The following is a 119,449-nucleotide window of genomic DNA, read 5'->3' as shown; positions in this document are numbered from 1 at the left end:
ACCCAATACACAGTATTGATTCTAAGATGGAAGGTAAAGGTTTTAAAAAATAAACAAATCTATAGAATCTCTTATTCAAGAACAAGTATAGTAGGGCTTCATATCTGTGGGGGTTGGGATGAGTGAAGATTGAATTTAGCTTTCCCCTGATTGTTACAATGAAGGTATTTAGCTCTTCCTTGATTTGTGAAGATTGAATTGTAATCCTCTGTCTATTTGTTGATTTAATCTGATCACCAGGGGTGTAAATCTCCCACTTAATCATGAAGTGGGAGGTCTGTGACCTACATGTTCTATAGTGGGTGATGAATCAGAATTGACTGACTGCCTTCTGGGCAGTCCTAGAGCAGAGCATCTGCTGTGATTGATAGATGTGAAATTTAGGGGAGGTGACACAAGAGAAAAAGATCTTTAAAAAGAGGACCATGGAAGGGATTGGGGATGGAAGAACTATGACTCAGAGTAAAGACTGGAGGAGGAACTCAACCCGGGAGAAACTGCCGCAGGCAACCTCACACTGCTTTCCTTTTAGACAGTCACCCTTCGCCTCCAGGAAAGGCCCTTTTAGACAGTCACCCTTCGCCTCCAGGAAAGGCCCATTGTCTTGAGACTCTTTCCCCCTGGCTGTGGTTTAGAATTTCTAACTGGTATTAGTGGAAGTCATGAGTTCTTTCAATTCCTCTCAAATCTCGTTAAAGGATTTGAAGTGTACTCATTCCAATTACAGGGCCTCGAAAGAGTCCTGTATTGTTATTTTTTGTCACTACCTCCCTGGGTCAGGAGTGGGTAATTTGCGTGCCTGCTGCCTTCCTTGGGTGTGGGAGCCGTTTCTCAGGCTCCCTCTCTGGAATCGAACCCTGATTCCCCGTGGCCCTAGTTCCGAAAACCAACAAACTAGAACAGGGGTCCTATTCTATTATTCCTAGCTGGGGTATCCAGGCAACTCGGGCCTGCTTTGAACACTAATTTTTTCAAAGTAAACTCTCCCGCCCCACAGGACACTCAGATAAGAGCATCGAGGGGGCACCAAGAGGCAGGGGCTGGGACAGGTGGTGGCTCCCTCCGCAGGGGACCCCCAACTCGATTCCAAGATCCAACTACAAACTTTTTAACTGAAGCAACTTTAATATATGCTATTGGAGCTGGAATTACCATGGCTGCTGGCACCAGACTTGCCCTCCAATGGATCTTCCGGCCTCTGGTCCTCTTTTTTTTTTTTTTTAAACCCTTACCTTCTGTCTTGGAGTCAATACTGTGTATTGGAACGTCTGTTGATTCTCCATATAATGTGATTTTCTTGTATATACATAAAATTTAGTTGGTGAATTAAAAACATAGTGAGACATAGCAACATTAAATATAATAACGATTAAGTACATTATACATAAATATGCATTATCTATACATTTCTATACATGAATATATTCCAGGACCCCCAGTGGATGCCTGAAACCTCAGACAGGTCTCGCTTTAACTTATAATACCTAAGTTAACTTACCTATATGGTACTGTGCTTTCTCTCTCTGCTCTTGGCCCTCTGCTTGGTATCTCATGGCTTCCCCCCTTCAAAAAAACCCCCTAGAAAACATCTTCAAAGTGAAAGCAGAAGAAATGCAGTGGAGAGACTGCTGTAGTGGACAGACATATGCAGAAGGTAGGCTTCTGGAGCAGAGGAGACTTTTGCCTCCCTCTGTCCACCTGGATCTTGGATACCTGAAAGCACAAAAAGCAGACTGTGGATGCAGGTGGGACACTATTGCAGTTGCTACAAAAGTGGGTGGGATTTTCTGCATTACTCTTTACTCATATAATTTGTTACATTTTATTTCTTCTTTAGTAGAGATGGCTCTTATTCAGTCATGTCTGATTCTTCATGACCTCATGGACCATAACTATCCATAGGGTTGCTTTGGCAGGTTGGTTTGCCCTTTTCTTCTCTAGTGGATACTTTTGTCAGGCAATCAGAAGTTAAGTGAATTGTCCAGGGTCACACAGCTAGTAAGTGTCAGAGACTGGATTTGAAAACTCCAGGCCAAATGATCTTAACCAATGAGCCATGGCTGTCTCTTTAGTAGAGGTTAGAGATTGTCTGATATTAAGCTACCATGTATTTGGGGGATTAGTCCATCAAGATGTTGCATAATAGTTGTGGATCCTATTCCAACCCCATCCCCACAAAGAGCAATTATGGATTCTATTATTCTCTTATTTATTCCTAGTCCTTTTTGCTTTCTTATTTGTAGTGCAAAGACCATCTCCTTTGCAGAAAAAAATAGAATTAAATAATAATTCTGTAACTCTATCTTTTCTCCACTCTTAGTTCTTATCTTCCCATTTGCCACAATTAATTGCCCAATTGGGACATCTAGGTGGTACAATGCACTGAGCTTGGAATCAGGAAGATCTGAATTAAAATCTGATCTCAGAGAATTGCTAGCTATTTAACCCTATCTGGCTCAATTCCTCACGTATAACATGGGAACACAATGTAGAAGGAAATGGCAAGCCACTCCAGTATTGTTGTCAAGAAAGTCCCATGGACAAGTCCATGGAGTCATGAAGAATTAGATAGGACTGAATAATAACAGTGCAGATCCTTCTTGGAGTCTCCTTTTTTCCTCCTGATATAGCCTAACCCAGTGATGGCAAACCTATGGCATGGGTGCCAAAGATAGAACTCAGAGCACTCTCTGTGGGCATGTGACTGTACTTTCCCCCCACCTTCAGAGTTCATAACTAGAAAAGCAGAGGGGCTTGGGGAGAGCTGCTTTTCTCCCCAACTCCACCATGCCTGACAACATTTTTTCGCAACCCCATCTCTCTGCCAGCAGCCCAACGGGAGGTAGAGCAGGAGGGAGCAGAGCACTTAGGCCACTCCTTTTCTCCTCTCTATACTTGCTGAGGACATTCCTCACTTTACCTGCCCCCTCTGCCAAGCAGCCCAATGGGAGTGCTTTCTCCCTCCCCTGTATGGTGCTACCTCACCCTGGAACATCTATCTGACATGAAGTCCTTCTTATAGTGGAATACCCCTTCAAAATATTGACCCCTTCTGCCACTGGTGAGTTCTTGCTGGAGCCTCTATTTTGAGAAAAGGGAAAACATCCTTTGTTCCTTTCCTGGCCTATGTTTCTGACTTTCCAGAGTTCAGCACCATGCCTCTGCTCACATACCTCCCTCTTCAGCAGCCTCAAACCACCCAGTCACTTTTCATCTCCCTTTTATTGTCATATTCTTCATTAGAATGTAAATTTTATGATGTTAGGTACTGTCATTCTTTTTTGCTTGTATTTGTGTCTCTAACACACATTTATTACATCTCTTTCCCACTTCCTCTTCCCCTCAGTTGAATATAAAGAAAAACAAATAAAGCTTCATGCATAAAAATATGCAGTAAAACACATTCCTACATTGGTATTGTCCAAAAATGATATGTCTTTTTTGAACTTTAAGTCCATTACCTCTCTATCTAAAGGTCAGTAGAATGCTTCCTCATTTGCAGTTCTCTGACATTGCAGTTTGTCATTATATAGATCAGAATTTGATTTCTTTCAAAAATTGTCTGTCTTTATAATATTGCCATTGTATAAATTGTTCTCTTATTTCTGCTCATCTTGCTTTGCATCACACAGAAGGCTTCTCAATTTCTCTGAAACTGTCCATTTCTTGTGGTACAGTTACATTCACATACAATTTGCCATTTCCCTTAGTTTCTTTTTAAAAAAATCTTTACCTTCCATCTTAGAATCAATATAATATATTGGTTCTAAGGCAGAGGAATGGTAAGGGTGAGGCAATGGAGATTAAATGACTTTCCCAGGGTCACATAGCTAGGAAGTGTCTGAGGCCAAATTTGAACCCAGGATCTCCTGTTTCCAGGCCTGATTCTTTATCCACTGACCCTCCTAGATGCCCTCCTCCCCTTACTTTTTAGTTCTTTGCCACCATAAAAAGAGCTGATATAAATGATTGTTACATATAGATGTTTTCCCTTTCTCTTTGATCTCGTTAGTGTATAGACTTGTAGTGGTATTGCTGGGTCAAAGGGTATGGACAATTTAGTAACTTTTGGGGCATAGTTCCAAATTGCTTAATTTTTTTTCTCACTTCTCTAATTTGGTGACAATTTACTCTTTTATTCCTAATTCATGTACCTACTAGGAGTTAGTCTTGATATATGAGGTGAAGTGTAGTTTTAAACCTAATTTTTACCAGATACCTTTCCAATTTTCCCAGAAGTATTTGTCAGATTGTAAGTCTTTAGCCTAGTACATGGGTCCTGGTTTATGGAACACTATATAACATATATATTAGATTGTCAGAGGATAAAACTTTTTTAAAACAAATTTTAATTAATTTAACTAAATAACTAATTTTTAAGGCAAACTTCAATTTTTTTTTTGTTTAGGTCTGGTTCATTCCTCTGGAATGCTTGGAAATTTTCTTTCTATTGACTGGTTATTTTTCCCCCTGGAAGAATATACTCAGTTTTGCTGGATAGGTAACTCTGGGTTGTCAACCCAAATCTTTTGCCTTCCTGAATATCATATTCCATGCCTCATGATCCTTTAATGTAGAAGCCTAGGTCCTGAGTGATCCATGGAATTTGAATGTTTCTTTCAGACTGTTTGAAGCATTTTTTCCTTGGCTTAGTGGCTCTTGGATTCCATTCCTGGAAGTTGTCAGTTGAGGATTTCTTTCTGGAGGCAATCTGTGAATTCTTTCAATTACAATTTAATTTTCTTTTTCAAGGATCTCTTGGCAGTTATCTTTGATAATTTCTTGTAATATAATATCCAAGTTTTTTCATTATCATGGCTTTCAGGTAGTCCAATAATTCTCAGATTATCTCTCCTAGATCTATTTTCTAGGTTAGTTGTTTTATCAATAAGATATTTCATGTTTTCCTCTGGTTTTTCATTCCTTTGATTCTGCTTTATTGTTTCTTGATTTCTCATGAAATAATTAATTTCTAGATGGTCAATTCTCATTTTTAAGGCCTGATTGTCTTCTGACAGTTTTTGCTTCTTCTTTTTCAATTGGCCCATTTCTTCTTGCATCACTTTCATTTCTTCTTGCACTACTTTCCTTTCTTTTTGCATCTCACTTTAATTTCTCTTCCCCATTTTCCCTCTATCTTTCTTAAATTTTTGAAGTCTTTTTAAAGCTCTTCCAGACTCTGTGTCCAATTCATATTTTTCTTTACTTTGATGGTTCTCTTCTGTGTCTGCACCTTGCATTTTATCTACATAAAAGTTGTTTAGAGTTAGGTGCTTTTTTGGTTGTTTGCTCATTTCCCCTATATAATTATAATAGACTCTGTTTTCTCGGAAGTTGGGGTACCCTCTTAAACTTCAGTCCTTCTTTGATGCTATTTTTGGATTATTTTCTAGGTTGTTATTAGTTTACCAGATGGTCTGAGAGTTGAGAGCTCTGATAGTACCCTCCCCATGCTGATTCAATTCACCCTTGAGATGTTGCTAGCTTAAAGACTTTTCTCAGGCTTGGGTGTAAGCTTCTGATCTCAGACTGAACTTGATTAGGTCAGGTGCTGATCAAATTCTAGCCCCAGGCTTAGGCTCACATTTTGGTCTCAAGGTATTCTTGATTCAATCAGGCACATCATTGATTGCCCTGTCCTGGAGCTCCTCCACCCTTGGTTTTGGGAAAAAAGATCTAGGGAGACTTCCCCTTCTTTACCCCAAACCATGGATTATGTCCTCACACCAAGCCCAGACTGGAATTCCTGACTTTTCTCTGGGCCCATGTGGATTGGCCCCCTTCAGCCCACATTGTCCTGGGCTGGGACTCCAGACTTCTCCACAGTTTGAAATTTCAAGGGATGTGAGTTGGCTTGGAACACCTTTTGCCCAGGTAGAATCTCAGGGTCTGACTTAGCATGGGATTAAGTTTGGAACCTGTGATAGCAGATGTGGGGTGAGGGGGTTGTGGTTTGTTCTTGGTTTGCTCTTTGCTCATTGCTATGCTTCCTGCTAGCTCTGCTCTTTTCTCACCTCAGCTCCCCAGATGGCCTCTGCCTACCTTTTGGGTTTTTCTTTTTTTGAAGGTTGTTTCACTCTGACTCTTTGTTGGTTCTTTCACTAATGTATTCATTTTGTGGCAATATTGTACTCTTTGTTGGAGAGGATTTTCATGGTAAAACAGTGTTGCTCTTCTAGTTACTCCTCCATCTTGGCTCCACCCTTGGAAGTCTTAAGGCAAATTTCAAAGACAAATTTAACAGTTAAAATTTAGTAAACTGAGGCAGGTAGAAATTAGTTTCTCTCTGCAAGGTGTATTATATTTTTATGAGGTTTATTAAAGGTTAAAGATTAAAAAAAATACAAGCAAGAAAGCACGTTTCTAGGCCCAGGGGCCTAGACAACCTCACCTACATTATGAAAAGAGCCGTGTCTGCTTGCAAGTGGAAACGGGAAAAAGCCCGCAAAAGCCTTTCCAATCAGGTTAAATACCCCTTCTCGATCTCGGCCTATATTTGAGAATTCAGTGAGATTAGAGGGCATTCTGGGAGCTAGCAAGGACTCCTGGGGAATGGAGTCCAGAGTTCAAATCTCAATTTTACACAAACCAACAGGGAGAGTGGAGATAAAAAAGAATAAACAAATGAAAAGAGATAACCATTCCATAATAAATTCTGCAAGATAAAAATAATTTGAAATGAAACAATTTTAAAGTTTCAATTAAGAGACAATTTTGAGGCAACAAGAAGTAGTAGTAGTTTCTCAGTAACTGAGGATGATGATTGTCTTTGTGCATTTTCATCTATGGTGTATAAATGAGTGTGCACAAAGACACTTGTGCATGGAGATTTAAGTGGAAAAGTCGATGCACAGAGACAGTCCCACTCTTTCGGCATTGGAAGCCTGGGTCCAGTGGCACGAAAAATTGTTACCCCTGGAGACTTCCTGAGCTGCATTGGATGGCCATGTTGTCTTTTGTGCTCCAACACGCCCTAAGCACTCCACAGTGCTTTGCTGCGTCGCCATTTCAGCCGTTGAACCTTCTTATTGGTTTCTTCCGCCTGTTCAGCCAAAGCAGTCTTCACATGCTGGGTGAGCAAAGCCTTGGTTCACCAGGGATCTACGACCCAATGGCTACCCTCACAAGATTTAGCCGGCCTGTCGAAGCCGTTGCCTGGGGTGTGGCCGCTGCTGCATGCTAGTAGCTACTAGGAGCCACAAGTGAGAGCTGGGTGTCAGGTGAGGGTCAGAGGCTGGAGAGCTGTCCTAAGAGGGCACAACAAGCCCTCCATACCAGAGATACTACCCCTCTCTGAGCACCCCATACACCCCGGCAACAAGAAGTAGACTCAAAAATAATAATAGAATGACTATAAGAAATTCTGAAGTGTTTTATAGATCAGAAAATCATTAACGGAAGGATTACAGACTGATATTAGAAGTTTCAAATAAGAATTTAAAAAGATAATCAGAAGAAATAGTGGGAAATCTCCAAAACAACTGATTTTCTAAAAAATTGGTCAGTAGATTTGGAACTCAAAAAATACATGGATGTAACAATTTCAAAACAACAGCAAAAAAAGAAGTTGGAAGTACTATGATTTCTACAAGACGAGCTAACTGACCTTATCTAGAGAATGTGTCAGTACAATCTGAGATATAACTATCTTCCTTAAATAAATGATGAATGAAATAAAAATAAAAAACACCTTCTTTTTGGATTTTATACAAGAAATTACCCAGAAAATTTGAAAGAGAAAATAAAGCCCTAATTAATGTAATACACAGATTTTTCAGCAGGGAGAAACCCCCAATTAAATATTCCTAGATATGTTATGGTCAAAGCACTAGAACTTTAACTTTGAACAACATATCTTCATTTATTCAGTAGAAATTCTTTTATTAGTCAAGGAAGAATCCAAATCACTTAATATCATAAGACATAGGATCATAACTCTTGAGCTAGAAGTAACCTTAGAGGTCATCTAATCTGAGCCCTTCATTTTACAGTTGAAAGAAATGAGGCCAATGAAAGTTATGTGACTTTAGAAAAGTTTTTTATGTTTATGTTAAAGATCGGATTTGAACCCAGATTCTTTGACTTCAGTGCCAATGTTCTTTCCATTGTGCTTCAGTGAGAAATGAAAGAATAAGTTGGAATATGTAATACTTTAAAATCCCAAAGAAATCACTTTTGATGTTAGTGATTTGGTTTTCTTCTCCCTTTTAAAAACATATTAATCAATAGTTTATTTAGTTTGTGTTTTTTTCCCCATAAAACAACTCATGGTTTTATTTTTTATTTCAATTTTTGTACATTCAATCTTGTTCATTTTACTTTTAATTTTTAGGATTTCTAATTCATTATTTTTAATTCTTTCTTTTTCTAGTTTTTTAACTTGTCTACACAATTCATTGATCCATTCTTTCTCTTTTTTGTTGATGTAAACAGGTAGAGATATAAATTCTCTCATTACTGCTTTTGCTGTATTCCAGATGTTTTAATCTTAAAAAACCCAATTAATCCTATTTGCAAGATCAAAGTAAGGTGACTAAGGGCCTGGTTTTTTTCCTCTTTTTACCTTTTGCACTAATGTAGTAACCTGACATGTATTAGGTTTTTAATATAATTTTGTGAATTACTTGAACATCTGTGCCTCAAGTCTCTTTGATTTAGGATTAGAAATTTCATTTGACTCCTATCAATTCCAAATTGTCAGTCTGTAAATGCATCATTTCAGAGATTGACTTTAAATAAAAATATAAAGGGCTGTTTGCATCTGAAGTGTCACTATGTCCTTCAGGGACACAATATCCTGTGAAGGTTACCAAGGAAATGAATCTGAGCAAGACCCAAAACTAAGATGACCAAAAGATTGGAAAGACTAGGATCAATAAAATGATTCAGACTTCCGGGTAAATATGGTGGCAGTGTAGACCCTGGACTCTTCCTCTCCTCACTACCTACTGATATAGACTACCTCAAAAGGCCAAAAAATCAAATTCATATGAATGAAAGACCTCTACAGTAGGGTGCAGCATGGGATGCAGCAGTACATAGGATCTGGGCACTTATACACCAGAAGGGGTGAAATAGTTTCCACCAAAATGTGAGCTGATCAACAATCCCCCACTCCACCTATGGAGCCAGAGTCAGAGCCAGTGTGCTAGAATAAGTGAGTGAGTGAGGGGTACCTCTAGGTCCTTGTCAGCTGACTAAGACCAGAAAAGACGTACCCCTGAGAGTAGATAGACCTGAGACCCCAGCAGGCTGAAGAGCACAGACCTTGGGCACCCATGCTGAGATAGTACAGAGAAGGGTAGTAAACAGTAGAAGCTGCAGAGACTTGAGAGGTGGCCTCAGGAAAAACACACACTCCTTAGCTCCATACACAGAGAGCCTACCCTCCTCACTCAGACTTCTGACTGGAAATGGAAGGAAAAACCACCATAGTGATGGCAAACAATGCCCAGGAAAAAACCAACTTCCCAACACATACACACACACACACACACACACACACACACACACACACACACACACAAAGAAGAAGGCCCTGGATAATTTTTATGGAGGAAAAATCCAGACCATAGAGGAAATAGCAGGAAAGGATATACAAATAAATGAACCCAAACCTTCCAAAAAATGGAAATTGGCCACAAGCTCTTGAAGGATTTAAATTGGAGCTTATCAAAAGGATGGAAGGATTTAGGCAAGAAAAGTGGAAAATAGTTAAAAAAGAAAATAACAGTTTAAAGGACAGGAACACCCAATTAGAGAAACAGCTGGAAGCCACAAAAATCAGGATAGACCAAACCAAAAAGGAAAATCAAAAGATAATAGTGGAAAATCAGTCCTTAAACACCAGAATTAGGTAATTGGAATCCAATGATCTTGCAAAGCAGAAAGAATTAATAAAGCAAAGTCAAAAGGGTGACAAAATAGAAGAAAACATAAAATATCTCACTGACAAAATGATAGATCAGGAAAACCAGTTTCGAAGAGACAATTTGAGAATTATTGGTCTACCTAAAAACCCAGAAATAACAGAAATCTTGCAATCATACTATAAGAAATTATCCAAGAAAACTGCCCTGATATTTTTGAACAATGGGGCAAGATAGACATTAAAAGAGTTCATAGAACACCCTCTACACTAAATATAGTAATTAGAAGAATCATTTACAGGTAGAGATTGGGGTAATAAGTGGTATAAGATGAATTGCAAAAAAAGAAAAGGGAGGAGGGAATAGAAGATGGCATGAAGAGAAACTTGAAGGAATAAGAAAAATAGGATAATCTATATCACACAAAGAGGCACATGAGAAGAGGAGGGGAAGAATACAATTATAAGAAGGAGAGGAAGAGAGTGCTACTAGGTAATACTTAAACCTTACTCTCAGTGAAATCAATTCTGAGAGGAAATAGCATCTAGATCCTTTGGGGTATCAAATTCTAACTCTACAGGGAAAGTGAGAAGGAAAAACCAAGGTGGGGATGGGGCGGGGAGTACAAAAAGGGAGGGAAAGAGACAGGGGAGGGAACTTAACAGACCCCTCCAAAAATAATAATAAGGGAACAAAAAAAGAGGGGGCAGAAAGGGAAGCATAATAAGGGTTGGGATTAGGTAAACTGATTCAAAGCAAACCACTGGTTGCAAAGGATATAGCAAAGGAAGAAAGGGCAGAAATAGGAGAGGATATCAAAATGTTGGGGAATACACAAATGGCCATCATAACTTTGAACGTGAATGGGATGAAGTCACCCATGAAATGAAAGCAAATAGCAGAGTGGATTAGAAACCAAAATCCTACCATATGTTGTCTACAAGAAACACACATGAGGTGGGTAGACACTCACAGGGTTAGAATTAAAGGTTGGAGCAAAAACTATTGGGACTCAACTGAGAAAAAGAAGGCAAGAGTTGCAATCATGATATCTGACAAAGCCAAAGTAAAAATAGATCTGATTAAAAGAGATAGGGAAAGGGGCAGCTGGGTGGTTCAGTGGATTGAGAGCAAGGCCTAGAAATGGGAGGTCCTGGGTTCAAATATGGCCTTAGACACTTCCCAGCTGTGTGACCCTGGGCAAGTCACTTGACCCCCATTGTCTAGCCCTTACCACTCTTCTGCCTTGGAACCAATACACAATATTGATTCCAAGATGGAAGATAGAGGTTTTTATTAAAAATAAAAGGGATAGGGAAGGTAATTACATCCTAATAAAAGGCAGTATAGACAATAGACAATGGGAAATATCAGTACTCAACATGTATGCACCAGATGATACAGCATCCAAACTTCTAAAGGAGAAACTAGTGGAGTTGAAGGAGGAAATAGATAGTAAAACTGTACTAGTGGGAGACCTGAACTTTCCTCTATCAAATCTAGATAAATCAAACCAAAAAATAAACAAGAAAGAGGTAAATGCTGTGAATGAAATCTTAGAAAAATTAGAGTTAATATGTATATATATTGTGACCGTGAAAATATGGTTTCAAGACTTTGAATTGCCCAAATTGTAAAGATAATTTTTAGTGTCTTGTTTTAAATAAAAAATAAGTGGTTGCCATGGGAAAAATTCCCAAATATGAAATACCCAAGTCAGCTGGGTTTTATGGAGATTTTAATTAATACAAATGAAGGAATTAAGGAAAGGGAGAGAGACGGAGTAAGAGGAAATAATAGGGAAAGGCCAGGGCCTAGGCCAATGGCCTAGGCCTTTCTCCCTAAGAGAGAAAACCAAGTCAGTCTTTAATAACTCACCACAAGATCCTTCCAAGCAAAACTCTAGTGTTCAGGAACCCAGCTATTCCAACTAGTCTGAGCTCCAATTCAGCCACCGAGAGACCCTCCAATTTAGCTTCCTATGCTGAATTAATCTGAACTCTCCTGAACTGGTTCAGACAGCTCTTTTTAAAGAGAAATTTCTCTTGTGTCACCTCCCCTAAATTTTCACATCTACCAATTACAGTAGATGCTTTCCAAAGGACTGATCATTCTTAATTCACATCTTGTTATCACCTTCTCTGGGTAGACTAAAACTTCTGAGTATTTCACACCTCTTTGCTAAGCTTGTCCCTTGCAAAGTTGCTTGACCTTTTAGTGATTAATTTGACCTTCATAGTGTGACAAGGAAATCACTTTAAAAGACTGATATATATTAATTTAAGGTCGCCAAGGAATTCAGCTATGTAATTCCTTAATGAAAACTCAAGTCAGCAGTCAACCTTTTATGGAGTTTAATTACAAACAGGAGGAAGAAAGGTATGAGAGAGAGAGAGAGAGAGAGAGAGAGAGAGAGAGAGAGAAGGGAATAAGGCTTAAATACCCCCTCTTTTTAGGCTGGGCCAAAAGGCCCAAGCCCTTAGATAGCTGAGGCAAAGAAAAGAGATCAGTCCCTATCACTCACGTGACCAAAATGGAGAAACAGTCTCAGGGGCCTCCACCTCCAGCTTCCTTCAGAGCCAAACTTCTCAGAGCACCACCTCTCAGAGCAAAACCTCTCCCCCCCTCCTAGCCCTCAGACCCCGCTATCTTTAAGGAAACCATCCAAGTTCCCTCCCCTCAGTTCTCACATCTACCAATCACTGTCCATGTCTTCCCTGTGCCAATGGTGGCTCTAGCTTAACCCAGGACCACCCAGAGGTCTATGGCTTTGCACATGTCTGTTGAAGGTCATATTCTCAAATAATTAAATCTTGATCCTTTGCTTCAGCCCTTCCTAAATTCTGTTACCCTGAGTAGGGTGGAGATTGTATTTTCCAAGACCTGGTTCTGTCATTCCAAGTATCTCTATTGTATCAATTCTACAATCAATCATGACTCAAAGAACTTCCTGTTCTATGCTTAAGCATAGGTCAAAGCCCTTTCCATTGTTCAGCAAAAGGTTTCTGTCCTAAAGTAATCTTAAGTAGGGAGGAGAAAGACCCTCCCATGCCAAGGGGGTTCAAATTCCAATAGACTATCAGTAGGAAATTTTTCAAGTATGAAATTTCCCAATGGTGAAATTTCCAACATTTATAAGTCTAAGAAATTTTAAGGTTTACAATAGGTACTTAGCACCCTTTTGTATTAGATCTAAAAATAGACCTAGCTTAAGGATTTGGCCTCACTTTTTCATTGTTTAGTAAGGAGTTTTACAATTTTATCTTCTCTTAAGGTATGCCTAAGTATGGGTGGAGTAATTTTAAAGTTCCCACTACATTCCTGATCAAGTATCTCCATTGTTTAAATGGGAATAGTCTCAACCAAATCTTTTAAGGTAGAGTTTGAGCAGTTTTAAGATTCACAATATGGAGAAAAAGATAGGGACAAAAAGGAATACACCTTCTTTCCAGCAGCACATGGTACATTCATGAAGATTGGTCATGTGCTAGGGCACAAAAACATGGCAAACAAGTGCAAAAAAGTAGAAATAATAAATGCAAATTTTCCAGATCATAATGCAATAAAATAATAATTAGTAAAGGTACATGGAGAGCCAAATAAAAAATAATTGGAAATTATATAATGATTCTCCAAAATTGGTTAAAGAACAAATCATAGAAACAATAATTTCATTGAAGAAAATGATAATGATGAGACATCCTTTCCAAATCTTTGGGATGTAGCCAAAGCAGCACTCAGGGGGAAATTTATATCCTTGAGTTCATATATTAACAAATTAGGGAGGGCAGAGGTCAACAAATTGGACATGCAAACCAAAAATTTGAAAGTGAACAAATTAAAAATCCCCAGATGAAAACTAAATTAGAGATCCTAAAAATTAATGGAGAAATGAATAAAATCTAAAGTGAAAGAACCATTGAATTAATACATAAGTCTAGAAGCTGGTATTTTGGAAAAAAACACATGAAATAGACAAAGTACTGGTCAATCTAATAATAAAAGAAAGAAGAGAACAAAATTAACAGTATCAAAGATGAAATGGGAGACCTTACCTCTAATGAAGAGGAAATTAAGGCAATCATTAAAAACTATTTTTCCTAATTATATGGCAATCTAGGTGATATGGATGAATATTTACAAAAATAGGAATTGCCTCGATTAACAGAAGAAGAAATAGAATACTTAAATAATACCAATCAGAAAAAGAAATTGAACAAGCCATCAAAGAACTTCCTAAGAAAAAATCCCCAGGGCCTAATAGATTAACAAGTGAATTCTATCAAACATTCAAAGAACAACGAATCCAAATACTATACAAACTATTTGACAGAATAAGCAAAGAAGGAGTTCTAACATACTCCTTTAATTTTTAAATTTTTTTAAACATTATTTTATTTGGTCATTTCCAAACTTTCTTCATTAGAGGCAAAGATCGTTTTCTTTTCCTCCCCCCCCCCATGGCTGATTCACAATTCCACTGGGTATCACATGTGTTCTTGATTCGAACCCATTTCCATGTTGTTGGTATTTGCATTAGAGTGCTTATTTAGAGTCTCTCCTCAGACATGTCCCCTCAATGCCTGTAGTCAAGTAGTTGCTTTTCCTCTGTGTTTTTATTCCCACAGTTTGTCCTCTGCTTGTGGATAGTGTTTTTTTCTCCTAGATCCCTGCAGAATGTTCAGGGACATTGCACTGACACTAATGGAGAAGTCCAGTACGTTCGATTGTACCACAGTGTATCAGTCTCTGTGTACAATGTTTTCCTGGTTCTGCTCCTTTCGCTCTGTATCCTGGAGGTTGTTCCAATCTCCATGGAATTCCTCCACTTTATTATTCCTTTCAGCACAATAGTACTCCATCACCAACATATACCACAATTTGTTCAGCCATTCTCCAATTGAAGGGCATCCCCTCATTTTCCAATTTTTGGCCACTACAAAGAGCGCAGCTATGAATATTCTTGTACATGTCTTTTTCCTTATTATCTCTTTGGGGTACAAACCCAGCAGTGCTATGGCTGGATCAAAGGGCATACAGTCTTTTATCGCCCTTCATACTCCTTTTATGACACAAATATGGTACTGATTCCAAAGCCAGGCAGTTCAAAAACAGAGAAAGAAAACTATAGACCAATCTTCTTAATAGATGCAACATAGATGCAAAAATCTTAAATACAATACTAGCAAAAAAGACTCCAGCAAGTGATCATGAAAGGTTATTTATTATGATCAAGTGGGATTTATACCAGGAATGCAAGGATGGTTTATTATTAGGAAAACCACCCACATAATTGACCATATCAACAAGCAAACCAACAAAAATCACATGATTATCTCAATAGATGGAGAAAAAGCCTTTGACAAAATACAACATTCGTTCCTATTCAAAACACTAGAAAGTATAGGAATAGAAGGGTCTTTCCTAAAAATAATAAACAGTATATATCTAAAACCATCATCAAACATCATCTGCAATGGTGATAAACTAGAAGCCTTCCCAATAAGATCAGGAGTGAAACAAGGATGCTCATTATCACCTCTATTATTTAACATTGTACTAGAAACACTAGCAGTAGCAACTAGAGAAGAAAAAGAAACTGAAGGTATTAAAATAGGCATTGAGGAGACCAAGCTATCACTCTTTTCAGATGATATGATGGTTGACTTAAAGAACCCTAGAGAATCAACTAAAAATCTAGTGGAAATAATTAACAACTTTAGCAAAATTGCAGGATATAAAATAAACCCACACAAGTCATCAGCATTTCTATATATTTTGAACACATCTCAGAAGCAAGAATTAGAAAGAGAAATTCTATTTAAAATCACCCTAGAAAATACAAAATACTTAGGAATCTATCTGCCAAGACTAACACAGGAACTATATGAACACAACTATAAAACACTTTCCACACAATTAAAACTAGATCTAAATAATTGGAAAAACATTAATTGCTCATGGATAGGATGAGGTAATATAATAAAAATAACAATCCTACCCAAACTTATTAACTTATTTAGTGCCATACCCACTGAATTACCAAAAAACTTTTTTACTGAATTAGAAAAAACCTTAACAAAGTTCATTTGGAAGAACAAAGGATCAAATATATCCAGGGAAATAATGGAAAAAATGTGAAGGAAGGTGGCCTAGCAGTATCAGATCTCAAACTATACTATAAAGCAGTGGCCATAAAAATAATATGGTACTGGCTAAGAGACAGAAAGGAGGATGAGTGGAATAGACTTGGGGTAAGTGACCTCAACAAGACAGTCAATGATAAGTCCAAAGATCCCAGCTTTTGGGACCAGAATCCACTATTTGATAAAAACTGCTGGGAAAACTGGAAGACAGTATGGGAGAGGTTAGGTTTGGATCAACATCTCACACCCTACACTAAGATAAACTCAGAATGGGTGAATGACTTGAATATAATGAAGGAAACTATAAGTAAATTAAGTGAACACAGAATAGTATACTTGTTAGACCTTTGGGAAAGGAAAATTTTTAAGATCAAGCAAGAGTTCCAAAAAATTACAAAATGTAAATTAAATAATTTTGATTACATTAAATTAAAAAGGCTTTGTACAAACAAAACCAAATATAATATGCAACCAAAATAAGAAGGGAAGCAACAAATTGGGGAAAAAATCTTCATAACAAAAACCTCTCACAAAGGTCTAATTACTTAAATTGATAAAGAGCTAAGTCAATTGTACAAAAAAAATCAAGCCATTCCCAATTGATAAATGGGTAAGGGATATGAATAGGCAATTTTCAGATAAAGAAATCAAAAGTATTAATAAGCACATGACAAAGTGTTGTAAATCTCTTATAATCAGAGAAATGCAAATCAAAACAACTCTGAGGTACCACATGACACCCAACAGATGGGCTAACATGACAGCAAAGGAAAGTAATGAATGTTGGAGGGCTTGTGGCAAAATTGGAACATTAATGGATTGCTGGTGGAGTTGTGAATTGATCCAGTCATTCTGGAGGGCAATTTGGAACTATGCCCAAAGGGTGATAAAAGATTGTCTGCCCTTTGATCCAGCCATTGCACTGCTGGGTTTATACCCCAAAGAAATAATAAGGAAAAAAAAAACCTTGTAGAAGAATATTCATAGCTGTGCTGTTTGTGGTGGCAAAAAATTGGAAAATGAGGGGATGCCCTTCAATTGGGGAATGTCTGAAGAAATTGTTGCATCTCTTGGTGATGGAATACTATTATGCTTAAAGGAATAATGAACTGGAGGAATTCCATGTGAACAGGAATGACCTCTAGGAATTGATGCAGAGTGAAAGGAGCAGAACCAGGAGAACATTGTACACAGAGACTGGTACACTGTGGTACAATTGAATGTAATGGACTTCTCTAGTAGTAGCAATGCACCAATCCAAAACAATTTGGAGGAATTTATGAGAACTCTATCCATATCCAAAGGAAGAACAGTGGGAGCAGAAACACAGAAGGAAAACAACTGCTTGATTACATGGGTCAATGGGAATATGATTGGGGATATAGACTGTAAATGATCACCTTAATGCTGACATCAACAATATGGAAATAAGTTTTGATCAAAATCACAAATAAAACCCAGTGGAATTGTTTGTTGGCTATGGGAGGGCTGTGGGAGAGGAGGGAAAGAACATGACTCTTGTAACCAAGGAAAAATATTCTAAATTGATTAATTAAACAAAATAAAAAACCCCCAAAAGAAACAAAATAGAATGATTCAAAGGTTGAACTTTAGCAAATAGGAACACATTTTTGGTCAGACTTTTCTAAAAAGGAAAATGTGTGGTAAGAAGAAAATTACCAAATTTATTTATTTTTTAAAAACCTTTTCCTTCCATCTTATAAATACTATGCATTGGTTCCAAGGCAAAAGAGAGGCAGGGATAAGGCAATGGGGTTAGTGACTTACCCAGGGTCACACAGCTAGGAAGTGTCTGAGGCCAGATCTAGTCCCTCCCATCTCTAAACCTGGCTCTTAATTCACTGAGCCATCCTGCTGCCCCACATTTAGGACAATTCTGAAGAACTTATGACAAAGATTTCTATCCATCTCCAGAGAAATAACTAGTGGAATTGGAAAGCATATCAAAGCATATTATTTTTATATTACATTATTTTCCTTTTCATTTTGGGGTTTTGGTTTTATATGATTGTTTTCTTCCAAAAATGAACAATATGGAAATATGTTTTGTATGATAGTACATGTAAAGCAGAGATCAGATTGCTTGCCTTCTCTGGGAAGGTTGAAGGAGGGGAAAGGAGTCAAATTGGACTATATAACTTCAGAAGACTTATGTAGAAAATTGTCATTACATGTAATTGATTAAATAAAATAAAATTTTTATTAAACTTAAAAATAAAAATAAAACATTTTACAAAAATCTTAGAGATTTCTTTTGGTGGAAATGCCAAATTCTCCTATATGCATCCTATTCGGTCAGAGGGGATTGCTTGTTGCCATTCTCCTTTAGATGGTTAGTTCCTTGAAAACTGAGAGTATCTCTTGCCTTTCTTCGTAATTTCAAGAGGTTAACACAATGCCAGGCATATCATAGGCACACACATACACACACACACACATACATATACCACACACAACTTAACTAATATTTGCTAATTGATTGTCTTTGAAAGGTAAAGATCTGATGTGGGACCTCTGAATAGTTATTACTGATCTACCTTGGATCTTTACTGAGTAGTGTTCCTGGTAGGTCCAGTTCTCCTGGCCTATTCTGGCATGGCCCTCTTTAGTCCTTCGGTTCAAAGAAAGACATCTCTTGGACACAGTGTGCTCCTGCATAAGTCTTTCTCTCAGAAACTCTTAACAAAATCCAGAACTCCAGAAGTTGACAACTTCAAGAATGCTACCGGAAGAGGGAAATGCTTACTTCTCCAGATGGTTAATGTGCCAGTTAAAGGAATTGTAGAGGATTGAAGAGGTATAGGGGATAAGGAAGGTTTTGTAAAGGGGAATTGAGGATTTGAAGGGATAGAGGGAATATGGATGTTGGTAAGATAAAAGGAAAGAGATACCCCCTGCTGAGAGGCTCTTTGAAAAATGGGGTTCCAGAGAAATGGGCCAACAATGATAGCCTGAGGTGATGTCTTCTCTATTGATTGATGTTGAAGATACCCCAGGGCAGGTAAGCACATACCCTCTTGAGGCACAAGCCTCCCTCAGGACTAAGGTTGCCTGGCAGGGGTCCAATAAGGACCATTTATGGTTGAATGGCTGTCCTTAGGTTTGCTTTCTCTATGTCCCCCTGAAGTGATAGTCCTCCTCTTATCTGGTTGTGGGTTATTTAACTTAAGATGAATTTATTAATAATTTTGGATTGGGAAGGTGTCAGGGTAGAAGAAAGAGGGATTGCCCTATTCTTTGCCATAGATTGGGTTTGAGTCTCTCAGCTTTTGAGTTGAGGCCAGGCCTCGAAGGCTGTTAGAGGATTTCTTTTATTCCTATCTAAAATAATCTATTCTAGCTTTCTTAAGTTCAAAGTCTTAGCAGTAGACTGCAAGAGGAAGAAAAGGCTCTGACTTTCAGAGCTGGTTATATCTGTCTCTTCAAGCTAGCACCCTAAATATTGGCCTTACTGTTCCAACTACTCCCCTTAAATCCTTTTGTTCAATGACACAATCACAGGGATCCAAGTAGAGCACTCAGTTGGGAAATATCCAGGAATAGAAGTACTTCTATCCAGAGAAAGGGAGAGAGTACTCCTTCCAGTCCTAGGGCCAGGAAAGAGAGACCCTCAAGAGCAACTGTCACTCTCCAAGTCACCTCTCCCCCCCAACTATTGTTGTCAATATCTTCACTCTTGACTTTCAGTGGATAATCATCTTTGGGACAAACCTCCCAATCACAGGAAACCCTCAGGGGTTTCTCTTTCAATTTAGCAAAGCCCAGGTAGCCAGATCATATGTTCAGATGTAATAGAGGGTCCTAGATCAGTAAATCAAGGGAGCCTCAGATTCCTCTCACAGAAATAATAAAAGGGTCTAGTGAGTAAAAGCACTAAAGGCCTATGGGCAGGGTCCTTTTATTACCTCTGCTTCTCTGTGTTTTTGTTTTGCAGAAGAAAAAATGATAAGGAAGGCAATGAAAACCACTGAGAATACAGAATCAATGATTCTACCATATGACTTCTGAGATGTGGGAAAATTTTCTGAAGAAGGTCCCCAAACACCATGACTATGGAAATCAGAAAAAGGGAAACTCTGATCCCTGAGTCTCAGGTTATGGGTGGTGTATAATTGAAAATCTGTTACCCTAAAAAGTAACTACATTTCCCGGAGGCCCACTGACTTCCTGTCCTCACATACTTCCTGTAGACAGGGTATATTAGGTGGGGACATGGAGAGTCCTACCCTTTTCTTGGCCCTTTTGGGGAGCATGATGGTGGTAAGTGGGGATTTTGAAATGGCTAATCAGCCATGGGCACATGGTCTTTATTTTGTATCCTCTTTATTTCTTGATTTCTAATGATCATTTAATAAATCCCTTAAATATAACATTTTTATTATTGACATTAATTTTAGTTTTTACAGTGGGAATAAGTAAAGGCATCAGAATTTCAGAAATGCCCAGATTATGTCATGTTCCTCCCCTTCCAATATTCCCTAAACACTGCCCACACCAAAACCAAGCTTCCCCAGGACTTCAGAGAACAGAATGTAAGAACTGGAAAGGATCTATCCCAAATGCCTCTTTGAAATGGCTTTCAGGCACACCTGGGTGTTATTCTGTGTCTCATCTAGGTGGTGCAGTGGTTAAAGTGCTGGTCTTATGGACTTGAGTTCTAATCCAGCCTCAGACACGTTTTTAGCTGTGGGAATCTGGGTAAAAGTCACTTTACTACTATTTGCCTCAATTTCTTCATCTGTAAAATGGGGATAGTAATAGTACCTTCCTCCTAGGGTTGTTGTAAGGCTCAAATGAGATAATAACTGCAAAGTGCTTAGCACAATGCCTGGCATTTAATAAGCATTATGTGTCTATCTGTCTGTCTGTCTATCTATCTATCTATCTATCTATCTATCTATCTATCTATCTATCTATCTATCTACTAGCTATTAGTATCTATTACCTTCCTCTAGGTGTCACACTGTTACTGTTCACTCATGAGGTGTTATGTCTGCTATTCTTCAGCACTTTTATTCTTAGTTTCTCTGCTCTTTGTTGGGCTTTTCTCACTCCCTTCCCTGATCTCAAGGGTCCTGCTGGGCATGGTGTCTTGTTATCTCTCTTTCCTACTTCATCTCTTCAGTGTTCCTGCTGGTCATCTCAGCTCCTATCTGCCAGTGAGTGATGACTGGAAAAATCTTTGATCATAACCTGAGGCAATAAGTCAACTCACCAGCCCAACTTCTGTTATGTAATCTCTGCTGAGTGGAGAGTCCTCAAATCTTTTCTTTTGATTCTTGTCTTTATAGCAGAAATCTCTATCCTGTTTCCCAGATAACTTTCTGAAAGGAGTAGAAATTCCCAAGATAATCTCTGGCTTGGCTTAAAAAATTAATTTAAGTTAGAACAAAAGGTGAATAAAAGAGGCAAGCTACTTCTTCTCTGCCTCCCTGGCTCTACATTCCCGACTTTATTATGTATATCTATCAGCAGGAAACCCTACTTGCTTGGTTCCTGTATTTTGACCAATGGAAGACTCTATATTCCCTCCACATCATATATTTTTTTAAGGTTCAATTTATTTTTTTAATTCAAACATATTTTATTTCCCCAATTACATGTAACAATAGTTTTCAATATATGTTTTCCAAAATGTTAGGATCCAAACTGTCTCCCTCCTTTACCCTACCCCCACTTGGAGATGGTAGGCAATTATCATGCATAATACACTTCCATATCTGTCATTGTTGTAGGAGCACACTCATACAAAGCCCAAACCCAAAAATAAAACTGATGTGAAAGATAGTATGTTTTGATCTGCATCCATCTAACTCAACAGTTCTTTCTTTGAAGATGGCATTCCCCATCATAAGTCTTTCAAAAATGTCCCAGATCATTGCCTTGCTGAGAGCAGTCAAGTTTTCACAGTTGATCATTGTACAATATTGCTGTTACTGTGTACAATGTTCTCGTGGTTCTGCTTATTTTGCTCTGCATCAGTTCCTGCAGATCTTTCCAGCATTTTCTGAAATCATCTTGCTTATTATTTCTTATAGCACAATAGTATTCCATCACCAACATATATCACAATTTGTTTAGCTATTCCCCAATTGATGAACACCCCTCAATTTCAAATTCTTGGCCACCACAAAAAGAACTACTATAAATGTTTTTGTACAAGTAGTCCCTCCCCCCTTTTAATGATCTCTTTGGGCTACAGACCCAGTAGTGGTATTACAGGATCAAAGGGTATATTCAATTTTATGGCCTTGGGGGCATAGTTTGAAATTTCCCTCCAAAATGATTGGATAAGTTCATAGCTCCACCAACAATGAGTTAGTGTCCAAATTTTGCCAATCCCCTCCTACATTTATTACTTTCCTTTATTGTCATATTGGACAATCTGATAGATTCAACACCATATTGAAGATAATAGAAATTAGAACCTAACAGGAATGTATTTTCTTCATTTTATAGAAGAGAATGAGGTTTATAAAAGTTATACAGGTAATTTCTGTTTTTTAACCCTTTCCTTCTGTCTTAGAATTGACAATAAGTTTTGGTTCCAAGGCAGTGGAGTAGCAAGGGCTAGCTAGGCAACTGGATTTAAATGACTTAGGGTCATATAGCTAGGAAGCATCTGAGACCAGATTTGAACCAGCTCCAAGGCCTGGCTCCCTATCCACTGAGCTATGTAGCTCCTTCTTTGTCCCCCCCCCCCAATATCCTCAATACCTAGTATAGTACCTTGGCACCTAGGATGTACAATGAATTTAATTGAACTGAGTTAAAGGGATTCAATTCAATCCCTCAGAACTCTCCATAATTCTTCTACTCCCTTCACTCCTCCATTTTCCCCAACATTTTTATGTGGTGTTTTCTGGATTAGATACAAAGAGGGACAGGAAGAGTTGCAAATTGAGGGTCATTAATACTTTATATATCGTTTTCCTTCAAAAACTTCCTTAAAATGTACCTCCTCCAGAAGCCTCCCCTTTGATTCAAACTGCTTAACTTTAATAATAATTTCTTTGGTATTCCTAAATTATAAATCTGATTATTCTACTACTCTACTGAAGAAATTTTAGTGGCTTCCATTTAATTCCAGAATAAGGCACAAATTTCTTTGTTGGGCCTTTAAAGCTTTTCACAATCTGGTTCTAACTTATCTTTCCATATGAATTTCATATAATTCCCCAAATGTAACATACATGCTGGTGTAAAGATAAGTTTAGGGTTGTGACTTAAATCTAGATTTAATTGGTCACCAAGGGAAATTCCAAATAAAATACCCAAGTCAGTCTGGGAATTTATGGTAATTTAATTAATATAGAGGGAAGGAATTTAAGGAGGAGGGAAGAGGATATAGGATTTCTCCTGCCTGGCCTGTGCCAGGGGGAGTTTGAAATCCCTGCCTCTAGGTCTCTGAAGAAGATTAGAGGCTTCTAAGAGGATAAAGTTGGAAAATAAAGGAGGAAAACTCAGCCATAAACTTATCACTGAACTGGACAATAGCTTGTAGCCATGCTAAGATGCTAAAAGGTCCAGCCTGCTGCCACCAGCCAACTCTCTGCCACCAGAAAGGTCCCGGAGAGAGGAAGTGAGCCAAAAATATAGACTTTTCACCCTTGTGTCCCCTCCTCTAAATGCCCATTCTTTAGTTCTCATCTTTTTTTTTGATTAGATTATATCTTTAGAGTTACTTAACACTTCTTTGTTAAGTTCACTTTTTGTTAGTTACTTGACCTTTTAGTGATTAATTTAACTTTTATAGTTACTTAACACCTTTTTGTATTAAGATCTTAAAATAGATTTAACTTAAAGTTCTAGCTTCACTATAAGGTAAGAGTTAAGTACCTTCATTGTTCAATCAGGAGTTTACAACTTTATCTTCCCCTAAAGTACGGTCTAAATAGGATGGAGTAACTTAGAGTTCACATTCCCCCCTGATTTTGTTAGAATAAGTATCTTCATTGTTAAAATCAGGAAATAGCTAAATCCAATCTTCACAATCACCCCTGATGATCATTGGGAGACTAGTCTCCCCACTGATCATTTAACATAATCATTTTGTAGTCCTAAAGCACTTCTAACTACAGATGTATACAATATCCAATTTCTAAGAGGAAATTACAATAGTTAGATAGAAGAGGGAAATAGAAGAAGGACAGACAGAGAAACCAATGTTTGCTGGGCTCATTGACAAAAACCAATTAGGGGGAAGTCCCCTTTTGGCATAAGAGAATACATTCAAATACATGTTCAATCAAACTTCAGTTCAATCAACCACACCCAAAGTTCATTCTGGGCCTTCTTGATGTAGCATAGGGTTTTCTGGTATCTTTCTACAACAGTTCATTCTCTGGATTTAGGAGCTATCAAGATTCTTCCTTGAAGATCTTTTCTTGAACAAAATTTCAAAATCTAGGATTTTATTAAAATACACTGGTCAAATTGGCTTCCTTAACTATTGTCCATATAGGGCATTTTTCATTTACTCAAGTTGTCTACAATGCCTATCATTCTCTCCCTCCTTGTTTGTTCCATGGGGGCTCCATGGCTTTATTCAAGATTAAGCTCAGGGATGACCCATTCTACTATGTTTTCTTGATCCCACAAATTATTTATTAGCACCCTTTCCCCCACCAATGAATTTGTGTTTATTTGGCATACATTTTATATCTATTTAAGTAATGGAATAGATTGTGCAGACCTGGAAGTGCTTATGGATTTCCTTCATTATACTGAGTTGTGTATGTGTTATTTTCTTGCAGTAGAATGTAAAATTCTTTAAAGATTCCATTCATTTTTTTAGGCATCCTGGTTGGCATTTAGCATACCCATAATATATGCTTATCGAGTTGAATTCATTAACTAGAAAATCATATAATCTGAACATTGGGAGAGATTTTAGTGGTAATTGAATCCAGTGGAGTAATCCTGTCTGTGAAGTCCTTGACCAGTGATTTGGAGATCACAATCTCATTAGGCAGCTCCATTTGGGATCCTTTCTGATTATCAGAAAATTATGCCTTATGTATCATTCAAACTCATGCAGTTTGATTTCCTATCATGACTCTTATTTCTGTTCAAAGGGATCATACAGAAGAAACCTAATTTATTTTCTTCCTGAGAGCCCTCCAAGTATTTGAGTACCAACTACATTTTTCCCACAAGGCTCTTCCCCCCCTCTTCTGCAGTCTAAATGAATCTAGTTTGCACATACATTCCTCATATGGCATGACTACCATGACTGGATGAAAGGAAGCTGGAGAAGGAGAGGAGAAGTCTTAGGGTGATCATAATAACTGTCTTCTAGTTTGACTAGTATAATAGTGTGTAGTGTGTAGGATAATAGTATTTAGGATGAGATGTAATATATAATAAAGCTGGAAAGGTAGGTTTGAATGACATTGTAAAGAACCAAATGGGTGGGAGGTGGGGGTTATATTTGACACCAGTGTTAATAGGGAGCCACTGGAATTTATTAGTTAAAGAAGTGATATGGTCAGACTTCTCCTCTAGGATAATCATTTTGGTGCCTATGTGGAAGATACATCAGATAGGGACAAAACATGCAGAAGGTAGACCCAATAGGAGGCTATTAGAAGAGTCTGGTTGAAAGGTACTGAAGGCCTCAGCTGAGATGCTAGATAGGCATTATGCTTTCCCCTGAGTTTTTTTCTTTCCTAGAACTAGACATTCCCCATTCTTTCAATAGATCCTTATTTAGTATGACCTGAAAGCTCTTCATCATTAAAGTTGCCCTCCTCTGGATACTCCCCATTGGATAAATGTTCTTCCTGAAAAGGAAATTGCTTTTTTATATTATTAATCATAAACTAAGTAATCACAGATGATCCTTGAGGTAGGCAACTGTGGCTATGATTTTTAGGAAGAGAAACCCAGTTATTAATCTGTGCATAAGATATAAATTAAAATCATAGAATATTAATCATAGTAGTAGAAAGGATATAGTTTGGTATATTAAAATATTATAGCAACTAACTAGATCAAGAGCTTCTGTTGGGGAAATAAAAACTTCAGGTCTGTATGGTTATCTAGGGAAGCTATAACTCATGCAGCAGATGAGCTGTGCTCATTTGGAATCATGAGTGCACAGCTGGAGATGTTATCCTAATGAAATGATAGGAAAACAACTTTGTCAGGTCTAGATGTTATTTAATTCTGTGAATATTTATACCCACTACAGGTGTCTCAGATAACCAAGATAGGTGACCGATTTACCTTCAAGTCTTTCCCCAGAGTCAGTGTGATGGTAATAAATTAGTAGTTATGAGATCTTTATAAAGAATATTATCTTAACCATGTCCTAATTCTTAGCAAATGTTACTAAAATGTTATAATATGTTTCTAACATACTCTGAACATTTGGTCTTGGTAATCACTTATGTTAATTAGCTGTCAAAAGACTGTAAAACAAACTATTGAACCTCTAAATGAGTTATTTGCCACATGCTGGGTGTGGTAAGACCTCTGACTATATTTATTCTCAAATAAAGTTGGATTCTTCAGCTTGAGATTATGACTCAGATATTTTCATTTCTAACATATCCTAATATCCTTATTTCCTAATCCAAACATCCTAATTTCCATAATCCTAATCCCAATCTAATTCCCAATGTGGAACATGATTCTCTGTATACAGTCTAGTTAGGGTGCTCATGCCTCTGTTAATGCAGCCCTAGGTATCATGGGTTTTTTGGCTGCTACATAAAGCCACTGATGAATATTGAGCTTGTGGTTAACTAATACTCCCTCTGAGAATGAGGAGTAGTGCAGCAGGGTTGGGGGAAAGTGGGGTAGGGTGAGGAGAATTGGTGGTGTGGAGGCCCAGATGGGCAAAGAATCATGGAAGACAAGGGAGGAGAAAGTGTAGATAGTGTCAGAAGATGCAGACTGGTCAAGTAGGATTATTTACTCAAGTTTCCATTTTTTTAACCAGGTGTTTCTGATACATAATAGTAATTCTGTGCAACTAATAACATGCTAAGCTCGAGAAATGGGGACCACCAACTGAATCCTGACCAGACTGTTTCAACTGAAGCTGGACAGGGAACAATCTTAGGAACTTTTCCCAAGACAATCATTATTTCAACCAGGAGAAGCTCCGGAGTTTCCAGATAAAATAACTGTTATCCGTCTATCTCCCTGGCACCTCAAAGTCACTCTAAGGATTTATGGTCAAACCCACTTCAAGAATTTGGTGTTTTCTTCCCTTTTTTTACTCATTTTTATACAAAAAATTAGCTAATTCCTGTATCTAGTGGACTTCTCTCCTTCGGAGAAGAGTTTCTGTGTGCATGCTGTTTTGTTGAGAAGAATATAGTAATCATGCCCCTTGCCTCTCCATCTGTTTCTGGCATCTTTCTCTCACTCAGTCCAATACTTGTTCCATGGGATCAGACAAATAGGAAGATTGACAAAGAGTAAGTGAATTATTGAGAAGTTAGTGTATGGGTGTTGTGGAGGTGGAGGCATTGAGTGTAAGTTATTCCTTGACAATGAAAGGGAGGGAAGATGTGATGATACCTTAGCAAGATCAAGTGAATGGTGCTTTTTTTTGCCTCTTAAGAATGGGTTTGGGGGCAGCAGGGTGACTCAGTGTATTGAGAACCAGGCCTAGGGATGGGATGTCCTGGGTTCAAAGGGTTTAAAAAAAAAGTATAAAAGCCAACTCGTGGTGAGAAATCACTATCTATTTTTTTCCAACTGGATAATTTCACAATTTAGCATTAAATGAAGCATTTTAAACATTTTCATGTTAATACTTTCTATGGATTATTGAGGGGAAAAATAAGAATAAACTCAAATCATCCTCCCCAACATGCCCTATTTGGGCTATAGATAGTCAAACATTGCTTTAATTCTTGGTACCAAGAGAGAACTATGAGGAGAAGTGTTCTAGAGGTAGCTCCAACTTGGCCAAGAAAGCTGAGTGTTAAATTTTAACTGTGAATATTTATAGCTTAGAAATTGGCAAATACTTTATCATTTGTTTTTTTATAGTAGAAACTTAATAAAGTGATGGAAAATATTAATAATTCAGATTATATTTAAAAGTGTGTCATGGGCACATTCTATTTTAGTGGGGAAAGCCAGCTGGTAAACATAGGCACACCACCATCAACATGAATCTCCACGCTGGTCAAGACCATGACAAGATCTGGGAATGATCTTGGAAGAACAAGATGAGGATTCCGGAGAATAAGATGGTTGTCATCAGTCCAGGGTCTTTTGTCATTTTACCAGAATCTGGAAAGGAAAGAATAGAGGAGAAAGGGTGAATTCAACTTGGAAGCCTCTCTCCCATTTCCTTTTCCTATCATTTATAGAAAATTAGAAATCACAGATTAGTAGTCTAGGTCTACTCTTTTCTTCCTTTCCTCACCCCTGACCTCCTCTCATCAGAGAGTACCACAGATAGTTCAGGATATACTGAAGTTAATTCTGGACTGAGCACTGGTACCTAGGTAGCCTCAAATAAACCTCTTCTCTTCTGATGTGGATATTATGTAATTTTAGCATTTTTTTCAAGCAGGTATGCTGTTTAAAAGTCTGCTCAAAATCATGAGGGGGTAAATATGGGAATGTGTCTGGGAGTGGTGGAACCACAGGGATAGAGTCCAGAGAAGGATGAAAAATAGAGAGACCCACATTACCAGGCCTTTGTAGCAAAATAATTGCTTTCTCTCTTTGAAACAGAAATAAATGCTTATAGTTCTTAGAGTTGGACTTCATAGCCCTAAATTCAGCTCAGCCAATTGCCCCCATCATAGATTCAGGAAGGCCTTGACAGGGCAGGTAGAGGGACCCTTCCTTTGTACTCTAAATCCCAGCATCCTAACACTGAAGTCCCATCCCAGTACATTTTATAGTGCTCATTCAGCACAACTATGTGTGTATCCTCTACTCATGAAAATAACTGGTGGCCCATCACCTCCAACTTCCTTCCATCCCCAGGAAAAGGTCTCCGGAGAGGACTGACACACATGGAATCCATGAAAATACCAGGATCTAAGGTCTAATAGATTTGTGTTCAGACCTGAAAGAGACTTTAGAAATTATCTAATCCGACTCTCTTATTTTCTGGGTAAGGGGATGGAGGTCTGGGGAAATAAGTCAAGAGCTTGCCCAAAGCCTCACAAACAGTAAGTAGGATAACCTGGATTTGAACTCAGGTTCTGTGACTTCTGATGCAGTACTTCTGCTGCCTCCTGGCCATTCAGGTCACATGGATGTTGCTTATTTATATAGAGGATCATAGGGGCTTAGAATTGGGAAGGACCTCAGTGGTAACTGAGGCCAACTCCTACCTAAGAATCCTCTCTGCAACATCTCCTATGAGTGGTCAGTTATCCTACATTTAAGATCTGGACTTAAGAGGAACAAATTGCCTCCTGAGAAAGCCCATTTGATTGTGGGACACTATTTGATGATACATTTCCCTTCATGTCTGTGCCTCTCCAGGTTATATCATACCTCTGCTTTCCAAGGCAGAGAAGGCTGGTTTCTCTAAAGTGATCTCTAGAAATGGAAGTTGTCCATGTCCTTTGGTTATTCATGCTAAAGTCCATAACAGCATCTTCCTGGAGCAGCATCACTGTCCAGGCTCCTGGAATGGCTAGTTCTGGGAATAGGCTCAAAGACCAATGCTTACCTAGCAGAAGCTTCCAATTTTTTGATCATCAGATACTGAGACACTCTCACCCTAGTCCAGGATGCTGCAGTCCCAAACCACTGTATTTGGAGCCCAGAGGTTCTGGCTTTCAAACATGGCTCTTGCTGGGAGCCATCAGGCCATGATGTCTTGACAAGGTCACTCATGGCAGCTAAGGAGGCCACAGAGTGGCCCTTGGCAAGATGTGACTGCCCACTAAGTCCTCCTTGCATGACATCTCTCATTAACATCCCTTACCTATGGAATTGACATGATTGCTATTCCCTCCTAACCTTAGAAGGAATAATACAAGAGCAAGATATCTGCACTCTATTTCCCCCAAACATCACCAAAAGACCAGACCCTCCAACCCAATCCCAAAACACTACCATGGATTAACTTTTACTTAGGTATATAATTCCCAGTACAATTGTAGCTATAAGCTAAGCCCAGAACTTTCCCACTCACAGAAACTTATTCTCATGAAGCCAGTCATAAAGACCCATACAAAACATGCAGGTACACCAAGCTTCATCATGCCTCAGCCTTGAGATTCTTCCCCTTGAGAAACTCCCTAGTAAACCCTGAAAAATGATCAGTCTAAAAATTAAATCTGAATTGTGTTCTTAGTACCTCTCAACCTCAATGTTATGATTGTTGATTATCTTTAAGAATTTCTGATTGATTATTTCTTTTTATTAAAAGTAATAAGTAAATTTTCTTGACTGTTTGTAAGTTCAAGCTCTTTACAGGGTGATGAGAAAATTAAGCCACCTGTGATGAAATAATTTATCTCGTGTGAAACCTTTATTCTGTCAAGAATCTGTAATCACAATACAAAAATATAGAATGTTAATCAAGTGATTTGTTAAAAGTTAATGTATCACTTTTCCAATTATCTCTATTTAGACATGTATATTAGGTAATGTATCTGTGTGCCAAAAAATGGGTATTAAAATAAACACCAGGCCTGGGGATGGCAGAGCAGCTATCAGGTGCAAAGCACACCCATGGCTGAAAGATATACAGCTATCTTCCGTTTGTTATTTTCTTTCTTTTTTAAAAAATTTAAACCCTTACTTTCTGTCTTGGAGCCAATACTGTGTATTGACTGCAAGGCAGAAGAGTGGTGAAGGCTAGGCAATGGAAGTTAAGTGACTTGCCCAGGGTCACACAGCTGGGAAGTGTCTGTGGTCACATTTGAACCCAGGACCTCCCTTCTCTAGGCCTGAATTTCAATCCACTGAGCCACCCAGCTGCCTCCCATTTGTTATTTTCTTGACTGACCATTTGCCACCTGTCAGGAACCCCTGGAGTCATGAGTGAGGCTGGACCTTCCCTGTGGCAGGCTCTTAAACTTGTTGTCCATATACCCTGAGATAAGCACTTTTTTTTTCCTCTAAGGGCATCAGAGGGGATTGAAGGGTTGAAAGGCACCTCAGAGACCATCCAGTTCTATCAGTGGCTTTCTTGTTCAACTTCTGGACATAAAGCTAGTAACTATTAGGTACAGAGATTAGAACCCAACTTTCTTTGAACCAAGACAATACTGTAATAAATGCCAATCCAACTATGATGACCTCCAGTCTTGTTTCTCCAGGGTTCAAACTACCTATTCCTTATGTCAGACCCCAGCTCACTCACCTTGTAGGTAGGCACAATTAAACTTGCTAAATGTTCTTTTGCTTTTTAGCATGACATTTTGTAAGCCTTCAGACTCTGAGAAACTTGCCACATCGAACAACTCATATGGGGGGATCAGCACTTCTTTTTCCTCTGGATAGACTGATAAATGTTGAATAAGAGCTCCTTGGCAGGTATAAATATCATAGAAGGTCCCTGTTCCGTGGTCTGTGAATATTAAGGCCACTCCTTGTTTTAGAGAAGTTGAAGCAAATTGACCAAAGCGCATCTCTCCTGAGCCATCAGGTAACTGTTTCACAGAGATGCCCCGGTAAACCTTTTGGCAGAATCCTGGTTTTCTCAGGATTTTCACAGCTCTGGTCAGATAGAAATGAAAAGCTTTAAAATGGAAGTCTTTCATATAAGCCTCCAGGGACCCACAGCATTCTCTCACTGCTCGATTAAAAGTTGGATAAATCTTAGGTTCTTCCATTGTGTAGGCAATGACAGCAACTTCATATAGCTTCTCCATTCTCTTCTTGTCAGGAGACAGTTTTTCCCATTTGATTTCTGCTTTTTCCCACACTTTGCTAAAATTTGAATTCATTGCCCTTTCTTGAGCTAAGAGCTCTTTTGCCTTTGTCTCCATGTTCTCCTCACAGCCCACATACTGGTCACCAAAAGCATTGCTTTCAAGGCTAATGACATATTTTGGCAATTCAGCTGCTTCCTGGAAAGGAGAAGGAAGTTTCAGTTGCACTCGGAATTACATCAGTCTCTACATATTTTTAATGTTTCAACAATAATGGTTAATGGAGAAAGTTATAAGACACATAAACTACCTAATGATGAAAGTGAAAATGGATCTAGTTGGCTTTATTTGTGTGTGTGTATGCGTGTTTTGAGTCTAGATTCTCCTGTCTTGGCCAGGCTGCAAGAGCAGGGGGCTTCTCCCATATTGATTGACACTGAAGCTTTAGACATCTCATGCTGCCTACTTCCTTAACCCACCCAACCTCTCTCCCGTTGGCTCACCATAGTAGTGCTGGGTTTATTTGGGACACCTGATTGGCTTTAGCTCTACTGCAGTTCAGGACTGTGGAGCTCCAGTGGTCCATCAGCCTCAGCCTCCCCAGTAAGCAGGGATTACAGGTAGGCTACCACTATGCTTGACTTCTTTTAGTCTTTGGAAAAACATTGGAAGAACATGAAGAGAGACTGAAGAAGGGGTTGTATTCACCAGAGGACTTTGCTCTGAAGCTATTAAAAGAAAAATGCTAAAAATATTTGATAATCTTTTTGCAAGACTTATAAGCCTTGACCCAGAGAATATAGAAGCATTTCTGAAATGTCCAGATCTACTTAATATTCAAGATTCATAGACTTTATAGATTTGGTGATTATTACTGTAAAATTGTTAAGAAGTATCTTGCTATTGCTTAACCATTAAATGACTTTATCCATGCATATATCATTCAAAAGATTTAGAAATTTAAGAGTAAGGAATGAAAAATCATCTTAAAAATCAACAAAGCCCTTTGATAATTGATGATGTGAGTACTTTGAAAAAAACCCAACCCTTCAAATATTGTCAGCTTCCTCATAAATCATCCTGAATGGCCTTATGCATAACATAGTAAAAAGTTCTTTTGTTTGCAACAAAGATGGCAGCCTGGAAGGTTTGGGAGCTTTCCTAAAAGATAGATCCCAGAGATCAACTGCACTTATAAATAGAGGTTTGGCTGATAGTAAGACTCACTACACCATCTACAAGCTTGAATTCTTGATTTTTCATTCATTCATTCATTCATTCATTCATAATTCATTAAAAAGTTAAAAAACTATAAGTATGGAGCAAAACACCAAATGTGGACTCACAACAATACAATAAGCTACAGGCCAGGGAAAACTAATGTGAATGTGGGTGATCTGTTCCAAAGGCCACATGACAATAAAGCTGGAGTAATCCTGAATGGTGTGGGATGCCTGTGTGTATGATGCCCAGGCAGTAGGGTTACAGTCAAGTGCAAGTATAGTTGAGAGCTTGGGACTTCCACCAGATTACCAGTCTGAACTGACACCAGAGAGTCAACTTCATATATTAATCTCATTTAGTCATATGACTCTTTCTTATCTTGGTTATCTGTGGGTAACTGATAACAAGAGCAAATGGTGGATGAAGGACTAAGTGAAGTGATACTACTCAAAAAAAACCAAAACAAGTTAATGATGCTAATGGATTTCCAGTAGCCAGAAAACATCTTATTGTTGAGACAATGGCAGAAGTTGGAAATCTGTAATGGAGTGCTTGACTGGCCTGTGATTCATTTCATTCATGGAACAACAGGAAGCAGTTAGCACTACTTAGAGTATAACACTCTTTGGCCATGAGAGCCCTGGGCAATGGCTTTGGAAATATGGCTCTAGAAAGAATGGATTCCAGAGATGGTAATAAACAAATCTGACTAGCCCAAGATAACTTCAGCTTTCTCCAGGGAGTGTTAAACCTATCCCAGTGTATGCAAAGAAAAGCTCTGACAATTCATGTTTCATATTTGGAGAACAGAAACACTAGCAAGCATTTAAAACTCATGTATTTTTTTTAACTTCTGGAAGGAGAGACTGAGGACACAAGCCATATATCAGAAGTGAGTGATATTTTACATAAGCCTGCCTAACCAAGCACATAGAGTGACTAATGTGTTGGGCAAGTATTTTTCAGTATATGGGAGGACCTTGACAACACTGAGTTCCTTATCACTGTAGATCTTCTAATGAAGACTGTTTGATGTTGGGAGTATTGCTAGTAAAGTTTTAGGTAATGGATCTTTCAGTTAAATTCCAACTTTGGCATTCTATGATTCTGTGAAGAGGCATGATCTTTCCATCTTCCAAGGAAGAACTTAGGATCCAGAAACCTAGGCTAGATATGGACAAACTTTCCTCTCTCACTGCTGAGTGGAAGAACAAGAGTGACTCCAGCTTGAAGCAACCTTCACAAACAGGGCTGATATGATAACCACATTTTATGAAATCAAAAGTTTGCTTATGAAGCAAATTGCTTTAGAATGAGAAGTTTAGTTATCCCAGAATTAGAATATGTTATTAGATGGATGTTATAATAATACCTTTAATATTTTCCTATTATTGCTTAATTAATTTGCTCTTTAAATCTCTAAAAATGTAATACTGTGCTATGTAGAATCTTCTCCCTTCTCCTCTACCCGGCCATCTATTTGTAGTCACATCATAGCAACTGCAGACTGTATCTTTATTTTACAGGTTTGCCACTTCTTTTGATTCTTTTCAATTCAATTCAATGAGCATTTTATTCAGTACTTTGATATCTTGTCTGTATGTGGTCATTTGCACATTCTCTCCCCATTTAAAGACTTTGGGTTTCTTAAGGCCAGAGTGTATTTGGTATCTCCATTGTTTAGCACAGGGTCTACCACAAGTAGTCATTTAATAAATGCTGGTTCACTGTGTGAAATATCGGGATGTAAATTAAAAAAAAAATGAAACTATTGCTCCTCTCAAGGGGCTGAATCTCTACCAGGGACAGAATCACAGGTTATGGGGTCAATTGAAACAAGAACATGAGGTTAGAGAGCAAGAATTCAAATTCCTGAGAATGGTTAAACACAGATAGCCAAGGGACTTGTGTAGTGGGACTCTGACACATACCCAGACTGTCTAATGTGTAGGCACTGAAGTACAGTGTCAGGGACCCACTTCTGAAAGAGGACATCTTGTGATGGCCTGCCACCTATCTGTCTTTAAATCTTCCTGAGGGAGGCATAGCAGCTTTCTTTGTGGTGATATTCGCAAGTAGAATATTTTGCACATCCACAGCATGGACACCATGGAGTAATTGGGAACAGGTCTAAGGATACCTTTCCCTGTTCTTTGGTCTTGTGACCCCAAATGAGACTTGGCATTTTGGTCTTTTTTTATTTGTCCTTTTCAGTTTCATGTAGAACGAGTGAAGTCCTGGACATGAGAGCTTGAGTTACAGGGATACTGAATCCCAGGAATGCAAGCTGAATGCTGCCACCATTGCAAAAGGGAATCCCTGGGAAGATAAGGTCCTGAGACACAATCTTAGAATCTAGGGGGTAGATTTGGAACTTGGTGGAAACAATGCTGTTTAGTAACTTAGTTAAGCTTTGTGCTCCTAATACCTCTCCTCTCCCAAGAGAACAAAGTGATGGTGGTGGTGGTGGGATTTTGTTTATTTTTGCTCTGCCTTTGAAGTAAATATACTTTTATAAAGGTTAATCTGATTGTAAAATGGTTACATGAAAATGGGGCATTTGGACTTTTAAAACTGAACACTAATCAAATGGGTCTTGAACCAATAGTAATGATGAGAGATCAAGCCCCACCTTCCTTTAAAGGCACTAGAGAACCTAAGGAAGAGGTGAAAATGCCACTTACTTGGTTTTCAGACAGTGGAGGTAAGAATAATCATTATTATACTTGACTTGAGAGGACCTATTGTGAATATTAGGCCCTGGAATTCTTATGCTTTCCTTGATTACTTGTCTTAGTATCCAATCATTCCCCAGCCTTTGAATACTACTTGTTTTAATTAAACCCTTAATCTGTGATCTCCCTCATAGATATTAAATGCCTTGATAGATTAACTTTTGTTGTTTTGTTTTTAAAATTGGATTCTTATCATAGTGTCTAGCACTTAGTAGCTGCTTATAGATTGGTTGATGCCAGTTACCATCTTTTGAATAGGAAGAGTCACTCAAACCCTTGGAGAAAGCTACCTTAGAAGCCAAGTCTATTATGTTCATTTCCTCATCAGTCTTGGTACTTTCAGATGCACAAATCCTAGTTTCTTTGCTATTCTCTCATGGGTGTTTTCTTCTGTGTCTTACATTTATTTCCTGGTTTCCTTCTGGTTGAACCTTAGGATCATTCTGTTTGCTGGAAAGAAGCCATAATGTGTGTGGGTAATATAGACCACTTACTCCAGATGTAATTAGCTGAAAGATCAGGACAGTTACGATGGAGATGACCTTTATGGACTTCATATGGAGGTTTGGTTACTGTTCAAGATCTTCCTGCCAGGTGTTTTTTTCTTCTAGCTTGGTCTCACCTCTGAAATTGAAAATGAGACAAAAAAAAGGCAGTTTCTTGTGTGTGCTTCTAGGATCAAATACAAGCATCTCTGACATTTAAAGTGCTTTTTTTTTTTTACTCCAACCCACCTTTCCAGAGTGATTTCTTATGATTTTGTCATATGTATTTTACTCTCCAATCACAAAGACTTGCTTGACATTCCATTTCACCTTTATGTCTTTGCACAGGCTATGACATGAACGTTATCCCTTGAAATCCCTTGCTTCTTTCAAGATTGCCCTAAGGTACTTACTCCTCTGTGAAAAATTTCTTGACCCAATCCCTCAAGTTGTTTATGCTCTCTCTTAAATGCTTTTTCTACATTTTCGATTAAGTTATCTCTCTGGGGTGACACAGCTATGAAATTCTCAAGCAGGTTTCCAACCCAGGTTCTTCCTGACACTAAGGTTAATGCTTTATTATACTATATATATAGCCTCTTTCTATATGTAAAGTATCTTGCAGATTTCAAGTGCTAAATGAATGTTGTTATTGTTGAGTTGTGTCTAACACTATGGCCCTGTGGACCATAGCACATCAATACTGCACATGGGATTTTCTTGATACGGATACTGGAGAGGTTTGCCATTTCTTTCTCCAGTGGATTAAAGCAACCAGAAGTCCAATGACTTGCCCAGAGTCAAATAGCTAGTAAGTGTCTGATGTCACATTTAAATGGAGATCTTCCTGATTTCAAAACTGGAATTCTTTCTGTTGTGCTACCTAGCTGACTCAAAGGCAGACTGAGATTAAATGACTTGCCCAGGGTCACAGAGCCAGTAAGTGTCTGAGGCTGGATTTGAACACAGGTCTTCTTGATTCCAAACCCAGTGCTCTATCCACTGATCCACCTAGATGCCCCTACTGAGTATATGGAGTGATCAAGGAAGACTAATACCCCTTGCATAAGGGCTTGATGAGCTCCTTTCAAGGCTGTTCATCCTTCTTTGGGGTCTACCTGCCACCCAGATCTCACCTCTTCAAGAAGCTATAGCATGCACAGCTGACATACTATGGAAAAGCTATCCTATCAGGTGGGCAAAACCATATTGAAGCTAACGGACTGGCCTCAAACCCGTAGATGAATGAGGGTAGAATATGAAGACTCCCTGATGGAAGGGGTAGATAAGAAGAGTTTGTTCTAATAGCCTTGAAGGTGCATGTAGGCACTACTGAGGACTTAGAGTTGGGCAGGACATTAAAGAAGTCTAGGCCATCCATTGTGTCTTGAGACATCACCATTCCTCCTTTTTCCCCTCTAGTCACTGAATTTGGATGACTCTGGAAGACAGTGAATCTGACAGTTTTGTGCAACTCTGTCTCACTTAATCCAATTTAGGTGAAAGTTAAAAGATATTCAGTGATATCATTTGGTCCTCTTCCAGTATGAAGCACAACAACTATATTTTCCACATTTTTGCTTGCTTTATTCCCTACCTCTTCCATGAATATAGGGCCTTGCAAGAAAAGAGACTGTACAGGGTAGCATGTATGGCCTAGCCTGTGGGACTGGCTCCTTGTGGATGCACAAATATGCTATACCTTGTTTCAGTTCAAGTAACCATGTGGAAATCCCTGAATTGGCCATACCTTCCTTCTTTCCTCAGTATGATTTTTTTTATTTTTAAAATTTTAAAACCCTTATCTTCCATCTTAGAGTCAATACTGTATATTGGCTCCAAGGCAGAAGAGTGGTAAGGGCTAGGTAATGGGGATCAAATGACTTGCCCAAGGTCACACAGCTAGGAAGTATCTGAGGTCAGATTTGAACCTAGGACCTCCTGTCTCTAGGCTTGGCTCTCAATCCACTGAACTACCCAGCTGCCCCCTCCTCAGTATGATTCTTGAGTCCCTATTGTGCTCTGCCAAACCTCAACCTTGGACCACTCCCATCTTTGTTTTTTACACTGGTTATTTTAAAACTTTTCATTCTTCCTCAAGTCTCTTGTGACTCCCCCTCTCTCCAATCTTTTATCTGAGAATTTTGCTTCATATTTTACAGAAAAAAATGAGACTATTTGCTGTGAACTCTCTCCTTTCCTCTCTTCCTCACCTCCCATCATTCAGATGTTTTCTGTCACTATTTTCTCCTTCACCCTTCTCTCAAATAAAGAAGTGGTCCTTGTCCTTGCCAAAGTGAACATCTCTACTTGCACATGTAAATCCAGTTCCATCCTGTCCCATCCAGCAGAGGGCTCTATCTTTCTTGCTCTTTCACTTATCTTTAATTTCTTGTTGTCTGCAGGTTCCTTCCCCAGTGTCTACAAATATAGCTATATTTTTTCTCCCATACTCAAAAACCTCTCATTTGATCTTTTCATCTGTGTTAACTCTTGTCATATATCTCTCCTTCATTTCATGGCAAAATGTCTTTGGAATGTACTACTACTTCTCTTTCCATTTTCTTTATAATTGCCTACAATCTGGCTTGCAACTTCTTCATTCAGCTGAAAGTCTTCTCTCCAAAGTTACCCATGAGCTCTTAATTGCCAAATCCAAACACTTTTCCTCAATTTTCATTGCAGTCTTTGACACTGCTGATCACTCTCTCCTCCTCATTACTCTCCTTTCTTTAGTTTTTGGGACTTCATTCTCTCCTAGTTTTCCTACCCATCTGATCCTCTTTTCTCTGTATCATCTGCTGGACCCTTTTCCAGATCATATCTACTAACCAAAGGTATTCCGCAGAGTTCTGTCTTAAAACATGTCTTCTTCAGATCAACACCTCACACCCTACACCAAGATAAATTCAAAATGGGTGAATGACTTAAACATAAAGAAGGAAATCATAAGTAAATTGGATAAACACAGAATAGTATACATGTCAGACCTTTGGGAGGGGAAAAACTTTTAAACCAAGCAAGATATAGAAAGAATCACAAAATGTAAAATAAATAATTTTGACTACATCAAATTAAAAAGCTTTTGTACAAACAAAACCAATGTAACTAAAATCAGAAGGGAAACAACAAATTGGGAAAAAATCTTCATAAAAACCTCTGACAAAGGTTTAATTACTCAAATTTATAAAGAGCTAAATCAATTGTACAAAAAATCAAGCCATTCTCTAATTGATAAATGGGCAAGGGACATGAACAGGCAGTTTGCAGCCAAAGAAATCAAAACTATTAATAAGTACATGAAAAAGTGTTCTAAATCTCTTATAATCAGAGAGATGCAAATCAAAACAACTCTGAGGTATCACCTCACGCCTAGCAGATTGGCTAACATGATAGCAAAGGAAAGTAATGAATGCTGGAGGGGATGTGGCAAAGTAGGGACATTAATTCATTGCTGGTGGAGTTGTGAACTGATCCAACCATTCTGGAGGGCAATTTGGAACTATGCCCAAAGGGCGACAAAAGAATGTGTACCCTTTGATCCAGCCATAGCACTGCTGGGTCTGTACCCCAAAGAGATAATGGACAAAAAGACTTGTACAAAAATATTCATAGCTGCGCTCTTTGTGGTGGCCAAAAATTGGAAAACGAGGGGATGCCAATCAATTGGGGAATGGCTGAGCAAATTGTGGTATATGTTGGTGATGGAATACTATTGTGCTAAAAGGAATAATAAAGTGGAGGAATTCCATGGAGACTGGAACAACCTCCAGGAAGTGATGCAGAGCGAGAGGAGCAGAACCAGAAGAACATTGTACACAGAGACTAATACACTGTGGTATAATTGAATGTAATGGACTTCTACATTAGTGGTGGTGTAATGTCCCTGAACAATCTGCAGGGATCTAGGAGAAAAAACACTATTCATAATCAGAGGACAAACTGTGGGAGTAGAAACACCGAGGAAAAGCAACTGCCTAACTACAGAGGTTGAGGGGACATGACAGAGGAGAGACTCTAAATGAACATTCTAATGCAAATATTAACAATATGGCAATGGGTTCGAATCAAGAACACATGTGATACCTAGTGGAATGACGCATCAGCTATGGGTGGTGGGTGGGAGGAAAAGAAAATGATCTTTGTCTTTAATGAATAATGCTTGGAAATGATCAAATAAAATATTATAAATCCAAAAAAACAAAAACAAACCAAAACCATGTCTTCTTCCCTAAAACTATTTCACTTTGTAATCTCATCAGCTTCCATAGTTTTAAATACCATATCTATGCTGACATTCCCCAAATTTTCCTATCTTGCCCTATCCTCTCTGCTGATTTCCAGTCTTAAATTTCTAGCTGTCAATTACACATCTTAAACTGTATGTACTGAAAACATGTTAAACTCACTATGTCCCAAACTGAAATCATTGTCTTTTACCCCAACCTCACCATAGCCTCCTGCTTTCCCTATTATTGTTTTTCTAAAAAAAAAAAACCTCTTACTTTCTGCCTTAGAATTGACATTATATGTTCATTCTAAAGTAGAAGAGTAGTAAGGGCTAGGCAAATGGCGGTTATGTGACTTGCCCAGGGTCAAATAGCTAAGAAGTGTCTGAGACCAGATTTGAAGCTAGAACCTCATGGTTCTAGGCCTGACAATGAGTCATTTAGCTCTACCTCCACCATCCCCTCCTCATTCCATTGTTGAAGGCAAAACTATCCATCTAGTCTCTCAGGCTCACAACCTAGATATTACCCTTGAGTCCTCACTATCTCTCCCTATCCCATATCCAATCTGTTGCCAAATCCTATCTAGTTCACCTTTTCAATACCTCTTTATACACCCTCTTCTGTCCTCTGAAATTGCCCCCACTCTGGTACAGTCCCTCACCACCTCATGCCTAGAGTACTGCTAGAGTGCATTGGTGGGTCTACTTGTCTAAAGCTTCTTCTTACTTTAATTTATCTTTCATTTGGCAACCAAGAAGATTGTCCTAAAGTTTCACTTTCCTACTCAATAAATCCCAGGGCTCCCTATTGCTTCCAGGATCAAATGCAAAATCTTCTCTTTGATATTCAGAACCCTTCATAAACTAGTTTCCCCTCCAATTTTTCCAGGTTTCTTAAATTTTCCCTCCTACCACATATGCTTTGATCAAGTCACAGTGACCACCTTGCTATTTTATGAACAAAGCACTCTATCTCTCAGCTCCAGACCTTTTCTATGACTGTCTCCCAAGTCTGGGATGCTCCTCCTTCACATCTCTGTGTATTTGCTTTCCTGGATTCTTTTAAATACGAACTAAAATTTCATCTTCTTCAAGAAATCTTTTCTAATCCCTCTTAAATCTAGCACCAGCCCTTTACTGAATAATTTAGATTTCTTTTGTAAACAAATGTCTTGTTTTTGTAGGTAGATATTTTCACATTATCTTCTCTATTAGAGTGAGAAAACCTCTAGGTCAAGGATTATCTGTCGACTTTTTTTTTTAACTCCTAGCATTAACATAGTGTCTGGCACATACTGGTGCTTAATAAATGCTTATTGATTAACTGAATAAAAACAATTAGAGAAGATAAGAAGTAATTGTTTTTAAGGCAAAACTCAAAGAAAAACCAACAGAGAGACTGGAGATAAAAAAGAGTAAACAGAAAAGAGAATCACTCAATGGAGAAATTCTATAGAATGAAAATGATTTGAAATAAAACAATTTTCAAGCTCCAGATAAGAAAGATCATTTTGTCACAGCAAGGACACCCTAAGAAATAATAATGAAATAACTATAAGAAACTCCAGAGTGTTTCTGAAGATCAATATATAATTAATGGATGTAGATTGATATTAGAGGTCTGAAAGGAGAATTTAAAAAGCTAACAATTAGAGGAAACAATGGAAAATCTCTTCAAAACAACAGATTTTCAGAAAACTAGGTCAGTAGATTTGGAACTCAAAAAATGCATGGAATAGAACAAAAGCAAAAGAAAAGCTGGAAGAAATGAGATTTCTACAAGACAAGTTAATTGACTTTAAATAGAAATGTACCAATACAATTTGAGAATTCCCAATATTCCAGACATAAATGATATAATAAAAAGTATGAGCATCATCCCGTAGGAATTTATACAGGAAGAAATCTCAGAAAAATTGGAAACAGAGGATTAGGCCCTAAGCAATGTAATCTATAGATTGCCAGCAGGGAGAAACCTCAAATTCAATACACCTATAAATGTTATAGTCAAAGCACTGGAACTTTAACTTTGAATAACAAATCTTCGACTGTCCAGGGTGAATCCATTTATAAGTCAAGGACAAGTCCAAAATCATTTAAAATCATAGTGCATAAAGCCAGCTAGGTGACTCAGTGAACAGAATACCAGACCCAGAGTCAGACCAGGCCTCAGATACTTTCTAGCTATGTGACCCTGGGCAAGTAACTTAACTATCATGGCCTTTAGTTTTCTCAATTGCAAAATGGGAATAATAATAGCACCTCTCTCCCAGGGATTTGAGGATAAATTGGGATTTTGCAAAATGCTTTGTAAACTTTAAAGTACAAGATAAATATTAGTTATTGTTATTCAGTAAGCTCCAGTGGCTCAATATCACCTCTAACATGAAATATAAAGACTTCTTTGTCATTTATATGCTTTTAGGACTCAGTCTCCAACTTCACTTTACAAACTTATACAGATTTGTCCCCTTCATGGAATCTACTCTCTAATTACACTAGCCTTTTTATTGTTCCTTATGCCTTACTCTTTGCGTCTTTTTATATCTGAATCCTGGTCTCCCCTCCCCATCCCTTGCCTCTCATCAATTAAAATGCTTAGTCTCTTTTGAAAATTAATTCAAGGATGCCTCGTCCAAAGGAGTGCCCATCTCAGGAGAGAAAGCTAGCAGGCTGCTGTTCCCTTGCTGAGCATTGTCCCTGGGGAGGGCACTGGCTGGGGTTCCCCTTGCTTTCAGGGAATTGGGTATCCTGGAGCAGTGCTTAGGTTCTGGACACTTAGGTACAGGACCCTGTACAGGGAAAACCATGGAAGTATTGCTGAGAATCTGATGAAAGGTCCATATACCAGAGAAAAACACTGACAAATATTCCAAGTCATCACTTTAAGAGAGCAATCTTTCACCTGGAAAAATGGGAGCAAATAGGTGAGACTGAAATGAGTGAAACTGAGGCGGCTGCCTTTGTGCTCAAGCCCAACAGTCTGGTGAAGCAGCGTCCTGTGTTGTCTGTGTTCAACATTGCATTTTAGTAGGTGACTCAGGCTGGCCTTGTGTCCTCTGATGTCATGGGACTTTAGAAACAACCTGGGGATTCCTTTCAGGAGCAAGGGGAAGTGATGCCTGAATCCCTGAGTGGTCCTAGGTTTGGCCAATGAACTTACCTTCACTTTGCTGGCATACTGATATGAAAAAGGCAAAGGCCATCAGACTGGTGAATCATGCTAGGCTTCAGAACCAGGAGAGTACACAGGTCCTGGAGTTGGCCAGAGAGATTTGCCATAGTCACTCATCTCAGTGAGAATGAAAAAGGTGGCCATTTACATTGACAGAGAGATGAAGGCAGATATAACATTCAATGACCAATGAAAGGACATCCTGTGAGGTGACCAGAATGTCCTACCCTATCATAGATTAGAAAGCCTTCTAGCCTTCCCAGAGAAGTGGTTGCTCCACTTTTCTGGTAAGTGACTCTTGGGCAGCCTCTGGGATAGGGTGCCTGAGACCCTGGCCAGCTAAGGCAGAATCAAGGGAAGAAAACAGCTCTTACAAGTTTGATCTTTACTTCTTTCTAAAATCCTTCACTTTGGTGATTTAAAAAAATGAACATAGTTCATTATTACCATCTAAATGAAAAGTTTCCTGATTTCTCCCCATGATTTCAATGCTTTCCTCTCCAAAAACCTTGAATCTACTCACACACACACATATGTAAATATATAACTATGTATGTACACACAAACTTATTATTTCTTGGGACAGAATGTAGTTTTCTTGAGGGCACTGCTTCTGTTTTATCTTTGTATTTCTGGTGCCTGTCACATAGCAGAAGCTTAATAAATGCTTGTTGATTGAATAATTGCTTAAATAATCCAGCAAAATTCAACTTGTCCATTGATGATAAAAAATGGGTTTCCAAGAAAGGGGAGTAATTAAATTTTTAAAAAATCTTTTAAGTTCTGTCTTAGAATTGGTAGTATCCATTCCAAGGCAGGAAAGCAGTAAGGGCTACGCAATTAGTCTAAGTGAGTTGTCTTGATTTAATCTGATGGTTGTTGAGAGAATAAGTAGAGAATATTTAAGGTCAACTTTTCATAAGGGTGGTCAAAGAAGAAAAATAACTAAGAGGAGGCAAAGAGAGGAGTGTACAGTAATTGAATTCATATTTTAAAAAATTGAGTATCACAGATGAAGGACATCTAGACAATGAAGTGAGGAGATAGGTTTTCCTATTAGAGTGTAAGCTCATTGAGGACAGGCATTATTTCTTTTTTTACTTCTATTTGTATCCCTAGCACTTAGGACAGAGTCTGGCACATAGTTAGGATTTGCCAAATGATTGTTGCCTGCCTTCCTGGAGGAGCAAGAATTATCCAGATTCACCCCCATAAATGGAATAAGCAAACTTGAACAAGCACTTTCTCTTTTACATGAGTAGAGTTCATTCAAGGAAAGGTCCCTGAAAAGGAGATAGTATTATTGTAAGATCTCATTAAATTTTTTTTTTGTGACTTATTTCAATATAATTGGATTCTTTCATAATCTTGTATGTTTTATTTTATCCATTTAAAAATGTATTTCTGGGATCATGACACAAAAGAAGTTCAGAATCATTTTTGTAGCATCTAAATTGAATGGAAAAAAGGGCAGAATTAAATAGATTTATGGATAAATAAAAAAGGAACCTTGGAGAGTGTCTGGAACACCCCTCTCATTTCTTACATAAGGACTTTAGGAAAAGGGGTAGATAACTCAGCCCAGGTTCTGAATTCAATGTCCTCTCTACCACATCTTTTACTTCATCCATCAGTTAACATTATTGGAATTTGTCTTATATACAAAGAGCTTTTAAATGTGGAGAATGGGAGGGATTGACACTGGAGAAGATCTGAGGTGCCAAACTAGGGAAAATGAGTCAGAAAAAATTTAATTAGAATTTTATTTGGAAATATCAAAGGACTCATGAGCTAGAATGTCATGTGTATTTTATATGAGGGTGTCTGTCTTGCTTGATTGACATAGGGTTTATAAAGGGCAAAATGCCCCAAAGTTTGGATAAGGCATGCAGGGTGATGATGACTTTTCTGGGATGATGATGATGATGGGGCAAATATGGGGGGAGTGTACAAAAATTTGAGTAGCATACTATTTTCTTGGAAAAGGAGAACCAATAGGCAAAAAAGGAGAATAGTTAAAAAAGACTAGGTGTAGGGTTTAAGAGTCTGATCCTTTAGCATATTCTGAATGAACTAAAACTCTGAGAGATTATGAAAGGGCAGAATATTTTGGGTTACAAAAATCTTCACCTGAACAAGGGAGAGGAGAAAGAGTTTTTTCTTCTTGTAGGAGATGGGGGAATCTCTAATCTTGTTTGATGGTCAACTGAATTTTGTTCTTGTGAAAGAAACATCTTGAAGGATTTTCAGGGTTGTTCCTCTTTAGGAGAGCTCTTCTCTGAAAACATCCCTCTATTAAAAAATAATAAATTTCCCAGAACTGAATTCACAGAAGAAATGCAAGAATGTTTTTACTTTAGAAAAACAATTAATGAATCACATAAATCAACAAAAAGACAAAACAATTGTTATATTGCTAGATATAGAAAAAGTCTTTTGTAAAATACAGTAATCATATGTGTTAAAAACTAAAAGTTTTACCCAGTGGAATTGCTCATCAACTCAGGGAGGGAGGAGAGAAGAGAGGAGGGAAAGAACATGAATCATGTAACCATGAAAAAATATTCTTAATTAATTAGTTACTTAATTTAAAAAATTAAAAATAAATTTAAAAAAGAATAGAAAACAAACCAAAGAAAATAACCCTGAAAGTTTTTTTTAATTTTTTTTGAAAGTAAAGAACCCTGAAAGTTTTTAACTTTTACAGATTAAAAGTTTGGGAAAGGGACTCACTAATTGACCAAAACTGATGGGAAAACTGGACAGTAGTCTAGCAGAAATTTAGTTTACTCCAACACCTTGAACCATACAGCAAAATAAGTTTCGAATGAATCCATGACCTAGCCATGAAGGTCAAATCATAGACAAATTAGAGGAACAAGAAAAAAACTACTTTTCAGATCTGTGCATAGAGGAAGAGTTATTGACTAAACAAGCAATAAAGAGGATCAGCGATGATTAAATGATCAATTTTGATTATATAAATAAAAAAAAACTTTGCACAAATCAATCCAATATAGCTATAATCATAGGCAGAAATAAGATGTTTAGAGTAAGTTTCTGTAATAAATGTCTCATATCCAAGATCTCAAAGGAATTTGTTCAAAGCATCAAATTAGAGTGACTACAAAGGACTGATGATGATATATACTTCTTACATCTTGACTGAAATGTTTTGAACTTGAGATGTATAATGAAATATAATGAAGCCAATGTTTTAAATTGTTTTGCTGGACTATACATGCTTGTCGCAATAGAGGATTTCTACTTGGGCAGAGCAGGATGGATTGGTGGGCTAGTGAGTAGTCAATATGAAATCAATATTAAAAAAGAAGCGTCAATGAAACATTTTTTTTTAATTTGCAGCAAACAAAAACATACAGGAGACACAAGTAGAACAGCCATGTGACTATCTTGTTAAGTTGAATGCATATGCATATATATGTGTATATTTATATTTTTATTTTTTTAAAAGCAAGTTGTGCAAAAAAGCAGCTTACAGTTTCTTACACAAGACTTGGTCTTTTTTTTTTTTTTACATTGCAATGTTTTGTTTCTTGATTGTGAAGTCCACAATTAAAAAAGTAAGTGAAAGTAAAGTTACGGGAATGAAGGGGCCCTGGCATTTCTAGATCTCATCTTATATTACGCAACAGAAATTATGAAAACTATCTACTAACAGAAAGAAATGGAAAAGTTGGTCAATGAGATAGTTGAAATAAGCCAATGTAGAGAAAAAGAGAAAAAGGAATACACCCCCCCCTCTTGTTTGAGAAACTGAAGAAGAGAGATTTCTTGATGAGGGACTCTTTTTTCTGGAAAAAAAGGGACTAGGAAGGGGCTGCTAGGTGGTATTGTAGATAGTGTGGCAGGTCTGGAGTTCAAAGGACCTGGGTTCAAACCTTTTCCTCAGAAACTTTCTACTTGAACAACCCTGTGCTAGTCATTTAACCCCATTTGCCTGCCCTTGCCCTTATGTCTTATAGTTGTTAGCAGCATAGAAAGTGAGGGTTAATTTTTTTTTCTTTTTAAGAAGATGCTCTAAAATACAGAAAGTAGTTCAGTGGGAATACAGAATAGGCAATATCTTATAAAATATGTCAAAATAAATTCTAAATGTATTAGCAATCTAAATATGGGGTCATGCCATTAAAAAAAAGAAAGGAAAATGGAACATCATATCTTTCACAACAGATTTCAGGTGAAAAAACAAAATTAATCAGTGATATCACCCAAGTAAGCTAGAGGAAAAGAAATGCAGCTTCCTCTCACTTGAGAAACTCAAGAATAGAGACTTCTCAGTGAGGGACTCTTTTTTTTGGACAAAAGCTGCTTGGAAACATGGAAGGCACTTTGGCACAAATCAAGCATGGACCAATATCTTATAAAATGTACCATAATAAATTTCAAGTGTACTAGCAATCCAAGTAGAGGGTGAACCAGGAGACTTTTGGGAATCCCTGTTTAAAAGGTTGGATTATATCACGAAAATCAAAGGAGAATGGAACATTGTAGCCTTCACAACAGATTTCAGGTTAAAGGCTTTGACTAGGGTGGCCTCTAGACCTTGCAGGTTAACATATACTTTATTTCTATTAAGAAACAAGAAATTATAAGCACGTTACTCATGCTGCGAATGGAAAAGATCTTTAATATTTTATGGTTTTCTTACCTGTTTTCTATGGGAAGGGCCTCTCGTGTTCTTGCGTCTTGTGAAGAGATCAGGGTGCCACAAAGAAATGGATCAGTTTTAGAAGGGGAAAAGGAGCATAGAGCTACCTTGCATCCTATTCTGTGTGAATGGAAAGTCAAGCTGTATCTCCTTTTAAACTGAGGCAAAGCATTTTTAGTTTCCGAATGAGTAGATGGGGTCAGGAGAAATTTGGAAAATAAGGGAAATATTTGAGTTTCAGAATTGGTAGAAAGACGGCAAAAGGTTCTCTTTTTATTTCACCCCACTTGTCCCTAGGTCAGGTTTGTCTTCCACACTTAGATTTTGACCATCCATCTGTGCTGAAAACTGTCTATCTTCTGCCCTGGTCTCACATGCTGTCATCTTTTTTGTTTTTTAAACCCTTACCTTTTGTCTTAGAATCAATATCATTAGTTCTAATATATTGGTTTCAAGTAGAAGATCAGTAAGAGATGGGCAACAGGGATGAAATGACTTGCCCCGGGTCACACAACTAGGATCTGTCTGAAGACAGCTTTGAGCCTAGGACTTCCCTTCTCAAGGCCTTGTTCTCCCTCCACTGAGCCCCCTATCTGCCCCAAAATGTTGTCACTTTTTACACTTTTCCAGTGTCATCCTGCCGTTCCTTGGACATTCGCCACATTTTACATGGAAACAAGAGTCCTCTCCTGATGATGTATCTCTTTTTGTTTCCCCTTATTCTTAAAAAAAAAAAAACAAACCCTTACCATCCACCTTAGAATTAATGCTATATATTGGTTCCATGGCAGAAGAGTGGTAAGGGTTAGGCAATGGGGGTTAAGTGACTTGCCCAGGGTCACACAGTCTGGAAGTGTCTGAGGCCAGATTTGGGCCCAGGACTTCTTGTCTCTAGGCCTGGCTCTTGATCCACTGAGCTACCCAAATGCTCCCTTCCCCTTACTCTTAATACAACACTGCTATCCTGAGGTCCAGACTCAGTTTCCTTGTAGCCATCCACTTCATAGAAAAACAAGTTGAAAACCCTTGGATTCTTTTTTCCAGATTGTCATTGTTTATGTAAGCAGTCATCAAATGCTATGAGACCTGGAGTTAGAGAAACAAGATGAAAAAAAGAGGAGGAAGTATTTTCTGGGAAAAGTTAATGGTTCTGATTGCTGGAAGAAGATTGTGTGAAGAGTGAAGCAAACTTTGTTTGTCTAGCAATCAGCAATTTTTAAGTAATCAATCAAAAACTCAAGTACCCCTACTTAATACTAAATAAGAGTGTTTGTAAAAATAAGCTTAAAAATTAATATACAATAACTCCAAGCATCATATTTAATAAAAGTTATTAATAATAACTAAAATAAAAAGCTAGAGTAAAAAGGGAACTAACTCAACCACAGTCATGAGAGAAGAGAGCATGAAGGGGGAGTTATACACAACTTAAAAAACAATAACGTAAGGATGCTAACGTGAACAAAGGGAAAAGGATTCTGGAAGATGAAGTCCAAGGGTTCAAGATTTTCTAATTATACACAAGTCACTTGCTAAAATGGGTGACAACTCCAGAGACCACTGTCCCTCCCCTGGGCAGTGCTAGACAAATTGAAAGACTGCAATTGGTTCCTGTAAAGTAGAGGAAGGGACAGTAAGTGATATTGAAAAAGGACTATAAAAAGTCCTGAACTTCCGGTCCAAGGGACTTTGGTCTTCAGACTCGCTTTGAATTGGGACTTTCCCTTTCGGACTGCTTCTTGGAGGACAGCTCCTGAATCTTTTCCTTTGGACTTCAGTGTTTGAGGACTTTGCCTTGGGTGGGTGAGTAGCTGGCCTTCCCTTCCTGACTTCTGGAGAGATTGGTTCCAGAGAGGCCTTCCTTTCCTGGAGGAGGCTGTGTTGGTAGAACCCTTTCTGAGAACACCACTGGACTTCTCACAGAGAATTACTGGAAAATCCATGTGGGGACAAGGATGTGGTGAAACCCTGCTGGGGCTGAGCCCCACACTGGAGCAGCAGCAGCTCTTAGGGTGGTAAACTAGAAAATTCTCTACCTTCTTTTTACATTTTCCCACTTTCACTTCTTTCTACATCTTTGTAAATAAATCTAATAAAAGTCATTTTGACTTTAGTTATAATATCTTTAAATCAGAAACCGCATATACTATAGAATTCTCATATTCTCATAAAACCTAAATTTTAAATTCTTACAACTGGCTTGTTAGAGATTTTTGAATATAAGGTGCAAGTGGGAATGGATGAATGAAAGAAAAAGCACTCAACTAAGTATTGGAGACACACATTAAGAGATCTTTGTTCTCAAAGAACTAACATTTGAATAACAGACCTACTTGATTGGTGGAGGCATACTGTTGAGTTCAAGGAATGTTAATATAGTCCAGTTTAACTGGGAGGTATAGTCCATGACTGGGATCATAGGATCTTCAATTGTGGTAATCTTAGGGGTCATTTAGCCCAGTTTCCTCATTTTAAGGTAAAGAATTGAAGTTGCATAACTGAAGATAAGTGACTTCCTTATGGTTCACAAAATCACATAGCTTCATTTGAATCCAGTCTTCTAACTTTAAACCAACTCTTTCCACCCTCTGTTACAGGGACAGAATCTGATTTCATTGCTATTGGGAACTTCTGATGAAGATGCTCTTTCCACTAATTCAAATCAATAACTTCTCTGCAACTTAGTTTTAGAGTTGCATAGAGTATTGAGCAACTATTTGACTTGTCCAAGCTTTTGAATTGTCTTTCTTATAAGGTTGTTGAGAAGAAAACAATTTTTAAACCTTAGATTATTTAGAAAGTAGTTATAATTGTGGTGGGTATACCTAGGCATTGTTCTGGATTCTTTTTATCCCACTGATTAAGCCCTTATTCTGCCATGAAAGATGCCTCTTATGTAAGATGTGAAGTTCCCTTGAAAATACACACAATTCCACTGAGTTTTACATGTGTCATTGGTCAAGACCTATTTCCATATTATTGATATTTGCACTAGGGTGAATATTAGGGTTTATAACCCCATTCGTATCCCCATTGACCCATGTGATCTAGCAGTTGTTTTTCTGTTGTGTTTCTATTCCCACAGTTCTTCCTCTGAATGTGGATAGTGTTTTTTCTCCTAAGTTCCTCAGAATTGTTCTGGATCCTTGCATTGCTACTTGTAGAGAAGTCCATTACATTCAATCGTGCCACAGTATATCAGTCGCTGTGTACAATGTTCTCCTGATTCTGCTCCTCTCACTCTGAATAACTTCTTGGAGGTTGTTCCAGTCTCCATGGAATTCCTCCACTTTATTATTCCTTTGAGCACAATAGTATTCCATCACCAACATATACCACAATTTGTTCAGCTATTCCCCAATTGAAGGGCATCCCCTCATTTTCCAATTTTTTTGGCATAACTTATTCTTGATGAAGACATCTTGGCTTTTGATAATCACTGCTTTCCTTTCTAGATGTTCACCAACAATTTCTTTAGTGATTTATCTGAGAATTTTTCTGGAAATTGAAAGATGAAACTTGTAAAATGGAGATTTGAACCCCAGACTTCAATTCCCAGAAGTCCTTGGTAGTTTCCAGAATGCCTTAAAATCTCACCTGAGGTCCTCACCTGGGCAGAGAACAAAATGGGTATTTAAACTGACTGTACTGCCTACTTGCCTCTCTCTCGGCTTCCGCTTCTAGGCACATGCAGCTCTCTACCTAGCAGGCAAGATGTGGCTTGCACGTGCTTTCTTATTTTGTATTTTCTTTATTTCTTAATATTTAATAAACTTCATAAAAGAGAATACTTTTAACAGAGAAAGTAATTTAACTGTTACAAATTCCATGTTGTATAGTTTGTAATTCTGATCTCCTATTTTTGAAAATTGGGAGAATATTATTTTCCCTTCTCCAACCTTGACATCTTTTCTCTGTCACTAAGTTATCATCTTCCCATTTGCCACAAGTAGTGGTCTAATTCCTTCTTGGATCCTCCTTTTTCCTCCCAATATAGCCTACTCCTCTGTCCCCATTTTGTGGCCTTTATTTTCCCTGGACAGCCTTAGTTCCTTTTCATCATTAGCCTACCTGACACTGTTTCCCTAGGGAACAGAGATAGTATGAAGTCCTTTCAGAAAAGTGTATCAGGCTGATGAGACAAGAAGTGATAGATAAGAAATGAGGTATAGAAATTGAACCTAAAGAATAGTATATAACCTTCTCCTTCTCTGATTGGTTGAAGAAAAACATTATGCAGATAAGTAGGATTGAAAATAAAAAGCTCTAGTCTGATGGGTTAGGACCAAATGAATATTGAGTATGATTAGGTATTGCAGGCCCGTGTTCTGATTAGCTAGCTTCCATGTACAGATTGTAACTCTCTAGTGACCAGCCTAAGGTGAAGGAAGGGAGGGACCATCTTTGTGTCAGGGAAAAGGATAAAAGAAAGCTGTGAGCCCACATATTTCATGCTTATTGACTGTAACACTGATTTGTGAGTACCCATTCTCGAGAGAATGAAATATAAGAGTTGGCACCTAAAAGAGCTTCTACCCTACTCCAAGGAGTGTCTGAAGATTTATTCGAATCAGTGGTCATCCCTCTCAGCATGCTTTCCATTTCTTACAATCTTTCTTTATTACTGACAGTAGCTCAGAAATCACATCTGTCAGTTCTTTCAGTAGCTGAGGTTAAAGTTCATCTGGTCATGGTTCTTAGAATCCTTCAAGGCTATTGCCTAATTCTCTACTGAGAAGATTGAGACATCTTGGAAGAAGTCAAACTGAAAGTAAAGATATTTGTAGCTTGTTAAGGAAGTCTCATCCATTACTGAGAGCAGTTTTACCTTTTTAGGGTACAGACTATTTCGTAACATTTCAGGGTCAGTTAGAATACTCAGGCAATTAGCAATATAGTGGGGTAACCTAGGATAGGTAAGAAAAAAATTTCATTGGAGGAGAGGTGTGTAGAGAGAGTGGGGAATACCCTTAGGAAGGAAAGGGGGAGAATTTAGAATACAATCAACAGAATCTATTATGAGAAAGCATTATTAAAGTTAGGAGATAATGGAAAATGTCTGGATCCTTTACAACATTTAAAACAGAACTTCAGGGCCTCTTATCAAAGAACATGAAGTTAGAACAATGAATTGAGCAATAATGAATTTGGTATATTTTATTTGTCCTTCAGCAGAAGATGAAGACTAATATTAAGCCATCATGTAGTGGGGGAATGAGTCCATCAAGATTTTGCACAATAATTGTGGATTCTGTCCCCTTTTGCCCCTCAACAAAGGCAATTAGGGGCTCTTTCTCTTACCAATTTCTAGGCCTTTTTGCACAGTCTATTTTTAGTGTCATTCTCCTTGGCAGAGAAAATAGAAGTAAATAATAATTTTTAACTCTTATCTTTTCTCTGTCACTAGTTATCATCTTCCCATTTGCCACAACTAGAGGTCCAATTCCTTCTTGGATCCTCCTTTTTCCTCCCAATATAGCCTACTCCTCTGGCCCCATTTTGTGGTCTTTATTTTCCCTGGACAGCCTTAGTTCCTTTTCAAAGTTAGCCTACCTGACACTGTTTTCCTAGGACAATTCCATGTTCTCATGTTCATCCTCTGTTACCTGGCCATAATGCTATCTCCTATACATTTCATTTAAAGATCTAAATTATTTGATATACATCCATATTTATCTATTCAAACAAATCTCATTTTTCTTCTTCACTAGACTCTCCCCCACCATTGTCTTTAGTATCTCCATCTCTTCTAGTCTAACCTTCCATTGAGATGTCAATCCATGAGATGCTTTTTATCTTTTCTCTGAACTCTTAGAAATCTAATGTGCACATAAGACTATACCTGTATGCCCCTTCTTTCTATGCTACAAATTGTAGAAGGGTCTCTCCTTCAGGAATAGAATTTTCTCAATTTAACCATCCAACCAGGACACTGGGACTTAGGCAGAAACACTCCTATCTGTCCTGTCACCCTCCCCCCCACTCACCAGCTGTACGTAACCCTAACACTCAGAACCTGGATGCCTCAGATGTGGGTGCCATATCCAAAGTTTAGGTTAAGGAAGAAAAGGTCTTAATGCAAGGAGGCAATTGAACCTCTTACTTATTACTGAGGCTTGCTGGGATAAAATCTCTTGGATTTCTAACATTTCTACCAGTGTTAGTGAGAGTCAGATGCAAAATAGAATTTCCCTGTGGTTGTTCCTTTCTTTTGAAGGATAAAAGTTGGGGCTAAGGGGAGTCAAAAGTTATTCGCTGGTGTCTTTTTTTTTTTTTGAGGCAGACAGACAGACAGACAGAAACAGAGAAATAGAGAACTCCAGCAGAAAACTGGATAACTAAGATCCTCCCATTACTACTTGGTAATAAACTCTGTCAGGTTTATGATCTGTTTCCCCAAACTCCTCTATTTTCTTGTTTTGCTCAGGGGATTTATTTATTTATTTTTACACCCTTACCTTCCGTCTTAGAATCAATACTGTATATTGGTTCCAAGGAAGAAGAATGGTAAGGGTTAGGCAATGGGGGTCAAGTGACTTTCCCAGGGTCACACAGCTAGGAAGTGTCTGAGTCCAGATTTGAACCTAGGATCTCCAGTCTCTAGGCCTGGCTCTCAATCCACTGAGACACCCAGCTGCCCCCAGGTGATTTATAACATAATTTAATGAGAAAATCCCTTCTGTTTCTCTTCCCATAAGTTTTTGTTGAAATGCTTGCCAGACTTTCCCCACTCTGGTTCCCAGATTTCCTACCATGTCCATATCTATTAAACATAGAATACTGTTCATTCTACTATCCTCCAACCCATTTTGCTTCTTTAGAATACAATATGCCATTCAGAACCATAGTCTGGTCATGGCTTTTATCCCAACAAGTCTCAGTAGTAGCTATGAGATTTAATTCCTCTCTTGTATTAGGACATCTTCTTCCTCTTGTTTGTTGCCTAAAGTTTAGACTCCCTAAATCTTGGGTGTCCAGATTCTGAAAACTGGTACTCTAGCTAGTGAGAGATGGGAGTTATCAGGACAGATGGAAAATTCCTTCTTACATCCTTTTATCCTGGTTGGATAGGGGAAATCTTAGTCCTGAATGATCAAAGGAATCAAAAAGATCTGACATTATGAGCCAAGAGTTAGATTTTCCAAAACATTTTTCTTTCTTTTTTTTTAAAGCTATGAATCTGTGCAAATCATTTTTATGTGTGTGGTAAGGGGATGATAATTAGATTTGGAGCCAGAAGATCTGGATTTTATTCCTGTCTCTTAAGAACTGCATGATTATGGACAGATTCTTATTTAACTTTAGTCTTTGTTTTTTTCCTCTATAAAATTAAAGGGTTAAAAAAGATGGTCTGTAGTTCTATAGTGGGGCAACTAGCTGGCATAGTGGATAGAGTGCTGGTCCTGGAGTCAGGAAGACTCATCAAATCTGTCCTCAGACACTAGTTGGGTGACCCTGGGCAAGTCACTTAATCCTGCTTGCCTCAGTTTCCTCATCTAAAAAATGAGCCAAAGAAGGAAATGGCAAACCACACTAGTATTTTTGCCAAAATTGGAATGATTGAAATGACTGAACAACCACAACAAAAATTCTGTAGTAACCTTAGAGGGCTGTTGTGAGCTCCAATGAGATGATGCTTGTTAAGTGCTTTGTAAAACCTTTATAAAGGGCTCTATAAATCTTAGCTAGCATTATTATCCTTATTTTTGAAAGGGATATGATGTGATATGTTGTTGCCCCTGTGGGATATGTGTGTTCACATAAATCTTTTAGATATGCCTCACATGGAGACATCACTACATGTCTAGAATTTGCTTCATCCATCCTTCTCCAATGAACAATTTGATTTCTGCTAGGAGGGGAAGCAAGGGATTGGTGTCAGAAGCTGGCCATGCTCTGCTTTCTTTAGAGAAAGAGCACTAGGCTAGAATTATATCTATCTGTCTCCCTAAATACTGTTAGTCTTTTTCTCCTTTTAAGGAACTGTCCCTGAAAAACAACTAGAATTGATTTTTTTGTCTTCCAAATTTTATCTTGTGATCCTCCTGGACTGAACTCCTCTCTAACTTTTTAGGCCACAGGATGCTTTGCACTCTTTCTTTGAATGCTTTCAAATCTTTTCTCTAAAATTCATGAGTGTACGTTAAACTGTGCCTGACTTTCCTTCATCACAAATCCTAAAATGTAGTGACAACTTACCCTTAAATTCCCTATTATGAAGCTTTACCAGTCTCTGTGTGAAGTAAAATGCCTCCATTCTGTGGTGGGACATGGAAGTCACAGAGATCATGTCTTTCGTGAGGCTGATACCCTGGTGTAATGTTGTTATGTAAGGGCAAGTGGCCATTGGCCAAGGAAAGGGAGGAGGAGCTATATGTTTAAATAAAAAACCAGAGTAAGAAGCAGATATATATATATTTTTTTTTCTTTCTTTCTTTTTTTTTTTGCTTCTGCTCTCAAACTAACTGGCTCTCTGGCATTGCTCTCTCCACTGTCTTGTCTTACTGAGCCATCTGTGACACTAGTGGCAATAGGGAACTCTGGGATTTATTAGGTAAGGAAGTGTCATGGTCAGACCCACTCTAGGATAATCATTGGTGCCTATGTTGAGGAAGCAATAGATAGGGGCAAAAAATGTAGAAGGAAAGATATGATGATACCTTAAGGGAATAACTAGATCAAGTGAATGGAACTTCTTTTTCCTCTTAAGAATGGGATGGGGGCAATAAAGTGGCTGAGTGGATTGAGAGCCAGGGCTAGAGACTAAAAGGTGCTGCTTTCAAAAATGATCTCAAACACTTCTTAGCTGCATGACCCTGGACAAGACACTTAACCCCTACTTTCTACCCCCTACTACTCTTCTGTCATAGAACTGATATGGAATATTGATTCTAAGATGGAAGGTAAGGGCTTAAAAAAAAGAATAAAAGCCAAATCATGAGGAATGGTTTATCTATTTTTTCAACTTGTTAATCTCACTATTTAGGATTAGGTGAAGTTCTTTGGATGTCAAATGGGATTTATATTTGATGGTGGAGAGGCTTTGGAGCCACTCGAGTAGAAAAATGGGTAAAATGTGGTATAAATTAGGTTATACCAACACCTTGAACCATATAACAAGATAAGTTTCTTTTTTTTTTTTTTAGTTTAAGGTGTCTTTTATTTTTATTGTTTATTTAAAAACCACCACCAACACCAAAAATATTTAAACAGATGCATAAAAAATTATGTGCTCCATAAACTCCATATTGTTTATAATTTGTCTAAAATATAGAAATTAAATGTGTGGTAATATAAACATCCTTTGTTTTGAATTCCTTTGAATTTTTTTTTACTTTGATGCTCTTTTCTTGATTTTGTGGCTGATGTTTTAAAAATGTAATCATAGTATATATTATTCTTCCAAAATTAGTTTCTTTTTTTTTTAAAACCCTTACCTTCCATCTTGGAGTCAATACTGTGTATTGGCTCCAAGGCAGAAGAGTGGTAAGGGCTAGGCAATGGGGATCAAGTGACTTGACCAGGGTCACATAGCTAGGAAGTGGCTGAGGCCAGATTTGAACCTAGGACCTCCTGTCTCTAGGGCTGGTTCTCAATCCACTGAGCAACCCAGCTGCCCCCCCCAAATAAGTTTCAAATGGATACATGACCTAAATATGAAGATCAAATTAAAGAAGCAAGGAAGAAAATCACCTTTTATTTCTCGAGATAGAGGAAGAGTTAATGACTAGACAAGCATTAAAGGGGATCAGAGAAGATTAAATGGACAGTTTTAATTACATAAAAAAGGATTTTTCATAAGCCAATTGAAAAAGGCTATGATTAGAAGGGAAGCAGTTAAGTGAGGGGAAAAATGTCTTCATAGCAAGTTTCTCTAATAAATGTCTCATATGCAAGATCTAAAAGGAGTTGATTCAAAGCATCAAACAAGAGTGATTTCAAAAGACTGTACCTCTCACCTGTGGCCATAGATGTATTGGACTTGAGATGCAAGAGACCTGCATTCTCAGATATGGCCAGTGTTTTAATATGTTTTGCTGGACTGTCCACATTCTTTGCAATAGAAGATTTATTTGGTTGGAGAGGTTTTGCTCTGAGAGGTTGTGCTCTGAGAAGCTTGCTCTGAAGGAAGCTGGAGGTGGAGGCCCCTGAGACTGTTTCTCCATTTTGGTCACACACTTAGATCATCACCACCTATGGGATCCCAATGAATTTGCAGTCCATTGCTTTAAAGTTATAATGTATTCCATTCAGACACAGTATTCTCACCACGTGATCCAAGAGACCCTTGTACATCTTGATGTTCGAAAAAAAGACTCTCCGCGTGTTCGGGCCGGGATTATCCAGGTTCTGTTAGAAGCAGTGGCCATTGCTGCTAAAGGATCTATAGGCCCCACAGTACTGGAAGTATTCAATACCATACTGAAGCATTTACGTCTCAGTGTTGAATTTGAGGCTGATGAAAGATGGGGCTCCATGGGTCGTGTCAATGTAAGCACAAGCACCAAAGATAATTATGAGAGGATTGTCCAGAATGCTATTATTCAAACAATAGGTTTTTTTTGGAAGTAATTTACCAGATTATCAGAGATCAGAAATTATGATGTTTATCATGGGAAAAGTACCTGTTTTCCGAACTACCACACATACATTGGATACCAGTCAGCTAGGGGATTTGGGGACCAGACGGATTCAAATAATGTTGCTGAGATCTTTACTTATGGCAACATCTGGATACAAAGCTAAGACTATTGTTACTGCATTACCTGCCCCATTTCTTGATCCTATATTATCTCCATCTGTAATGGAAGACTATGAATTGAGACAACTGGTCCTGGAAATTATGCATAACCTCACTGATCGACATGACAATTGGGCAAAACTACGAGGAATCAGAATCATACCAGATGTAGCTGACCTTAAGATAAAAAGAGAGAAAATTTCCAAGCAATATGCAAGTTTTATGAAAAAGAATGGTCAGCAGTTATACCGGCACATTTATTTGGGCTGTAAGGAAGATGACAACATTCAAAAAAACTTTGAATTACTCTATACTTCACTTGCTCTGATAACTATTGAACTGGCCAATGAAGAAGTAGTTATTGATCTTATACGAGTAGCCATTGCTTTACAGGATAATGCCATCATTAATGAGGATAATTTGCCCATGTTTCATCATTGTGCTATGATGGCATTAGTTGCAGCATATCTCAACTTTTTAAGTCAGATGATAGCAGTTCCTGCTTTTTGCCAGCATGTCAGCAAGGTTATTGAAATAAGAACAATGGAAGCACCCTATTTTCTACCAGAACATATTTTCAGAGATAAGTTCATGCTTCCAAAGTCTCTAGAGAAATATGAAAAAAATTTGTATTTCTTGACTAACAAGATAGCAGAATCATTAGGGGGCAGTGGATATAATGTTGAAAAACTAACAGTGCCATATGTGCCACAAGTAACAGATGAAGATCGACTTTCCAGACGGAAGAGCATTGTAGACACTGTATCCATTCAGGTGGATATTTTACCAGGCAGCAACCCTATTGATAATATGGTCAGTACTACCACTGAAGAAATAACCTTTGAAGCATTGAAAAAAGCAATTGATACCAATGGAATGGAAGAACAAGAAAAAGAGAAGAGGCGCCTTGTGATAGAGAAATTTCAGAAAGCACCTTTTGAAGAAATTGCAGCTCAATGTGAAACTAAAGCAAATTTTCTTCATGACAGACTTGCACAAATACTGGAGCTCACCATACATCCTCCCCGGAGTCCATCAGGAACATTAACCATTACATCTGGACATGCCCAGTACCAGTCTGTCCCAGTTTATGAGATGAAGTTTCCAGATCTCTGTGTGTATTGAGTCTTATGGAGTCTGCTGAATCATATTTAGTATAAAGTTGAAAATCAAGGCCAAAATCAGTTTTTAGGGTTAATTTGCTTCATCCCAGTTAAAATATTTATTCAAAATAATTATGAAACTAAAGTTGAACCAAATGATTGATTGCTGGAGCAAATTGGGCATTTTTACTTTTTTCTTTTTTTCTTTTTTAATAGTATTTTATTTGATCATTTCCATGCATTATTCATTAAAGACAAAGATCATTTTCTTTTCCTCCCTCCCACCCCCCCTCCCCCCCCCGTAGCCGACGTGTGATTCCACTGGGTATCACATGTGTTCTTGATTCAAACCCATTGCCATGTTGTTAGTATTTGCATTAGAGTGTTCGTTTAGAGTCTCTCCTCTGTCATGTCCCCTCAGCCATTGTAGTCAGGCAGTTGCTTTTCCTCGGTGTTTCTACTCCCTCAGTTTGTCCTCTGCTTATGGATAGCATTCTTTCTCCTAGATCCCTGCAGATTGTTCAGGGACATTACACCGCCACTAATGGAGAAGTCCATTACGTTTGATTATACCACAGTGTATTAGTTTCTGTGTACAATGTTCTCCTGGTTCTGCTCCTCTCGCTCTGCATCACTTCCTGGAGGTCGTTCCAGTCTCCATGGAATTCCTTCACTTTATTATTCCTTTTAGCACAATAGTATTCCATCACCAACATATACCACAATTTGTTCAGCCATTCCTCAATTGAAGGGCATCCCCTCATTTTCCAATTTTTGGCCACCACAAAGAGTGCAGCTATGAATATTTTTGTACAAGTCTTTTTGTCCATTATCTCTTTGGGGTACAGACCCAGCAGTACTATGGCTGGATCAAAGGGTAGACATTCTTTTGTCGCCCTTTGGGCATAGTTCCAAATTGCCCTCCAGAATGGCTGGATCAGTTCGCAACTCCACCAGCAATGAATTAATGTCCCTACTTTGCCACATAAATTGGGCATTTTTAAACTGTATTCTCTCAAGTACATTGGAGCATACAGATTTGTCATGCCAATTTGTTTTTCCATTTGAATATTGGTTTTAAAAGTTGAGCAAGTAAAGTTTTTACATGTTCTATAGTACATTTTAAACTTTTCAGAAATGCTTGTTTCAAATGCAAGTTGTTATTTTTTCAAATCCTTAAAGGAAATTTACTAACATAGAGAATATATATGATGTATTTCTTAATCTTATAAAGAACTGTTTTAGCAAGAATGTCTTTGGCTTCCTGTCACATAGAATAGTAAAGAAATATATTTGCTCACTAACGTGGAAGCTTGTGTTTGGTGGCTTATTCTCCTCTGCTTTAGAATAAGTTGTAAAAAACCACCAATGCTTATTTACAATTACAAATTACAAGGCTATAAACTATAAAATATACTTTTACAAATCTGGTACTGCTATATTGTTTTCTGCTAAAAATTTAACTGTTCTTGAGAAGCGTAAAGCAACTTCTTAGAGCACCAAATTGTGCAATATTTTTCACATCATATATATATATATGTATATATATATATATATATATATATATATATATATATATATAGTTGATGGGCCATGCTTTGAAATTGCAGTTGTATTTTGCTGTGGCTCCATTAATTGAGAGAGATATATTTAGTATAGAAAGACATTTTTAAGAAGTTAATTGTTCACCTGTGAATTCACAAATACAAAAAATGAGAAGTCTTACAGTAACATTTTACATACTGATTATTTTTTAATCAGTCCTACAGTTTCAACATTCCCTAATGTTGATTTAAAGTTTATTTTGTAAGATTTGAACCAAATGTACTGACATCTGGTTTTTTAGACTTACTTTAGACTACCCTGTGGTTTTAGAGAACAAGTGTGCTGAATTTCATAGGTTTATATTTCTGCTAATAGCAATGTTACAGTGTATGCATACTGACATGCTTTTGATAATATTTAAAATGGGTATGTATTTTGGTGAATTCCTTGGCACTGGGTCTTAATAAACACTTTTTTCTTAAAAAAAAAAGATTTATTTGGCAGGGTGGGGTGGGGTCAGTGGGTTAGTGGGTAGTAATAAATCTGAAAAAAGAAGCACCAGTAAAACATTATTTTAGTGTGCAGAAAACAAAAAAGTACAAGAGACACAAACAACTAGAATAGTCATGTTACTACTACCTTGTTAAATTTAATGCATATGCATATATGTATGTATATTTATATATTTGTAAAAGCAAGTCATGCATAAAAGAAGCTTACAGTTTCTTGTAGAAAAGTCTTGATTTTTTTTATATTGCAGTATTTTGTTTGTTGTTTGTTAAGATAATAAAGACACAAAAAGGAAATTAAAGTAATGGGAATGAAGGGAGCCTGACATTTTTGAGTCTCCTATTATATTACATATCAGTAGATATGAAATCTATCTACTATTGGAAAAAAATGGAAATGTTGATCTGAGCTAGTTGAAATAAGCAAGACCTAGAAGAAAAGGAAAACAGATCCTTCTTGCTTGAGAAAGTCAAGAAGAGAGACTCCTTGGTGAAGGACTGCTTTTGGAGAAAAGCTGATCAGAAACATGGAAAGCAGTTGGGTGGGAATCAGAAATGAACCAATAACTGAAAATATAAACCATAATAAATTCCAAAATTATCTAAATTTGGGGTGAACCAAAAGACTTTTAGGAAATCTTGTATAAAAGGTAATGCCATTATGAAAATTAAAGGAAAATGGAACATGAGATCTTTCACAAAAGATTTCAGGTAAAAAACAATGACTGGTGTTGCCTCTAGATTTTTGAGGTTAAAACATACTTCATTTCTATGAAGATATAAAAAAAATTAGGGGGCAGCTGAGTAGCTCAGTGGATTGAGAGCCAGGCCTAGCGATGGGGAGGTCCTAGGTTCAAATCTGGTGTCAGATACCTCCCAGCTGTGTGACCCTGGGCAAGTCACTTTAACTCCCATTGCTTAGCCCTTACCACTCTTCTGCCTTGGAACCAATATACAGTATTGACTCCAAGACAGAAGGTAAGGGTTTTAAAAAAAATAAAAAAAATATAAGCACATGCCACTTATGCTGCTAATGGAAAGGACTATTAATATTGTATGGTTTTGCTTACCTGTTTTCTATGAAAAGTTCCTTTAAGACTCTTGTAGACTGGAAAGTGATCAGGATGCCAAAAAGAAATGAATTTTTTTTTTTAAAGAGAGCAAGAGGAAAAGGAACTTAGAGCTACTCTGTACCTCACTCCGGGTGAACGGAGACGTTGGCTTTGCATCCTTTTTAGCTGAAACAAAACTTTTACTTTTAGTTTCAGTATGACTGTGGGTGAGGTTACGAGAGCTTTGAAGAATAAAGAAAATATTTGGATTTCATTATTGGTAGAAAGAAGGCAAAAGTTCCCTTTTTATTTCACCCCTCTGGTCCTAACTAAGTCAGGTTTGTCTTCCTCACTTGATAGATTTTGACCACCTAACTGTGCAGAAAACTTTCCACCTTCTGCTCTGGCCTCATACATTGCCACTTTCCCACAATGTCCATCCCATTGTTCCTTGAACATTTGACATTCTTTTTACATGGAAACATGAGTTCTCCCCAGACTCTATCTCCTCTAATTTCCACATTATTTTCCTGAGTTTCAAACTCGGGATTTCCTTGTAGTCATCCTCCTCTTAGATATCCAAATTCAAATTTTGACATCCTCTTGGATTCTTCTTCCTTGATCGTCACTGTCTATGTAAGCAATCATCAAGTGCTATATGACCTGGAGTATAGAAATAGAGAAAAGAGGAGGAGCATCTTTCTGAGGAAAGATGAAGATTTTGATTGGTGGAAGAGGATTGAATTGTTAGATATGTTAAATATAAGATGCCAGTGGGAATGGAAGAAGAAAACAATGCTTATTATATACTGTTACACTTAAAAATAAAGGTAAACTGAGGCACAAAACTCTGGGCATATTCAATTTATTGGTAAGGCTGCAACCCCTATTTTGTTTATTTGTGTAACCCATGTTTGTTAGTCCTTCTATCATGGAAACCTCTGTGTCCTCTACCACATGGACTGAGAACTTTCTTTTATTATCTGTCTTTATCTTTTATTTATTTTATTTTATTTTTTAAATTTGGTGAATTTCAAACATTATTCCTTGGTTACAAGAATCATATTCTTTCCCTCCCTCCCCTTCCCCCACCCCTCCCATAGCCGACACACAATTCCAATGGGTATTATATGTATCCTCGATCAGAACCCAGTTCCATGTTGTTGGTGTTTGCATTAGGATGTTCATTTAGGGTCTACATCCCCAGCCATATCCCCTCGACCCATGTAATCAAGTAGTTGTTTTTCTTCTGTGTTTCTACTCTTACAGTTTTTCCTCTGAATGTGGATAGTGTTTTTTTCATAGATCCCTCCGTGATGTTCAGGATCACTGCGCTGGCACTAATGGAGAAGTCCATTACATTTGATTGTTCCACAGTGTATCAATCTCTGTAAACAATGTTCTCCTGGTTCTGCTCCTCTCACTCTGCATCAATTCCTGGAGGTCTTTCCAGTTCCCATGAAATTCCTCCAGTTCATTATTCCTTTGAGCACAATAGTATTCTGTCACCAACAGATACCACAATATTTTAAGCCATTCCCCAGTTGAAGGACATCCCATCATTTTCCTTTTTTTTGCCACACACCATGCAATTTAAATACTATTATAGGTATTAAATTGTTAGATACTATTTTAATCTGATTTTTGTTGGAGTCTGAGGAATAAGATGATTAAGTTAAATTGCATTTTATTTATCTCATAAACTATCAACTAATTAACTTTTGTTTTGTAGATTGGAACCAAAAGAAGATCTGAAAAAATAAGAACATACCATTTTCCACAAAACCAGGTTACAGATCACAGAATAAGCAAATCATTGTATGACATCCAGAGTTTCATGCTTAGGAGAATATCTATTAGATGAAGTTATCCAGTCACTAAAGCAATATGCTGATTATGAATTTATAACAGAAGTTATTTCAGAAAGATGTTAAATTTGTCAAAAAACCCTAATAGTAAAACCGGTCTCTATCTTGTCACCTTTAGCGTACATAAGACTATTCCTTTTAAAATGTCCACTTGAGTATTATATTCATGTGTAAATATGTATTTGAACAGTTAACAGAGGCCAGAGTGATTTGTATTTCAGAGCTCTTGTTAATTATATTGTCAAAAGGCAGACAACTTCCCAGCTGAAGCTCTGCTGCCTGTGCTGAATCAATTAGAGGAAGCATTAGTGACTGTAAAATTCACTTCTAAATAGCAATATCTTAAAAAGATAAGCATCTCTGTTTTTCAGCCCACGTAGTTTTGTTCTACCCTTCCCAATTTATCAGTGATTGAATTTACAAAAAAGCAAACAAACCTGGCGATGTTATTCTGGCATTTTTGTAGAACTGTGCATAATGTTTAGCTCATTTCCACTGAAGTGATTTTAACCATTGTGCTTACTTTTGACTTTCTAACAGGAGAGACTTATTTATCTAGAACAGGAATTGTCCAATCACCAAGTCTTTTAATTTCAGATCCACTGTTTTGTACTGTGCGTACAGTCCGTGGAGATAATTAGTTTTATGCGTGTGGGACAGCTCTGAAAAAGCTTAGAGCAGGAGGCAGGAAGGATAATTTGAAATGTAGTCTAGCTAAGCAGCAGGGAGACTGATTGTCTCTTCCTGTCCAACTCTTACATAGGAGAGCTTTACCTTGTCCGACCCTCTCAATGAGGCGGCCTTTCCACTAAATTGTATGACGAATATCCAAATGCCAGAACTAGCAAAATCTCAGGAAACTGGAGGGAAAAAAGCTTAATTAGTAACAGGGCAATTATCAGTCAGTGGATGGTTACTTCGAACTTGCTGGAGGAGCATGCCCTGGCCAGCCTTCTCTTCCATTTCTCACCAGCTGCACCCTAGACTTTTATCTTGACCCAGTGCCCAGTTCTTTCTTTCTCCTCTCTTCCTCTGCCTTTTGGGGTTCCTTTTATATTCTGTCTAACCCCATTAGACTGGAAACTCCCTGAGGGCAGGAGCTGGCTTTGTTTATTATTATTTTTTTTTGCTTATATTTATATTCTCATTGCTAGGCACAACATCTGGCACATGAAGAACACCAAGTAAATGCTGGTGGACTGAATGCCCCCCAGCATTTAATAAAATCCTGTTTTCATGCATTCACTTATTCAGTATGCAACCTACCTCTGGCCTGCCATTTGAAGAGTTATCTCCCACTCTCCAGACCTCATCTCTTATGGGCTGCACACCAGTCAAATTCTTTGCATGAAACCTCTGGCAACTCTAGATAACTTCCCAGCTCTTTACCTGGCCATTTCCCAAACTGGAATGCAGCCTCTTCCTAGTTTCTCTCTCTCAGAGACAGAATCATCTTTTTCTTTTCAAAACACAACTGAGAAGAGCCCTTTTATGATACTGATTAATCCCTGGGTTCATCACCCCTTTGCCATGCTTCTTCAGCCCTCCTGCCAAATGCTTGTTCATATACAAAAGGGAGGCAGCATGGTGTAGTGTAAAGAGCCAGATTCAGAGCCAGAAGGTCTGGCTTTGAACCCAGGCTCTTCCATTTATGACGTTGGGCAAATTAATGAATATCTCTGGGTCTGAGTTTCCTAATCTATAAAATGTTGAGGTTTAATCTAGATGACCTCAAATATTCTTTCACTGTTACTGTACCTTCAGTGATCCTTAATCAATGCTGAAGGACCAGGTCTCAAGTTCTTTTATATATGTCCTATGCTCATAAACTGGAAATTTCTCAAGCCAAGCATCCATATTTTCTATTTCTTCTATCTCCTAGCTTCACACCTGGAGTCCAGCAAAGAGCTCTGCACAGTGGGCATCAATTCATGCATATTTCTTAAGTACCTACTAAGAGCCAGGTATTATGACAAGTGCTGAGGAACAAAAAAAATGCTTTTAGGGAGTTTATGTTCCTGTGGAACTACTGGTTAACTGATTGGGGGGGGAGGGCAGAAAATATAATTTACAAGTACTTCTCAGGCAGATTTAAACTTCTACAAAAACCCTTTCCAGGCCTTCCCTTAATATCAGGATCTACCCTCTGAGATCACATCTAAATGACCTCCTATTTGTATCTTGATTTACACAGTTGTATGCATGTTGTCTCCCTATTAGATTATGAGTTCCTTGAAAGCAAGGACTGTTTTTTGCTTTTCTCTGTATCCCCAGCTGCAGAATCCCTGGCACATAATAAGTACTTAATATATGCTTGCTACCTACCTCCTAGGTAATTTCAACACGTTCTGGCTACAGGAACAGGGAACAGACTAGACTTGTGATTTTAGTGTTATGGGGAATTTTAGGAAGAACAAACTTCCCCTACAAATTATAGTCTTAAAACTATCTAGCACAATGAGGGGTTAGGTGACTTGCCCCAGGTCACACAGCCAGTATGTCAGAAGCAGGACCTGAATCCATACTTTCTTGGTTCAGGGGTCAGCTCTCTACTAACGACAACCATGCGGCCTTTCACTTCAGAAATAGTAACTAAAAACCTCACCCACCTGAGTTTAGAACAGCAGAAAAAAGCTGGCACTCCACAGCCTGATTCCAGATAATTTTCCTCCTGGATTCTGGCTCAAAACAAAAAAAAAATTAAAAAAAGCAAACAAAACTCCCCATTGATGCCCAGAAAAGCAGGGTTCTTCCACTGAAGTCTTCTAACCTAACCTAAACCCAAGACAAGAATCTGTGGACTGGCAACTAGGTTTGTATTTTGGTTCTGGTACTTTTACTAGCTATATGCTCTTAGGATCTGTTTCCTCAATCATGGAAGTTGGATTAGATGATGTTTTCACCTGCAGAAGCTATAGGTTCCATATTCTCTACCCGCTAAAAGTCTACCAGTTTGGTCACTCTGTCCCTGACCGCTCTCCACACCTCGCCTCCATGCCAGCCAAACTGCCCTGCCTCCCTGAGCTGTCTCACACTCCTAGAACTAATATACTTCCAACTGCAATGGAAGCACAGTGGGGCTCAGGTTAAAGGTTTGGATCCTGGCGTTACAACTTACCTACAAGTGTGTTCCTGGGAAGCAGTATTCATCTCTAGGGGCCCCTGCATCCTTTGGCTCTAACAATGTACATTGTCCATAAGCTTGGTAATCAATGACACAGCATACACTGAGCTAAGGTGATCTCAGGAAGTGAAGAAAAGGTGATTGAAGGAAGGTCAAGAAAGATGAGAGTTCATTTAGCAGCTGTGTGACCCTGAGCAAGTGCTGACTCAGTTTCTCAACTCTAAAATGGGAAATAATAATAGTACCTGCTTCCCAGGTTGTTATGAGGATAAAATACTGTATTTGTAGAGTGCTTGGCACAGTGTCTGGCACATGGTAAGCACTATACAAAAGTTAGCCATTATTATTATTATCACTGTCAACACAAAACCATGCAGAGATGGTAGAGGGAGTTTTAAAATGGTGGTGAATTCATTTTTGTCAGTAAAATGGTCTAAGATTTTCCAAAGTCCAATCTTCATTATTGGTCTTGAAAAGTGGAACCCCATGGATTCTGGAGCTGGAGCCAATGCTACTCCCAGTCCAAGGCAGGACTGTGCAAGAAGCCTGATGATGCCATGAACTCTGAATTGGACCTATCAGAGGGGAGCGCGCGAGAGTGCTCTTTCTTTATCTTTTAAACTGGCGAGATAGATGTTCACTGTGAAGTTTAGATTACTCCACCTTACTTAGTCTAACAAAAACAGAAATGTCTAGAAAGTATTTAGGAGGATGGCCTATGACAGATGTGCTAGCAAATGACAAACCAAAAACAACTGACAGACCCTTGGGCTGTCCTAAGTGAAGCTTAAGCAACCATTGGTACATGAAAGATGCAGGAAAGTGATGTAAAAACCATCTATATATTTCACATCAGAGTCCTTGACTTGAAGTTTGTGAATTTATTTATTTTTGTTACATAAGCATGGAATTGCATAGTAAGCATACATTGAAAAGAAACACTAATCTAATTACAGAGAAATAATATAATAAGAGATAACCTCAGTGTGCCTTTCTTAGAGACTGAGAGAAATCCTTTTTATATTTGTTAAATTTAAAAAAAAAAACACACATACTTTCTCCTAATCCTATCCCTTAACCCCTTCGAAATGAGGGAAAAAAAAAACAAAAACAAAAATAAGAAACGAAGCAAAAAACCCAGTAACAAATATGTATAGTTAAGCAACAGAACTTTTAGCATTGTTGAAGTCCTCCCAACTCCCACAAAAGTCTCATTTTGCCTTCTTAGTTCACATCTGTATTTGAAGGAGCGTAGTATGTTTCATTCTGAGTACTGTAGAATCACGTTGGGCTATCATACTGACAAGAGTTCCTAAATCTTTCAAAGTTATTTGGCTTTAAAACATTGTCATTATATAAACTTTTCTTCCGGGTCTGCCAACTTGATTCCATATGAGTTCATACAAGTCTTCAGTAAATTAAAAAAAATTTGATCTGACTACAGTATTTCAATATAAATGGTTTCCTTTGTAGTCTTATATATTTTATTTCATCTATTTAAAGGTATTATTCTGAGAAGAGATTCATAGACCTTATCAGACTGGAAGTCAGGACATAAAGAAGGTTAAGAATCTCTGGACTACATCCAGAACAATCCCCTTCCCCAACTTGCCTCATAATTAGTCAGTCTTACAGTCCACAGTGCTAAGAAAATCCTATGTGAGCTTGAGGTACAGTCAGAGCCCTGTCTAGAGGTAGATCCATTCCTGTAGTTGCAGAATGACAAGGCCAAGCAATGGCAGGGGAGTTAGGTGTCTGGGTTATATTCCAAGATCTGCGAAGGAAAGAATATAAACAGAGGGGCAAATTCAGTGGGGGATCCTTTCCTTAATTCTCCTCCCATTATTACTGGAAAAGCAGAAAGTCACCTTTTGAGAGGCTGAGAACCTCACTTCTTTTCCCTCTTTCTCCCTCTAGGGAATACCACAGATGAGGACATTTGAGGCAGAGCAAAAGCTGCCTCTGTCCTGGGATGGACTATAGGTATTCAGTAGGAGGTGAGAGGAAAAGACAGCCTTTTTAGACCCACTGGGTGTGGGCTCTTATTGGGGATTAGGGGAAGGCGTTCCTTACCAGATTCGGAAACACAGTTGTTCTTCTTCTCTCCTAAAACAGAGACAAACACAATCAGTTCTTAGTGTTAAGACTTTCAGGTTGGCAACCCTAAGCCTAAAGGCCCAGACCTCACAGCAGACCTCACCACAGCTTTGAGAATGACCTAACTAACCAGGCTAGGACCAGCCAGCTTGAACCTCCTCTTCCTGCTTCCCGACTTATACCTTTGGAATGGGCCTGTACACTACCCTCAGCCTCCTGAATCTCCCAGTCTCATACCTGTCCAGGACTTCACTCTTACTCACCATAACTGGTCATGTTATCTCCTATCTATTATGATTCATGATCTACCATAAAGGGCTCTCCAGAATGGATCAGAAATCTTAGAATCAAGGGCTCAGAGATTTAGATTTAGAGCTGGATGGAACTTCAGACACTCTTGAATTCTAACTCCATCATTTGATTCAGTCATTTCAGTCATGTCCGACTTTTCATCTGCATCTTTTTGGGTAAAGATACTAGAGCGATTTGCCATTTCCTTCTCCAACTCATTTTGCAGATGAGAAAACTGAGGCCAATTATCACGGAGAAGTGGTTTACCAAGACCTCGGTGGTAATAGCAGAGTCAATTCAGGTCAATTGACTCCATCCCCAGGCAGTATAGCATAGAGGTTAGAATGCTGAACTTGGAGTCAGAAAGACCCAGACCCTATTAGGGACATTATTATCCCCCTTTTGAAGATGAAGAAGCTGAAACTTTGCCTGTCATCACAGTCAGCAGGTACCAGAGGCATGATGTGGACTTGTAAATTCCCATCTCTGAGGATAGCAGAGTAAGAGACACAGAGATAGAGATATAAAGAGAGACACAGAGAGAGTCAGAAAAAAACAAGTAAAGAGATAGAAACAGATAGAGACAGTGATGGAGAGTCAGACAGAAATCTCTAAGGATATAAGCTGGAAATCAGGGACATGAAGTGGATTAAAAGGAATAAAGAATGCTTCAATTGACTCTATTTTCCTCATCTATAAAATGAGAGTAATAACCCTTGCCTGGCTTCTCTCTCAGTGTTACATGAGATATAAGATGTATGAAAAGACTTTGTAAGCTACAATGTATACTTCAAGGTAAAGGAGTTATTGACATTTCTTTTGTTAGTGTTCAATCTTGTTTGACTCTTCATGACTCCATTTGGGGATTTTTCTTGGCAAAAATACTAGATTGGTTTGTCATTTCCTTCTCCAGCTCATTTTCTAGATGAGGAAACTTAGGCAAACAGAGTTAATTGACTTACCCAGGGTCATAAAGCTAGTATCTGAGGCTGGATTTGAACTCAAGAAGATGTCTTCCTGACTTCATGACTGGTACTCTATCCATTCTACCACTTAGCTGTTCCTACTGACATTTCTAGAACACTTTAAGACTTTCAAATGCTTTTCTCTTAAGAATAAGGAGTAAATCATGTAAATCTGATTGCCCCCATTTTATAGAAGATAAGACTTAAATTTGTAGATGTGAAATGAGTTGGTCATGCTGATGTGGCTAATAGCTGCCAGGGGTAGAGATTTGTATGCCTAGAATGGTTTGCAAACCATTTTGTATGTGTAAGAAAATTTCTAACTGGTGGGAAGAGTGCTGAACCTGACAAAGTCATCTCTTCCTAAGGGGCAGAGTTTGAGAGGGGTTTGGGGAAGAAGAAGCCTATAGTTTGAGATAGTTTTGAGAGGGGGTAAACACACACAAAGTGACAGAGGGAGAGGAAGAGGGAAGAAAAGAGAGAGAGAGACAGAGAGAGAGAGAGAGAGAGAGAGAGAGAGAGAGAGAGAGAGAGAGAGAGAGAGAGAGAGAGAGAGAGAGTATTGTAGACACAGAGGGGAAGCCAGCTTCTCAACTTGTTCCTGATTTCTAGCTTGCCTGCACTGACTCAACTTCAGAAACTTTCCCTTGATTTTTTGCCTTCTCAAAAGGTAAGGGAGGGGTGGGATGGAGGAAGAGAACTTCTAACTGAAAATAAAAATAAAACTTAATTAATTATTTAAGAAAGATGGAAGGAAGGAACGAAAGAAAAAGAGAGAATAAAGAAAAAGAATGAAAGAAAGAAAGAAGAAAGGAAGGAAGGAAAGAAAAAAAGAAAAAGAAAGCAATTTCTGAGTGAGATTGTGGCTTCTCTCTCAGTTGAGCTGATATGCCATTTCATTCCCATCTAAAGAATTTATTCTCTCTTCTATGTATCTTGTCATCCGTATACCTTCTCTAATTTCTGTATGTTATTTTTCTTGGATAAGTGGTTTTAGTTACTCCCTTGCTATTTGTGAGGTCTTTGGGGTCTCTAGCATCTGATGGATAAAAGCTAAACTGGCAAGTTTAGGCAAAGGGACAACAACCAACAATGCTGCTTATATGTTGAATCTATTATCCTCTAGACCAACAATATTTAGGGGAGAGACAGGTTTAATTCTAGCCCAGCATTGCTTTTGGAGACTGCAGAAAGGAGCCCCCAGACTTATGGTGCTTCTAGCAACTGCCTATCTTTTCCTGCCCTGTTTCCCATCATAAAGCTAGCACAGCTGGTTGGTGCTGGCACTGTCCTGGGCTCTCCTCTCTTCCAAGAGATTATTTCAGATGTCATATCATATCCATCCATTCTCTTCCTCATCCCCTTTCCATGATCAATATGTTTAAACAATCCATGTGGATCTCTTGGACAGGGGCATACGTATAACATACACAAGCCAGTAATTTGATCCATGTTATTTAAGGACAGTCTACTCATTATGGCTTCCAGACTGGATTCTGCAGAGCCCAGCTTGCTCCTACCCCTTCTCAGACATCCCAACTCACCTCCTAGGTATGCGCAGTTAAAGTTACTACAGACATCTTTATACTTTAGGCTGACTGTGTGGAGGCCAAGGAAACTGGATTCAAAAGTGGAGACACTGAAGACCTGATATGGTGGGATCAGCACTTCCTTTTGTGATTCTTCATATGATAGATGTTGGATGGAAGCCCCAAAACAACTGGTTATGTTGTAGAGTGTTCCGGAGTCCCCTGAAAAATTTTTGGCCACATTTATATCCATAGATGATGAGGCAAATTGGCCAAAGCGCATTTTGCCCGTCTTATCAGGATAGAATTTCAGTGCTGTGCCCCTGTACACAGTCTTGCATGGTGCTGCCAGACTTTGGACAGCTCGTGTCAAATAAAAATGGAAAGCTTTGAAATGGAAATTTTCCATGTAATCATTTCTAGATTTACAGCATGTTCTGACTGCGTTATTAAATTTCTTATAAAATGGAATCTCAAGGTTGGTGTAGGCAATGATAGCAATTTTAAAAGGCTTATCAATTGGCCTCAAAGTGAATCTTGGAAGAAGGGTGTTCCATTTCTTCTCTGCTTCCTTCCACACATTATTTAAATCAGTGTCTTTTTCTCTTTCTTTAGCCAAGAGATATTCTGCATTCTTCATCATCTCTGTTTCACAGCCTTTATACTGGTCATCAAAAGCATTGGTTTCAAGGCTCATGTAATTTTTCCTAAATCCAACTTTTACCTGAGGAGAAAAAGAAAATGTTACCTACAACCAGGATGCTTTTAATTCTTAATATTTCTAACAATTAAAAAAAAACAGTAAGCTTGTTGATGTGTGTTTGAATGCACATCTGCTCATATGCACTTACTCATACACATACAGGTACATACACAGACACCTCACTGTCTCTTGTATGTATGGATTATTTTATTTGGCCACCTAAAGTGAAGGAAGGATTATAGTGTCAGATGGAACTAACCCAGAAGGGATTGACCTAGTAGCTAAGACACGGAGATGTAGAATTGAAGATTGGCTATGCCTCACTCCAAAGTACAGTAAGACAAAAGGACTCCCAGAATCAAGAAGAACCACTCACCCTAGGGTGCAGTAGAAGATAGGATGTTTTATAGCTACTGCTGTAAGTTTGAGCTCATTCTCCCTGTGGATTGAGGTGATGAGGAGGGTATGATTTAGAAGTTTTATACATGGGCTCTTGCTTATCCACTATTTTCTCAGTAAACATCCATCTGTAAAAGCTAATTTATATCCATTGATAATGAGAAAGCAAATGGCCAAATTTATATTTGTTGTTCAGTCATTTCAGCTGTGTCCAATTCTTTGTGTTGCCATTTGGGGTTTTCTTGGCCAAGATACTGGAATGGTTTGCCATTTCTTTCTTTGAGTTCATTTTACAGATGAGGAAACTAAGGCAAATAGGGTGCCCCCAGTTGAAAGCTAATAAGTGCCTCAGGGCATATTTGAACTCAGAAGATGTTTTCCTGACTTCAGGCCCAGCATTCTATCCACCTAGCTGCTGATATTGGGGAGATACTAAATGGTGAGTGCTATTGGAGGAAAAGGGCAGCTAGGGAACAGGGGATAGAACATTGGGAATGGAATTAGGAAGACTTAATTTCTTGAGTTCAAATATGGCCTCAGATGCTTACTAGCTGTGTGCTCCTAGGCCAGTTACTTAACCTTGTTTGCCTCAGTTCCTCAACTGTAAAATGAGTTGAATAAGGAAATGGCAAACCACTAGTATTTCTGCCAAGAAAACCACAAATTAGGTCACAAAGAGCTGGAATGACTGAAATGACTGAACAAAAACAAAATTAGGATTGTTTAGCTATAGGAATAGAAGGTACCTCAACCTCTCAGAGGTCTCTAGAACCTTGAGGGAAGTACTTGTTGTCATACTTTGAGGATCTGACTGGCCAAGACTAGTAGAGGCTGTGAAAGTGAGTCCAGAGTCTATCTACTGCAAGGTTTTTCTATGAGATTTGGTGATAAAATGATAATCGAAAGTATAAACCTGTATGTTAGAATAAAGCAAGAGGTTCTTTAAATTAGAGAAACACTGTTAGAGATCATGACAAGGAATGAGACTAATATAAAACATTTTGGGAAGACTTTTGATCTTTTTATGAACAGTTATTATAGGGTTGTAGAGTTAGAGCTGGAATGGGCTTTAGAGTCCAACTTTCATTTTACAGATGAGGAAATTGAGGCAATTAGAAGTTAATTAATCTGCCCAGGATTAGACAGCAAATAATTGTCTGAGATGGCATTTTAATTGAGGTCTTCCTGACTACAAATCTAGTGCCCTTTTTTATACTACATTGTTACTTAGTGTCACAGGAAGCATTGCGCAGTAGATGGAGGAACATTCTCAGGGTCAGGAAAACCTTGGTTGAAGACTCATCTCTGAGGGGCAGCTGGGTAACTCAGTGGATTGAGAGCCAGGCCTAGAGACAGGAGGTCCTAGGTTCAAATCTGGCCTCAGACACTTTCCAGCTATATGACCTTGGCAAGTCTTTGCCCCATTGCCTAGCCCTTACCACTTTTCTGCCTTGGAACCAATACACAGTATTGATTCCAAGATGGAAGGTAAGGGTTTAAGAAAAAAAGATTAATCTCAGAATAAACTAATGTCTCAAAGGAATTCCATTACAGAGCACCCATGCATTTCCATAAGGTACTTGACAAAGTCTCTTATCATATTATTACTGACAAGTTGGAGATATGAGAACTAGATAAAGGCTTAATCTATTGAATTAAAATTGATTAATCATATGGATTGAAGGGTTGATCAATGTCTATGTTGCTCTCTTTCTCAGAAAACACATGTGGGACTCAAACTGGGAGGGTCTTAAATACTGACTATATTTTATCCTGGAAGCAATGGAGTGCCAGGAAATAAAACAGTACCCACATAGAGATTCACCTATATAAAATATACACGGTCTAAAGACAAAGTAATTTAATAGGAAAAAAAGCAGTAATTCCCCAGGCATCAGAAATGGCCTTATATAGGTGACATCTCACTTGTGCTTTGAAGGAAGTCGGGGATGCTTTGAGGTAAGTAATGTGGAAGAGAATTTATAATGCATGCAAAGGACAGAAAGCTGAGGATGGAGCATCTGTCAGTTAAATGAAGATTCCATTTGGAATGCGACTGGGAAAAGCAGTCTGGATCCAAACCAACCGTTACTGTTTGGAGGGCTTTTGGCTTTTTGGTTGATGGTGGTGACTGAGGCTGAAGGCTTTTGCTGACTGGCTGAGGAAGAAGAAGAAGAAGAAGAAGAAGAAGAAGAAGAAGAAGAAGAAGAAGAAGAAGAAGAAGAAGAAGAAGAAAGAAGAAGAAGAAAGACAGTTGTCCTCATATCTCTCTGACTGACTCTGTTTCACAATTATGACAGAATTGCCATTTCCCTCAATATCCTCCCAACACTCACTGTAGAAAACAGGGAAATCCTACTCCTCTTGACTTATCCTCTACCCTTGTCCTGTCTTCCCCAAATAGACCCGTTCTTGAGAAAAGAAGAGAAAAGAGTGATTTGAGGGAGACTGAAGAAAGGGGGAAGGGGGAAGCTGAAAGGCTTCTGAAGAGGGAGGAAGAGGGAGGAGGGTAGACAAAACTTGATCCATTAGTCATCTAGTATCAATCAAATATACACCCTCAAAATAGTATCTATTACAGATTGGCACCCCTAAACAGACTGAACTTACAATCTCTAAGAAAAGAAAAAATGTTTAAACAAATTCTCAGTGGTGCTATTGTTATGGCAGTTATTACTGGATTTTGGGTCTACAGTATACTTTATAGCAAAATGACTCACATGATCTTTCATTCTCTAGATTATTGTTGGATTTGCAATACAACCATGTTTATACTGCAGTTGTCATTTCAGACTGAAACTATACTCTGGCAGGTTTTGACTCAAGTTTACATCATTACTATGGCAGCTTTACAGACTCTGACATATTTGAAAAATATTTTTAGATTTGTGATTCCCAAAAAAGGCAGAACAGGTACTAGTGGTAGATAATAACCCAGAAAACATTACTAAGAACTTATTTGAAGAATTGATCAAGGAAAAATGGTTAGACCAGATTAGGGACAAGAACGATGAGACAGAGAGTGCACCCAAAGAAAAAGAAAGAAAGGCAAAGAAATCAAAGGTCAATGCATAGGGAAATGAAAGTGACAAGGTCTGATAGTGAACCAGAAAAAATTTGGAGGTCATCAGTCTTTCAAGTACAACTGGTGTATTACAATCTAAAGTGGATAGGCAGTTTACATCTCAGGAACTGGAATCCCTAAAGAAACAATTTCCAAAATTCATAGATCAGCCTTTTAAGATGCAGAAAGAACTGAAATGTTCTTTTAGGATCTTTGACCCAGACTTCGAAGATGTAGAGTTTCTCCTGTCTGAACTGTTTAGTCCCCATGAGCAATGCCAATTTATTGAGAAGACCAGAACAGATAACAACTTAACTAGTTGGCCCACAGAGGAGCAAAGGGAAGATCTAGATTTTGCAAATCCAACAAGCATGACCTACTTGAGGAAATGTAGAGAAGATTTGCTCCAAGCTATTAAACAATGTTGCTTGAAGCGTAATGCACGGGCAAGATTTGATAAACTCATGCAAAACAAAGGGGAACATCCAGCCACATTCATTGATCATCTCTCAGAAATGGCAGAATCAATTATGGGTCTAGAGGCTAATATTGAGGAGCTTTCTAGTCACGCCTGAAGACAGTTTTTGAGGGGTTTCACACCTCACTTGAAAAACTTTTTAAAATACTACTTCCCTAAATATGATATTGTAAGCCTGATAGAACTACTTGAAACAGCTAGTTACCTCCATGATAATCAGTGAAAACAGCATAAACAAATGCAAGACTTAAAAGATAAATTAGAGATAACAGAGAAAAATCTAAGAGAAAAAGGAGATAGAATGCTTTTTCTGCCACAAGAGGGGATACTTGATAAAGAATTGTTTTCTGAAGAAGAAATATGAAGCCAATGACAACAAAACCACACAAACAATATACAGAAAGCAAAATTCCACTTGGCTGTTCTCATTGTAAGCTAAAATCCACTAAGCAAGCAATTGATTTAGAAGATATTCAACACTACATTAAATCGGAAGCCAAACTTAAATATTCAGACATGATTAGGAAGGAATTATGAAGCCAGACCTGTAATGTATGTAGTTTGGTACATGGAGATAGAAGAAATAGTGAAAAAGAGGCTGCTGTTAAAATTAGGAGGAAAAAGATGAGAACCAATGAAAAATTTTGTGGAAGAAAGTCAATCTGTGAGTGATAGAACATGAAATAAATCAAGAGAAAGGCAGACACTAGTAATAAAGATGAAGAAATTAAGGAAATAATATCTCAAATAGCAACACAGATAAGAGACTTAGAGAAGGCTGCATAGTAACCACACAGGAAAAAAGTGCAAATGAAGTCAAATCATTGTTAGAGAACTTTTTTCAATGTAGAGTGGGCAATGGGATTAAATTGTGCAAAAGGGAAAGGAAGACAGTCATATGAACTCAAGCAAGAGTTAGTGAAAGATACAGAGAAACAAAATTTCAATTCCCTACAAGTTACTTTTACTAAAGATGAAAATACTTTGAAATCATTCACAGAATTGCATGACATCCCATCAAACTCAGTTAATTCTTCAAATAGCTACATGCCAAAGATACCTTTAGAAATAACATCTAATTTGAATCCTAGAGCTAAAATTTTCCATCCAGCAATGAGTGATTTAGATAAGACAAAATTCACTGAAATGAAGCTGACATTACATTTGAAAATAATAATCTTATTCAAAGTAATGAAGGTGACATGACAGTTGAATTTGAAAAGAGGAATGGAATGGAAGTCTTAGTAACTGAAAGAACAACCAAGGATTCAAATGGCAGACTTGAAGCCAACATTCTAAGTGGCAGAGGGGAATCTGGCCAGATAAACTTATGTGAGATAAGCAACAGCTATGATTTAAATTCATTTTCCAATGTAGTAGAGGATGTAGTACATTCAATTTCAAATGAAGACTTCATAGGAAATGAATTAAATCTAAAAGAATTAACGGATCCACACATACAGCTGGCAGAGGGTGGCAAAGGAATGAACAATGACTCAGTGGCAATACACACCTTAGCTACACAGCCAGAAGCATATATATGTAGTACTGTGGGAAAGAATGAAGGCACACATCCTAATGATGCAGGGGAACATGCAAATGTACTGAACTCATTCCCTAAAGAAAATAACAACATAGAGGGAAAGATTTCTATCTCTACACAGTCAAAAGAGAGAGAAGATGAATATAAACTTCAGACTGGTGATAGAATAGGATTTATAAATATTAGTAACAGCATTGAATATCTGCAAGAAGAAATTAACCCCATAGCATCAAGTTTACCAATTCAAAATGAAAATCTAAAGCTTAGTATTTAGAAACAACCAGAAACTGATTTGGGAAACACAAAAGCTGGTGACATAGGCTTAGATCAATACACAAAGCCAGAGTTAACAACTTCTGACACAAATTTAAATGGCACTGAGAAAAATCCAGTGAATAACATAATGATTGGATTCAGTGATTCAGCTTCAGATACAGAGTCAGAAGGGATACCAGAGGGTGTAATGAGAATGGATCAAGATGATTTAGAACAAATGCCTTACCAATTTTATAAGCTTTATGAAGAGGTAGATGAAGAAGGGGATGTGTGGGACACAAGTGAGAAAATTGAATATCTGAAACCAGTACAATCAAAATCTCACCAAGATTATGATTGAGATATTCTTTGGACACAGAACAAGTTGTATGCCATTAGAATAACTATGCAAGATTAGGGGTTGATAATGAAGATGACTTTATAGAGAAGTTGAATTACATGGCTTTAACAGATACAGATTTTGAATGGGAAGGAAGATATCAAGGAACATATTAGAAAACTGGAGGAGGAGAGATAGACAATTTCACATCTATTCTCTAACTTCAAAACCATGACAAATGCCATTCATGCAACAAGAGTGAAACCAAGATTAGTTGGAGTTCCATAGGGTAACATACAACACAAGACCTTATAAGAATGAAGACTAATCTTAGGTAGAAAAGAACAACTAAGTAATTCAACAACTACAACAAGAACACTCCTAAACTTGTAGTAGAAATCTCTAACTTCCTAACTATGACAGACACAAACACCTAGAATGCTATGGAAGCATAAATTCACATTGGATGAATTTGTTATCAAAGACTTTAACAAGTTATAGTTGAGAACTGAAACAGGTTCTCCATTTCTCTCAACCTTCATCCTAAAACAATCTCTACAAGGGGAAGGAAGAGAGGGAGGGCATACCATGAAGATATTACCTCATAGTTTCAGATACCTCACAAGACACAACAATGTGATCATGGCATCAATGAAGATGCATACAAATGGCATTTGATAAAAAAAAAACCCTAGTCATAAGAAGCAGCATGAATAGCCCTAGAAGAAATCAATAACAGTCCTTGTGAATGAAAGCCTACATTAAACAAAGGAAAGCACACACGAGTGTACATATCAACAGATAGTACAGACAAGAGAGCATTGCACATGTTAAAATGAAAGCCTATGAATGGAAAACAAAGGAAAGCACACATGAGAAGACATATCAACAGAAATTACAGATAAAAGAGCATTGCACATGTTAAAATGATGACAGGAAAGCACTGCAAAAGCCAGTAAAACAGAAAAAAATGCATTTAAAAGTTTAACTCCAAAGAAAATCTCTACATATTCTATACAAACTATATGCCAGACAGTAACAGAATAGAAAGAACGTTATCTCAGATGAAAACATAACTCCATGACCAAACAAAATACATTATATCCAAATTCTATCTCCAAGACAGAATTAAAGTAAAAATACAATAAATCTCCTTGGGAAAAAATTCAAACAGCAAGAAATAAGAAAAACTTCAAATTCATATTCTTAACAAAAGTCTAAGAACATATGCACTATATTATACTAATATGCTTACACACACCCATGAAGATGAACATAAGTAAAGCTTACTTCCACTCATGAAGAATAACTGCTGAATTCTGACAAGTATTCATGAAGAATTCAGCTTACTTCCATGCACAATGAAAATTTCAATCTTACATACATGCAATGTAAAAACCTTACACTCATGCATGTTCCTGATTGTTCCAGTTGATCCTGAATTTAAGAACATGGGACTACAATCAAGAGTGAATGCAGACAAGACTGGCATGCTGACCAGATGACAAGAGACGAAGGACACACAGAGTTTATACAATCAACATAAAAGGACATGGAAGGACTTTGAAATTTTAGACTTGTGATCATGAGGATATGTAAGAATGTGTCATACATGTTAACATCACATATATGCATACACATGCTACATAGAAAAGGAAGCTATCTCATGGAATGGGTAAGTATACAACATAGTTGTAAAACAAAAGTCACACTGATATAAATTTCTGTGGAAAATTCAAACAGACAAAGATATTCCTTTGAGTTTTCACAGAAATCTAGAACAATCTATATGGATGTACATATGTAAATCTGTATAGGTACAACTTATGTACACATGTAGATACTAATGTACTAACAAGCTAACTATATTAGAATAATTTAGTAATGTTCTAATGACTAACTATAAGGACAACTTAGAGAATTTGCTCAAAGTCTTAGGGAAGTAGAGACAGACATAGAACTACTTAAGTATAGAAATTAGAATACTTTATAATTGTAGGTTAGCAATTGTTAGTAATAGAAAAATTTACTTAGTTAAATTTATAGACAATAGGAGACAAGACAGTTACTTATTCAAAATGCTTTTGAAATTGTTGGGATTGTTTGAAATTGTTACATGATTTGTTATTATGTCAAAACCATGTTTATGTACAATCCCTCTTATGTAAACCATTTTCCTATACCCAAACTTAGCATAGAAATAGATAGACAGAATAGCTAAGATAAGTTTAGGATTTGTTATTTTGGGAGGGTAAAGGAATCTTTAAGATAGTACAAGGTTAAGAATTAGATAGGTAGGACTATCTAAAAGGGTATCATTAAAAAACGCAAGTTGCATTTTTTCAAAAGACAAAAAAGGGAGGTATATGTGGAAGAGAGAATTTACAATTTTCAAAGGACAGAAAGCTGAGGATGGAGCATCTGTCAGTCAAATGAAGATTCCATTTGGAATGTGACTGGGAAAAGCAGTTTGGAGCCAAGCCAACAGTGACTGTTTGGAGGGCTTTTGGCTTTTGGGCTGATGGTGGTGACTGAGGCTGAAGGTTTTTGTGGCTGGCTGAGGTGAAAGAAGAAGAAGAAAGACAGTTGTCCTCATATCTCTCTGACTGACTCTGTTTCACAATTATGACAGAATTGCCATTTCCCTCAATATCCTCCCAACACTCACTGTAGAAAACAGGGAAATCCTACTCCTCTTGACTTATCCTCTACCCTTGTCCTGTCTTCCCCAAATAGACCCGTACTTGAGAAAAGAAGAGAAAAGAGTGATTTGAGGGAGACTGAAGAAAGGGGGAAGGGGGAAGCTGAAAGGCTTCTGAAGAGGGAGGAAGAGGGAGGAGGGTAGGCAAAACTTGATCCATTAGTCATCTAGTATCAATCAAATATACACCCTCAAAATAGTATCTATTACAGTAAAGAAAGATGAGAAAGCAGAAGGGAGAATAGAATGTTCTAACATATTAGACAATGTCAAAGATATGATTCAGAATATATGCGTGTGTTTCCCTATGAGTAAAATCAGCTTTTGAACATGCCTAGTTTGTCTATAACGTAGCCTGTTGCATTCCTATCAATTGGATGGGGCAATGTCTTTTGATGGGCTTCCTGCATCTTTAAAACTGATGAGACCAAGTTCGTTTGTCTCTTTCTACCATCTTTTTGACTGTGCTCTAGTTCTTTCACCCAATGTGGTCACCATGAACTGAACCAATGAAAAGGGGGAGAGAACTTACACTTTCCTAATTCTTCCTCTTTTACCTGACTCAGGGGGATAGGGGGGGAGGTTCCTGCTTTGTGTTATTTGTCTTCAATTTCAGCTGCTTAGCTCAGTGCCCCCTAGAGTCCAGTTTGCACAATACCAAGTCCAAACCCTATCTGGGGTTCAAGTCTCAGGCACCTTGGCTTCTCTGGGCTTTCATGCCAACCTGTCTTGCTGCACCAGCCAGCTAGCAATCTTGAGGCTAACGTTCTTATGAAGATCACTTCCAATACCTGAAACCAAGTATCTATGGATAACAAGGACTACTTACTTCATATGTAACCAGCGCAATGATTGGAAAAGCTATAAATATGATGATGATGATAATTTTCCATTTAAGGTCCATTTCAAGATTTCCTTGTCTGTGGTCTCTTTCTTGTTCCCTGTAATCAAAATACAAACAAATAAATAGTCTCTTATTTCTGACTCTAAAATAAAATACACTCCTCCTTGAAGTAAAAAGTCTTCATAATCTAGCTGTAGTCTACTTTCATGGTTTCACATCAGTTCTTCTTGTTTATTTTCCCTGTTGTTAAAGAAAAAATATTTAAATGTTATACTCTGAATTTTAGGAAAATCTGCCAGAAATGATTTTATTTAGCTTAACATTATTTAAATCCTAGCCATTTGTAGCTTAGAGAGAGAGATGGTCAAATTGGCATCCTTCTTTTATGGCCCGAGACTTTGTGGTAATATTTATAGGAATCTTGAACAATGAAAAGTTTACATTGTATGTTTAAATATAATTTGTTGGTTTATATTCTAGAACAATAATCACTACCAAGCTTTTTCCTTCCACTCAAGAGATGGAAGAGTTTCCTTCCTATGATCAAGATCTCAATCTTGTGTTGTGGGAGTTTTTCAGCCTCTGTTTCTTGACAGCTCAGGGCAAATTGCATGTGCTATCAGGTCTGCAAGATGAGGAGTCAATCAGCAAGCTAGTGTTTGATAAACCCAAAGATCCCAGTTTTTGGGACAAGAACTCACTATTTGACAAAAATTGCTGGGAAATAGAAAATAGTATGGGGAAAATTAGGTTTAGATCAACATCTTACATCCTATACCAAGATAAATTCAAAATGGGTAAATGACTTAAATGTAAAGAGTGAAATCATAAATAAATTAGGTGAACACAGATTACTATACCTGTCAGATCTTTGGGAAAGGAAGGAATTTAAGACCAAACAAGAGATAGAGGACATTACAAAATGTCAAATGAATGACTTTGATTATATTGAATTAAATTTGTGTATTTGTGTGTATTTGTAAACAAAACAAATGCAACCAAAATTAGAAGGAAAGCAACAAATTGGGAAAACATTTTTATAACAAAACTCTCTGATAAAGGTTTAATTTCCCCAATATATAAGGAACTAAGTCAAATTTGCAACAAATCAAGCCATTCTCCAATCAACAAATGGTCGAGGGACATGAATAAGCAGTTTTCAGATGAAGAAATCAAAACTATCAATAAGCACATGAAATAGTGTTCTAAATCCCTCCTGAAGGGGTCAGTTGGGTAGCTCAGTGGATTGAGAGCCAGGCCTAGAGACAGGAGATCCTAGGTTCAAATCTGGCTTTAGCCACTTCCCATCTGTGTGACCCTGGGCAAGTCACTTGACCCCCATTGCCTAGCCCTTACCACTCTTCTGCCTTGGAACCAATACACAGCATTGATTCCAAGATGGAAGGTAAGGGTTTTAATAAAAAAAAATCCCTACTGATTAGAGAAATGCAAATAAAAACAACTCTGAGGTACCACTTTACACCTAGCAGACTGGCTAATATGGCAGCAAAAGGAAAGTGATAAGTGCTGGAGGGAATATGGCAAAATTGGGACACTAATACACAGCCAGTGGAGCTGTGAATCAATCCAACCATTCTGGAGGACAATTTGGAACTATGCCCAAAGGACTTTAAAAGACTGCCTGCCCTTTGATCTAGCCATAACACTGTTGGGATTATACCCCAAAGAGATAATAAGGAAAAATTCTTATACAAAACATACTTATAGCCACACTCTTTGTGGTGGCAAAAAAAAATGGAAAATGAGGGGATGTCCATCAATTGGGGAATGGCTGAACAAATTGTATTGTCTGATGGTAATGGAATACTATTGTGCTGAAAGGAATGATGAACTGGAGGATTTCCATGTGAACTGGAAAGACCTCCAGGAATTGATGCAGAGCAAAAGGAGCAGAACCAGGAGAACATTGTACACAGAGACTGTGACACTGCTATGGTCAAGGTCCAGCCTCACTCGCAACTCCAGGGGTTCCCAACAGGTGGCAAATGATCAGTCAAGAAAATAACAAATGGAAGACAGCTGTATATTTATGGCCATGGGCATGCTTTGCATCTGATAGCTGCTCCGCCATTCCCAGGTTTGGTGATTATTTTTATGCCCATTTTCTTGGCACACAGATACATTTCCTAACACACATGTCCAAATAGAGATATTTGGAAAAAGTAATACATTAACTTTTAACAAATTACTTGATTAACATTCTATATTCTTGTATTATGATTACAGATTCTTGACAGCATAAATGTTTCACATGAGATAAATGATTTTGTCACAGGTGGCTTAATTTTCTCATTACCCTGTGAGGAGTTTTGAGCTTACAAACAATCAAGGAAATTTACTTATTAGAAGTGATCAATCAGAAGTTCTTAAAGACAATTCAACACTCATGCCATTGAGGTTGAGAGGTACTGGGAACACAATTCAGATTTAATATTAGACTGATCATTTTTCAGGGTTTCTTAGGGAGTTTCTTAAGGGGAAGAATCAAGTCACTGAGGCATGATAAAGCTTGGTGTTCTTGCACATTTTGTATGGGCCTTTATGATTGATTTGTGTGCTGGTTTAATGAGAATACGTTTCTGTAAGTGGGAAAGTTCTGGAGTTGGCTTGTAGCTACAGTTTTACTGGGAATTATGTACCTAAGTAAAATTTAACCCATGGTAGTCTTTTGGGATTGGGTTTAAGGGTCTGGTCTTTTGGTGACATTTTAGAGAATTAGGGTACAGGTATTTTGCTCTTGTGTTATTCCTACTGAGACTACGGGGAAAAGTAATCATGTCAATTCCATAGGTAAGGGATGTTAATGAGAGACATTTTGCAAGATGTGATTGAGTGGGCAATCACATCTTGCCAAGGGCCACTCTGTGGTCTCCTTAGCTACCACGCATGACTTTGCCAAGGTGTTATGGCCTGATGGCTTCCAGCATGACACAATCGAATGTAACAGACTTTTCTACTAGCAGCAATGCAATGATCCAGGACAATACAGAGGAACTTATGAGAAAGAATGCTATCCACATGCAGAGAAAGAACTGTGGGAGCAGAAACGCAGAAGAAAAACATGATTGATCATGTAGTTCAAGGGGGATATGATTGAGGTTTTGTTGTTAAAAGATCACTCCACTTCAAATATGAATAATATGGAAATAGGTTTTGAACAACGATACATGTATAACCCAGTAGAATTGCTTGTTAGCTCTGGGAGGTGGGGAGGGAAGAAGGGGAGGGAAAAATAATAAATCATATAACCATGGAAAAATATTCTAAATTTAAAAAAAATTCAAAAAAAAAGATAAGGGGTCAAAAAGTGAGTGTCCAAAATGAAAGTAAAATACATTTATTATCAGAATATGAAAGGCCATTTTTTGGGGGGGGTAGTAACTTTGCCTTCTTGGGATACAGATTGGATTTTTATAACTTTTCAGGCTCACTTAGCATATATGGTCAATCAACAATATTCCTTGTCAGAAAAGAAATTGGGAGGTATACAAGCCTTGGAGTGGGGTGGGGGATGAGGGTCACAGGAGTTGCTCATGGTAAGGTGTTTGTTCCTGTGGAAAATGTGTTTCTCAGTGGCTTGTCTTGTATTTAGCTATCTGCTTCAGGAAGTCATCTGCTCCTGGGAAATATCTTTCACCTGGTAATTACATGTCAAAAAGTCTGGCCTAGATCACTGCCCACAAACTGCCCAGCTTGGCATGCTCCCACTGAGAAATCAATACTTTAAAATTTTCTCTTGAGTGTTGATTGTTAATAGTGCTTGGGATGGGCTTTTCCACCTTGGCTCTAGGGTAAATTCACAAAGGCATTTCTTTCCAGTTGATCTGCTTTCTAGGTTCCAATTCATGCAAAGCCTCTTTTTGTATTTTTTTAGGTCAGTGATAGCAAATCTATGGCATGGGTGCCAAAGATGGCATGCAGAGTGCTCTCTGTGAGCATGCATGCTGCACTCCCCTCTCCAGTTCATTACTGGAATGGCAGAGGATCTATAGTGGAGCTGCTCTTACCCCGCCTCCCACTGAGTCTGACGACATTTTTTCACATCATCTGTCCCTCTGGTCAGCAACCCAATGGGAGCACCTAGGGGGTAAGGTGGGCAGGTCATAGGTGGCAGAGCTGGAAGAGAGTGAAGTGCTTCAGCCACTCCCCTCTCCCTCTTCACCTGTGATGAGGACATTTCTCATATGACCCACCCCTCTGCCCAGCAGTCCAATGGGAGCACCCTGTGTGGGGTAAGGGGGGGGCACAGCATGTGCTCTGGTGGAGGCTAGCATGGTACTGGGTCTGGGGGTTGGGGCCATATTTTTGCTTTCTGGTTTAAAAGTTTCTATTTATGTATTATATTGTTTTTGCAGTCTCACATGGGCAGACATCATGTTATTAATTAATCTTATAATTATCAGGGTTATCAGAGAAATATCAAACCAGGGTTCTTGTAACTCATCTGAAAGTTCTGAGAATTTCAATTTTCACATATTATTCATTTGTTCTTTTCCTTTACCCAAACCCTCTAGATGATATGGACAATATTATCGATAGGTAAGTGGGAGAATCTTAAAAAAGATCCTTGAGGCTCTGTTCTGTGAAATTAGTCCTACAAACAAACAAACAAACAAAAACAACAACAATAACACATGATTTGAAAGTTTCTTTACAACTACTAGAACAATTCTCACAAAAGACTCAATTCAACTTGAGAATTTATGGACAATTACTAAAATGTATTCAATACCCTTGGATTTTGTCTTTGAATGAAATCCATTGGAATATATTAAAATAGGCCTTCTGGAGGAGATTTGCTACATTGGTTCCACTTTTTTCCAATCTTGTTCTCTATCATCTATAGGAAAAAATACAAAATATATCATATGAAGACCAATGTCTTTTCTTGGACTTTGGTTCTTTTAACTGTCTCCAAAAATAGAAGTTCTAAAGATATTAATGATTGCAGTGAATCCAAATTCTCCTAGAATTTTTTTTTATCATTGGAGAACAAATTGTATGATAATATATGTATATCCTAACCCCCAAGAGGGAGAGTCTTATCTTGTTGCCTTTATTAAGGTAAAACTTGTTACAGTATCAAGAATTTTAATTTGAGCCTTTATATCTTATTATATCATGAAGAATTTAGGCCTTTAGGGGACAGCTGGGTAGCTCAGTGGATTGAGAGCCAGGCCTAGAGAAGGGAGGTCCTAGGTTCAAATCTGGCCTCAGACACTTCCCAGCTGTGTGACCCTGGGCAAGTCACTTGACCCCCATTGCCTAGCCCTTACCACTCTTCTGCCTTGTAACCAATACACAGTATTAGTTCCAAGACAGAAGTTAAGGGTTAAAAAAAAATAATTTAGGCCTTTATATCTTTGATCACTCTCCCTTTTGAGAGTATATTTTAGCCTCATATCTTAGTTTCAGGTGATTAGAGGGGGCAGGATCATTAGGTCCTGCAAAAAACAATCTAATACATAAACAGAAACTTTTAAACCAGAAAGCAAAAATATGGCAAGCCTGGCCAAATGGCCCAAGTCAAGTGATTGAGAGAATTTAATATTGTAAAAAGGTGAACAATAGGGTTCTTTATCTTTGTACCTTCATTATTGTAGATTCAGGGATGGCTGATGACTTTAATAATCAATTTTATTGTAAAACATTTGCATTAGGCTTGGAGTCAGGAGGACCTGGGTTCAAATATGGCCTTAGATACTTCCTAGGTTTGTAAACCTGGGCAGACCACTTAATCGCAAATGTTTAGCCCTTAACATTCTTCTGCCTTAGAACTGATACTTATTATGGATTCTAAGGTGGAAGGTAAAGTTTTAAAATATTTTCATTTATTTTGCTATGAAAAGAGGAAGAGGGACACAGTTCTAATAACATTAAAGTTGTTCTATCAAGTCAAAGTTTACAGTCATAGATTGATATACCAGAAGCACATTAGAATAATATTACCGGGGGCAGCTGGGTAGCTCAGTGGATTGAAAGTCAGGCCTAGAGATGGGAAGTCCTAGGTTCAAATCTGGCCTCAGACACTTCCCAGCTGTGTGACCCTGGGCAAGTCATTTAACCCTCATTGCCTAGCCCTTACCACTCTTCTGCCTTGGAGCCAATATTCAGTATTGACTCTAAGACAGAAGGTAAGGGTTTTTTAAAAAAAAGAATAATATTACCTATCTATTTTAGATAAAAGTCATCGAAACCTTTTAGTTGTGCAACAGAGGTCCACATTATTCAAATGTCTCATAGTCAGATTCATGGCTCAGTAGGTAGGAAACTTTCCTGCTTAGAAAGAAAATAGCAGAGTAGGGAAACTGAGTCAAGAGGATCTTGCCATTATCTTCATAAAACTTTCTTTTCAACATTTTTAGCAAATTACCTGTAATATGTGGATTTTTAAAAAGAACTTTTGGCCTTTTCTCTTGAATGGTAGATTACTACCATAACAATTAATAATTAACTCCTTAAGTTTAGTTTATCTTAAGTTTATCTCTAATTTATCCTGTATGTGGCATGTTTGTACACAACTGTTTTCCTGTTGTTTCCCCTTTTAGATTATGAGTTCCTTGAGGGAAGAAATTATTATTTTGTCTGTCTTCATATCCCCAGCACTTAACACAGTGACTGGCACATAGTGAATAATAAGTGTGAATTGACTAATTGATTAATAATAATTCAAACAGTTATATTTGGATTCAATAGTGAACAAATTAAATGAAATCACAAAGGGGCTCCATCTCAGATGGAAACTTCCACTGATGTATCCTTAGAGCAGGGCACAATTATTTTTCAAGTTAATAGCAATATTAATGTTAATAATAAATAACAATTAATGAAATATTTGTTCTTACTGCTTATTAAGAATATATAAGGTCTTTCCAAAAGCTTTCATTAGTTCGAAAAAATTCTTTCATTAGAAATTTTAAAAAATGTCTCCACAGTGGGCTTTTTCTCTAGCTAGAATGCTCTCCCTACTGGCTTCCCTGACTTTTTTCAAATCCCAAATTGAAATCCCATCTTCTATAGGAGGTCTTCCTAACCCTGAATTCTAGTGTCTTCCCTCCCTCTTAATCATTTCCTGTTCATCCTGCATATAGCTTGTTTGCTTTTGGTTTTTCTCTTAGATTGTAAGCTTCTTGAAGGCAGGGACTATCTTTTACCTCTTCTTTACCCTAGAACATAGCATAGTTTCTGGCACATAGTAAGCACTTCAATGCCTATTATTAATTGATATTGATTATAAAGTAGAGCTAGGGAAATAGTATACACAATTAAAATGACTACAACCATGTAAACCGAAAGAATAAAACAAAACTGAATGCTTAGCATCAAAGAAAAGTTTTAAAAGTGTTCCATTTTGCTAGGGAGGAGGAAGGTGGGGAGATTATATATGTGGAATATTGTGTCCCTTATTGCTTTCCGGTATGGACAATATATTGGTTGGCTTCCCTGAACTGCTTTTTTCCTTTCATTTGTAAGCTTTATTACCAGGGGATGGCTCCCTGTTTGAAGACCAAGGACAGGGAAGGATAAATTCAGACTTTTTTTTTTTTAAGACTCAAGAAAGACTTGATTGCTTCATTATATTTTTAACAGGAATGACAAAATCTTCCACCTCGGGGCAGTTACTGCCTCAGACAACTGATGAGGCTTGATTGAAATAAAGGACTTTATGTTCTCCAATTGATAAGTTGTCAAAAGATATGAATAGATAATTTTCAGAAGAAGAAATCCAAGCAATCTGTAGTATGAAAACAGACTCTAAATCACTATTGATTAGAGAAATGTAATTAAAACAACTCTTAGGTGCCACCTCATACCTATCAGAAATAACAAATGCTAGAGGGGGTGAGAGAAAATAGGTACACTGATAATTTATTGGTGGGATAGTGACCTAATCCAACCATTCTGGAGAACAGTTAGGATCTGTGCCCAAAGGGTTATAAAACTGCATACCCTTTGATCCAGCAATATCATTGCTAGGTCTACTCCAAAGGGATCCAAGAAAAAGGAAAAGGATCTATATGTACAATTATATTTATAGGATTTCTTTTTGTGATGGCAAAGAATTAGAAATTGAGGAGCTGCCCTTCAATTGGGAAATGACTGGACAATTTGTGGTATATGATTGTAATGGAATACTATTGTGTTATAAGAAATAATGAATAAGATACTGTCAGAAAAAATCTATATGAATTGATAGAGTGAAATGAACAGAATCAGGTGAAAAGGAAATTGCCTTTATTACTTTTATAGCAGTGATTATAAAACAAGGAATCACATATAATTCTTTAGTTTGGCAACTATAATTATGATTTTAGAAATAGCCCCATTTAGTAAATTAATTAGATTTAATCACCAGAAGTGTATACACCCCACTTATCTTTAAGTATGGGGAGGTCTGTGACCCATGTGTGCTATAGTGGATGACAAATCGAAATCAACTGACTGCCCTCTGAGTAGTCCTAAGCAAAGCTATAGCTGCAATTGATCCAAGTAAAGTGGAAGGAAGGCACAGGAAGTGATGAAAGGAAGGGTCTGTAAAAGTGGGAGAAACTTTCTGTGATGAGCTTTTTTGCCTTTGAACTTGACCTTGAAGGAGCTCTGGCTTGGGACCTTGGACTGCTCTTGGATTTTCCCTTAGGACTACCATGTGGGTGAGTGAAAAGGCTGACTCCTTTCCTGGCTCCTGGAAGGATTAGCCTCCACAGAGGCCCCCTCCCCCATCTTGGAGGAGGCCACATGACTGGAACCTTTGCTTAATTTAACCCTGGACCCTCTGTCTGGTGCTTTTTGGAGCCCTGCCAGAGTAAAGCTAGGGCCTGAGTAATAGTCTAGCTCGTGAAGTTAGATTTCTCATTCTATCCTCTTTCTCTTTCCCTTACCTAATTGTTTCCCTCTATTTTGTAAATTAACTAAAAAAAAGTCATTCTGACTTCAGTAATAATTTTGGCTACCATATATATATATATATATGTATATATATATACATATATATATATACACACACACACATATATATAGTCCAACCTTTTTATTTTAACCCTTACACAATAGCTCAAAGTTCTAAAATCAAGTACTGGGCCCAAGCAGGAGCTAACCTTCTAATGATGCCGATGCATCCCACTTTAGGCATCTTGTCCCAACATAAAACTATATCATTGAAACAAATCTTATTCACACGAATTCAGTTAAATGTATCTCCAAATCAGCTACATGAGAAAACTGTTCCATTCATCTGCCAGTTCTGATATTTTAGATCACTTGCATTCTGAGATCAGTACAGAGTAGCTTTCATTTTCACTCTCACAGCCACAAAAGTGGAGCATAAGTAGTTACCATTTAGAGCATAGATGAACTGTTCTATGAATAATAGTTTTCTCCAATTAATTTATCAATATACTTATCCAATTTATCCAATGGAAATCCAAATTTAAAATTTACAACATTCTAGCTACTTGCCCACACCTACAAGCATATCAAAATCTGTAATCAGCTAGGTGGTACAGTGGACAATGCCCTTATCTGGAAAAGCTGTGTGAGGCTTGGCAAGTCACTTAACTCTGTTTGCTTCAATTTTCTTATCTGTAAAATGAGCTAGAGAAGGAAATGGCAAACCACTCCAGTATTTCTGCCAAAAAAACCCCAAATGGGGTCATGAAAAGTCACACATGACTAAAAATGACAGAACAACAATAATTGTGAGAAACATCAAAACTAACCCTCAACTTCCTGAGGAAGAGATGATCTGTTTTTAGAGAATAGTTCACAGTTATATTTGCCTGTCAAACCTTTTAGTCTCTTCTCATCTCAATGACTTTTAACATGATCTTAGGTTTATTCAGATATTTCCTTAAATCTCTCAAATTCAAAAGAAATTGTTTCTCCCATAATACTCTGGTTCCAAGGGACACTACAAACATTTAGATGGCAAAGAGAAAAGAGTCTCTTTAACTAAGAGATCTGTATTTATTTCTTAATATTCCTAGAGAACCTAAAAAGGAAGTTTTAAATGTACTTCCCTCCTATATGACATTTCTTCTCCTGCTCCTAAACCCCCATAGAAGCTGTCTATTTCACCTTCTTCCTTCCCACTATCTCTGGAATGATTTTCTTTCATGCCTCCTTCTTTCAGAATTCTTGGTTCTTTTCAAAGCTCAGGCCACTGGCCACCTCCTTTAAGAAGATACTTCTGGGGGAAGTTAGGTAGCACAGTGGATAGAGTACCAGGCTTGTAGTTGAGAGGACTAGGTAATATCTGGTCTTAGGCACTTCCTAGTTGTTATAACTCTGGACAATTCACTTAACCTTGATTTCTTAGCCCTGGCTGGTCTTCCATCTTGGAACTGATATTAAGATAAAAGGTAGGGGGGAATTGAGTGGCTCAGTGCATTGAGAGCCAGTCCTAGAGACAGGAGGCCCTAGGTTCAAATCTGGCTTCAGACATCTCTTAGCTGTGTGACCCTGGATAAGTCACAACCCCTATTGCCTAGCCTTACCACTCTTATGCCTTGGAACCAATTCTGAGTATTGATTCTAAGATGGAAGGTAAGAGTTTAGGAAAAAGAGATGGGAGGTAAGAATTTTTTTTAAAGAAGCCATTACTTTTTTGTTTATATGTTGTTTCCTTCCAGTAGAATGTGAATTATATGGGAATTATTTAATTTTTGTCTTTGTGACCCTAACTCTTCTTTGCACACAGTAGGCACTTTTTTTGTTGAATTGAATCAAAATACTTTCTGTTTGTACCTTTTTGCCTGATTTCATTGAATACCAGAGCTATAAGGATCTGAAACACCATTAAATTCAATCTCTTCATTTTATGGACAAAGGTGCTGAGACTCAGAGAGGAACACTTAGCCACTTACCTCTATAATCGAGCCCCAGGCATTTGGCTGCTCATCTGGAAGAACAGAGTCTATAACACCTGGTCAAGTTCTCAAATCCCCTACCCTGTCAATAATCAAACACTTATGTGCCAAGGACTATGTACACTAAGTGCTGATACTATCTATTGGAAGAATGACTAACCTCAGATTCAATCACCCTTCTTTTCAGAGATTGAAAGAAAACAAAGACACAAAAATAATTAGTGGTGAAGCTAGCATTAGAACCCCTATCTTCTAAATTCTAATTCAGAGCCCTTATCATTAATTACATTATAGAGCTTTCCTTGGACTTACTCTTCTTTTGATCTAGTTGGATACTATGGGTCTCCAGAACCGCTATGTTCCAAAATGTAAAGTTCTCATTGATTCATCTTCCTATATTCCCTCTAAAAAATTAGCTACCAAATCTTACCTATTCTTCACCCACAAGTTCATATATACTTCCATTTTCTCCATTACCATGACCACCATATTATCAGAGGTTGTCTCAATATTATACTTTTATCACCTCAAAAATATCTACCTGGCTATGTTTGATTCCTCTGACTCTGCCCTTCCCAGGTCCTTTTCAAACTGGAGTCTCAAAAGAAAAGGGAAGGTAATCTACCCTACTTATCTACTACTCTATTTCTTGGAAAAGGACTTATTTGCACAAAAATATTTATAGTAGCTCTTTTGTGGTGATAACAAATTGTGTATAATTTTCATAAATTTCAAGATTTAAAAATTTTTGAGAGAAATTTCAGGAAAAGAAGCTTGCTAACTCCTCAAATCAAGAAAGTGAACTGTTTGGAGAAAGTACCATAAAGAAACCTACACTGAATCAGAAGATCCAGAATGAACTTTGGGATGTAATTGATTGTACTGAAGGGGTTGAACATACAATTTATTCTGAATGTAAACTCTTATGCCAAAGGGAATTACCCCCTGATTGGCTTTTTGTCAATGCACCTAAAAAACATTGGTTTTGCTCTCTCTCTTCTATTTCCTTCTTATCTCCAACTATCATACTTTCCTCTTAGAAAGTGCAATATTGTATGCACCCTCAGCTAGAAGATATTTAGAAGTATAAGCTAGTTATGTTAAATGATTCATTGGGGAGACTAATCTCCCCAAAGAATCATGGGGGGTATTGTGAAAACAGAATTAACTCTCCCCTTGCCTATTTTTAGCTAATCAAATCAAGAACTTAAAGTACTCCTACTTACCATTAAGTATGAGAGTTCACAAGTCACTTACTAGAGCAAGTGACAACTCCAAAGGCCACTACAGCACCCCCCCCCCTTGGGCAGTGCTAGGCAAACTGAAAGACTGCCATTGGTTTCAGTGAAGAAGGAGGAGTGACAAGAAGTTATGTGGAAAAAAGGGATATAAAAAGAGACCAACATAGTCTGGGAGATTCATTCCCTTCCTGATGTTTGGAGAGATTGGTTTCGGATTTGGATTCCTTTCCTGGTTTCTGGAGAGACTGGTTGTGGAGATTCTCGCTTTGGCTTTGGAGGAGGCTGTATTGGTGGAACCCTGGTTGAAGATTCCACTGGAACTTCTGACTTGGAGAGATTCATGCCTTGGTGGCTCTGTGAGGAGACCCTCTCTGCTTGTTGGCACTTTGGTGGGAAACTCCCTTCAGTGTAAGTTCTGTGGAGAGGCTCTTTTCCTTGGATCCTGCATTGGCTTGCTGGGTGAGTGACTCAGACTTCCATATGGATATTGGAACTTTGTTGGAGAGCAAGCTGAATTTCATCAGATCAGCACTTAGGGTAAGCTAGGCAACTCCTTACCTCTTTCCCCTCCTACATTTCATACTTCACCTCTTTCTTTTCCTCGTTATAAATAAAAGCTGCTAACAGTTTTTTTCTGGCTTAGTGATGATATTTTTAATTTGGCAACCACAACATTGAATTTATAACCCTCTTATTTAGTCAAAACCCTAATTTAACACTTACAAATGGAAACTGAATGTATGTCCATAAGTTGGGTGGCTGAACTAGTTTTAGTCTATGATTGTAATAGAATACTACTGTGATGAAAGAAATGATGTGAAGGATGATTTAAGAAAAGCCTAGAACTGATGCAAAACAAGGTGAGTAGAACCAGGAGCATATGGTAACATCAATATTATATGAGGAACAATTGTGAATGACTTAACTATTCTTAGCAATACAGTGATCCAAGAAAATTCTTAAGGACTCATGATGGAAAATAACATCTGCCTCCAGAAAAAGAACTGATGGAGTCTGAATGCAAACAGAGACATACTATATTTCACTTCATTTCTTCACTTTTATTTTGCTTTTTTAGGCTTTTTTCACAAAAGGACCAAGATGGAAAAATGTTTTAACTAACACAGAAAGATGTTTTATACTATTATACATGTAAAATTAATATTAGATTGCTTGCTGTCTCAGGTTTGGGAAGGGGGGGAAAGGGAGGGTAAGAATTTGACTCAAACTTAGAAAAGAAGGGAAAATTATTTTTACATGTAATTGAGGCAAGTCACTTAACTCCATTTGCTAGCCCTTGCTTCTCTTCTGTCTTAGAATTGATTCTAAGACATAAGGTAAGGGTTAGAGAGAGAGAGGAGAGAGAAGAGAGAGAGAGATAGACACATACACACAGAGAAAGAGAAAGAAAGAGAGGGGGGGGGGAGAGAAGGGAGGGAGAAGGAGGAAGGGAGGAATTAGAAAGAAGTAGGGGAATTTCCAGAAATATGATGAAATGAGAACTTATTTCTAAGCTCAGCCCTTCTATAGCTTTTCAAAATAGCAGGGAAAACACCAAATAGAGCAACAGTATAAAAACAAACTACTTCAGCAACAACTCCAAGAATCCCAGTAATTGTAATGAGATAATTACAAAAATATTGAGGCAGCTAGGTACAGTGGATGGATCTCCAGGCCTGGAGTCAGGATGATCTGACTTCAATTCAGCCTCAGATACTTGCTATATGACTGTGGACAAGTGACTTAGATCTGTTGGCCTCAGTTTTATCATCTGTAAAATGAACTGGAGAGGAAATGGCAAAGCAGTGGTTCAAAAGAACTTCAGTGTCTTCTTATTATCAAATCCTCTGTTTGACTACCAAAACCCTTTATAACCTGTCATTTAAAATTTTTTTTAATTTTCTTATATCTTATTCCCTTTCATATACTCTGTGATCCAGTGACATTGACCTCCATACTGTTCCTCACACATCATACTCCGTCTTCCAATTCGGAGTTTTTCCATTTGATATGCTCTGGGCCTTGAATATTCTCCTTTTACATCTCTGCTTCCTAGTTTCCCTGGCTTCACTGAAGTCTGAGTTAAAGTCCTACCTTCTGCAAGAACTCTTTCCCAGTCCTGAATCTTAATTCTTTCCTTTGGATATTAACCCCAATTTATCCTGTATTTATCCAATTTGTACATAGTTGTTTGCATGATGTCTGTCCTTTTAGACTATGAGCTTTTTGAGAGCAGGGACTCTTTTTTGGCCTTTCTTTGTATCCCTAGAACTTAGCAAAGTGCCTTGTCCAGGGTAGGTGCTTAACAAATAATAGTGGACTAACTATACGAAGAAATAAGGATGAAAATTAGCACTCTCAAGAAAAAAAATTGCTTATTAGAACTCAACTTTCTATCAAGAAATGAAGAAAACATTTGCTGGTGAATTCCAGAAAGGAAATCAGATAAAAATAACTGAGATGGGAAAAGAATTAATTATTTCCTAGAATTGGGTATCACAGTTGAAAAATATTCTAAGGAGTTATTAAATGGAGAATAAGTAACGAATCTAAAAACATTCAAATGAGAGAGAAGAGAAGGAAGATCAGAAGAGCATAATTTTGTTGCTAAAAGAGACATCAAGGGGTCACTTAGTTTTGCCTCCTTATTTTAAAGATAAGGTCTGTGAAACAACATTGAGAACCAGAAAGCTTAAAAGCTTTGCTCAAAGTCTCATAAGTAGCAAATGACCAATCCTGGATGTAAACTCAAGTTCTTTGACTAAAAATTCATCCACAAAGCAATTCTTAGAACTTTACTCTTATCTAAAGGCTAATGACAACAAAGGAATGAAAGCATGAATTGTATTAGAGGTGGAGAGTGGTTTTGAGAGTGTGGATGTCACCAAGTTGTCAGGCATGGAGATCATCTGGAACAACTATCTCCCTTTTTAAGTGATTGCATTTAAGAAGGAGTCAGGATAGAGATCTGTCAAAGGGAGGGATATGTAAATGGAACTGCCTTTATTCCTTTTTATATCAATGATCACAAAAGCAAAAATCACATATTATTCTTTAGTTAGGCAAATGCAACTATGATTTTATAAATAGTCATTACATTAATTGATAATATATTAATTATGATAATAGCGAAGGAGAATATTAATCATATTAGTGTGTTAGAATTTAATAGCAATTAACAATAATAAAAGCTTCTGCTGTCTCTTTAGTCTCTGTAGTAATCTAGGGGAGATGTAACTCATGCAACAGGAGATGAGCTATGTTCATTTGGAATGTTTAGTGCACAGCTTGAGTTGTTTGTCCTAATGAGATAACAGGAAGACTGCCTTGACAAGTCCAGGATGATATTTGCTCTTGTAAAGATTTATACTCACTACAGGCTTCGCAGAGTTTTATGACCAAGATAGGAACCTCTGGCTTCAGAGAGATGTATTGAGTCTGAAGATGCTAGGCTATTAGTTATAGGATCAAGTAAAATGCTTGACAATGTACCTTACCTTAACCTTTTACTAGAATTTATTAACTCAACAAATATTACCAAAGTTAATAATATGTTCTTAACAAACTCTGAATGTGTGGTCCTGTTAATCACTTCTGATAATTGTCAAAAGCCTATAAAACAATCTGGATAACATCTAAACAGGATCTTTATCACATTCTGGGTGTGGTGATTACCTTTAGCTCTATTCTTCTATTTCACAAATAATGTTGGATTTTTCAGCTCCAAATTCTGGTGCAGATTTCTTTATTTCTAACAGATGAAATGAGGAGACGGGATAGGAGTAGAAGGACACAAAAACCATGCTTGACTGATCTGGACAGAGGGAGAGGTGGATATTGTTTTTTTAGATTTCTCACATATTTTGATAGTCATTAGGAGAGCAGGGATAAAATATTTGGGCAGTAGGATATGGAGGGATGAAATAAAATTCTGCCTTTGGAGAGGACAAACTTTGGAGAAGTTCCAGCATGTTTGCCTCTGGTGATAAGGGGTGCATCTGGAGTCTTGAAGTACTTTTGGTACCTTTCTTCTCTGGGCATTGGCTATACTTTTCTGTACTGTGATCCACCCCAGGAAAATAAGACTTTATATCCCCAGGATTCCTAGCAAAAAGGGCATGTGGGAAGGGAGGGAGGTCTGAACTCTGGAGAGATGATATTGCTGATCTCAGAATTTGTCTCTGGTGACTGTCTCTGCCTAATTTCATTCTATACCTTCTGATCCTGGACCCAGAGATTTTGTTTTCCTCCCCTTTTAAAAATCATATCATGCTTCATGAATTAATGTTTTGTAGACTAGGACTGGTAAAAAAAAAAGATAAGGGGAAGAGAAGAGTGAGGGGAGTTCTATACAAAGAAACTTGAACCTCCATCAGGGCAAGACTTTCCAAGATACAAGTCAACACCTTCATCTTTGAGATTACTTACAGGTCAGCAGAGCTGGAGAAAATGTCTTTTTGTACTGTGAGAAGTTTTCTTATCCTCTTCCCCAACAACCTATCATAATGGGATTTTCTGCTACTTTGCCCAGCTTCACTTCATTTCATCATCATAACTACTCAGTCTTCTCTTACTACCTTGCTAATTCCTCAAAGCCTTGACTATTGGACAAGATCTAGCCCAAGACCAAAATCTCACTTAAGCTGCCTTACCTCTTATCTCCTGGTCCTAGTCTAGTACCTAGTCCACAGAAACCTCTAGGAATAGAGCCCAGGCACTTGAGTTTTCATTTCCAGGAGAAACTAGAAATACCTGGCCTTCCTCTTGAGGATTAAACCTAGAAGAGAGATCCAGGTAGTAATCTTCTTGCTGCCAGGACTTAATTTATGACAGGAGATATGACAGGAGACAGGGAATAAGATTCTCTTATTCCCCAAGAATTTACAGAAGAATTGATCCTACCCTATCATTGGAAGGACTCCTGAGAGTGAGAACTGAAGTCACAACATTCTATATACTCTATGGCTAGCAAATTTCCTCCCCTTACTATTGATGCAAAACCCCCTTGCTACTTAAATGAAAACCACACCCCATGATCTCCTACCCCAACTTGGTAACCACATTTTGTTTTCTCATCAATACCCACCTCAGCCCTTCCTCTTTCAAGTCACAATTCAGCTCTGGTTACTTTCCAGTTTGTTAGTTTTGGAGTCCTTTTTTTCCATTAACCAACTTGGTTTCATCTTGAGTCTCTTCTTTTTGTGTCCCTTCTATCTTCTGGTGCTCTTAAAGAACTGGGTTACTCCCAGAAGACACTGCATTGCTGGTCCATTCTTTTCATTGCTTGGATATACACACTCCCTCACATTGCCTACCATACTTGGCCAGGAAGAATAAGTGTATTTATCCTTCTTCTAAATCCTCTTTGCTGCCATCACTCACTCAGCAACCTCTTCTCCTTTGAGGATCATTTTATTGAGGGATATTGTGCAATATAATTTTCTTTTATGTTATGTATGAACCACAAGGTCATTGTTCCTTATTTCTCAATGAGTAGAATATCTGACTCACACTGTATTCCTTTCCACCGCAGCCCTTGCCTTTATATTAAGAAGTTTCAACACAAATCACCCTGTCTATACAGTTCATTCATCTTAGTTCCTGTACTTTCATTACTTCTCAGTCATACACAGGGATAGTCACAGTCTGATTTCACTATCACCCAGAGAGTGTTCCATTTCCATGATCAACAATTTTGAAAATCTATCTCCTAAAATTCACTTTTCCTATACCTGTACTTTATCCATCATTGTGAGTCATCTACCCCACATGTTGTTCTACCTCTTAGTGCTCTCCAATAGAGCATCGTTCCTGTCTAATCCCTTTCCTCATTTCCCAATATTGATCCTATTGTTAATCAGTTCAACTCTGCATTGTATTTTGCCCTCATATTCCATGCCTCCTTTCCTGATTAATGGTTAGGTCTTGTCAAAACCCAAATCTGGATTATACCTATCTTCTCTGTGCTTATTTCCAGTCTGCTAAACAGCAAAGAAGAAACATGGAACTTATATGCATACATATTATTTCCTCTGATAGAATGTAAGCCCTTTGAGGGCAAAGACTATATATTTTTTGTCTTTGTATTCTCAGCCTCTTATAGTACCTGGCACATAGTAGGCACTCAATAAATATTTGATGATTGATTAGCTGATAGAGGAAGAAGAGTTTTTTCTTTGACAAGTTTCATCTTATAGGAGAGTCATTAATAAAGAAAACATTTATTCTTTTATTCATTATTCAACAAACATTTATAAAGAACATATAATATGCAGGGGACATTATATTGCCTGTGATTATTGAATGGATGAATAAATCATGGTACATAGATATAATGGGATATTTTTTCTTTAAAGAATGCCCTTAGAGCAAATGTTTTTCACCTAGAGTCCTTCTTACAGAGAGGATGGTCACTGAACTTGAATGGGGAAAAAGAATGCCCCTGTATTTTCACTAATTTCTTTTTTTCTCTTTTTTTAAACAATATTTTATTTGGTCATTTCAAAACATTATTCATTGGAGACAAAGATCATTTTCTTTTCCTCCCCCCCCCCCAACCGATAGCTGATGCGCAATTCCACTGGGTTTCACATGTGTTCTTTTCACTAACTTACTGAAATCAAACATTTCCATTATTTTTTAGTATAGACCCAAAACCATAGTTAATAACAGTAGTACCTCTAATTTTATCAACAATCACAATTACATATATTTCTATATTACATATTGTAGTTTTTACAGATATCTTTAAATATAATTTTTCTCATCTCTACTTTGAAATTACTGAAGTTATTAGGCCTACTAAGTAGGTCCATTGTCATAGCAGTCTTCCTATCTATACACTGAATATTCCAACACAATTAGTTTCCTTTGTAATCCCATTTGTCTTAGGCAATTAAAAACTTTATTTTGGAAAGCTGTTCCATTGACTCTACCAAACTGGCTAAGGGGTCCATGACACCAAAAAGGTTAGGAAATTATATGTTGAGGACATAAGAGCATAGGGGACAAAGAGTAATCCTTAAAGTCAGGAACTGGGCTCAAGTTCTATCTCTGACATATAGTGACCACATGACAAGGGACAATCCACTTAACTCTCAGTGCCCATGGCTACCCTCTAAGAGAACACATTTCAAACAACCACTAATCTGCCTTGGTTTACTGAGTTTTTCCAATGAGCTTTCCTCACATGTATAAAACCATAGATGTGGACCATAAAAAATAAAAATCAATAATCAATAGGAAAGATTAAAAGAAACATAGGAAACCCTCAAGGTCGGTCTACTAGGGGATATAAAATACACACACACACACACACACACACACACACAAACACACACACAGACAAGTAAATATAAAGTAATTTGAGGAGTCCAGAAGCTTGAGGGAGGGATCACAGAAGAGGAAAGGTCTCACCAGAGTTGAGATTTAAATGAAGACAACCATTTGGAGAGGTGCAGAGGAAACTTCCCAGCAATGGGGGATGGCCTAAGTAATTGAAGAGAGATGAAAGATGGATTGCCTAGTTCAGAGAACAGTTAGTACTTTTATATGGCTAATAATATGAAATAAGGTTAAAAAATAGGATCAAACCAGAATGTAGAGGGCTTTAAGTGAGTCTTAAATAAATCTAGCCTAAGCTAGAGTGGATGCTATGAAAGTGACAAGGAGAGAGTTAAAATGAGAATTGTTAAAGAGGCTGAATTGTTTCTATGTGGTAACTGATTCAATATTGTGGAGAGAAAGGAAGAAAGAAAAAAGAAAGAGGGAGAAAGAAGGATGAAAAGAAGGAAACAAAAGAAGGAAGAAAGAAAAGAATGTGGAAAGGAAAGAGAGAATGAAGTGAATGAAAAAATTATAAAAACTCCCACCATTTATTAAGGACTTACTATGTGCCTTGCATGGTGCTAAACACTGAGGATACAAAAGAAAAAGCAAGATTGTCTCCTAGGACTTTACATTCTAATAGAAGAAAACCATATATAGGGGAGAGGTCATCAGGTTTTTGTCTGAGAAGTCATAGGGATGGTGAAAAGAGTCAAGTGGGCAAAGGATTGCTAAGTCTATTCTGGGAATTGTAATGTTAAAAGATTGTCATCCCCCGAGTTGGAATTGGAAGGGATGGTGGTGGTTGGGGAGAGTAAAAGGGGGTACATAGTATGAAAAGCTCAGGGAGCTGAATGATCAGGTTAGAGAGGGAGAATTCTCACTCATAAGAATCCTAGGGCCCTTTTTGTGGGGGCCAGAGAGCCAGGTAGAAGGCAGAAGATTCAACAAGGAAACAGAAGGAAGAATCAGTAATAACTGAACATTCAAGCCTAGTAGATTGAAAAGAAGATAATGCCAAGAAAAATAGGGAGTTCATAAAAATCCCCTCCCTCCTGCCTTCCCAAAGTATCCTTAGAAGAGCCAAAATTCTCTGTAATGTACCTGTTTTTGTGAGATATTCCGGTGTAGACCCAGTTGTGCTGCTTGACTCTGGCTTGAGTGAGAAGGTATTGACATTTGGATTTTTATTTATCATGAAGATGCTTTCAGTTTCACTTGTGGCATGGCTGAATATGGTTTGTGGTCTTATTTTTGGTGAGCAGCAGGTGTATAGTCATTTTATCATTACTTATGCTAACTAGAGGTTGAAAACACAAATTAGACTTTCATTTCTCAATGCCTGCAGTCAAACTTTATTCATAAAAATATAAAAAAACAACACTCTCCTTTAAGAACAAATTACTCACCTAAATCTTGCTATGTCCAATTATTCTTTCCAGTTGTGTCTGACTCTTTTTGGCCCCATTTTTTTTTGTGGCAGAGATACTACAGTGCTTTTCCATTTCCTTATTCAAATAATTTTACAGTCAAGGAAATTGAGGAAGTAAGGTTCAGTAATTTGCTCAGAGTCACACAGCAAGTATGTATCTGAAGCCAGATTTGAGCTTGGGAAGAGGAGTATTTCTGACTTTAGCCTGGCACTCTTATAAGATATCCACCTAGTTGTTCCACGTACATCTGAGAGACTCCAATAAACTAATCTCATACCAGACTACCTCCAAAATATGGTTCCCTCTTTGCCCAGTCCAAGGTTGTCATTTGTTTCCCTCAGAGAATGACATCTGGAACGTCTCTTTCAATCAGCACTGCCCTCAAGGAAACACAGATTGCTTGAGTTTCAGGGATAGGACAGTCAGTCCCAGTTGCGTTCCAGGGAATAGACTAATGCTGGCTTGGGCCTCCCATGTTTGTTTGTTTTTTTTGTTTTTTTTTTTACACTTTTAGGTATGAGATGCTTACTACATAGTTTGATTGGTATAGTTTACTACATAAATAACTGATAAAGTTGTTTATATGGCTTTTTATGGCCATCTGTCTCATCAGAGGTTTCCCATATATTTAGCATAGTCATTTACTCCATTTTGTCATGCAAATATTTATCTTGTAACTGAAAAATAGACCTCTCAGAACAGCTCGAATACAACATAGACACTTCAATCAAAACACAGTCAATGACTTATGCTGACCTGACAAACTATTTCTATTGTTAATAAAGTCCAAGGAAGAGTTGGCCTTCATTGGCAAGAACATGACCCAAAATGGGATGTAAATGATGAAGAATATTTATAACTATGCTGTGCTAGAGAGGCATTGCTAAAGGCAATGTGAAATTGCTCTGACAGGCCAAGCATATGGACCAAGTTTAAGAGCCTAAAGCAATCAGATGATGAGACACCCTCCCAGTTTATGGATAGAATTATTGAGTTGGGAGGGAGGTACATAGACCTTGACCTTACTAAAGAAAGGAATGTAAGGACAATTAGATGGCAGTTTGTGAATAACTGTTGCAAAGTGGTCTAGGATTATTTTAAGACAAATTTCCCAAACTGACCTAATATGGACCTTGAGGAAACAAGGAGGGTTGCAGTGGATGTATCAAAGGGCCGTGAACAGAAAAATGTGGAAACAAATGATTTGGTAGCAGAATTAAGGAAGGAACTAAAATCCTTAACTGAAAGACTTGATAAACAAGAGAAAGAGGTCAGGTAGTGGCAATTACCCCTTTGCAAGAATTCACATATCAGTCAGTTATATGTTATTTCTGTGCAAAAAGGGATCACATAATGATGAACTGTAGGAATTGAAAACAAGCAATTAGGAATAATAACTTTATAAATAACTTCAGAAATTACAACTATAGAAATAATAACAATTATCGAAATAATACTCCGCATCCAACTCCAAATCAGGCAACCAATAACTGACACCAAAATACCCAACAACAATATATCCAAAGTGGAGCTTGTCCATACTATACTCAGAATGAGACTGCCCCTCAGCCTAGAGGAACCCAAGGTACTACCCAAAGATCTTTATGAAAGTGTGAGGGAGAGAAGGGCACTGGGATCAGGGGGTACAACAACCTTTGATTTCCCAGACCCTGATGTCTTAATGCCAGTGATCCCTATATACTCCCCCACCTCCCTGCCATACTGATGAATTTCATGTAACCCTAAAAGTTGGAAATACTTATTATTATTGTCTCCTGGACACTAGGGCCTCCAGATCTGTTTTGATGAGAATACCTGATTCTGATTGTAGTTACATTGGTTCACTACATGTAAAAAGGTATCAGGGCCATACTTAGAGGCCCCAAAGTTTTCCCCTTGGATGGTGTCTGTAGAACCCTTAGCAGTGGAACATTTTTTCCTTCTAATGCCTAGCTCCCCAGTAAATCTCCTGGGGATATCTTTTATGAAAATTTAGAGCCACAATAACTTGCTCTCCAGATGGCTCTATATCACTGGAATTACCTGAGGAATCTTTTAATTTACTCCCTGTACTTCTTTCAACCAGTCAGGAGATGAAGAAACCCATTTTCACAATCCCAGGTGATATTCCCAAATCTCTCCAGGCAACAGCATCTTCTGATGTTGGCCTATTAAAACCAGCTGTTCCTGTTCAACTTCAGACAAAATCTGGTCTGCCTCCTTCCATTCCTCAGTACCCTCCCTCAAAGGAAGCAATTGAGGGAATTACCCCAGTGATAAATTTGTTAATTGAATGAGGTATCATAGTTCCCTGTAAATCTGCATATTATACACCAATCCTACCTGTGAAAAAGCCAAAATTAGACCCCATGGAAAACTTGTCTATAGAACCATCCAGGACTTAAGAGCTTTTAACAATCATGTCATTAAAAGACATCCTGTGGTTTTAAACCTAAATTCAATTCTCTCTAACATTCCTTATACAGCTACATACTTTATTGTAATAGAATTTGTGCTCTACATTCTTTTCTATTCTGGTTCATGAGGACTCTAGGCATATATTTGCCTTTACCTGGAAAAGTTCCCATGGACCTGGGCTCATTTACCCCAAGAGTTCGTGGATAGCCCTACATTGTTTTCACAATTTCTGAGTGAAGACACAGACACCATTACATTTGAGCATAGGAGTTTGATTCAATATACGGATGATTTGCTCTTGGCCTCACCAAATACTGCAGTGTGCCAAGAAGATAGCAAACATCTCTTTTTCAAACTGCATAAGAGAAGCCACGAGGTCTCAAAGGAAAAAGTTCAGTGATGTCTCCATGAAGGCACATTTTTAGGGTTCATTTTAACTGCTGGTTCCCATTCTATTTCATCTAAGCATACTGAAGATAGTAAAAAATTGAGCGCACCATCCACTAATAAGCAATTGAGGGCAATTCTTGGTACAACAGGGTTTTGTAGGCAATGGTTCCCTTGCTATGGGAAAATCACTAAGCCCCTTATAGTAATAACAAAAAATTCAGGCCCTAAACTGCTAAAATTAGAAGTGGAACATCTGTCAGCTCTTTCACAAGTAAAATAGGCTATCCTGTCTGCCTCTGCTCTAGTCATCTCAAATTACAATAAACCATTCACTTTATATGTACACAAATAGAAAGGGGTATCTTCAGATGTTTTAACTCAAACTTTGGGACGTGTTCAATGCCCAATTGCCTATTATTTGGACCAGCTGGACCCAGTAGCTTCAGGAACACCACCATGTCTTAGAGGTGTAGATGGCATAGACTTTTTGGTGACTAAATCTACTGATTTAGTATTGGAATGCCCTTTAACCATAATGTGCCCACATGATGTTGAGACATTGTTGCTATGACATAAAACACAGGCATTTTCTGATCAGAGAATTACAAGGTATGAGGTAACCTTGTTAAATAATGGAAACATCACATTAAAATGCTGTGCAGTTCTAAATCCTGCAACCTTGCTTCTTGATTTACTAGTTTCAGGAGAATCTTTGTACAATTGTGAAACTTTAGTGTCCATGGTGGAAAAACCTCGAAATGATTTACTAGACACTTCTTTAACCAGTATAGACCTCTTATTATATACTTATTGTTCTTCTTTTATGAAGGAAGGATGGCATACTTTATGCAGGAGATGCTGTAGTCACAGAATTTGTCACTCTGTGGTCAGTATCACCATCCTCAAATATAAGTATTCAAGGTTCAGAACTGATAGCTCTAAAACATGCCTGTATAATTGCCACAGATAAGAAGGCAACAACTTACAGAGACTCAAGATATGCATTCAGCATATGTCACGCAGTGGGTATGCTTTGACTTCAAAGGCAAATTTTAACATAATCTGGAAAATATATAGCTAATGCAGAAATTGTAGATTCCCTGTCCAGCAGGGTCTACAAAAAGGGATTTTCACTTTGTGGGTTGGACCCAAGGAGAGGCAGGGAGTCTGAGAATCAGGGTGAAGAATGAGAGACATAGACAAGACAATATTTAGATAGGGTAGGCATGAACCCCTATGATATTCTCCTTGGAAGGAAAATATGAGAACCAGTGGAGCACGTGGAAATGAAAGGAAATAATATAGAGAATGCAAAGCCAATAGAGGTTAGAGGTCCAAGAGAGAAGAAGGTTCCTAGAGAGGAAACGTTCCAAGAGGGAAAAAGATTCCAAGAGAAAATCACGGGGTTGCCTTCTGTTTTTATTCCAGCGTGGTTTGGGAGGCACTCTCAAGCATATAGCAATTATGTAACAAAGCATAGATAATTCAGATTGGATGGCAATGTAAAGGTGACACCTTTTGGGCTTATAGATTTCAACCAGCGCTTTCACAAAGGAATGTACTCCACACCAAATGTTAATGAGTTTGCCTTGGGCAATGGACGCATGGCTAGGTTAAGATTTCACTCACAAATATCAGAGTATCACCTTGTGTCTGAAGACACAGTAACCATACAATCATTTATATTTCATAGATGTGAATATGCTTGGAATGCTACAGAAATCATTAATGAAGTTATTTCTGCCCTCCTTCTCCCTGAAGCCCTACCTGTAGTTCATTGCTCTACCCATACACATGGCACTGACCCTATCTCCAGGGGGAATGACTTGGCAGATACCTCTACAAAACTAGCAGCCTTAGTTGATTTTACGATTGACAACTCATAATGACCCAATTATATCCCTTTCTTATAATGACAAGGAAGTGAACAAATGGAAGCAAAAATTTAAGGCCAAATTGAGAAATGGAGTATGGATATCATCTGACAGCAAACCCCTACTCCCTAGAAATTTTTATTACCAAATTCGCAAATCTATTTATAAAAATAGTCATTTTAGTACCCAGGGTATTGTGGACTCTGTTTAAAGCTTCCTCAGAGGGGAGAGAGAAGCTTTAAGGTAGGAAGATAGAGAAGGGATAGAAGTTTTAGATACCATGAGGGGGATGACGGAGTCGAAGTAGAGATATGAGGTGGCAGGAATGAGTCTTTATTAATTACCAATGAGCCACAGCCAAGCTCTGATCAAAGGACCCTTCCGAAGGCTTTTACCAGTCCAGAGATCCAGATTCAATACCACACAGGTTGGAGAGATGATAGAGAAAGATTAAAGATGGAGCCTGGCCTTTGGCCAGGCTCCAGCAAAGACAGCCATCAGTGTGAGCTGGAAGGGAGGAAGAGTAGAAGAGAGAGAGGCGGAGCTGGCTGAGGCCTATTTAATCTCTTTGATATGCAAATATACACAGTACATAGGGATGATTCTCATTGGTTAATGACAAGGTATAGGTGTGGTTTCTCTTAACCAGGTGAGCACAAAGAAACCTGTGTTCCCGCCTAACCTGGGAGAAGCTGTGGTCAAAGGTCAGAGGCTTTCCCAGCCACGTGCAATACTGAGCATGCTCAAGACTGAGCATGCTCTCTTCTAAGGCAATCTGTACATACCAACTGTTTCCCTTGCCCATAGCTAGGGGTGGACTGCTACACTGTTAAAAGAGTATGGATAGCCTGGGCATAACTACCATAGCCTGCCCTACCTGCCAAGCATTTAATCAGCACGCCTTTTGTGGCAAATATTTTGGTCACATACTCTAGCTTACACACCCTTTGAACATCTGCAAATGGACTTTATACTATGTCAAAAGTTGGACAGTATAAATTTTGTCTGGTCATAGTAGATCAGTTGACCAGGTGGCCCTTGAAGCATTTCCTACTGCTTGAGCCACAGTGGCTTTTGTTGCCAAAATGCTTTTAAAAGAAATTATTCCTGACTTTGGCCTGCCAACATGCATTGATTCATATAGAGGCACTCATTTTTATTTGAACCTATCTCAAATTTATTCATGATTGAGGATGACTCCTAAATTCCATGTATCATACCATCCCCAGATCTCAGGTCAACTTGAAAGAATGAATAAAGAACTAAAAACTATGATTGGAAAATTGTGCACTAAGACTCATTTTAAATGGCCTGAAATTCTCCCTCTGGCCCTATTTTATATTATAACCAGGCCCAGAGGTGATCTTTACATCTCACCCTTTGAGATGCTTTTTGGACATCGTCCTATACAGGCTAAGCCTTTCTCCACAACATATACATCATTACTATGGAGAGATGTTTCTATTACCTCATACATATGAATTTTAAAGATAAAATTGTGAGAGCTCCAAGTGTCAAGGGAATTTCATCCCCTCAGCCTCTTGGGTTGCCAACCTGGTTCATCAATATTTTTCACATACCAGTGCAGCATCTATGTATGTAAATAAAAGAGTGTGGGTGGAGCCCACCTGGGTCTTTTGGTACTGACTATGGGCTAGAGCAGACAGGTGAGCAAGAGACATGGAGATTTCTGCAGGACATGGATACATGTTGAACTTAAGGTTGAACTTAAAGGAAGAGACTTTAAATATATGCTTATCTACCTTTTCTATCTCAAGTGATTATTAATAAAATTTATGAAAAATAAGAACAGGTAGATTTCTTGGTGTTGTCAGTTGGGGATTAAATACAGGGGGTGATCTGTGGATTCTTTCAATCTCCACTTTCCCCTCTTGTTCTAGGATATCGGGACAGTTTTCCTGCATAATTTCTTCTAGTATTATGTCCAGGCTTTTTCTTTTGTCGTGGTCTTCTGGTACTATAATTATTCTTAAACTGTCTCTTCTTGAACGATTTTCTAAATCATCTGTTTTGTGAATGAGATGCTTCACATTTTCCTCAATTTTGTCATTCTTTTTGTTTTGTTTTATAGTGTCCTGCTGCCTTGTGAGGTCACTTAATTCCAGTTGTGTTCTGGTTCTTAAAGATTGGATTTCATCTCTGGCTTTTTGGTCATCCTTTTCCTTCTGGTCTGATTTTCTTTGAAGATCATCTTTCATCCTCTTTACCTTGTCTTTCATCTCCTTTGCTTCATCTTTCATCTCCTTTGCCTCATTTTCCAGCTGGTTGATTTTGGCTTTCAAGACACCATTTTCTCATTTTAGTTCAAGTGCCTCTGTTTCCAGATGACTTATTTTAATTTTTAAGTTCTTTTCCCAATTGTCTTCAGCCTCTCTTAGCTGTGTTTTGAGTTCTTCCACAGCCTGTATCCAATTCGCTGGAATTTCTGGTTTATCGTTTGCTGATCTCTCCCCCTCTGTTCCATTTGTTGAGTAGAATCTGTCTATTGTAGTTTCTTTCTTCTTTTTCTGTTGTTTGCTCAAATTCACCCCTTCTTTACTCCCCATATTTGTCTGTGCTCTTGGTCCTCTCATTTTTTTTGTTTTTTGGGGGGCTTCTATCAGTCTCCCTTCTATCAGTCTCCCCTCTTGGAGCTTTAAGAAGATCTCTTAGTGTAGTCTCTGGGGGAGGGTTGTTGGGGGTTTGAGCTTCCCTGTCCTCTGGAGGCTTTTGATTGGCTTAAAGTCCAGCAGTCAATGAGGATGGGTGGGGAGCCTGGGCTTCCCTGAGTTCTGAAGACTTTTGATGGAATTAAGTTCAGCTTGGTTGGGCTGGGTTGCTCTGAGTTCTAAACTTCCTGGAGGGCTGGAGCAAATATGGAGGATCTCCAAAGCTCTGGCCAGGCTGCCAGGTCTATGCCCCTTCTAGGTTGCCATCTTGACTCCACCTCTAGGTTTCTGTCCTTTCAGAAAACCCTGCTCTCTAAGGGCGGGAGGGGCCATGGCCTCCCTGGGCTCTGAGGGCTCCTGATGGGATTAAGTTCAGCTGGTTTGGGCCTAATGAGCCCTGAAGCAAAAAAAAAACAAACAAACAAAAAAAACTCCTCCTCTACAGTCTGTGTTGAATGCCCTGAGACTAGCCCAGGTTACTTTCAAGGAATGCTCTTTGAAGCAACCCCTTTGCCAGCCCTGAGGTTTCTGTTCTTTCTGAAGACTCTGCTCTCTAAGGGGGGAGGGGTCCTGGCCTCCCTGGGTTCTGAGGGCTTCTGATGGGATTAAATTCAGCTGGTTTGGGCCAAATGAGCCCTGAAGCAAAAACAACAACAACAACAACAACAACAAAACTCCTCCTCTACAGTCTATGTTGAATTCCCTGAGACTAGCCCAGGTTACTTTCAAGGAATGCCCTTTGGAGCAACCCCTTTGCCAGCCTTGACGTTTCTGTTCTTTCCAAAGACCCTGCTCTCTAAGGGGGGAGAGGTCATAGCCTCCTGGGGTTCTGAGGGCTCCTGATGGGATTAAGTTCAGCTGGTGTGGGCCAAATGATCCCAAACAAAAATAACCTCCTCCTCTACAGTCTGTGTTGAATGACCGGAGACTGACCCAGGTTGCTTTCAAGGTAAGCCCTTCGGAGCAACCCCTTTGCTGGCCCTGAGATTTCTGTCCTTTCAGTAGCTCTGAGGGCTCCTGATGGGATTGGGTTCAGCTGGTGCCCTAAAGCTGGAACTTCCCTTGAGACTCAGATGGAAGGACCCAGTCAGGGGGCTACAGGCTTCCCCCTTCTCTCTATGTTTCCCTGCCATCTGTGTTGGGTGTCCCAGAGACTGGCTCATGTTGCTTTCAAGGTGAGTCCTTCAGAATAGCTAGCCCTGAGGCCCTTTTGCCAGCACAGAGGTTTCTGCTGCTGCCTCGGGCTCAGCACTCTGGGTTGGGGGGATGGGTCCTGGGACCTTCCTTCTGCCTACCCCTTAGATCCAAGTGATCTAGGGTTCTGGCTTTTAGGGGACCATATATTTTGATCCAGGTCCAGGAGGAGGGTTCCCTGCTTCTGCCCTGTTGTTCAGTTTGAATTTTGGTATCCTGGGAGCATTCAGTTTGTGATCGGTAAGGAAGGGTTTTCACAGGTCTGAACTCTCGCTATCTTTAAGCTGCCATCTTGACCAGAAGTCTCTCTTGCTAATCTTTAATTCCTTCCTATATACTAATTTCTTCTTTGTTGCCTACAAATACTTTCAAATCTCCCCCATTGCTAAAAAATTCTCACTAATTCCTAACTACTATTCAAACTATTATCCTATATCTCCCATCTCCCTCTCTCCCTCTCCCCCCTCCCCTTGTTGTCTGATTTTTGGTCTGTCTCCCCCTCTTATATTTTAGCTAGCTCAAACTCCTTAAAAAGCTGTTTAAATTCATTGGCAAAAAATTGGCTTACAACCTCATCATTCAACTAAAACTATTCTTTCCAAAATTACTAATGACTGCTGAACTGGTGAATCTAAAGCCTCTTCATAATCCTTCTTTTTCTATAACCTTTGACACTTTTGACTACCCTCTCCTTCTGTATATTCTGTCCACTCTTTTTCATGATTCTTCATTTCACTTCCTCTTACTCTCTGTCAGACCACTCTTTCTTAGTCTTCATGGATAATCATCCATTTTATGCTTTCTAACTACAGGTGTATGTAACAAGACTCTGTGGTGACATTTTTCTCTTTTCTCTCTACACGCTCTCACTTGGTGATCCCATCCACTTCCAATGGGTATCATCTCTTTGTGGCTGTTTCTCAGATCAAGCTCTTCAGTCCTAGGTTCTTTATGAGATCTAGTCATGCATTAACAAATACTTAATGGGTACTCCCTTGTGAGTGAAAAATCCCCTACCCCCCTATACAAGGATCAGATTTTAGTGTTAACAGTAGTATTGAGTTAATCATAATTGTAACTCTAAGATAGTTAAATAATATTAGCATAAGTGATGATTTTAGTAGGCTTTTGTGATTATTTTAGTATAAGTATTAAGGTTTTGAATTAAGTAAAAAACTTACCCTTCAAAGTTGCTATATCATGCACCCTCTGTAATAAATATGGTCTTGAAATAGGCCTGACCCAGGGATTGAAGCCTGGTACCACCCACTCTTATCTTTGAGTCATTAGTCTAGGCTCCCCTGATCTCCCCTTTTCCATCGAGTGACTTCTACCAATGAGAAGTATGTCCTGATATATTTTTAACATGGTATTTTTAACCTGGTATATATATATATATATATATATATATATATATATATATATATATATAGTCATATTCCTTGGGGTATATGGGAATTCCTCTCCCAGTGCTGGGGGTCTTTTGGTCTTGAGAAGAAGTCCGGCTTTATTGTGTGACCGGACTTCTTACAATAACCCTATTTCTCTATGGCTTGGAGACTTTGCTTATCATTTGAGTACCTGTGGTTAGAAATTACGTAACACCCTACTGAATATTCTTTAGGAATCTCAAATTCCAACATTATTCATCATTTTCTCCTCAAATTCTATCCCTCTTTTGAACTTCCTGCTCACTGCAAATTAAACTTAAATGTGTGTGTGTGACACACACATACATATATATATTCTAGAGAGGCTTGTTGTTACACATTTATCTACCACACATGTATTGGTTGATAAACATTGCTTGAGCTTGGTAGGAACACAATAGAAGGCTCAGGGAATGAAGTCATCATAAGACTGGAGGCTAATAATAAAAAGAACAATTATTATTATGATCATGGAAATGGCATTTATATTAGTTCTTTAAAGTTTGGAAAAAAATGTTTTATATCCATTATTTCATTTGAACTGCTTCATAACACACCTGGATGCCAACTTCTATATTTGTCAAGTATCTATATGAAACTTATTCTATGGAAGATGTTGTTATAAACCTTTTTTTAAAATTGCTTTCTAGTGTTTTTAGCTTTCATATTAAGAAAATTACCTCCAATTTCTTTATTAGACTTATTAAACACTCATTTTACTTACTCAATACTTGCCCCCAAATTCTTGGGAAATAATTTTGAATTAAACCCGAAAAATGTGGCAAAACTGTTCATACTCCTTGACCTAGAGACATTGCTGATAGACAAACACCTCAAGGAGCACAAAAAAGAACCAAAAGACAGAATGTTTATTGTAGCATTTTTTTGTTGTATAAAAGAAATGGAAACAAAGTTCTCATTATGTTATAACAATGTAATGGAATATGATTGGACAGTTCCAACCAACAAATATTCAGAGAAACATAAAACTACTTAAATGCACTAAAATAGAAGGAAAAATAAATAGTACATACACCCCCACCCCTCATGAATACAATAGAGTAAATGGAAAGAATGAGATGGCATGCTGTTTAACTATAATGAGCAAGCTTAGCCTCAGAAAAGGGGAGATGAGAAAATGCACCTGCCCTCTTGGATCACATATAGTTGATAATATTGGTTCATTGTAGTTTACTCTTCTTTTTCTTTAAAAAAAAACACCTTCTTTTTTCCTTCAAAAGAAGAGTTACTGGATGGGGAATGGGTGGGAAGAAATGATATATTAAAAAGATAAAGTTATATAAAAAGGCATTAATAAGAAAAAAGACATTTAAAATTATCTGTTTCTATTGCAATACATAAATAAATAAATGAATGACTTGAAAAACAAATAACTAAATCGTCTGCTTGGTATTCAAAGCTTTTCATAACCAAACCGCTCCTACCGTCTCTAAAATAAATACTATTTCAGGGCAGCTAGGTGGCTCGGTGAATAGAGAGCCAGGCCTGGAAACTGGAGGTCCTGAATTCAAATGTGACCTCAGAAACTTCTTAGCTGTGTGACCCTGGGCAAATCACTTACTCCTAATTGCCTAGCCCTTACCATTCTTTTGCCTTGCAACTGATACTGAATATTAATTCCAAGGGCTATTTAAAAATATATTATTTGTCTTATGGAATGTCTTTTGGGACAGTGGAAACGGAGGGATACATGGGATACTATGGTGGTATAGGAAACATCAAACATGAATAAAAAATCATTGTAGCAGAGAAAAAAGCTACGTTAAAGTGACATGGGCACTGTACCCCCAGAAACCCAGAGGAACTATTATCAGGGAAACTCCCTTGCCTTTGCATCCTTGTGACTCAACCTAGAAACACCCAATGACCCCACCTAGGGTCCTGAGATGTTTACCCTCTTTTGTCATCTAGATTTAAGGTGGACAAAGAAGTGTATCTTCATGCCTCCAGGCAGGCCCCAGTCAGATGACCACCTCACCCCACCAAATGCCTGAAGGACTAACATTCTAGGTCACATTCACACCAGGATATAGCATCTAAAGAGTATATAAACCCCAGAACTGATGTTATCTGGGGGACAGCCTTTCCACCCATGCTGTCCCCAGGGAGGAACAGCCTTTCCATTTCATGCTGTCCTCCTAGGAACTGCTCCCCATCTTGCTGTCCCACCTTGATATCCTCCTGGCCATTCTCAACATTAATTTATAAATTAATAAATTTCTATTTTTGTTTTTAAGCTAAGTTTTGGAGACTTGCATTCTTGCAAAAGGTATCCTTCCCAAACCCCAAAGATATCCTTTCCCCCCACAACATTTTGGTGCCCAGAAGAAAGAGGGAAACCCCAGGGGTACACATCAACCCCTATAACATTTTGACACCCAACATTTTTGGCTCTCCTGAAAGCTACTCCTGTACTCTGGATCATCCACGAGGACACAGCTTCTCAGATAGGAAGGAGCCTTTTCTTTGACCCCTGAAACCCCCATCTTTTGGGTGATATCTTTGTGGGAACTCTTTTGTGCTCTCTCTCACATCAGCCCCAGATCAGTCTGGCCACTGGAGTTGGGGTCTATCTGTTGGCTTCCCCTTCTGATACTAGAAGACGTTCTGGTTTGTGGGGAGTCTCGCCTCAGTTTTACACTGAGTGCTCACCTCAGTCTTGAACTGAGTGCTCTTGGTCGGGCAACTTCTGTGGACACAGTTGTTGTTGACCCTCCAGTGTGGAATTGGCCATCCCGCATCTAAATGGGACAGAGACAGAGAGAACCCCAAGATTCCCCTTTGGGGTGTATACTTAAAAATAGGAAAAAATTGGCACTAAAGGAAAAGCAACCAATTTCTTTTTGTAATGTTGACTGGCCATGTTACATCCTTGGTAAGCAAGAGGCATGGCCTATCCGTGGCAATTTTTTTTTTCAGCCTGAGGTCAAGCCAGATAGGGACTAGCCAACCCAATTAAGACAAAGGGAGAAGCATGCTTGCAGACCTCTCCTGTTGGGAAGTGATCAAGCCTAAGCAGCCTGAGAGAAAATTCAGTTGGATTTTTTGTTTGTTTGTTTTCTCTCATGTTAAATAGCTGAGCAACATGAAGGGGAAAAAATGGTGAGGAAATTGGCTTTTTGTTACCCTAACATTCTAACTCCAGGTGGCAATTGGACATATTGTATGGACAGAAGCTCCTTATCTTTTAGCTTTTTTCTCTCACTAGGATCCCAGTTCTCCAAACTCTACTCTTTACTTGGATTTTAAGGCAAGAGCCCACCGAGAAACCCAGGTGGAGATGGGGCGGAAGGAAACCAGGAAGTTATCAGTTCACTGATCAGGTCTACCTTCTCCTCTACTTCAGAGAGGAAGGGGGTTGGTTCTGAACAGAGAGACAACTGGTGAGAAAGCCCTATTTTGGGGATTTTAAAATGTCTTACACTTTTAAAACTAAGGTTTTTTTTCAACTTGTAGCAAAAACTATTATCTTCTGTTTTGAGGTAAACAGGGAGAGATAAGAAGATCTGATAAATCTCCTTTCCCTGTCTGCTAGCCAGAAGTAAGTAATGCTTAAATCTGTCTATTAGAGGTATTTATTGGTATTTTATTTTAAAATTGTGATCATGTATTTATATGGGTTTTAAAAATGACATCCTAATTTTAATTTTGTCGGACAGTGAAATTTCAGTTTGTATAGAAAAGCCACAGATCAGTTTTGTAAAATAGGTTTTAGCAGTGTTTAAACTTACCAAAAATGGGTTTTTGTTTAAGATTATCAAATGGTTTTCATCCCAGTGTATTAAAGTTGGACTAACTTTATTATTACATTTAACTTGTTGGTCTTGAAAATAGATAATCAGGCTGCTTGTCAAAAGGCTTGCTTTAAGGTTTACAGTCCTTAAAAGGTTTCAAATCTGTAAATTTAAAATCTCTAAATTAAAAAAATTTCCTGTAATACTAAATGTTTTTTTAAAAAAATTTTAAATGTTATGTGAGTTGCTGTTGAAATATGTATTTTAAATATTGTTTGGATGTAAACAAAAGCTCATTGTAAACCTGACTCTACCATAGAGTTTGTTCAATACTCAGTGGTTACCTCAGTTTACCAATTTGTACTATTAACTGAAATTTATAATGGTTGAGCCCTATGCTAAAGATGGTTTAATGATGTAATCCTTTAAATCATAATTCTTCTGGGTTACCAATTAGCAATTGAAGTGATACCAAGGGAATGTTTGTTTGACTTATGATGGTAAAAGCAAGTCAGAGAAAGTAGAGAAGGTATGTTGGGCTTGAATTCAGAAGAAAGAGGGACTTTGATCTACTAAAGTCCATAAAGCTTGAGTATGCAGTTTTGTGAAGGAAGAATGGAAGTTGTTTTCTGCTTTTTAAGCAGAGGGTTTTGAAGGAAAAGAGAGAGAGATAAAGAGAGAGAAGGTGAAAGAGAACAGATAGATGTTCTGCTCTCATATTTGGATCTTTAACTTAGGGATAATTTCTAGAATTGATGTATGTAGTTTTGGAAAATCACAAATAATTCTGGAATTTCTCTGAAATACTTAGAGAGATTCCTGACTGGTCTTGTCTTAGTTCCTTCGGATGGTCTAAGGTCAATATTTGATCTAGCCTTGATTTGTATATTACTATAGAGCTAATGAATTCAACATTCCTGTTCAGGTCTTATGACTAATTGTGACAAATTAATTATTGCCAAAATATGTAAGAATAATTGCTATAATGTCGACTCATAGGCCTTAAGGAATCATTAGAGAGTACAAATGGTCAGAAAAGCATGTTTGAGGGTATGGAAATTTGTTTTTGGACTGCTGATAAGCAGAATTTCTCTGAGATGTAATGGGTGAGACTTGTCCTTTAAGGAAAAAAGAAGGCTTCTGGGATTCAGTGGCAAGTGCTCTAAGGAGAGGGAAAGTCCTAGGATGGTTATAGAGAAGGCAGCCCAAGGCTCACTTTGGACTGAATTTTCCTGACCATCTATGCTGCTGATCCTTGAGTGAAACAATAATGGCAGTGACAGCCTTGCTTGGTACACGAAGTCAC

General features: G+C 38.0%; 3 protein-coding genes across 4 annotated transcripts; 1 reads left to right on the top strand and 2 right to left on the bottom strand.

Annotated features, from left to right (window-relative positions):
• Positions 1-27,717: 27,717 nt before the first annotated feature.
• LOC103098663 (ecto-ADP-ribosyltransferase 5-like) lies at positions 27,718-63,490 on the bottom strand. Of its 2 annotated transcripts, none has more exons than XM_056795031.1 (4): positions 63,345-63,490; positions 36,308-36,437; positions 31,344-32,052; positions 27,718-28,294 (listed from the first exon to the last, which is right to left on the bottom strand). In XM_056795031.1, the coding sequence occupies exons 2-4, from the start codon at positions 36,368-36,370 to the stop codon at positions 28,188-28,190; spliced, it is 879 nt and encodes a 292-aa protein (XP_056651009.1). In that variant the 5' UTR covers positions 36,371-36,437; positions 63,345-63,490; the 3' UTR covers positions 27,718-28,187. The 2 variants fall into 2 exon arrangements, with proteins under 2 accessions (XP_056651009.1, XP_007491102.2); XM_007491040.2 differs by lacking the exon at positions 63,345-63,490 and adding an exon at positions 48,377-49,090.
• On the top strand, positions 56,647-60,397 carry LOC100015212 (protein EFR3 homolog A-like). Its single transcript, XM_056826138.1, is given in 3 exon segments — positions 56,647-56,692; positions 58,530-58,933; positions 58,935-60,397. Coding segments are annotated over 3 exon segments (1,758 nt in total). The 3' UTR covers positions 60,243-60,397.
• Positions 63,491-69,184: 5,694 nt separating the features above from the next.
• LOC103098266 (ecto-ADP-ribosyltransferase 5-like) lies at positions 69,185-104,137 on the bottom strand. The gene is made up of 5 exons (XM_007491038.2): positions 104,085-104,137; positions 83,513-83,624; positions 73,216-73,924; positions 70,392-70,424; positions 69,185-70,092 (listed from the first exon to the last, which is right to left on the bottom strand). The coding sequence occupies exons 2-5, from the start codon at positions 83,585-83,587 to the stop codon at positions 70,079-70,081; spliced, it is 831 nt and encodes a 276-aa protein (XP_007491100.1). The 5' UTR covers positions 83,588-83,624; positions 104,085-104,137; the 3' UTR covers positions 69,185-70,078.
• Positions 104,138-119,449: the final 15,312 nt, after the last annotated feature.

The sequence above is a fragment of the Monodelphis domestica genome, chromosome 4, assembly GCF_027887165.1.
Source record: "Monodelphis domestica isolate mMonDom1 chromosome 4, mMonDom1.pri, whole genome shotgun sequence".
Lineage (NCBI taxonomy): Eukaryota > Metazoa > Chordata > Mammalia > Didelphimorphia > Didelphidae > Monodelphis > Monodelphis domestica.
Note: the sequence above shows the minus strand (reverse complement) of the source record. Positions and strands in the feature narration are given on the sequence as shown.

Coding starts and splice junctions, on each gene's coding strand:
- LOC103098663 (XM_056795031.1), bottom strand. CDS start 36,370: ATGAAGTCCATAAAGGTCATCTCCATCGTAACTGTCCTGATCTTTCAG. Junction 32,053..36,307: donor TTCAGCTAATTACATCTGGA/GTAAGTGGTCTA, acceptor TCTCCTTTCCAG/GAAGCAGCTGAATTGCCAAA. Junction 28,295..31,343: donor TAATTGTGCCTACCTACAAG/GTGAGTGAGCTG, acceptor TTTCCTTTCCAG/ATTCTGGTAAAATGACAAAA.
- LOC103098266 (XM_007491038.2), bottom strand. CDS start 83,587: ATGGACCTTAAATGGAAAATTATCATCATCATCATATTTATAGCTTTT. Junction 73,925..83,512: donor TTGCGCTGGTTACATATGAA/GTAAGTAGTCCT, acceptor TTTTCTCCTCAG/GTAAAAGTTGGATTTAGGAA. Junction 70,425..73,215: donor TAACTGCGCATACCTAGGAG/GTGAGTTGGGAT, acceptor TCTCTGTTTTAG/GAGAGAAGAAGAACAACTGT.